The 117,544-nt window shown below is 46.9% G+C and overlaps 1 protein-coding gene and 1 pseudogene across 2 annotated transcripts; both read right to left on the bottom strand.

The window, feature by feature from the left end:
• Positions 1–20,386: 20,386 nt before the first annotated feature.
• On the bottom strand, positions 20,387–115,894 carry SPSB4 (splA/ryanodine receptor domain and SOCS box containing 4). Its single transcript, XM_053599351.1, has 3 exons — positions 115,308–115,894; positions 98,460–99,306; positions 20,387–21,770 (listed from the first exon to the last, which is right to left on the bottom strand). Exons 2-3 carry the CDS (start codon positions 99,151–99,153, stop codon positions 21,643–21,645), a joined length of 822 nt encoding a protein of 273 aa, XP_053455326.1. The 5' UTR covers positions 99,154–99,306; positions 115,308–115,894; the 3' UTR covers positions 20,387–21,642.
• LOC128591677 (elongation factor 1-gamma-like) lies at positions 50,414–51,775 on the bottom strand (annotated as a pseudogene). Its single transcript, XR_008381624.1, has one exon. The product of XR_008381624.1 is annotated as an elongation factor 1-gamma-like (transcript).
• Positions 115,895–117,544: the final 1,650 nt, after the last annotated feature.

The following is a 117,544-nucleotide window of genomic DNA, read 5'->3' as shown; positions in this document are numbered from 1 at the left end:
AAAAAAAAAAAAAAATGGTGCCTCTTCCCTTCTTAAAGACTCACAAAGTATGTGAAATCACGGAGAAGATGAAGAATAGGGCTTGGGCCTTATGACAGAAGTCTAGATGCTCAGGGGAACTTTAAAACACAGAGCAGGAAATCCTATTTCCCCAAGGGCAACCTGTCACTTTGAGAGATAGCACAGGCTGGAAATGGAGACGGGTTCAAGAAAGGCTAGGAGGAATTCACAATTGGCAAAGGCAGGCATGTTACTTGGGAAATTTAAAGTTTGGGGCGCCTGTCTCTGATTGAAAGACACTCTTGACCTTCATAAAACCACCAGCTGGTGGAACCATGTGACTCGGCAGGCCAGTGGGTCACTAAGCAGCAGAACAAATGGAAAACACAGCACTAGTTAACTCAGATGTCTTCCCTTGACTCCACACAAATGGGGCAAAATGTACTGTGGCCCTCTTCCAGTGACACGCACACAGGCGGGCGGGTTAAGATTCTCATGGAAGCACCACCTGACATGTATGGAGGAAATACTGTTAAACTGTTGAGGGGCCCCATTTCATTTTCTACCATCCTTCCTCTGCGCTCCTCTTCCTCACCCCCACTCTTACCAGTCTGTCTGCAGCCCTGTTTAGCACCGTGTTTGCTGGTGGAAGTGAGGGGAGAGCAGTCTTGGATGTCACCAAGCCGGGAGCTGCTGTGTCTTCCTGAGTGCCACGTACATGCTGGGAAATCTAGCCATTTTCCATCTGGAGTGACCCAGGCTCAAAGCTCAGCTCTGCTACTGACTGATGCTGCATCTTGGACATTTTTCTAAGCCTCTGTTTTCTTATACAGAGAGACTCAAAGCCTCCATGTGGGAATACTGTGATGAATAAATGAGCAGATTGTTTATAAAGTGCTTGATCCCTGGGGAGTGCTTAGCAAATAGAAGCCCTTGTGACGGAAATGACCAAGAAAGTATTAAGGTGGTGACCCAGGTTTGCTGAAGTCCTGCCTGGTTGCTCGCAGGGAAGGGTGACAGAAAAATGTTGGATGGTAAAGGAAGCTCCAAGCTCTTGTGTGCTGAAAAACAACTCCTCTGGGGCATTTGCATGGGCTGCGACTTGGAGGCATCATCTATTCATTCCTACACGGATTCCCTGCCCCACGTTCCATGGGCACCCTCATCCCCTCTGCAGACACGCTCATATCATCAGGCTTCCTGGAACCAGCGCCTGCCCCAAGAAGAGGACAGTTGGCACATTACCCCAGTTGTCCTGCAAAGTGGACATTTTAGAAGCTCAAGTTGCAGTGGGCTCTGTTTCATTTTTGTCTCAAGGTATCTGCCGGCTCCTAGACCCAGAGTTTTCTCAGATGCCACCAGCACATCCGCAGGGCTCTAGAACAGAATGGCCTTATTTAAAAGTAAAACTAGTTGAGAGCTTTTGAAGAAAGGCTTTTACTATCATTTTACTCCAGTCAGTTCAATTAGGCTCAAGGAAACATGCTTCTAATCTTTGGTAAAAAGAGAAACGCAGAAAATATTCAGTAAGTCCAAGAGATAAGCGCAAGAATGTTACAGATGCTGGTGATGTTATGATTCACCCCTTTGGATGATGGAGGCAGCTGGGCCTGTGTGCACAGAGCAGGGTCTTCCTGAACATGCAAACTTGAAAACCACCTGTGCCTCCTGCAGAGGCACTAACTCAGTCCCAGAGGCCTGGTGGCTGTACCCTGCCTCACACTGCAGCTGCTTGGCATGGTGGTTGGGACCCAATCTCTGCTCCAACACATAACTGAATGTGTAAACTTGGGCAAGGTACTTAACCTATCAGGGTTTCTACTTCCTCATCTTTAAAATAGGGCTATAAATAGTATCTCCTTATTGTGAGGATTAAAGAAAATAACATGTAGCATTTAGAATCATGTATGGTAAGTGCTCATCCAGTGTTAGATATTGTTTTTACCATCATCATCATTGTTGGCATCATCATTTCTCCTGGATTTCTTGGTCCGACACGTAGTTGACCTGAGTTAGTAGATAATTGAAGGTGATTCAGAGTGGCTGTAAAGGAGGACGAGAATTCATGCAGGACTCACTTGTCTAATGCCATGGATCATGGCTGCAACTTCCCACACCTGAATGCTGGGACAGACATTTCTGTCATTCATGCATGTTCTCCGATAATCTCTGTAAATGTAATCCTATACATTGGCTCTATTTGAGCTGAAGTAGCCAAAGGACTTCTTGATGGAAGTAAGAAGAGGAAATGAACCTTATTTTTATGGAAAGGAGAAACTGGAGGGCCTTCTACATTTTCATCATCCTGCAGTTTGAGGTATAGATTAGACAATGGCTATTTTTTTTGGCCACTTTACGTCAGAGCTCTTCCTGCCAGTAGGGAATACTCCATCAGTGATGTTTGCTGGGAGACAGAGCTCTGCCTCTAGTCTCAGAATGCATAAGGATGAGATATCCACTCTTCCAGAAGCTAGGACATGGGCCTGTGACCTAAGTTCAGCCAACTAGATATTCCTGCAAAGAATTCGAAAGTTGAGGAAGTGAAGCCGAGTCAGGAGTGGGTTATGGAGAGGGGCCGAGTCTAGTGGTGGCAGCATCTGACAGCAGTGCAGTGCTGGTGGTGTTAATGTCACCTGTTAGCGCAACAAGCATTTTTCCTGATGCTACTGAGGGGGCAGAGGTGAATGCGATTCACCTGTCTAGCCAAATGAGCAGACAGACAGGCAAGCAGGGAATTGCGAGATTATGCAATCCCTGAAGGTGTTCCCAGAGGTTTCCAGAGGGTGTAGGGTTGTAGAGCAGTCCTCCAAGAGCAAGTGGGACCCCACTGTGGAGGTGAGAAGCAGTAGACTTGGCAGGGAGTGTGGGGAGCACAGCAGCTCTGTGTGGCACTTTGAGTACAAGTTGAAGTTTCAGAACATGGAGTTGGTGACATAAGCCAAGATCAAGTCATGGGGGACCGTATCAGTAAGATAACCATATATAATTTATCAACCAAATCGAGACTCATTTTTATACAATCTTTTATTTTTAGTAGAGACAGGGTCTCACTCTTGCTCAGTCTGGTCTCAAACTCCTGAGCTCAGGCTATCCACCTGCCTTGGCCTCCCAGGGTGCTAGGATTACAGGTGTGAGCTACCACCCCTGGTATGAGACATGTCTTTTGTTAAATTAGATTTTTTATTTTGAGATAATTGTAGATTTGTACACAGTTGTAAAAAGTAATACAGAGAGGTCCTGTGTCCCCTTTACCCAGTTTCCCCCCAGTGACAACAACATGCAAAGGTAAGTCAGGATAACACAACCAGGAAATTGACGTTGGTACCCTCAAGGGACAGAACATTTCCATCCTGTTACACTTTTATAGCCACACCCACTTCCCTCCCACCAACCCTCCCCTTAACCCTTGGTAACAATTCATGTTCACTATTTGCATAATTTTGTCAGTTTAAAAATGCTAAATGGAATCATATATTACCTAATCTTTTAGGACCAGCTTTGTACTAGTCAGTATAAATGGATTCATATATTACCTTATGTTGTAGAACTAGCTTTTTCATTTAGCTTAATTCTTTGAAGATTCACCCAGAATGCTGCATTCTGGATAGCTCGTTCCTTTTTGTCATTGGGTGGTGCTCTATGTTGGGTTGAGTCATAGTTGCGCTGTTTCCAGGTTTTTCCCTCTGGTAACTGAAGCCTCAATAAATACTTCATGTTTTTTTTGTGACTGTAAGTCTTTATTGCTCTGGAATAAATGCTTAGGAGTGCAAATACTATGGCTTATGGCATTTTCATGCTTAGTTGTTTTTTGTTTGTTTGTTTGTTTTTAGAGTCAGATTCAGAAGTCTCACTATGTCGTCCTCAGTAGAGTGCCGAGCGTCACAGCTCACAGCAACCCCATACTCTTGGGCTCAAGCGATTCCCTTGCCTCAGCCTCCCAAGTAGCTGGGACTACAGGAGCCCACCACAACACTCAGCTACTTCCTTCTTATGGTTGTCATTGTTGTTTAGCTGGCCCACACGGGGCTCGAACCCATCAGCCACGGTGCATGTGGCTGGCACCGTAACCACTGTGCTACAGGCACGGAGCCCACGCTTAGTTTTTCGAGAGCTTGGCAAGTCATTTCCCAGAGTTCAAGGAACTCTGTACCATTTTTCATTTCCACCACCAACATACAGGGGCTGTCCGGAAAGTATCCAGCCGGGGTTAATATACCGAGAACTGTTTGCGTGACACTGATGTAACCGGCAGCCGTGGCACGGGGACCGGAACGCGCCTGGGTGGACAGTGACGCCCTCACGGGACTAGCCAGCCGGGCGCTAGTCGCCCCTGAGTGAGCGCGTGTGCTGTGTGGCCGTCACATTCGAAAAGACTGAATGAATAGAGCAACACATTTGCCTCAAATTTCGCGATAAGCTTGAACATTCCTCCGAGGAAACTATTTGGATGATTCAGAAGGCTTTGGGGTCCATGCAGTGAGTGCAGCACAAGTAAAAGTGCGGCACAAACGGGCAGCAGCGTTTGTGGAAACGTTTGTGGAAAGTGATCCTCCTTCTGGAAGGCCCTCCGCGAGCGGCACCCCCGAGGGGGTGGGGCCACGAGCGGAACCCCGGAGGGGGTGGGGCTACGAGCGGAGCCCCCGAGGGGGTGGGGCCACGAGCGGAACCCCCGAGGGGGTGGGGCCACGAGCGGAACCCCGGAGGGGGTGGGGCTACGAGCGGAACCCCCGAGGGGGTGGGGCCACGAGCGGAACCCCCGAGGGGGTGGGGCCACGAGCGGAACCCCAGAGGGGGTGGGGCCACGAGTGGAACCCCCGAGGGGGTGGGGCCGCGAGCGGAACCCCGGAGGGGGTGGGGCCGAGAGCAGAACCCCTGAGGTGGGGCCGAGAGCGGAACCCCCGAGGGGGTGGGACGTACGCAGGTTAGGTGAAGGTACGCTGGGCGAAACGCGTGGGGTGCCAAGGTGACTACTTTGAAGGGAACCGAGCCACATTGTCCTTTGTAGAATGTTTCCTTGTGTCTTGTTTCTTCTTCAATAAATGCCTCTATTTTTTATATTACATGGCTGGACACTTTCCGAGTAGACCTCGTATGAGGGATCTGGTTCCTCTGTTAATTTGGTATTGTCCCTATTTTTTTTTTTTTTTGTCTCACTGTACCGCCTTCAGTAGAGTGCCATGATGTCACAGCTCACAGCAACCTCCAGCTCTTGGGCTTCCGCGATTCTCCTGCCTCAGCCTCCGGAGCAGCTGGGACTACAGGCGCCCGCCACAACGCCCGGCTATTTTTTTGTTGCAGTTTGGCCGGGGCTGGGTTTGAACCCGCCACTCTCGGCATATGGGGCCGGCGCCCTTCTCACTGAGCCACAGGCCCCGCCCTGTTTTTAATCTTAGCCTTTATGATAGCAGTGTAGTGATGCTTTATTGCGGTTTTAATTTGCATTTGCCTAGTCACTAATAATGTTGAACATCTTCTCATGTGCTCACTTACGATCTAGTGTCTGTTCATGTTTCCTTCCTCTCGCCTTTCCTTCCCTTCCTCCCTTCCTTCCTCTTTGTTTCTTTCTTTCCCTCCCTCCCTCCCTCCTTCTCGCCTTCCTTCCTTCTTCCTCTCCCTGCACCTTTCCTCCTTCCTTCCTTTCCTTTTTTCTTTATTTTGCTGTTGAGTTTTGAGGGATCTTTATATTTTCCAGATACTACATCTTTATGGATATGTGGTTTGCAAATACTTCTCTGTCACTCTGTGGCTGGTCTTTGTATCCTCTTAATGGGCTTTGTAATTTTCCTTTTATGGATCTTGATTTAGTGCCAAGTCAAAGAACTCTTTGCTCAGCCCTAGATCCAACCAATACACTTTGAGAGCACAGGGCAAATCAGGATATGTGATTACGCTACCTACAAATCATGCTAAATAGCTGACACTCAATGCTGTAGGCAGCAGGGAGGAATGATGAGGTTTCTGTAGAAAATGGGTTGGAAACCGGAGAAGGGAGCCTAGCCCCGTGGAGCTTCTAAATTCAAAGAACCACAGAGTATCAGAGTTGGAGGCCTCAGAAGCGACCAAATCCAAACTCCCAACCCTTGCCTTTTCTCTATTTATGAATTTTTAATAGTGGTAAAATTCTCAAACATAAAATTTAACATTTTAACTATTTTAAGTATAGAGTTTAAGTATATTCACACTGTTGTGCAACCAATGTCTGGAAGTTTCTCAACTTGCAGAACAAACTCTGTATCCATTAAACAATAGCTTCTTATTTCCCCCTCCCCAGGCCCTGGTAACTACCTTTGTACTTTGTTTTTACCAGTTTAACTACTTTAGGGACCTCCTACCTGTGAAGTCACACGATATCTGTCTTTTTGTGTCTGGCTCATTTCTCTTACACAATGTCCTTGAGCCTCATCCCTGTTGTAGAACAGCATGTGTCAGAATCCCTTTCTTTTAGTATTCAAGTCCAACTCAATGTTGGATGAGGACATAGGGACACAGAAGTGTGTACTTCCATCAACAAAATTCTTTTTTTTTTTTTTTTTATTGGCCAGGGCTGGGTTTGAACCCACCACCTCTGGCATATGGGACCGGCACCCTACTCCTTGAGCCACAGGCACCACCCTTCATCAACAAAATTCTTTATCAGAAATGGTGGAAACTCTTTGTGGCTGGTTGAGAATTCCCTCGGCACCTGTAACTTTGATGCAGATCCAGGGCCCTGGGGCTCTTCTTAAATACAGATTCCAATTTAACAGGTCTGGGGTGGGCCGAGGCTCTGCATTTCTAATCAGGTGCCTTTGCTAATAATCCATGGATCACACTGAGGGCAACTGTTTACAAAGCATTAAATAGCTCACTGAATGTCCAGGTGGGCCAGAAAACCAGGCAAAGTGGCTTCCTAGTCAGGAATAAAGCTTCCTGGAAAGCAGGCACAGGTCCTGTGGGGACCCTGCACACTGCTGCCCCAGCTGGCTGCTGTCACCACCCTTGCTGAGTGGCTCCCACAGGGCCCAATTCCTCATATCATCATCTTCAGATTTATGATCTGGCATGGAGGCAGCTGACTGCCCAGCAGGGTTCAGGCTGGTCCCTCCCCACAAGGAGAGCTGAAAGACAGATCCTCCAGTGGGACGTCCCGACTCACACATCGTGGGATTCCTTAGACTCAGTTCACAGGTGACAGATGGCCAGAAAGAATGACAGTTGTTCACTACATGCCCCTGTAGGGTGGGACAAAGTCTATAATCCCTGAATAACCAATGTGGTTTAAAATGCTGGAACTTCTGAGAAGAAGGACACGTTAACTCAAATGTGTGAGAGCCAATAATAATTTTTATTCTTCTATTAAAAAAGTTGTGCGGAGGCCAGACACAGGTGGCTCATGCCTGTAATTATAGCATTCTGGGAGGCTGAGGCAGGAAGGTTCCTTGAGCTCAGGAGTTCGAGACCAGCCTGAGCAAGAGTGAGATCCCTGTCTCTACTAAAAATAAAAACTAACCAGGCACTGTGGTGGCTACCTGTAATCCCAGCTAGTTGGGAGGATGAGGCAAGTGGACCACTTGAACCCAGGAGTCTGAGGTTGCTGTGAGCTAGGCTGAGGCTGAGGCACTCTAACCTGGGGAATAGAATGAGACTGTGTTTCAAGAAAAACCAAACCAAACCTATGTGGACATCTGCAATTTTCTTCATGCTTGTGACTTTCTCTGGTCCTTCATAAATCTCAGGAAAGGTCTCTCTTTCAGGAAAGAGAAGTTTCCCTGACATCTATGGTCCTTTTGAATTTTTGCTGTGATGTCGATTCATTTGCACCAGATTGTTAAACTTCATTTATTCAGGTCACCAGCAGCTCCTGACACATTCTCCTTCATACAGAGGGGCTGTCTTTCCCCCAGCATTCTTAAGCATATTTAAATAGAATGTCAATCTTCTAACAACCAGAGAACGCTATAAATACACTACAGATATATGAAAGTTATCAGAATCAAAATGAAATCACTTGTTTTAAAACAAAAGCCCTGACAAATAGTCAAGAAAGGCTAGGAAGAGAGGGTTCTCAAGCATAAGTGTCTCATAAAAACTATCATGAAAAACTCCACAGAAAGCACAATTTTGCACAAAGGACATTACAACCTTATACAAAAAATACTTCTGTGAGGACATCTGCCTAACAACTGCTTGTCCAAACTCAGAACGGTGTCACCTTGTTATCAATCTTTGTAGCCAAGAGTAATAATTTCAAAACAATCATGTAATCCTCCTAATTTTTCCTTTAAAATCCTTTGTCTTTCTTGACATCTTTGAATACATGCATGGTTCACCATGACGCACTGCAATACCCTATTCCTGGATTAATACTATTTTCTTGAGGAGAGCCTCCTCTGTTATTTAGGTCGAGAGATGGAAAGAGCCTAAGGATGTTGGAATCTTGTAACAAACAATAGAAAAGAAAGAAGATAGAAATGGGATTTGTTAATAGGTGGTCAGTATGCAAATTTGCAGTCGTAAGTCAGACATGGAAATATGTACTTCTGTTTCTCCATAACTAGGTGGCTCATGGATTTTGCAGAAAAAGAACTAAATTTATCTATTGAAGGCAACTCAGCAGGACTCATTTTAAGCCTGTCAGCTGAAGACATAAATTCATCCAGTTCCATAGCTACCATAGACAGCAGCCACCAAGCCACACCAAGACTCCTCCAGAGGAAAGGAGAACGCTATCCTCCCAGAGACAAACCACTCGAGGTTTACTACCTCAGACACTGTAGCAGCAAAATGACTCCCAAATCAAAACACAAAAGTAAACTGAGCAAAATCAATAAATGAAATAAGTAAATAAAATAAAAATAAACTCAGCCAACGCAAGACTATTCCACTCCCCTCTCAGTTCCTTCTCTGCTCTTAACCAAGGGCGATTTAACAGAAAGGGAAGACAGTGTGTCTTCTGGCATCAGAGCAGGGCAGCTGGTCCCTGCCATGGCTGACTCTTCTGCAGGGTAGCTTCTCCCTCTGCAGCTCTGCCCTCGCTTGATGGCCATGAGCCACACCTCCCTGTTCTGACCCTGGGCCTCATAGGGTTCTCAGCCATCGCTGCTCACCCACCTCGGATTCTCAGAAAGTTTTGACTATTTCCAGCCCACATCAAGGCTCTGCAAGAATCTCCTGCAGCCACTGCTCTTCACTCACTCAGGCAAGGGTGGCATCATCCATACAAATCTCATTATAGGATGAGGCCACTAGATGACAGAGTGAGACCCTGTCCTAAAAAACAAAATAAAATAACCACCCCCAAAGCACAAAAATCCCATAAAAACAATACAGAAAATCAATTAAGCCAAAACTCGTTCTTTGGTTTAAAAAATTTTTTTAAATAGATTTAGGGGGTATAAAGTGCAGTTTTGTTACATGCATAGTGGAAAGGCTTGGCTTTTGTGTAACCATCACCTAATTAGTGTACATTGGGTGATATCTCTTTCCTCCCACCCTTCTGGATCTCCAGTGACTATTATTCCACTTTTCCACTTTCTATGTCCATGTATACATTTTATTTAGCTTCTACTTACAAGAGAGAATATGTGGCATGTGACTTTCTGTTTCTGTATTATTTTACTTAAGATAATGACCTCTATTTCCATCTCTGTTGCTGCAAACACATGATTTCATCCTTTTTATGGCTGAGTAAATATTCCATGTTTTACATTGTCTTTATTGAATCATCTGTTGATGAACACTTAGGTTGATTCCATATGTTTGCTATTACAAATAGGGCTACAATAAACATACATGTGCAGATATCTTTTTGATGTAATAATTTTTTTCCCTTTAAGTATAGATACCCAGGAGTGGGATTGCTGGAGCAAATGATAGATTTATTTTTAGTTCTTTGAGAAATCTCCATATGTTTTTCCACAGACGTTGTACTAATTTACATTTTCACCAACAGTGTATTAAAGTTCCCTTTTCTCTGCATCCGTGCCAGTATTTACTGTTTTTTTACTTTTTAATAATGGCCATTCTGACTGGTATAAGATAGTAACTCATTGTGGTTTTAATTTGGCTTTCTCTGATGATGAGTGATGTTGATGTTGATTAGTGGTGATCAGTGATGTATAGTGATGTTTCTCTGATGAATAGTGATTTTTTCCTTATGTTTGCTAGTTATCTGTATCAAAACCTGTCCTTTGAGTAAATATTGACAAACTTCTAGCTAGACAGATCAAGAAAAGAGGAAGAAAATGTAAATGAGCAATATCAGAAATGAGAGAGGTGACATCATTATGGAGTGTAAAGGTATTAAAAGGAAAATAAAGAATTAATTATACAGAACTTTATGCTAATTTATTCCACAACTTTGATGAAACGGAGAAATTCCTTGGAAGACTCAGACTAGCAAAGCTCAGTCAGGAAGAAATAAATAAATGAAATATCCCTATTTCTATTAAATAAATTGAATGTGTTGTTAAAAATCTTTCCATAAAGAAAAATCAGGCAAAGATGGTTTCACTGATGAATTCTATAAGACATTTAAGGAAGAAAGTATTAAAATTGTATAAAACTGTCTTAGAAAATTGAAAAGGAGGCAATCCTCTGTAACTCATTTTATGAGGCCATATGTTATAGAAAAAGAAAGTTACAGGTTAATATTCCTCACAAATGTAAACATAAGAAATTCAAAACAAGATGTTACCGAACTAAATAAAAAATGTGTTAAAAGGGATAATACCATTATCAGGTAGGGTTTACCCCTAGGAATATAAGGTTGGTTTAGTATGTTGTAATCAATTGATACAATTCACCACATTAATAAACTAAAAGCAAACAAACAAACAAAAAAACCCAACCCCATACAATTATCTCTATACATGCAGAAAAACATTTGATAAAATCTAAAATTCACTCTAGATAAAAATTCACAACAAACTAGCAGTTCTTCTAAAGGGAACTTTCTCAACTATGAGAAACAGCTAATACCTTAGTTAACAGTGAACAACTAAATATTTATGCTTCTGATATTAGGTATGAAACAAGAATGTCCTTTCTCACTGCTTCTGTTCAACATTATGCTGGAGGATCTAGCCCAGTGATTTTCAACCTGTGTGCTGAAGCACACTGGTGTGCTGCAAAACATTTTAAAGATCATCAATTAAATTATTTTCAAAGGAGTTTGAAGCACAGAAGTATATTCTTTTTTAAAATCTTTTTTTGATCAACATAATTTAGAAGTGCCGCAGAAGTTTAACTATAGGTTCATGTGTACCATGAAATAAAAAAGGTTGAAAAACACTGGTCTACCTAATGCAATGAGGGAAGGAAAAGAAATAAAAGGCATTGAGATTGGCAGTGAAGAAACAGAGCTGTCCTTATTTTCAGTCAGCAGGATCTGTTATGTAAAAAAACTGGTACAATCTACAAAAAGATGCTGGAACTAATAAGTGAGTAATGTTATAGTAATGTTGCAGGATACAAGATCCATATACAAAAATTAATTGTATTTCTATATCCCAGCAACTAATAATCCAAAATAGAAAATCGTTTAAAAATTTAAGATAGCATCAATAAATATTGAATATTTAAGGGGAGTCTGTCAAAAGCTGTGTAAGACTTGCCACTGAAACCACTGACTACTTTTGAGAGAAATTAAAGAAGACCTACATAAATGGGTAGAGATGAGATGCGTTTTTCACAAATTAGAATACTCAGTATTGTTAAGATGTCAATTCCTCCCCAATTCATCTATAGAATTAATGCAATTTCTCTATAGATGAATTGGGGAGCAATTGACATCTTTTCAATTTTCTCCAAGCAAATTTTCTCTTAGAGAGAAATTGACAAGCTGATTCTCAAATTTATATGAAGCTACAAAGGACCTAGAACAGTCAAAATGACTTTGGTAAAGAACAAAGTTGGAAGACTGCTGCTACCTGATTTCAAGACTTATAAAGCTACAGTATCAAGACAGCATGGAATGAGGAAAGACAAATAGATCAATGGGACAGAATAGAGTCCAGAAAAAGACTGTACATATAAACAATGTTACTGGGACATTTGGATATATACACTCAATAAAATGACTTTGATCAATGCCTAGAAGGTAAAATAGACAAAAACTAACTCAAAGTGGATCAAAGATTTAAATGTAAAATCTAAAAATATAAAACTTCTAGAAGAAAACACAGACAAAAATCTTTGGAATCCTGGGTAAGGCAAAGATTCTTCAGTAGGACACTAAAAGCATAATCGATAAAAGAACAAATGAATGATTTGAAAATCATCCAAGCTAAAAAATCTTCTCTTGGGCGGCTTCTGTGGCTCAAGGAGTAGGGCACTGACTCCATATGCTGGAGGTGGTGGGTTCAAACCCAGCCCCGGCCAAAAACTGTAAAAAAAAAAAATAAAAAAAAATAAAAAAAATCTGAAAAACATGGTTAAGAGAATGGAAAGACAAACCATTCACTGGGAAAAAATAAAACATATATCCTATAAAGAATGTGCATCTGGAATGTGTAAAGGAACTCTTAGAACTTAAGAAAAAATAAGCCAATTAAAAATAGGAGAAATATTTGAACAGATATTTCTGCAAAAAAAGATATGTGAATTGCAAATAAATATCAACATATAAAAAAGTTCAATATTATTAGTTACTAGAGATCCACATATTAAAACCTCAAGGAAATACCCTCTATATTTAAAACTACAAAGGCTGAACATATCAAATATTGGCAAGTAAATAAAGGAACTAGAACATTCTTACACTACTGGTGGGAATGAAAAATGACATAGCAATGTTGGAAAAATTTGGCAGTTTCTTAGAGAGTTAAACATATACATATCACATAATCCAGCATTCAATTCTTGGGTGTTTACCCCAAGAGAAAAGAAAGCATTAGCCCATACACAAATGTTTACAGCTGTCTTATTTTAAATAGCCCCAAATCAGAAGCAACCCAAATGCCCATCAATGGCGAATGGATAAACTATTGTGGTGTATACAACTAGTGAAGTGTTACTCAACACTAAAAGGAATGAGCTGTTGCTAGGCATTAAAAACATGGATGAATCTGAAAACAATTATGCTGAATTATTTATCTCAAAGAAGCCAGATTGTAAAAAGTACATAAAAACCAAATATGTCCTTTAGCAAACAAAAATGAAAATAATCAGTTATTAAATGCCAAGCTTGGACACCCATGTGTAAAGAACACATTGCAGAAAATAATTAGCGACTTGGGGATCAAATCAGGGAATTTAATTTTCATATTCCAAATGTGATGAGATATTGCAAGTTGATTTCAACAATCGGAATCTCCTTGACTATTAACTCATGTGTTCAGATGTAAATGTTTATCCATCCAAATTATTTTGCCTACAGAGAATTCTTTTTTTTTTTTAAATTATGGACAATTTTAAGCAATTCGAGTAGAACAAATAGTACAATAAACTCTCGTATTTTCATTAGCCAGCTTTAACAATTTTCAACTCATTGCCAGTCCTGTTTTATCTATAATCCTCCTCCACTCCCCTTGTCCCTACCCTCAGATATGATGCTATTTCACCTGAAAATATTTGTTGGTACTTTTATAAGAGAGAGATTCTTTTCAGTCTCTAAATTTCTAGTAATTCAAAGCCAGTCCTGGTAAGTTCATCTGAAAATCTGGAGGGCTTGGTGAGGAATATGGACTACCTACACTTTGAAAAAGAAGAAGGGCTCTACCTGCCAGGAAATTCTTTGTTAAGAAAAGGAGAAAGAAAAGCCTTGTCTTCTATGTTTACCAAAAAAAAAAAAGAAGGCTGATTTCTTTTTTTCTCTCTAGTGGACAGTGGTATCTTATTTGGCTCTCTGTGAAAAACCCTGACGCTATTGTATAACATGACCGCTATCCAGGAAAAGAATGTATATTTTAGGAGGAAATTTACAATTCTAGAACCTATGGCCTTTGTACAGTTTCTGAGGGCACCCACCCTTACTAGGAGGGGAACAGGGAGTCACAGAACAGATGTTGCACTCCTGTGAGTGCTTCTAGGATATAGCTTGAGGAAGGTATTTTCACGAGACAAGGAGATTCTTTGTTCTTCAAAACCTTCGAATCTCTCGGCCATTTTTTTTTCCTATTGTGGAACCATCTCCCTGCTTAGATGCAGTAACTGTACTAGTCACTGCCAAGGAAAACATTGTAATGAATCCAGAACTTTTCTAGAGAGAGGAAGAAACTTTTCTTTTCTTTTTTTTTTTTTGAGACAGAGTATCACTTGGTCACCCATGGTAGAGTATTGTGGAGTCTTAGCTCACAGCAACTTCACACTCTTGGGTTCAAGTGATCCTCTAGCCTCAGTCTCCCAAGTAGCTGGGACTACAGGTGCTGCCACAATGCCCAGCTATTTTTTTAAAGATGAGGTCTCCCTCTGGCTCAGGCTGGTCTCAAACCTGTGACCTCAGGCAATCCACCTGCCTCGGCCTCCCAAGTACTGGGATTACAGGCATGAGCCACCACTCCTGGCCTAGGAAGAAACTTTTTAAAAATAGACATTTGGGAATACTGTGCTCTCCCTCCTTTATATTTATTTATTTTTAAATTAGGTATACTGTACATAAATAAAGCACACAAATCATAAGTATATAATTCAAAGAATTTTTACATAGGTATGTGTTCATGTAACCATCACCAGATAAAAATGTGGAATTTTCCTAGGGTCCCAGCAAGCTTCCTCATGCTCATTCCCCAAACCAATGACGTGCCTGTGCCTGCTCCAGAGTAACACTATTGTGACTTCCACAGCCATAGATAACTTTTTAGCTGCTCTTGAATTCCCCTAAGTGGAATCATGTATTCTTTGCACATCAGGCTCCTGCTGTTCAACACTGCCATGAGATTCACCGAAGCTGTGTGTAGCAGCAGTCTGCTTTTTAGGTTGAAAATTATTATATAGTATTTCATTGTATGAATAAGCCACTATTTATTTTTCTCTTCTCTCTACTGGTGCCATCTGGGTTATTTTTAATTTGGGGCTGCTAGCATTAGCAATGTTTTATAATCAGTATATGTGTCTGTGTATGTATATATGTGGTTTGCTTTTGTATATTGTAAGTTAAAGTTCTAAGTGTGCTCTTTACCCAGAAAGTGTGCCATGTACCCGTGAGGTGCGAATTTGCCCGTCTCCCCGCTCCTCCCCACTGTTGTACTATCACGGTAGTAGCCCTCGCATCAACAGCAGTGCCTGGAACGGGGCAGGCCCTCAATATGTACACGCTGAGCTCAAACTGCAAGTGTCCTCGTGTCTTCCCTTGCCCAACTCCTGCATGCTCTAAGTCTCTAAGCCAGTGGTTCTCAACCTTCCTAATGCTGCAACCCTTTAGTATACAGTTCCTGTGGGTCGTGACCCACAGGTTGAGAACCGCTGCTAAGCCATGGACTTGGCCCGTTTGTGCCAGCTTTTTTCCAGCCCCTACTCCCATGGCCTTCATGCAGGCTCTCCTTCTCTCCCTGGAACCAACAGCCTCCTCCTCAACTCCCTTGCCTCTACTCTGGCCTTCTTGGTAAGCCCGCAACCGTAGACCCTCTGGCAAGGCTGTACAAAAACACAAACTGGACCTCATCATTCCTGCTTTCAAATTCTCCATGGTTCCTGCAGCAGCATTTAAAAACTCTAGCTCCAGGCCCTAGACATGCCTCTTGCCACAATATAATTCTGATGGTCACCTAAGTTACCAGGGAGATGCTCCAGGTCAGGCATGGGGAACCTATTCAGGTTACAAGGTCACATTAATTTAGCTGTAATCAAATGAAACCGCATTCAAGAAACTCAATTAGATACACTTAAAAAACGTACATTCTGGGCGGCGCCTGTGGCTCAGTGAGTAGGGCGCCGGCCCCATATGCCAAGGGTGGCGGGTTCAAACCCAGCCCCGGCCAAACTGCAACAAAAAAATAGCCGGGCGTTGTGGCGGGCGCCTGTAGTCCCAGCTACTCGGGAGGCTGAGGCAAGACAATTGCGTAAGCCCAAGAGTTAGAGGTTGCTGTGAGCCATGTGACGCCACGGCACTCTACCCGAGCGTGGTACAGTGAGACTCTGTCTCTCCAAAAAAGAAAAAAACAAAAAAAAAAAAAACGTACATTCTTTTGTAAAAACTGAACTACTAGGTACTTAATTCAAAAAATGAAAACTGTTTGCTAATTTTAAAGTTAACTAACCTTGTAATGACTTTGTCATATCTGCTTTGTGTTGGAAAGCATTTGAATATGTGCTTGCAGCAGGGAGGTCTGCAGTTGCAGCTGATCCTCTATGGACAACAGTCGTTTGTGACCCTAAGGGTGTCTCGATTTGGGTTAGGTAGGGGAACGTAGATTTACAGCAAAAAGTGGTTGAAAAGCAAGACAGCATTTACTCATGCCAAAGACCTGGGTATTCTACTGCATTTTTTCATATTTCAGTTGAATATTTCTTAACATCAAATAATAACTTTAAACTGTTGTCTACTGAAAACTCCATCAATTTCATCCGTAGTTCTTCAGGTGCCTTGGTGACATCAAGTAAGCGAGGCAGCTTGAGTGTGATGTCATGATTCTCATAGTCAGTGACCCTTAGTGTTGTGAGTCACTACGAAAGTTTTGAAACAGGCAGTATTTTGGTCCATTATTTCCTTTCCAACAAACACAGTCAACCGTATCTTTTCTGATTCACCTATGCAAGTTTCACTTGCCTGGCTTATTGGTGCTGCTAGGAGGGCTTCATTTGCTTCCATCCACCTGGATTTTATGTTTCTTAATTTGTGTGTATTTCAAAAGTTCTGTAATGACCTACATATTCTCCAGTTAATAGGTCTAAAATAGCTGCTTATCATCCTGCTTGTCAATGACCTTTGCTAACTGGAGAAAATGTTCATCTGAAATTTCTTTTTGAAGAAGAAGTGTTTTGAAAAAAGATAGCTTTTTTCAAGATACTTGGATTTTTTTTACCATATTCATATGTAGACTTAGTTTTACCTTACAAAGAAATATTGATTTGATATGGTTATCTCACAGAACTTGCTGAGTCATTCTGTTCTTTAGAGACAAACATTTGTCCCTGTGATGGCCAAGGCACATTAGAATGATGGCAAATCCATACTGAGTACCTCATCATTCAACTTCAGGGTGTTCTGAAACTAATAGCATACTCTGATGGATTAAGTGTTTGTGTCCCTCCAAAATCCATATGATGGATTGCAAACTAACACAGCCTGTATGGAAAGAAGTATGGAGAATCCTCAAAGAACTCAAAATAGACCTTCCATTTGATCCCCAAATCCCATTACTAGGTATCTACTCAGAGGAAAAACCATCATTTTATCTTAAGGACATTTGTACTAGATTGTTAATTGCAGCTCAATTTATAATCGCCGAGATGTGGAATCAACCCAAGTGCCCATCAACCCATGAATGGATTAATAAAGTATGGTACATGTATACCATGGAATACTATTTAGCCATAAAAAGATGGAGACTTTACATTTTTTGTGTTTACCCAGATGGAGTTGAAACACATTTTTCTTAGTAAAGTACCACAAGAATGGAAAATCAAGTATCCGATGTACTCAATACTAATATGAATCTAGTAGACAAAATAACATATGCCCACATAAAAGAAAAATTCAATTAAATTCAAGTTGGGAGGAGAGGAGAAGAGGGGTTAGGGAGGGGAGAGGAAGGAGGTGAACTGGTGTGCTCTCACCTAATGGGTACAATGTAAGGACATATGGCAGACCTCCTGGGTAAAGGGCACAACTAGAACAGGGACCTTATCTAACAAACACAAACATTGTAACCCAACCCACACAAACATTTGTACCCTCATAATAATCTGAAAAAGAAGAAAAATAAAAAAATCCATATGATGAAATTCTAACACCAGTGGGATAGTATTAGGAGATGGGTGAACAGGATGAGCGCCCTCATCAAAGAGACCCCCAGAGAGCTGTCTTGCTATCTGCCATGTGAGGACACAAGGAGAAGTCAGCTGTCAGGAACCTGGAAGAGGATCCTCATCAGTCCCTGAGCATGCTAGCACCCCGATCTTGGACTTCCAGACTCCAGAACCAGGAGAAATATCTACATTTCTGTGTATAAGTCACCAAGCTGTGGTAATTTGTCACAACAGTCTGAACTTAGTAAGACACATGCCAAGCTCTCGTTCCTGTGTGTGACTCACAAGGCCCCATTTTTGCACTCTCCCAAATGTGGCTTGTCCTCTACCCCCAGGAGCCCTCTGCACTCCCAACACTCACCAGGCCTTGTGAACCTCCAGCACTTCCATGGTGCCTTCTCTCCTGTGGCCCTTGCTTGTGCTGGTGGCAGGTGATTGACCCTGAATTCACCTGTTTTCATGCCAGGTGTGGGTGCTCCTGGCAGCAGGAGTGCCCTTAGGGCTGGCACAGAGCTTGGGACAGGGCCATTTTTTTGAATGAAAGCGATGACTAAGCAGCAAGTCTTTTCTTTAGATGCTATGCCTGTGCCACGAATCCTCGGCATGTTCTCTCCCCGGATATGGAAAAATCCACAGGCAAAGGGATGGTGCTCCTGAGGCCTCTGGTGCTGGTTAGAAGAAAGGGCGATAACTTACCCTGATCCTCCAATGTGGGCGATCTGGGCTGGGAGCTCAACCAACAGCATAGCTTCTCCTAGGAAAAAAAGCCCTACTTGTTGTGTAGGCAGATTAGTTTGGGACGTGGCCATTATGCCAGGTTGCCATGGTGTGACTTCTTGAGGTTACTTCTGCTGTAACTTCATGAGATGGAGAGAATGAAAGACGGAGGCCTCAGGGCCGGGTGCCTGGAACTTCCTCCCAGCCTGGCTTTGGATTTGGTTGCACTCCTATCACATCACCTTCACACCTTTGTTGAGACCTTGGGTCTGGTCCAAGGCTGTGCAGGAAGGAGCAGGCACAGGGCCTACCCTCCCCACAGGGCCACCATCTGCCAGACGAGGACTCTGGGCAGAGAGGCTGCAGTCCAGGTGCTCAGAGAGGGTCCTCAGGCCAGACACGAGCAGAGCAGGCAGAGATTGTGGAGTGGTTAAGGAGCACTTCCTGGAGGAGGGCCAATCCAAGCCAGACTCTGGAGAGGGTGATGTGAGGATGAGGAGACAGTGTGAGGGTAAGGGAAACGGCAGACTTGAGATAAGACAGATGCACCCAAGCTGGAAAGTTGGTGCTGAGACAGGGACCCCACGGGTTGAGGGAGGAAGGGTGCTTTGCCATTGGCTACCTGGTCCAGCCCCGACACTGTGCAGAGGAAGTGACTTATACAAGGTCAGTACATGTAAGTGATGAAGCTGGGGCTCAAACACAGGCCTGCTAACCCTAAAGCCTGAGGCCATGCCTCTGCAGGAAGCCAGCTGCCTCTAGCAACCAAAAAGATTGAAAGGTGCCTAAGGCCAAGTCCAGCCTCCATCAGAGTGGGGAAAGAACACTTCTCCTGGGGGCAGGTGCCACAAGTCTGGTTCTTTTCATTGTCTTCCTTAAAATAGCAGGTGTAGAGAGTGCCTCTTCCTCCGGGAAGCCTTCCTACATCCTCTCTCCTCTTCCACTCTCGTCCATGAATGCCTTCTCACTTTATTATGCTGTACTACAAATATCTTTCAGGATGAGATACATCAGCCTGAGCATTGGTCCCTGGAGGTTGGCACGGTGCATGTTGTTGGCCACTATTGCTGTAAACTGTGTCAGTCCTGACCCAGACCCCATTCTGAGACTGACTCCTGAACTGCCACCTGGCCTGAGCCTGGCCTTGCCTCAGACTTGCCCTTCTGTACTGCTTCTCAGTGGTGACATGCATTCACCACAGTCACATTCAGCCCCACCTGCAGCCCCACTAGGAAACCTGTGTCCCATAGGTTTGCCCTGCCTGGCCCCGGGCTCCCATGCAGAGCCACCTTGGGCATTGTGGCCCTGGCATCAAGAAGTTGAGCTGTTTTTCTACCATTAAGGCCAATTTTGCACGGACCCAGGATCCAGGCACATTCTCTCTCCCAGAGCAGCCTTTGTAAAATGCCTAGGGTTTGGGCTCAAGCAGGGACCATAATTATGGACAGAGGAGACAGAGGGTAAGGGAAACGGCAGACTTGAGACAAGACAGATGCACCCAAGCTGGAAAGTTGGTGCTGAGACAGGGACCCCATGGGTTGAGGGAGGAAGGGTGCTTTGCCATTGGCTACCTGGTCCAGCCCCGACACTGTGCGGAGGAAGTGATGGTCAGTACATGTAAGTGATGAAGCTGGGGCTCACACAAGAAGTATTTGGAGGGGGATTCATGCACCTGGCTTCTGATGGACCAGCCAGGTTGGTGGCAGCAGCTCTCCTGGCCCCTCCCCAAAGAACATTTAATACACAGCTGAAGGACTGAATGACAAACTTTATTAGAAACGCTCCTCATTCATCAAATTCACATTAAAGTTGGGGGAGGCAGTGCCATCTGGGGCTCGGTATCTCACTGCTGTGACTGTTTCCAGTTAAAAATGAGTCTGGGTAGAGTGGGTCCAACACACACATGAGATGCCAAGTGGTGGTGGTGGCGGTGGCAGCAGCAACAGCAGCAACTCTCCCGTGAGAGGATGAGGCTTGGAGCAGGTGGAGAACTTGTCTCCCACGCTCTCCTCTCCAGTCACAGGGCTACCCCCGTGGACCCCACGCTGATAAATAAACAGCACATCACACACACATTGCAAACAGGAAGCAAACTCGTGGAAATCTCCTAAAGTGAAAAAATAATTCACTCAAATAAAGCTTTGCAACAGCCAAGCTGCACCCTGAATGGACAGCTGCCCAGAGACCCTTGACACTCTAGGGAGGCTCCCCAGCCAAGAACATCCCCAGGCCCCCATTAGCACCTTTGGACTAAGTACTGTCCTCTCCACACCCCTCTTTTAAAATGCAAATGGTACTTAAAATAATAAGGATGCCCTCCCTGGAGTGAATCAGTCAGGCCCAGCTTCCCTGAAGAGAGGTGTCCAGGGTGTGCAGAGAACCGTGTGTATCTGGGAGGGACAGCATGTGGAAAGGGGTCAGTAAACAATGTTCACAGAGGTAAGCGGAAGTGGCTGCACACTGCTTCATCCGCGTGCCAATTCTGTGGTTGGGCATCCTGGGAACAGTCTCTTTAAGTGGCACAAAGTACTAAAATGTCATGGCCATCCTGCTGTCCAGGGGGTTGGGGGGGACACGGCACCAAACTGCTCTCATCATTCATTATTCAGAGGCAATTTTTTCCCCGTATTGGCTAATTTTCCTCTGGCCCTGTCTGCAACGGGGCACACAGGAGAAAGTCTCCTGCCGGAATGTTTTATTCATTCTCTTGAATAAGGAAATAGGTTCTCTGATCAATACCATGGCGCTGTGTCCTGGTCAGTGGGCAGGATTTCCAGATGTGGGCTCCAGGCTCCAGGCTCTTTGTGGCTCCCAAGGAGGTGTCTGACTTGGGGGGACTGCTCCGAGGGCAGTAAATACTGTTGGCAACAGACATTTCATTTCCAAAGTTGGTGCCATGTCCTGGCCTGTCAGAGAACTGAATGCCCTGGGAACCAGGGTGAGGGGAGATCCTTTCCCCAGAGTGCCATGTGACCATGAATGCCAGGAGCGCAGCACGGCCCTGCAGGACACGGCCGCGCTGCGCATCAGTGCCCGGCATCACTGGTACTGCAGATAGTTTTTGAGAGACTGAGGCAGGGGCAGGGAGCTGATGTCTCGCAGGCGCTGGCGGCCCAGGGCTGAGCGGACGGATCTCCGGCACAGGTCCATCAGTGGCAGGGGCTCGGCTGCAAAGAGAGGGACATGGGATGTGGTTAGAGTCTGCTCCGCACCTGCCTGGCACCTTCTCCTCACTGCCCCCACCACCCGCTGCTCTGAGCTGACATCACGGTCCAGGTGGCTTCCCTTCTGAGAAGACTTCTCTGGTTACAAGAGCCAGAGGCCTAGGGCCATGTTTATTAGACTGTGGAATGCAACCGGTGAGACTAAACAGTCAGGAAATCAATTGAACGGGTGGTGACCAGCAAGATATTTCTAAAAAGAAGAAAGGAAAAATGGGAGCAATACCCGTAGCAAGGATAAATGCTGTTTCACGAAAGCTTTGTCTCTGATGTAGGTGTTTAGTGGGTCTCACTGTAAGAAGTTCTTCCCACTGCGGGTCATGATCAGAAATGCTGGTAAGCTGCTGCCCTTGGGCGGCAGAGGGATGTCCTCTTAGAAACAGACTAGACTCTGAGAGGATGTCAGAAATGCCTTCGAACCCTCAAATTCCCCCTATACCTTTCTTTGGTGGACAGCAGAGGGATGCACTTTCTTCCAAAGCCCAGTTCTGTAAAAATTCATAAATTAAGATCCATAAGCAATGGAACCTCTGGACAGAGGACCAGTTAAGCCTAGTTTAACCGGGCTTATTACTGACTCACTTATTAAACTCTTGTTCTCTTCCAGGACCTCTCATTTCTCCTGGAGATACAGAGATAATTAAGACAAGGCCAGAAACAGCTATGGAAGTGGAGAAAAGGCTCATGGGCTGAGATTTTACATAGGAGAATTATTTTAATAGAGTTTAATATATGGATTAATTCCTAAAGGCACAGGGACAGAAACTGGGCAGTTCCTGTATAGAAGAGCCATTTATAAGCTTCAAAGAAAGCACATCTGAATGGGGTTTTGAAGGGTGAACGGGAGTGTTACAGGCATGTGAGGGTGGAGTGGGTATTGTAGGCAGAGATAACAAGCAAAAGCACAGAGGTTTAACACACGGCAGGCTTGGAGGTTTGTAGGGAGAGGAATACGTTAGTCAGCTGGTGTCAGCTGGACCGCGCAGGAAGATGGTGCAGTCACATGTCCCCTTGTATGGCTTGTGTAGGCCTAGACTCCCCAAGCCACCAGGAACATGCTGGAAGCCTGAATCTGCATCTTAACACTTTTGTGGTAACAGCATAAATGATATTTTTAAAGTACTCTGTAATGTATTATACTAAAATACAGTTAACGCCATCAGTGGTAAATACTAACAAAAGATTTGTGATAAAAATAATAGCTGAAGGCATGGGAATATGGTTGACAGTGTGTTTCACAGAAATTGTCATTTAACCAGAACTACAGAGTTAATGAGATGAGGCATCAGAATTAAAAGGGACTTGGCTCATGTGTCAGAAGCCATGTACAAAGGCATAGCCAGCTCTCCTCCACTGAGGCCAGATCCTGGGCTATCTGCGTGGAGTGTTAGCGGCTTCAAACACTTTCATTTTCATATCCTCTTTCGAAAAAATGTATTATTGAATAATAATATCATCCATTGATACGAAATGTCAAGAAAAGGCAGATATATAGAGACAGTATACTGATACTCACACAAAGTGAGGTTGGCCAAGGAAGCCTGGCCAGGCCCCATTTTCCAGACCCGGAAGGACATTTGCTCACCAGCCCCACTGGTCAGTGGATCACTGTGCTCAGACCAACATTGACCTTCCCTTTGTCAGAGCATCCTCATCTGTCCTCCAGCAATACCCTATACCCAGCTCTTCTTCTCCCTATCCCCCACCTTGCTTCAGGAAAATGGAGCTTTTAGAATCTGATAATTACTGCCAGAGCTTAAGAGATTTCTTCATCCTGCATTTCTTCTGCTCTGGGAACAGAATAGGTCCTCAACGCCCAAAATGCACTGTCTTGTCAGCAAACCCAGCTCCCTGTGTGTTCCTGCCAAATTAGGGGCTGAAGGGAAGAAGGAGAGTGTATCTCTTACATTCACCTCTCTTTTTCAGTCATTGAAATCAATCTAGAGCATAAATTCCAAAGGAAGGAAATGAGGCTGGAGTTCAGAGAACCTTGGTAGCTATAAATGTGAAGTACAAATAATCTCCCAAAGAGATGTTCCAAATGCACAGAGAAAGCCCCTCAGCTCCTGCCCCAGCTGTGGAACTGAAGAGCTCCAAGAATGTCCAGAGCTGGTTGGGCCCATCTCCCTGACTCTTCTTTCTCATATCCCTTGGCTTTCAGGCCTTTCTTAGAACTGCCAAATGTGGACAATCTAAGATGGTGGCCGAGTAACAGCCTCCCTGCAACAGGGCACGGTGAGTCTGGGGAGATAAGACTCCAGGCATCTCTGGCTGGTGGGATCTGCCTATAATCATCCCTTTGAGGATACAGGGACTCAACTCAGCAAGGGACTTCTGGACCCAAGAGGAGGACAAAAACAGTGGAAAACTGGCAAGTGGTTGCATGTGTCCGATAGACCTAATCCCCCGCCGGCAGCTGTAAGTACAAGCAGCGGTGAGACTACAAACAGGAAAGGCCTTACCTGTGAACTATTTTGGTGTTTTTGGACTTGGCACTCAGTTAAACTCCCTTTGGGGAGAGCTTGAGCAGGAGTGCGGAGAACTTTGGGCATTGTCTAGGGCCCCAGACTGAGCCGCTGACCCGGACGGAGCTAATAGTGTTTGGCTGTGGGTCGCAGGGAGCCATTGTGAGAGAACTGCCTCGGCAAGCTCTGCCCTTAGGGTTGCAGAGCAAAGATCTGGTGGGAGCTAGTAACCTAGTGACTGAGCAGCCTAAAGGTGGGGACTGAGCTGTCTTACAGCCTTAACCCTCAGGGGCAGTGTGAGACCAATTTTGGCACTCTGGAGCCTCGGGCTGTTGCCCTGGGCAGAGTGCCGTGGCGTCACAGCTCATAGCAACCTCAAACTCCTGGGCTTGGCGCTGCCCGGATCTCCATAAGAGCTGCGCCGTGACCCCCGACAAGTGACCCGCACCCGCAGGGCCTCTGATACGCTGACCAGGAACTGCAGGAGCCGTGCAACCCTGCATCCTCCCTGCCTCCACACCAGCCTGCTTGTCTGGCCAGGGACTCTGGTAGCCGCGTAGCCTCTGGAGCCCTCCCTGCTTCTGCACATAGCCCTTCTTCTGGCCAGAGACTGCTGGAGCCTTGGGCTCTCTGTGCCAAAGTCACTGGGCACCAGGCACTCCCAGAACCATGAGCACCACCTCGCACCCTGTTGCTGGATTCGGGTGTGTCACTCTTCAGAGCTGCTTCCACAACCAGAACTCCCTGGCTGGGGCAGCCCCAGAGGAACTACACAGGGCCACTCCCTACAAAGATCCAGCAACAACAGAGTGATCCTGCTGGGGTCTAATCTTGGAGAAACACCACCACCACCACCCCACCCCCCAACTCAGAGGATGGTCAGAGGTAACGATGAATAAAAATCATGAGGTGAAATCAACAGAAAAACTCTGGCAATATGAATAGTCAGAGTAGATCAACCCCCGCAAGGATCAATGGGGCAGACACAGCACAAGATCCCATGCACAAACAAACAGCTGAGATGTCAGAAATCAAATTCAGAATCTGGATAGTAAATAAGATCGAATTAGAATTCCAAGCAGTAACCCAAAAGATATCTCAAGAATTCAATGAATTCAAAGACTAAATGACCAAAGATTTTGACACATTGAGACTAGAAGTTGTAGCTCTCAAAGATCTGAGAAACACAGTAGAATCCCTCAGTAACAGAATGGAGCAAGCAGAAGAAAGGATTTCTGACATTGAAGACAAAGCTTTTGAATGCTCCCAAACTCTCAAAGAGGAAGAGAAATGGAGGGCAAAAACAGATGACTCTCTCAGAGAACTCTGGGATAATTTGAAGAAAACCAATATTTGTCTTATAGGGATCTCCGAAAGCGATGAAGTGGCTTCACAGGGCACAGACTTTCTTCTCCATGAGATTATGAAGGAGAACTTTCCAGACATGCCAAGAAAAAATTCAGATAGCAGACAATTTCAGAACTCCAGCATGACTCAACCCAAATAAGACATACCCCAGACATATCATAATCAACTTCATTAAAGTTAATATGAAGGAGAAAATTCTGAAAGCAGCCAGACGAAAGAAAACCATCACCTACAAGGGGAAGAATATAAGAATAACTGCATATCTCTCCGCTGAAACCTTTCGAGCTAGAAGAGGATGGTCATCGACTTTTAATCTCCTAAAACAAAATAACTTTCAACCCAGGATCCTGTACCCAGCTAAACTGAGTTTCATTTATGATGGAGAAATTAAATACTTTAATGACATTCACATGTTGAAGAAATTTGCCATAACTAAACCAGCTGTCCTGGATATTCTCAGACCTATCCTCCATAAAGACCAGCGTAATCCTCCACCACAAAAGTAAACCCATACAGAAAATTTTGATCAAATTCCAACTTCCACAGTTGCAAAATGATTAAAAATGTCTACTGGACTCTCGAAAGGCTTATCAATATTCTCAATTAATGTGAATGGTTTAAATTGTCCTCTAATGACGCACAGATTGGCTGACTGGATACAAAAATTCAAGCCAGATATCTGCTGCATACAAGAATTGCATCTTACATTAAAAGACAAATTTAGACTCAAGGTGAAGGGATGGTCATCTATACTCCAGGCAAATGGAAAGCAGAAAAAAGCAGGCTTTGTAATCCTGTTCGCAGATGCAATAGGCTTTAAACCAACCAAAATAAGGAAGGATAAGGATGGACACTTCATATTTGTTAAAGGCAATACTCAATATGATGAGATTTCAATTATTAATATTTATGCACTCAACCAGAATGCACCTCAATTTATAAGAGAAACTCTAACAGACACGAGCAACTTGATTTCCTCTAGTTCCGTAGTAGTTGGAGATTTTAACACCCCATTAGCAGTGCTGGATAGATCCTCCAAAAAGAAGCTAAGCAAAGAAATTTTAGATTTAAACTTAACCATTCAACATCTGGACTTAACAGACATCTACAGAACATTTCATCCCAACAAAACTGAATACACAGTCTTCTCATCAGCCCACGGAACATACTCCAAAATCAACCACATCTTAGGCCACAAATCTAACCTCAGCAAATTTTAAAAAATAGAAATTATTCCTTGCATCTTCTCAGACAACCATGGAATAAAAGTTGAACTCAATAACAATAGGAACCTGCATACCCATACAAAAACATGGAAGCTAAACAACCTTATGCTGAAGGATAGATGGGTTATAGACGAGATTAAGAAGGAAATAACCAAATTTTTGGAAGAAAACAACAATGAAGACACAAATTACCAGAACCTCTGAGATACTGCAAAGGCAGTCCTAAGAGGGAAATTTATAGCACTGCAAGCCTTCCTCAAGAAAACGGAAAGAGAGGAAGTTATTAACTTAATGGGACATCTCAAGCAACTAGAGAAGGAAGAACATTCCAACCCCAAACCCAGCAGAAGAAAAGAAATAACCAAAATCAGAGCAGAATTAAATTAAATTGAAAACAAAAGAATTATACAACAGATCAATAAATCCAAAAGTTGGTTTTTTGAAAAGATCAATAAAATAGAACCTTTGACCAACCTAACCCAGAAAAAAAGAGTAAAATCTCTAATTTCAACAATCAGAAATGGTAACAATGAAATAACAACAGACCCCTCAGAAATGCAAAAATTCTTAATGAATACCACAAGAAACTCTACTCTCAGAAATATGAAAATCTGAAAGAAATTGACTAATACCTGAAGTACGCCACCTACCAAGACTTAGCCAGAATGAAGTAGAAATGTTGAACAGGCCTATATCAAGTTCTGAAATACCCTCAACTATACAAAATCTCCCTAAAAATTTACGTCAGAATTCTACCAAACCTTTAAAGAAGAACTAGTACCTATATTACTAAACCTCTTCCAAAATATAGAAAAAGAAGGAATATTACCCAACACATTCTACGAAGCAAACATCACCTTGATCCCCAAACCAGGGAAAGACCCAACAAGAAAAGAAAATTATAGACCAATATCACTAATGAATATTGATGCTAAAATACTCAATAAGATCCTAACAAACAGAATCCAACAACACATCAAAAAAATTATACACCACGACCAAATGGGATTTATCCCAGGGTCTCAAGGCTGGTTCAATATATGTAAATCTATAAATGTAATTCAGCACATAAACAAACTAAAAAATAAGGACCATATGATTCTTTCAATTGATGCAGAAAAAGCTTCTGATAATATCCAGCATCCCTACATGATCAGAACACTTTAGAAAATTGGTATAGAAGGGACATTTCTTAAACTAATAGAGGCCATCTACAGCAAACCCACAGACAATATCGTATTGAATGGAGTTAAATTGAAATCATTTCCACTTAGATAAGGAACCAGGCAAGGTTGTCCATTGTCTCCATTGCTCTTTAACATTGTAATGGAAGTTTTAGCCATTGCAATTAGGGAAGAAAAGGTGATCAAGGGTATCCACATAGGGTCAGAAGAGATCAAACTTTCAGTCTTCACAGATGATAAGATCGTATATCTGGAATACACTATGGATTCTACTACAAAACTTTTAGAAGTGATCAAGGAATACAGCAATGTCTCAGGCTACAAAAATCAACACCCATAAATCTGTAGCCTTTATATATACCAACAATAACCAAGCCAAAAAAACAGTCAAGGACTCTATTCCTTTCACAGTAGTGCCAAAGAAATATTTGAGAGTATACCTAACAAAGGACGTGAAAGATCTCTACAAAGAGAACTATGAAACTTTAAGAAAAGAAATAGCTGAAGATGTTAACAAATGGAAAAACATACCATGCTCATGGCTGGGAAGAATCAACATTGTTAAAATGTCCATACTACCCAAAGCAATATATAATTTTAATGCAATTCCTATTAAAGCTCCATTGTCATATTTTAAAGATCTTGAAAAATAATACTTCGTTTTATATGTAATCAGAAAAACCTCAAATAGCCAAAACATTACTCAGAAATAAAAACAAAACAGGAGGAATCACGCTACCAGACCTGAGACTGTACTATAAATCGATAGTGATCAAAACAGCATGGTACTGGCACAAAAACAGAGAAGTAGATGTCTGGAACAGAATAGAGAACCAAGAGACAAATTCAGCTACTTACTGTTATTTGATCTTTGACAAGCCAATTAAAAACATTCAGTGGGGAAAAGATTCCCTCTTTATTAAATGGTGCTGGGTGAACTGGTTGGCAACCTGTAGAAGATAGAAACTGGACCCACACCTTTCACCATTAACTAAGATAGACTCTCACTGGATAAAAGATTTAAACTTAAGACATGAAAGTATAAAAATACTTGAAGAGGGCGGCGCCTGTGGCTCAGCGGGTAGGGCGCCGGCCCCATATGCCGAGGGTGGCGGGTTCAAACTCAGCCCCGGCCAAACTGCAACAACAAAAAAAAAAAATAGCCAGGCGTTGTGGCGGGCGCCTGTAGTCCCAGCTACTTGGGAGGCTGAGTCAAGAGAATCGCCTAAGTCCAAGGATTTGGAGGTTGCTGTGAGCTGTGTGATGCTACAGCACTCTACTAAGGGCAATAAGGTGAGACTCTGTCTCTACAAAAAAAAAAAAAAAAAAAATACTTGAAGAAAGTACAGGGAAAACTCTTGAAGGAATCGGCCTGGGTGAATATTTAATGAGGAGGACTCCCCAGGCAACTGAAGCAGTATCAAAAATACACTACTGGGACCTGAGCAAAGTAAAAATCTTCTGCACAGCCAAGAACATAGTAAGTAAAGCAAGCAGACAGCCCTTGGAATGGGAGAAAATATTTGCAGGTTATATCTCCGATAAAGGTCTAATAACCAGAATCCACAGAGAACTCAAATGTATTAGCAAGAAAAGAACACGTGATCCCATCTCAGGGTGGGCAAAGGACTTGAGGAGAAACTTCTCTAAAGAAGACAGATGCACAATCTATAAACACGTGAAAAAAAGCTCATCATCCTTAATCATCAGAGAAATGCAAATCAAAACTACTTTGAGGTATCACCGAACCCCAGTAAGAGTAGCCTGCATAACATAATCCCAAAACCAGAGATGTTGGCATGGATGTGGAGAAAAGGGCACACTTCTACACTGCTGGTGGGAATGCACACTAATATGTTCCTTCTGGAAGGATGTTTGGAGAATACTTACAGACCTAAAAATAGACCTGCCTATAATTCCTTTACTAGGTTTATACCCAGAAGACCAAAAATCACAATATAACAAAGACATCTGTACCAGAATGTTTATTGCAGCCTAATTCATAATTGCTAAGTCATGGAAGAAGCCCAACTGCCCATCAACCCACGAATGGACTAGCAAATTGTGGTACATTTATACCATGGAATATTATGCAGCTTTATAGAAAGATGGAGACTTTACCTCTTTCATGTTTACATGGATGGAGCTGGAACATATTCTTCTTAGCAAAGTGTCTCAGGAATGGAAGAAAAAGTATCCAATGTACTCAGCCCTACTATGAAGCTAATTTATAGCTTTCACATGAAGGCTATAACCCAAGTATAGCACAAGACTATGGGGAAAGGGCCAAGGAAGGGGAAAGGAGGAGGGAGGGTAATGGGTGGGGCCACACCTACGGTGCATCTTAGAATGGGTACAGGTGAAACTTACTAAAGGCAGAATACAAATGTCTACATACAATAACTAAGAAAATGCCATGAAGGCTACGTTGAGCAGTTTGATGAGAATATTTCAGATTGTATATGAAACCAGCACATTGTACCCCTTGATTACACTAATGTACACAGCTATGATTTAACAATAATAAAAAAAAAAAGAACTGCTAAATGTCCAGGCTTTGGAACTTATCATCCAGATGGGAATGGAAACACAGAGTTTTCCAGTACAAGAGCTATTCTCAGAAATACTTTTCAACTAAAGGTAAAACTGGAAAAGAATTATGGTTCATAAAGGTGAATATCTAAATGGCCAACAAACATGAAAAAGTAATCAACTTCAGGAATCATCAGAGAAGTAGAAATTGACACCATAATACTCTACTGCATGACAACAAGGATGACTAAAATGAAAGAGACAGTATCAAGTGCTGACAAGGATGTGGAGACACTGGAACTCTCAAAAAGCTTCAAATGGGCATGTGAACTGGCACAACCACTTTAGAACACTGGGTACATCCACTAAAGCTGAATCCTCCATGTAAAATCCTAACAGAAATTCATACCTATGTTCACCAAAATGCCCATACACAAACGCTCAAAGAAGCATTACTTGTAATAGGACAAAATGGACTATATCAACAACGGAATGTAAAAATACATCGTGTGTCTTCGTACAGTAGAACACCAATCACTCATGAGTATGCAGGGACCACAGTTACATGTGAAATCTCTCAAATACATGTGCATCTCTCAAATATAATTTTCACAAATATAATTTTGAGTGAAATAAAACTGCATTTTCAGCTAAAGAAAACTACATCTGTGTGACTCCTCTGTGTAGAGTTCAAAGCAGGTGGCTGAAGTTAGGCAGTGATGATCTTAGGGTAGTGAAGATGGGGAAGGGGCACAGGGGACACCCTGGGTGAGCCACAGAACCTTGCAGGTTATTTGTTTTGCTATCAAAAAGAAACAATTTTGGAGTAAAAAAAATAAATCACTGGCAGTCAGGGGTACCTCAGCTTCCTGGTGCGACACAACACAAACCTAGCATTGGCCTGCCAGCCCTAATCGGGCACAGTGGCGGGAAGGGGCTATCTGTGCTCCAAGTTCCCACTTCTTGGAGCTACATTTTTCTCATCTGTAAAATGAGAAATAGCAACACCTCCTTCTGTGGGCTGTTGTGATGATGGCTTGGCACGACATGCCCCTTGCCTAAAGTGTACTCTCTAAAGTATCTCTTATTTCAGGCCATCAGCCCAAGAGGTATCTTTACAAACAGTCATAATTATTGTGATTCTAAAAATGCCTCAGTGCATCATCCTAATTGACAACAATGTTCTGCTCTTGAAGATTTAGTAGAGCCAGGGCTGGATGTCTGGTTCTGTGCTAAAAATATCCCAAAGCAATCATTTCAAAAGTTTCCCAGGAACCTGAATTTTCCTTAATTAACTAACCTCCTGCACAACTCTGAGTGCAGAACGTTTCAGGAACTCTGTTTTACTATCAATACAATGGGGAAGTTAGCTCATCTGGTTCCAACGGCCTATGTCTGTGATGGAAATGGTGGAGAACTTGGCACAGGGGTTGGGGTCTAAAGCTGCTTCCGTGGGCCAGCTCCTGAGTCATGCTCTGGCCAGCCCTACCCCTGCATTTGTATTTAAGAAAAAGTCAATGTTTTAAGGTCAAGAGGAGAAATTTTCTTGTCATTTTGGAAGATGGTCAGCAGACGGGGGAGGGTTCCGGTGACAGCCTTGAAATCTAAACGTGAGTGGGCCTGGGCACTCTGTTTTTAGGAGACACACACATGTGCAAGCACACACACACTGCATGTGTCAGACACCGTGCTAGTCACTTATCCAGAGACTATGGTTTTCGTGTTTGAAGACTCAGACGATGCTTTCATGTCTCCGAGCCCCACTTCATGCTGCTCCTTTTGCCTAGAACACCCTCCCTACGCTTCCTGCCAGGAGCATGCCTTTCAGGACTCAAATAAAGCGTCACGGCTTCCCCAATGATTTGGCTCCTCTGCCCTTGGTGTCTGCACCTGTTAGGTGTCAATCCACTCAGCGAATTATGCAAATGGACAAGTGTACCGTTACCTGCAGGAATGCTACTTCTAAAATACAGAATCCCTGAACCAATTGGCTCTGTCATAGCCAGTGGAGACCTTGGCTGGCATCTAGAAGGCATTTGGAATCTGGAGAGTTTTCTGTTGACAAGCTTCACCGTTTCCCTAGCAAAAAGCTTTGTGGCTACAGCTGGGACACAAGCAGCGTCTTCAAACGATCTCTGCACCAACATGCGTCATCGGCACAGATGGTCCCCACAGTCCAGGTGGGGCCCTCATTCTTTCCTGGGATAGAGAAATATTGAGTTACTTCATGTGCACAGAGGAGTGTTGCACAGGAAAATACTCCTAAATAATGCATGGCCTTCCCTAGCAACGCTGCAGAGCGAGGATGGGAGAAACCTCCAAAGGGGACAACCCAGAACAGAGAGTGCTTGAAAAATTCCATCTGAACGTTTCCACGGACGGCGTGGAAGCGCAGAAGCAGTGGGCTCAGAGGGGCGGCCTGGGCCAGGCACTGCACTCTGCCCACCCAGCCTCTCTCTGAAACGATGCACACGTGTATGTGTGTGTGCATGAAGGACATAACAGTGCTGGAAAACGAGAAAGGCAGTCAGCAGGCTGGACATCAGGCACATTCCAGGAGGGCAGGAAGCAGCTGGGAGAGGATGGTGGAGAAATCAAGCAGAGAACCTGGCAGCGCTGTACACGAGGGCCGAGTATGAATCACACCACGGGAGCCGCGGAGAAGTCCTAAGCTCCAGGAAGCAAATATGGGGGTGATCCTAAAAGAACTGTAATCCCAACAGTATGTTCTTGCCCATGCCCCAGCTGATGCCTGAGTCCACTCTTGGTGAGGGGTAAGCAGCCTTTGGGGGAGGCTCTTGGTCGGTGTCGAGGTCCAACAGAGAAGCCAAATGGGGCTTTCTCAGGGGAAAGGTGGACAGGATTGGTGGGAGAGAAAGACACTTTCACTTAGATGAAGAACCCGAGGGTCTGGCCTGCCCTCCAGCTCCCTGACTCAGTACCTGGCAGGAAAGTCTGTCCAGTAAAATACTCTCACCCAGACCCCTCCTTGATCCCCTAGGACATAGGCAAAGGGGTGCTACACCCGTGCAGAGCACGTAGCAGCTGTCTTCTCACATGTGTTCAGTGGCTCTGAAAGAAAAGCGTCTATCTACCTACTCTGAAGATTACTCAAGGAGGTACTCCAGAAAAATGAAAAGGAACCCAAGAAATAGGGTGGCACCTGCTTCCAGAAAAAGAGGGGAGTAAATGGAAGCTAAAGAGAAGGAAGAAAGGAACCATATGAAGATCCATTAGCTCTTGATGCCTGGAAGAACCACCTTCCAGCAGCCGCTGCTGTGCTAATGAGCCCCACCTGCTCCCCAGCAGCCTCTGTGCTTCTTTCCCTCTGATCCCAACCCTCAGCTTCCCCCCAACCCAAATCCTGCACTGTGCCCTCTGGGACCCACTCTCTGCTACAGAATACTGCATCCCAGCTTCTTCTCAGACAGCTCCCTCCCCTACCTGCCTCACCTGGACCCAGCATGACGTCCCAGCACACCCCTGCCCTCTGGCCTGGTCTGGAGCTGCTGTTCACTCAGGCCCGTGGATGGGGTAGGCCCCTCCTGGCTCCCCTATCATGTACGAAGTGCTGCACCTGTCATCTGCTAGTGGGAGGTCTCCCTTCCTCTGTGGCTCCCGCCCCTTACCTAATCCTCTCCCCACTCCCTGTTGCTGTCATCTGCTGACTACTGATCCCTCATTCATAGGGCTTTGGGCCAGCCTCTCAGACCCTCTCCACCCACCCCTACCAGCCCCCGATGACAAATCCTCCACAGAGGTAACTCTGTCATCATGACTGCCTCTTCCTCAGGGACCCTCTCCACCCAGCCAGTGCCCCCTTGTCCCAGAATGCTCATCCTGCACACCCCGTCTCCGACCACTGCATGTCCCCCAAGGTGACCATCATCATGACCCTCTATGAATCCTCTAGGCTCAGGCCCTCTCTTAAGATCTCCACCTGCCAGCCTTCCCTTTCTTCACCCGCCTCCTCATCCAGCCGAACAATTTGCAACTTGCCAGGACAAAGAGAGTGGGGTCATATAGGTATGGTGTTGTGGCCAGTGGAGGGTGCAAGGTTGGGGACTGGGAGATGAATTGAGAGCAAAAAGCATCTGGAACTCAGTTTGTCTCTGCTTAGTTCCATTTTAGGGCTGAAGAGTGGACATGGCCTGGTTTTCCTGACCTGCCAAGCAGCTGAGCAGAGTGGCTGAGCGGCCCTGGGCCCTGGGCTCTTGGCCAGCCTCTGCCACCAGCCGGCAAGAGTGGCCTTGCCTTCCTTCTCTGGCCTCAGTGTCTCCTTTGGAGTGGCAAATGGCTTGGCATGATGGCTCAGGTTCCCTTCCACTGGCTGATTTTTGGTAAAACAGAAATCACATTTAATCATGGCTTTGATTATACTGAGTCAAATTAGGTTTGACAGAAAAAAATGTATATAAGTGAATGGCAGGGTGGTGCCTGTGACTCAAAAGAGTAGGGTACCGGCCCCATATGCTGGAGGTGGTGGGTTCAAACCCAGCCCTGGCCAGAAACTGCAAAAAAAAAAAAAAAAAAAAAAAAAAGTGAATGGCAAAGCAAGTGATAGCTGTGAGATAAATGTGAGAGGAGCCCAGGAGACCAGGGTTGTAACTCCCAAGTTTCAGAGAGAGGCCAGGAAGGCTTCCTGGGTTAGAGGGCTGACCTGGGCCTAGGGGACGGCTGGCTCCAGCCCACTGTTGCTGTCAGGCAGGGCTGACTGCTTGCAGGCCTTGCTCAGTTGTACCAGGCACAGCTCGTTTTAGCCACAGCTTCACGTAGTGTTGTCATCTACTGACCTGGAGCCCTGTCTGGGGCCTTCCATCCACAGACACATCTTCCGTCTCTGCCTTCCTGGCCCAGACCTCAGCTGGGCTGGACTGCCCGTCCAGGGCTCACTCTGCTGCTGGGCCTGGCCAAAGCCAGATGAGTGTTACCTGTTGACCCTCTCACAGCTGTGAAGAGAAATCCATGGTTCCAGGCAGGGGTCGGGGACTCAGGTCCTCCTGGGGGGTTTGGGGTCAGCCCCCACTGGGTCCTCTTGACCTCTATGTGGACGTTCCTGAAGAGACCTCTGTGTGTGTGGGTTGGAGAGGAGTGAGAAGGTGTCCAGCCTGTGACAGCCAGGTTAGGGTGTGGGGAGCTGTCCTGCAGGTGGATCCTAGCTCTGCCTCCTCCCTAGTACAAGGTCAAAGGCACACTCTTTAGCAGAAAACTTGGAATTTTTCCCAATGAGTAAGACATCTTCAATGGCCCATTCTACAGATAGGTAAATCAAGGCATGGAGAGCATCATTGTTCTAAGAAGGGCTCAGAGGGTATCAGAGTTCTAGTGACATTTTGTAGACTTTGAGGATAAAATCATGTCCATCTGCTTCTCATACACTGTCTTGCTGTCTTAGTCTTTTTGTGCAGCCATAACGAAATATCTGAGACTGGGTGATTTCTAAACAGCAGAAATTTATTACAGTTCTGGAGGCTGTGAAGATCAAGGTGCCAGCAGGTTTAGTGTCTGGTGAGGGTCTGACACCTTGTTGCTGTGCTCTTAAATGGCAAGAGGGGGAAGAGCAAAAGGGGACCAGCTAGTGCCCCCCAAGCCCTTTTATAACGGCAGCAGCCCCAGTTCCTGAAGGTGGAGCCCTAATCACTCATCACTGCCTAAAACGCCCCACCTCTTAACACTACTGTATGGGGGATTATGCTTCAACATGAATTTTGGAAGGGACACAAACATTCGAACCACACACATGCAAATATTCACCGAATTTTTATCTTCAAACTTGCCTTGGAGGACCTGAGCAGGGAGCTGAGTGCACAGAGCATCAGTTGGCTGCAGACTGGCTGGGGAGACCTACACAAATGGTGATAGCTCAGAGGGTCTGTGTTTAAGAGAAGGGATTGCTTGGAGAGCTGTGAGGGTCAGGAAGAGGGTGCCTGACTCCGCCTGGGGGTGTCCAAGCTCAGACAAGGTCTGGAGGGTGAATTAGCTCTACCACAGGCGAGAAGGATGTTTACTGGTCCCAGAGGTGTATCTCTGAGATGTGCCCAAAGCAACCTTTTTGTAAACATTGGAAGAAGTTCATAGTTTTCCCAGATGACACGTTGAGGAAATAATTATTAATTACTGGGGGAAATCTAGTTTTTGTTTTTTTTTTTTTTAATATGTGAGTTTCTTCATTTCCTCGGGAACAGGGGCTATACCTTAGGTATCTCAGCCAAGTGCCTGGAGAGCACTAGGGGATGACTCCCCGAGGGACATCCTGGAGTGCATTGTCTGACGCCTGGGAAGCCGAGGTGGGACAGGCAGGCCAGGACTGAAGCCAGTGGGGACCCAGGGATGGGTAGTTACCTTGATTGCCCACGGAAGGGCCTAGACTTTAGGAGAGCTGGAAAGTGGAATGATGGGGACAGCCCTCTAGCCCCAGAGCCCAGCTAAGGAGCTGGAGGGCAAGTCGAGGCCAGCAGAGCTAAGGAAGCCTTCCTGGACGCCCAGCCCACTGCCCCTATCCTGCTCTGTCCCCTCCCAAGCCTGGCACATTCTTCCCTGGGCTGACAGAGCTGTCCGTACTTCTGGCTCCTCCATGGGTGGGAGGGTATGTAAGTTCCTGGGGACAGGGCCAGTTTGGGAGGAAATAGGGAATAAAGGCTGAGTTCTCTGTGGGGAACAGTGGGGTGTCATGTGAGCAGCAAGGAGGGGTGACTCTGCAGAGATGAAAGTCTCCTCAAAAACAGGTGCTGAGGGAGTTCTCAGCCCCCACCTCATCGTGCCGAGTCTGGGCAGGTGCCCTCCACTTGTTTCACTGATGTGCCGAGAGGCCCAAACAGCCCACGCCACAGCCGGGGGGAAAACACTGGTTTGGGGCTGATCTGTCTAGCTCTGGGGCCCGACACTGTCCCCTCCTCAACAAGGGGCAGTACTCTACCCTCCCTGGAGTACAGGCTTCATGGTCTGGCAAGCCCAGCAGATCCGCCTTCCCCAACCAGAAGCTTTTCCAAAGCTTCCTTTGTGCTGTCAGACGCCCCATGAATAACCAGCACCCTGGGGGAAACCAAGGCAGAGTGATGCTTTACTCTAGTCCTGCCCTCCCAGCATCAGTCTGGACGTGGAGGTGGCCCCTCAGCTCTCTCAGAATGACGGGAACTGAGGAGGGCCAAGGGTCTGTCCAGAGCATCTGGCTTCCCTCCTCACTCCCAGCCAGTGCCTGGCTGCCTGGGGGGCCAGGAGGAAGCCACCGGCCACCTACAGCGGAGGCTGACACACCGCTCATCTGTCAGGGCAGGGAGCGGCTGGGCTCTGTTTTCATGGAGGAATTCAGGTCCTATCCCAGCCAAGATCCGAGCAGACTCTGCCCCCGTTCGCTGGCCTGGACAGTGGTAACTGTGTGAGTTACAGGAAGTTGTCTATGCAAAGGGCTAGGGCACTGCCTGGCAGCATGCCTGGCTGGAAGCTGGAAGACAGTGTCCTGGGGAGCCTCAGACCCACTGGCCTGGACTTGAAGCCAAGACTTCCATTCCGACAGGCTTCTCCCCTCAGGACCAAGTCTGAGAGGGGTGGGGGTCCTGGGGTGTCCAAGGCCAGGAGGCTGAGATGAACGGCTGCCAGGAACCTAGCCCGCGGGGTGAGTACCACCACCCCCCCAGGCCAAGGAGGGCAGGGAAGTAGGGGCCACCTGGGTTTCCGCTCCACCACGACCCCTTGGGACCCTGCAAAATTCCTTCCCTCTGAGCTTCCCTTTCCCATTTGAGGCCACTGAGTGAGATTTTCTCTAAGTACCTGGTCAGTGCTGAAATGCTGAGGCTCATTCTCTGGTGGTGAATTACACAGAGCACCTGAGTCTTGGGGAGCACTTGGAAGGGCGGCAAGGAAGGAACCAGATTCCCTTCTCAGGCTGGTCTCTCAACACTCCCTGCGTGGGCACCACCTGCCTGACTGGTGCCCCATGAGCTCTCCTCAGACAAGCGGGAAGGGCCAGGACCTAATATCTGACCCCCTCTCCTCCCCCACCCCATCTTCACACCTCTTAAGGAGAAGCCCGGGATGAGGAGGACAGTATGTCTATGGTAATATTTGTTCAAAACCCTGAAAGAAAAGCAAGTAACAAAATCAACCACTCTTCTTTTTTTCCCCTTGGTGTCATAAAAGTTCAAAGCGAGCCCAGGATATGAGATGGAGGCAGAACTGCAGCCCTTGCTCATATAGGGTCAAAGTTAGGAGGAGAAGTCTGTGGAGAGAGCCCTGGCAGGACCCTGCCTCGTCTTTCTCGGAGGGGCCACCTACGTCCTGCAGCCTGGCCTTGTGCCTAACATCCCTTCACTCCTTTCTGTATGAAGACTGGGGTCTCAGAATGAGACTGAGCCCTGTGGCACATGGACTCACTTACACTTGTACTAAGGCATACAACATGCTTGAGTGCAGGGTCGGGGATTCTAGGGCTCTGAACCTTCTGATTCATCCTCTGACATGATCTGAGGAAGTCAGAGGACTGCCTTGAACCGTAATCTTACTGCAATGCTTGCCTCTGGGTCTGCCTTCGGGACACCACTGCACTGCCCTGCCGGGGCATGACTGGACAGCAGAGAAGAAGCTAACCTTGTCAGAAAATTCACTTTCAAAGAAGAAAGGAAAGTATGGTTCCACTATACTGCTTACAACAAAGTCCTATCTGTGGAAGTTAGAACCATCAGCTCTTTCAATGAAAAAATTCTAAAAGGGCACACCTCCCCTTTCATTTTCATATGCTTCAATTCTGATCAGAATGATCAATATTGGTATTCTTAGAGCTTGAGACATCTTTATTTTAGGGGAAGCTAAAATACACTACATATCTCAATCCAACATTTATTTAGCCCCTACTCTTATTCAAATAGGAACATTGTCACACGGACCTCTGCCCCATTGCTAGATGGCTTCACCCGGGAGCCTGTGGGGAATGCAGGATCTCAGGCCGCCCTGACCTCCTGCAGCAGGATCCCCCTGATTCTGATACGTCAGACCACAGGCCCAGGCAGGGGCTGCCTCAGAGACCCCCCAACATTCCCCATTCCTCCTCGCTGCTGGGCTTCTCCAGTGGGAGCCCAGCTTCAGATACACTCCTGGGGCCTACTCTGCCCTTCACGTGCTCCTTCTAAGCATCTCTGTTCCATGCTGACTTTCTACCTTCCCGACCAGCCCTCTATTCAGTTCCCAACTCCACTCCGGAGAGCAGCTTCCCCTAGGTCCCCCGTTCCCCCGCAGCAGCTCACACCCACTGCCAGCAAGCCTTCATCCCATGCTCATCACACTCCTCCTGGGCAAAGGTCTTTGAGTGGTTCTCTTTATTATGGTGACTAGACCTGAGAATTTTATAGGACAGTCCCAGTTTGAAATATTCTGTCCTCCTGCCAGACTTTACCATCTTAATTTGGGGAAATGTAGTATCCCTGACTCCACCTTCAAAAATCTCTGACTACTCTGAATTGCTACAGCATCGTTTCCTGTGGTGGTGCTGTCTCCTCCCTGGCCTGTGTGGGCTCCTGCAGGAAGGGCTGGGTCTCCGGCTTGCTGCCTACCCCTCACTGCTCTGCCCCAGGTGTCAGAGGGCTAGGTCTACCAGATAGAGAAAGCTGGCACCTGGGGGAGAGGAGGCAGCCAAATGAGCCTCCATCTCTACAAAGGACACTGCAGCCCAGCGGCTCTGATGCAGGTAATGAATAAAAAGACATAGCCCTTTCACACTGCCCTAAGTTGGCTGAAGAGCCCTCCGGCAAGGTCCCTCAGGCAGACAGAATTAGTAACACAATGTGCCAATTCCTTGTCTGGGTAGAGGGATGCTTCTAACTCAGCTGAAAAACTTTCCCAGAAGAACTGGCTATGTTTAATTTGGAGCTTGCCCGTGAGAGCTGCGCCATGGCTAGACACCCTGGCCTTGGACAGGACAGCTCCGATCACACAGGGAGAATCGGGGTGCCTCTGCACTATGGATCTCCCCAACTTCCCCAGTTTCCTGTCACTGCAGCCCTGGAACAACCTGGCTGCTCCCCTCCCCCCCAGGTACCGAAGGAAACACATGTGACCTGGGAGACCAGGCAGAGGGGCGGCACAGTGCTTGCAGAGACAGCTGCTGCTTGACCCACCCAGGGTAGGATCAGGGCTCCAGGGATGGGGCCCCGTCCCCCAAGGTGCATCCCCTTCTAAAGGAGTGTGGGGACAGCAGGGCATGCCCATCACGTATCAGGTGACTTAAAGCCATGGTAATGAACGCATTGTGGAGCTGGCACAGGAGTAGGCAAATTAGGAAGATCCAGAAGAACTAAAACCAAACCAGGCATTGTTGGGACACACATCTCTAAGGAAAAGAGCAAAGGAACAGTAAACACAAAATTCTGAGAGCAGACAGCTTTCAGCAGGGGTTGGCAGGGTCGGACAGGAGGGGCACAAAGATACTCGACTGTCAGTGTTCTAGTCATCGGGTTGGATGGTAGATTCATGTGTGCACAGTAAATTACACAGGGGTGAATACATAAATTGGTAAATTAGAATGCACGCGGGCTATGCATGGGGCCAAAGATGACAGCACATCACTACTAAGGATTCTGTTTGATCCGATTCTGTGTCTCAGAAGTTTAGTTAAAAACAGAGGGGGAGAGAGAGAGAATCAAAGTGAGTGAGAAAAGTTATGAGTTGGCCTCCGTCTAACTTAAACAGGAGCTTGACCAGAAGACGAATTACAGTTAAATTCTAGCTAAGGAGGAATAACAGTGCCACTTTTGCCTGCTTCGAACTTAGCACAACTGGGGGAAGGCAGTGCTGGGAGGGAGCAGCAGCCTGCAGGTGGAAGCCTGAGAGAGCCCAGCTCTGGCTTTACAGGGCAGGTTGCTTCCTCTGCAAAACAGGACGGGTGGCCTGCCTGGTGGGGAGCGCTGGGAAGGTTACAGGAGCAGAGTTAAGGTACTAGCACAGGCCCAGTCACATGTGGGCAGTCAATCGAGGATAGCTATTACTGATATTCCAGGGCAGTTAGTGTCCTTTGTAGCTCACACAGAGAGCTCAGGCCTGGACACCCAGGTAAGATGCCTCTATGTTGATAAGCACAGATAATTCTGAACAGTGGTCTGCGCAGCTAATGTGTTGGGGAGCAGGGGCTCAGATCCGGCCCTGTGTGACCCCAGGCTCCAGCCCCAGCACCAAGACTACCCCTCTTTTTCTACTTTTCAGGATTCTCCTTCCAATGTTCTCATCAGAAGCAGAAGTACTGGGAAACCCATGGGTTCTAAGCCCATCTGGGTGCTCTTACTGGGCTCATCAGCTGAATTTTTGGCAACAATAAAAAAGTAATAATATGAAGAGTTGCAGCAAGCATTTATACAGTACTTCCTATGACATGATATATTCTAAGCACTTTATACGTCTTACTATTTTTATCCTCACAACACCACAATGAGCTAGTTGCTGTCATGAACCCCCATCTATGGACTGGAGAAAACTGAAGCACAGAAGAGTTAAGCAATTTGCTTAAAACACATGAAATGGAGAGAAGGGGGCTGGAACTTGAGTAGGGTGGTGTGAGATGAGCTCTCTGTTGCCAACTCCCCTAAAGATGTGGGATGACAGACTCTACAAAGGAAATCTTGTCACCAGCCTCAGCAGGTCCTTCACTCAGTTGCAGCAGCCTGGTGCTCCTAACCCTCAGCCCTGTTCTGTGTGGCCTGCTAGTGGTTTCTGGGCATTGGAGATTCCTGAATGGACCAGAGGTGGACCCCAGGCCCCAACAAAGCCAAGCCAGAGTGAAGGATTTTTCCAGTAGGCGACTGAACTTAATGGGTCCCCTCTGCCTGGCTCTGTCTGGGGTTTGGACTGAAGAAATGGGAGAGCAGAAGGAAGCCACGTGGACTCTCTGTTCTCTCCTCCAGGCCTAGCCTCCAAAACCATCAAGCCACCTTCCTGAGGCAGCGTGGGGCTGTGCTCCTCACATGGCTGGGGCTAACTGGCACAGTTGACTCCTGTGTTCTAGCAAATAGTTACAGTCAGGCAAACTTCCTTCCACTTGAGAAATGTGATCCTGTTAGCCTCTTGCTAAACAGCGTAAGCCTCAGGGGTTTAATATGAAGGCCTTCTAATGGATTTATTGTGTTTATTTGACCTTTCCAAGTGTGAGCTCAGAAGCAGGCCTAGAGGAGGATGGTAGAAGCTTGTTTTTCTTAAGTTAAGTAAAACTGATGAGTAAACTGAATTCTTGGATGGAGTCTGCCCAGTTTTCTCACCCTAGCTGCCCCCCTCCTTTAGTCAAAGGCTCCAATTAGGCTCAAGGGGAACCCAGTATTTATGGGATAGCTCCAGAAGAGGAAAACTGTGTCTCTTAAGAAGTGGTAAATAACGAGGGCTGCAAATAAATATTTTCAGTGTGTGAATAGCCATGATACAAAATAATAGCAGGCAAATTTGGAAACAAGTACTCTGTTTCAATTTGCAGATTCAAGGCAAATGATTTCTCATTTTAGGTAAATTTTTAAAAAGTTAATGATCAGTGCATTAATGAAAACCGTTCCAACTTCCAAAAATGTGTTTGCATTTTAGACCAGAAGCTACAAACTTCAATGTGCATGGGACCAGGCAGGTAACTGATGTTGATAACAAGGAACAGGTGTGAGCAAAGGGCATTGGGAGTGGGGGTCCCATGGAAGCTGGAGAGCTCACACAAGGGGGACCACCACTCAGCGCCAGCCTTGGGTCCATGCGGGAAGGAAGCTCACCATCACCAGATTTCCTACCTTTTAAGAAAAGTCAGAAACCTAGGTTTTATGTGACAGTTCTGTGTTATTTTAGCATGACCACACAAAATATTCCTAGGCTCGGACACAGCCCTGAGCTGATGGCGTCACTTCCATTGCAGAGGGAAGCTCACTTACTACCCTTATCTGAAGTCACCACATGCCAGCCCACCCCGGGGCAGCCATCCCTCCGTAAACTCCCCAAAGGGTGGCTCCAACCACAGGAGCACAGACTTGGTCAAATTCAGAAATTTGATCATTATTCTTCCAGACCTCAGACAACTCTAGCTAGCTATATGTGTACCTACATATAAAAACCCAGAAATGCATGGAAATCCCATTTTCTCTCCCTATGTTCTCTTGGTGTGGATTCTGAGTGTCCAGATCGGGAGGCTTCCACTCATCCTGCTAAACCCACCCACTCCCTCACACCCAGCTTTCCCTTGTGTGGGCACCAAGTCTGGTAGAATGTGGAATCATCTGTGTGGGGGCAGACTGCATGGGCCCTGGGGGGGCTGCAGGGACAGCCACAGAGCAATAACACCCCAAGCACACCACTGACACAGAACACTGTCTTTGCACTGAATGCTCTGCCATGCACTTGACTAACAGTAACTCACTCAGTCTTCCCGATGAAGTAGGTACCATTTTTACTCCCATCTTAGAGATGAGGCAAGTTTGGCACAGAGAGGTCGTGCGATTTACCCAGAGAGTGGCAGAGCTGTTGGGCTCCACTGTCTGGGTTCCTCACAAGACCCTACTTAACACCCAAAACATGATAGGATTTGATGTAAAAATGCCTCCAATATTTAGGCATAGAATCAAACATTTTATTTTTTTAATTTTTTCTTTTAATTATTCTCAGTACACAATAGTTGTATATGCCACATATTATGGAGTACATGTGATGTTTTGATATAGGCATACAATATGAATTCATTGAGCAGGGTAATTAGGGTATCTGTCACCTCAGGCATTTATCATTTCTTTGTGTTGGAAATACTCCAATTCCACTTTTAGTTATTTTTTTTTTCTTTTTATTGTTGGGGATTCATTGAGGGTACAATAAGCCAGGTTACACTGATTGCAATTCTTAGGTAAAGTCCCTCTTGCAATCATGTCTTGCCCCCATAAAGTGTGACACACACCAAGGCCCCGCCCACCTCCCTCCTTCCCTCTTTCTGTTTCCCCCCCATAACCATAATTGTCATTAATTGTCCTCATATCAAAATTGAGTACATAGGATTCATGCTTCTCCATTCTTGTGATGCTTTACTACGAATAATGTCTTCCACGTCCATCCAGGTTAATACGAAGGATGTAAAGTCTCCATTTTTTTTTAATGGCTGAATAGTATTCCATGGTATACATATACCACAGCTTGTTAATCCATTCCTGGGTTGGTGGGCATTTAGGCTGTTTCCACATCTTGGCGATTGTAAATTGAGCTGCAATAAACAGTCTAGTAAAAGTGTCCTTACGATAAAAGGATTTTTTTCCTTCTGGGTAGATGCCCAGTAATGGGATTGCAGGATCAAATGGGAGGTCTAGCTTGAGTGCTTTGAGGTTTCTCCATACTTCCTTCCAGAAAGGTTGTACTAGTTTGCAGTCCCACCAGCAGTGTAAAAGTGTTCCCTTCTCTGCACATCCACGCCAGCAGCTGCAGTTTTGAGATTTTGTGATGTGGGCCATTCTCACTGGGGTTAGATGATATCTCAGGGTTGTTTTGATTTGCATTTCTCTAATATATAGAGATGATGAACATTTTTTCATGTGTTTGTTAGCCATTCGTCTGTCGTCTTTAGAGAAAGTTCTATTCATGTCTCTTGCCCATTGATATAAGGGATTGTTGGCTTTTTTCATGTGGATTAATTTGAGTTCTCTATAGATCCTAGTTATCAAGCTTTCGTCTGATTGAAAATATGCAAATATCCTTTCCCATTGTGTAGGTTGTCTCTTTGCTTTGGTTATTGTCTCCTTAGCTGTACAGAAGCTTTTCAGTTTAATGAAGTCCCATTTGTTTATTTTTGTTGTTGTTGCAATTGCCATGGCAGTCTTCTTCATGAAGTCTTTCCCCAGGCCAATATCTTCCAGTGTTTTTCCTATGCTTTCTTGGAGGATTTTTATTGTTTCATGCCTTAAGTTTAAGTCCTTTATCTATCTTGAATCAATTTTTGTGAGTGGGGAAAGGTGTGGGTCCAGTTTCAGTCTTTTACATGTAGACATCCAGTTCTCCCAACACCATTTATTCAATAGGGAGTCTTTCCCCCAAGGTATGTTCTTGTTTGGTTTATCAAAGATTAGGTGGTTGTAAAATGTTAGTTTCATTTCTTGGTTTTCAATTCGATTCCAAGTGTCTATGTCTCTGTTTTTGTGCCAGTACCATGCTGTCTTCACCACTGTGGCTTTGTAGTACAGACCAAAATCTGGTATGCTGATGCCTCCAGCTTTATTTTTGTTACAGAGAACTGCCTTAGCTATACGGGGTTTTTTCCGGTTCCATACAAAACGCAGAATCATTTTTTCCAAATCTTGAAAGTACGATGTTGGTATTTTGATAGGAATGGCATTGAATAGGTAGATTGCTTTGGGAAGAATAGACATTTTAACAATGTTGATTCTTCCCATCCATGAGCATGGTATGTTCTTCCATTTGTTAATATCCTCTGCTATTTCCTTTCTGAGGAGTTCATAGTTTTCTTTATAGAGGTCCTTCACCTCTTTCGTTAGGTATATTCCTAGGTATTTCATTTTCTTTGAGACTATGGTGAAGGGAGTTGTGTCCTTAATTAGCTTCTCATCTTGACTGTTATTGGTGTACACAAAGGCTATTGACTTGTGGACATTGATTTTATATCCTGAAACATTACTGTATTTTTTGATGACTTCTAGGAGTCTTATGGTTGAGTCTTTGGGGTTCTCTAAGTATAAGATCATGTCGTCAGCAAAGAGGGAGAGTTTGACCTCCTCTGCTCCCATTTGGATTCCCTTTATTTCCTTGTCTTGCCTAATTATATTGGCTAGAACTTCCAGCACTATGTTGAATAGTAAAGGTGACAGAGGACAACCTTGTCTGGTTCCAGTTCTAAGAGGAAAAGCTTTCAGTTTGACTCCATTCAGTAAAATATTGGCTGTGGGTTTGTCATAGATAGCTTCAATCAGTTTTAGAAATGTGCCACCTATGCCTATACTCTTCAGTGTTCTAATTAGAAAAGGATGCTGGATTTTATCAAATGCTTTTTCTGCATCTACTGAGAGGATCATGTGATCTTTATTTTTGCCTCTGTTAATATGGTGGATAACGTTTATGGACTTGCGTATGTTAAACCAGCCTTGCATCCCTGGGATGAAGCCTACTTGATCATGATGAATGACTTTTTTGATGATAAGCTGTAATCTATTGGCTAGGATTTTGTTGAGAATTTTTGCGTCTATGTTCATGAGTGAGATTGGTCTGAAATTCTCCTTTTTGTTTGGGTCTTTTCCTGGTTTTGGTATCAGGGTGATGTTGGCTTCATAGAATGTGTTGGGGAAGATTCCTTCTTCCTCAATTTTTTGGAATAATTTCTGCAGTACAGGAATAAGCTCTTCCTTGAAGGTTTGATAGAATTCTGGAGTGAAGCCATATGGACCAGGGCATTTTTTGGTTGGAAGATTTTTTATTGTTTCCTTGATCTCAGTGCTTGAAATTGGTCTGTTCAGGAGCTCTATTTCTTCCTGGCTGAGTCTAGGGAGAGGGTGTGATTCCAAATATTGATCCATTTCTTTCACATTGTCAAATTTCTGGGCATAGAGTTTCTGGTAGTATTCAGAGATGATCTCTTGAATCTCTGTGGGATCAGTTGTTATTTCCCCTTTATCATTTCTGATTGAGGTTACCAGAGAGTTTACTTTTCTATTCCTCGTTAGTCTGGCCAATGGTTTATCTATTTTATTTATTTTTTAAAAAAACCAACTCCTTGTTTCATTAATTTTCTGAATGATTCTTTTGTTTTCAATTTCATTGATCTCTGATTTGATTTTGGATATTTCTTTTCTTCTACTGAGTTTAGGCTTAGATTGTTCTTCTTTTTCCAATTCCATAAGATCTCTTGTGAGATTGTTGATGTGCTCTCTTTCTGTTTTTTGAATGTAGGCATCTAAAGCGATGAATTTTCCTCTCAAAACTGCTTTTGCAGTATCCCACAGGTTTTGGTAGCTTGTGTCTTCGTTGTTGTTATGCTCAAGGAAGTTAATGATTTCTTGTTTTATTTCTTCCTGCACCCATCTGTTATTCAACAGAAGATTGTTCAATTTCCATGCCTTTGGGTGGAGTCGAGCATTTTTGTTAGAGTTGAGTTCCACCTTTACTGCCTTATGGTCTGAGGTAAAATTTCAATTCTTTTGATTCTGTTGATATTTGTTTTGTGTCCCAGGATATGATCAATTTTGGAGAATGTTCCATGGGGTGATGAGAAGAATGTATATTCTTTATCTTTGGGATGGAGTGTTCTATATGCGTCTATCAAGCACAGTTGTTCTAGGGTCTCATTTAAGTCTCTTATATCCTTGTTTAATTTCTGTTTAGAGGATCTGTCCAGCTCTGTAAGAGGAGTGTTAAGGTCCCCTGTTATTATGGTATTGTCAGATATCATATTGCTCAGACTGAGTAAGGTCTGTTTCAAGAATCTGGGAGCATTTAAATTGGGTGCATAGATATTTAGAATTGAAATGTCTTCTTGTTGTATTTTTCCCTTGACCAATATAAAGTGACCATCTTTGTCTTTTTTGACTTTAGTTGCTTTAAATCCACATGTATCTGAAAATAAGATTGCAACTCCTCTTTTCTTCTGAATTCCATTTGCCTGAAAAATTGTCTTCCAACCCTTGACTCAGAGCTTTAATTTGTCTTTTGAAGCCAGGTGTGTTTCTTGCAGACAGCAAATGGATGGCTTGTGTTTTTTAATCCAGTCAACCAATCTATGTCTCTTCAGTGGGGAATTCAAGCCATTAACATTTATGGAGATAATTGATAAGTGTGGTAGTATTCTATTCGTCTTATTTGGTGAGAGTCCATTGCTTAGTTTTATCTTTTGCATCAGTGTGGAGGTTTGGTTCTGTCCTTTAATTTCTGAGTTCTTACTTTGGTGCTGATCCATTGTGGTGGTCAGTGTGCAGAACAGGTTGAAGTATTTCCTGTAGAGCTGGTCTTGTTGTGGCGAATTTCCTCAATGTTTGTATATCTGTAAATGATTTGATTTCTCCGTCAATTTTGAAGCTTAGCTTAGCAGGGTAGAGAATTTTGGGCTGGAAATTGTTCTGTTTAAGTAGATTAAAGGTAGATGACCATTGTCTTCTTGCTTGGAAAGTTTCATTAGAGAAGTCTGCGGTCAATCTGATGGATTTGCCCCTGTAGGTCAACTGGTGCTTACTCCTGGCAGCTTGCAGAATCTTTTCTTTTGTCTTGACTTTGGACAGGTTCATCACAATGTGTCTTGGAGAAGCTCAGTTAGAGTTGAGGCGACCTGGGGTCCGATAGCCCTCTGAAAGCAGTGTGTCAGAATCTTTGGTGATATTTGGGAAATTTTCTTTTATAATATCCTCTAGTATGGCTTCCATTCCTCTGGGGCATTCTTCTTCCCCTTCTGGAATTCCTATAACTCGTATGTTGGAACGCTTCATAAAGTCCCATAATTCTGACAGTGAACGTTCTGCTTTCTCTCTCTTCTTTTCTGCCTCTTTTACTATCTGAGTTATCTCAAAAACTTTGTCTTCTACCTCTGAAATTCTTTCTTCTGCATGGTCTAACCTGTTGCTGATACTTTCCATTGCATCTTTAAATTCCCTGATTGACTGTTTCATTTCCTTCAGCTCTGCTATATCCTTTTCATATTCTTCATATCGTTCATCTCTTATTTGATTCTGTTTTTGGATTTCCTTTTGGTTATTTTCCACTTTATTAGCAGTTTCCTTCATTGTTTCCATCATTTCTTTCATTGTTTTCAACATGTATATTCTAAATTCCCTTTCTGTCATTCCTAACATTTCTGTATAGGTGGAATCCTCTGCAGTAGCTACCTCATGGTCCCTTGGCGGGGTTGTTCTGGACTGGTTCTTCATGTTGCCTGGAGTTTTCTGCTGATTCTTCCTCATGGGTGATTTCTTTTATCTGTTTCCTTGCCCTAATTTTCCTTTCACTTCCTCTTGCTCTTTAAGTTCTCGTGCCTGTGGAAGTTGCGGGCGGGTTTAGATGGATTGAACACACGCGACCACTGGCCAGTTTTCCACTGTTTTAGTCCTCCTCTTGGGGTCCAGAAGTCTCTCGCTGACTCCCTGTATCCTCTCAGGGGTGATGATAGGCAGATCCCACCAGCCAGAGGTGCCTGGAGTCCTATATCCCCAGACTCACGGTGCCCAGATGCAAGGAAGCTGTTACTCGGCTGCCATGTTGCTCCGCCTCCCGACTTTTAGTTATTTTAAAGTATACCCTAACTTGTTAATTATACTCACTTGGTTATGCTATCAAATTTTGTTCATTCTATCTAACTATCTAACCATATTTTTGCACCCATTAGCCATCCCCCCTACCTTTCCAGCCTCTGGTAACCATCATTATACTCTCCGTCTCCAAGAGATCAATTGTTTTTAATAGTTAGCTCCACATATGAGATTTGTCTTTCTGTGCTTGGCCTATTTCACTTAACATAACATTCTCCAGTTCCATCCATGTCGTTGCACAGGATTTTATTCTTGTGTCTATATAACATTTCATTGTATTCTGAACTAGTTTCTTTATCCATTCAGCCATTGGTGGACACTTAGGTTGATTCCAAATCTTGGCTATCATGAGTAGGGCTGCAATAAACATGGGGGTACAGAAACCTTTTCAATATACTTTTAATTTCCCCTCCTTTGGATATAAACCCAGCAGTGGCATTGCTGGGTCAGAAGGTAGCTCTATTTTCAGTTTTATGAGGCACTTCCATACTGTTCTCCACAGCGGTTGCGCTGTAAGTTACCTCCCCATCAACACTGTAGTGGGTTTCCCTTTCTCCACACCCTTGCCAGGATTTGTTATTGCCTGTCCTTTTTTTTTTTTTTTTTTCAATGTTCAGTTTCCTTTAATGACCCCCATCTCCCTGAAGAATAGGTGCAGGCAGCTAGGCGATGGCAAGAGATGTTCACTTGAAGATCTTGCCCTGATAAAGGCTTTGCCCACATGCTGGAAGGCCCCCTCCCAGGAAAAGTACTCGCGAACCAGCGTCTGAGTCTCCTCACTGCCAGGATCCAGTTTCTGCCATGTCTATGACTCATAGTCCACCTGCCAATCTGGACTCAGCGGAAAGGCAAGCACCTGGCCTCTGAAGACCCAGACTCCAGAAATGGAGCTGCTGTTGGTGGTGCCAAAGAGGATAACACTAGCAAAGGCCTTCTTCCCCAGCTTGTCCAATCACTGGAACATTCCAGTGATGAGGTTGCAACTCATAATGGTCTGGGTGAGCTCTTCTGGGAAGTGGTACTCAGAGTACCACAGGGACCAGCCATCCTTATCAAAGTGCTCCCCAAAATATGGCAGTATCTCCACAGAGACTGTGTCCTCATTGGAGTACTTGCACTTAAATTCATCCAACACAAAGGTACTTTTGGGCAGGTGAGCAAAGGGGTCCTTGGCCTTGGGCTCAGCAGCCAGGGCCTGCTCACATTCGTCCATCTCCTCCTCAAGGGGAGGGGCAGCTGCCTTTTTCTCCTCTTTCCTCTCAGCCTGGGGCTTCTGCTTCTCTTCCCTTGAGCCCTTCTCTTTCCATGGGGTGTCCTTTTTAGGCTGGCTCTTTGCAAACTTCTTAGCATCAAACTGGGCCATCTTCTCACACAGTTTTACTTCCCCCAAGACAGCCTGGAACTGGGGCTGGTTAATGTAGGTGAGAAACCAGTGGTTGGTACTGGCAGATAGAAGGCTCCAGGACCTGTTTAGATAGCCATAACAGGGTACACACAACTGTGATGTCAGCCAGTGTCACTCATTCGCCTACTAGGAAAGTCCTTGTTTTCAAGTGTGCATCCAGAAGCCCCAGAATTCGTCTGTCTTCCTCCTGTTTGTTGTGATGCATGACGCCCAAGGTAGGGAACACCCAGGTACTGGCTGGGGGCACAATGTCGCTATCAGCAAAGCTCACCCACTGCACCACCTGGGCTGCTGCCTCTGGAGTACTCCCCTGTAGCTCCTCGGTGCTCACATAGTAGGCAATGGCATTGCTCTCAAACACACAGAATCCATCATCACCCTCAAATGCTGGAACCTTGCCAGCAGGAATTGAGGGATGTGGATGGTTTGCCCAAAGTGGAAGTGGGGTGATGTGGAGAGCACGCAGACCTGAGCCCTGCTGTACTGAGCAGCAATGAGGGCCTTGAAGGCCCCCCAGTTTTCAGGGTCCCAGTGTACAGGGTCCCAGCCACCATGGTGATTCCGCAGAGAAAGTTGCCTGTCTTTTTGACAAAAGCCATTTTAAGTGGAGCAAGAAGCTATTTCATTGTAGCTTTGATTTGCATTTCTCTGATGACTAATGATGTTGAGCAATTTTTCACAAACCTGTTGGCCATTTGTATACCTTCTTTGGAGAAACATCTGTTCAGATTCTTTGCCCATTTTTAATAAGATTATTTGATTTTTTTCTATTGAGTTCTTGGAGAACACTTATATGTTCTAGTTATTAATCCCTTGTCAGATGGGTAGTTTGTAAATATTTTCGCCCATTTTGTGGAAAAAATATTTGCATCCCCTTTGTGCAGTGTTTCATTTCCAGAGATACTTTATATCTTATTTTACTCCAGATAGGGGGTAGCAGATGTTAGAGGTTTAAGGACAAAAATGTATCAGTAGAGAAAAGTAACACAGAAAATTAATTTTTTATATGCATGAATTAGGAAAAGGCAGAAAAATACTTCAGTTCAGGTAGTAGCAAAGTCAGTTTCCCAAAGGAACACAGATGGAGAAATTCCTTGACCTTGGATAACAACAGTAATAGCCTAAGAATAGTAGCAGCTGCACTCTGCTGACCCCTGCCAAGGTACCTGTGGGGCCACACTGGGTTAGATGCATCATCTTGCTGGGCTGGGCTGGCACATCAAGTGACTCAGCACTGCTGTCCCATGTCATTTCACAGTGAGGAAACTGAGTACTGAACTTAAGCTACGGGCTCAGCAAGAGGGTAAGAATAGCCAGGGGATACAGTTAGCCTGTGTTGTCAGTCACCCATAAGTATCCCACATATCTTGAACTCTGTTATCAGTATCTGTGCCAGACCAGGTGCTGGGGAGTTGGAAATGAGTCAGATGCCCTCAGTTTGAGGAGTGCACAGTTTCCTGGGAGTCATGGGGAATGGTGTCCTCTCAGTCCAGGCTCAGGGTGACTGACTGAGTTCACTCCTCTGATGTTTTCTACATGAACACAATTGCCCTGCCAACTGAATCTGGGTGACAACTTCCTTCCACTGCATTTATTTATCACTGTTTAATTAATGTGAAATTTACATAACACAAAATTAACCATTTTAAAGCATATAATTCAGTGGTGTTTAGTCCATTCACAATGCTGTGCAACTATCACCTCTGACAAGTTCCAAACCACTGTCATCACCCCCAGAGGAAATCCTGCACCCAGTAAGCAGTCACTGGCCTTTGCTCCTTCCCCCAGGCCCTGGAAGCTACTCATCTGCCTCTGTTCCTTATTATGACTGAATAGTATTCCCCTGTACTGATATACCACATTTCACCCCCTGGTGGGCATTGTGGGCTGTTTCCACCTTCTGGCTATTGTGAATCCTGCTGCTATATATGCTCATGGATAAATACTGGAATACATGTTTTCATTTCTCTTGGGGGTATACCTAGGCCTGGAGTTGCTGGGTCCTATGGTGGTTCTATGTTTAACTTTTTGAGGAACTGCCAAAGTGTTTCCCACAATGGCTGCATCATTTTACATTCCCACCAGCACTTTCTCCATATCCTTGCCAGTACTTGTTATTTTCCATTCTGTTCTTTTTTATTATTATTGAAGTGAAGTGGTGTGAAGTGGCATCTCACTGTGGTTTGGGTCCTTGCACTGAATTTACAGCACTGCTTCCTGACCTTTTGTTCAGCATGAGATGCACAGAGTATAGGAGAGCAACTGGGGTAATGTGGAGGAGCTTTGTCCAGGCATCTGTCTAGCGCATGGTAACAGAATTCACTTGCCCATTGTGCAACAGCTACCTAGGGGGCCAGAACCCCTCTACCTGGGCCACTTGCTGAGAAGCCCTGAGAAAAGCTCCCTAAGACCACACAGGGTCCGTCTACCAGCTTTGCTGCCCCAGGCCTCTCCTGGCTACTCTGGGGACTGAAGGGAGCAGGGTCTGGCACCCTGTAACCCATTAGGGGTCACGATGGGATGTCCCATGAAGAAGGCAGAGGGCAAATACATGAATTTAATTGGACACAATTTCTTCTCTCTCTCCATGGAAGGCTCTCTCACAAATTTACCATGAAGAAATAGTAACAGCAGCCAGCATCTCTAGTGTTTACTGCATAAACCCCTGTTTTAAGAACTTCCCATAGATTAATCTTTGAATTCCTTAAAATCCTCATTTACAGATGAGGAAAGTGAGTCAAAGGGAGGTCACAACGTGCATGAGGGAGCTTGGAGCCAGTGGTTGGCTGTGATCCCAGCCCAGGCGGGGACAGCCCCCATGTGGACCACCACGTGGTAGCCTGCACTCAGTTCTCCTAGGGCTGTGGTTATCCACCTGGGAGGGGAAGGGCAGGTGTCTTTTCAAAGGCAGCTTCATGCCAAATGGAATTGATGCAAAACTCCAGTCTGTTTAGCAGATAGAAGGGAAACTGCTTGGAATGGAGGGTGGGGGTCTTAGGTTCCAACAGTAAGGTAGGGCTCTGAGGTCTTCAGGGTTTTGGAATCCCCTTGCAAGTTCTAAGGGTCAGGGAAGGGAATGACTGGCTGAAACTTCAGACACTTGACCAGTGGAAAAGGCACATTAAATTTAATAAGTATGAAAACAATACCTTATACTTACAAAGCACTTTGTCTTTTCTGAGGACCTTCCCAAACACTCTATTTGCTGTCAAGAGTGAATCATTACAAAAATACACCCAACGATTAATAAGGCCCTGAAGAGCTTTTACTAGGACAGAACACTTGGGAAACCAAGAGACCTGCTGATGTTGATCTGTGCAAACTGGAGGGTACCCACTCATTTTTGCTTTAGTTTCAGCTCATGTGGCAATCTCTCATGGCTGTGCCTTTTCCTGCCTCAGCAGTCCCATCTAGGGACCAGGAATAACCAGTAAGCATTGAGCACTCACCACGCACTGTGTGCTGGGCCCTGTGCTCAGAATTTTTTGACACATCATCTCCCTTAATACTCATGATAAACCCATGGGGTCCATTGTTCCTTATCCAAAAAAAAAAAAAAGTTGAGTAATTAGGTTGCATGTGCCTGGTATTGTATAACATTGCCATTGGGCTGGGTCAGTGCCTGCACTCAAACACTTTAATATTTCTCTAGTCAAACCTATGACTACTCACATCAAGTGAAAGAAGGAGTGACTATAAATAGTTCACACCAGTTTAGGTTGAAACTGGCTGCCAAATGAGTTTGGCCAAACTTATGAACACAGTTTTGGTTTCAGAACAGAGTCCTGCACTAATATCTTCATTTCATGAATAAATGAGGCTCTGAGAAGTTAAGAGACTGCCTAACAAGGGTGACATAGCTGGTGAATACCAGAGATGGGATTCAAGCCAGAAGTCTGACTTTAAAGCCCATCTCTATAGCTACCTTGCTATGGGGAAAAGAAACAGGTTTCTGGAGAAACAGCTTAGAGTTCACATTACAACTCTACCACTTAGGAGCCATAGGATCTGGGCAAACTGCATCACCTCTGGGACCCTCCACTTCTGTAGGGGTCATAGGGGTTTTTCTCAAAGATTCCAGCACTTGCTTTCTGGGCACATGATCAGCTTACCTTTTCCTACTCACTTGGAGTTAGGTATGAAGTGATGTGTGTCACTGCTGGCTGGAGGCGTTAGGAGCCAGGACGTGCTCCGCTGCCTTCTCTTTCACATTAGTAATAATTGGGGGCTGCTCTTTCAGCCCTGGACCTGAAATGAGGACACAAACCTGTGGAATTGTCTCCACCGATCCAGTGACAAGCATGTCGTGTGGACAAAAACAAACCTTTGTTGATTGAAGTCAGTGAGAAGTGGGCATTATCTGTTACTGCAGCAAGACCTGTCCTGTCCTGACTGATACAGGTTCCTTCTCTGTAAAATCAGTCGTGTGAAAACTGAAGGGAATGGTGCATATAAAACTCCAAGGCAGTGCCTGGCAATGGGTATTCATTCTCAATTTCCCCAGCTGTAAGAATGGGGAGCATGTTTAATTTGCTGTTTTAATGAGTGAAACTGCTTGTTAACCCATGAGACACTATGGAAAGGACTTTCTGGGCATCCACGTAAACGTGGGTGTGTTCAACCACACATGTTCCTCTTTCTACTCTGGTTTTGAAGGCGAGATTGGGGAACAGAGGTGGCAGGCTGGGGACAGAATCTCCTCCTAGGACAGACAACTTCCTGAAGACTCTGGGTTCCTGATGGAAGCAACAGCTGTAGAGCTAAAATCCCCGAAGTCGGGGCTGCAGAGGGCCCACTAGTGTCAGGAGAATGTCGGAAGGGCCAGGCTGTCAGCTGCTGAGCACAAAGGAGGCACCGTCCCCTCCACCCCCCTCAGGCCCACAGATGGAAGGAGTCAGGCTGCAGGGAGGAGATTCCTGGTGATGAAAGTATACAGTTGCCAGGGGACTTGCATTAAGACCCCATTTAGCAACACCGATTAAGGAGCTATAAATAGCACCTGGGCTCTTTCACAGGCCATAAAACACTCTTCCCTGCACTGCTCCCAGCCCACCGCCTGCCCTGCTTAATTGGGGCTCAAAATAAAATACCTGGAAGGCCACTTTTTGATGGAAGGCCCTCGTTGCCATAGTGACCAGTTGCTGGGACTAGGATGGGGCAGAGGCTTGACACAAGGCTGCTGAATATGGGTGGGGAGGAGGAAGAGGAGAAGAGAGAAGGGCAGAAGGGAAGGACACTGATGAGACTTCTGTGGAAGTGTGAGCTCACACATGGAGAGGCTGATGGATGCACCTCCCTATTGCCTGTAAGGGCTGCAAAACCCGGCAGCCTCACACATTAATTTTTCCAACTTCAGGGCTAACAAATTAGGACCACTGGCAAGAAAGTGGACCTGGCTGGCCCAGGATGGATATGAGAGGCAGACACTTGAATCTGAGTTCTGGCTCAGACCCTGAACAGCTGGGTGATGTGGGTCTGCTCCCCATCTTCTCTGGCCCCTTTCGCTGTAAAATAAGAGGGTGAACAAGAAGGTCTCTAAGCTCTGGATTAGAACTTAGACCTGGGGCTACACCAGAACTCCCGCCACTGTCAAGAAGAAGGCAGAAGCCCTCCATGTGCTGCGTCACCTCAGAGCTGTGTGAAGTGAAGGAAGCAAGGTGCACGGCGGGGACGGGGGATGCTGCTGTCTGTGTGTTTGTAGGAAATACCTCAGAAGCACATGCCAGAATCTGACTTCACTGCTTGCCTCTGGGGAAGGTGGCTGGGGCAAAGGTGGGCAGGAGACTTACGAAGTCCTGTTTTAATTAATTCTTATGAATGTATTTAAAATACATAAAATCTAAATTAAAAAAATGCTGGACTCCAAAAGACCCAGATTTTAGTGAATGAGTAGATGACCAATTAGACCAGTGAGGTCACCCTTCATGATCTGGTCTCTTTGCTGATGACTCTCCCTCTCTCCCTGGGAACCCTAGTCCTCTTAACAATCCCCCAAAGTCTGTCACGCGTTTCAAAGGCTCTGCCCTCCCTGAAATTCCTGTCTTGCCCTTCTCCATCTAGAAATGTCTTCAAATCTCTACTCCCACGTCCCTGGCGCACAGCTGGCCCAAACACCTGCTGTTTTTCTCTCCCCTCTGCACTTGCTAGGGCCCTTTATTGATGCTCATCTCACTGAATTATCAAGATCTGTATGGCCACCCCAATAAACTAGAGGCTCTTTGAGGTGGAGCCTGGGTCTGATCTAGGATATATCCCAGGCCCCCACACACAATGTTGCTGAGTATGATATCTGCATCTCTGAGAGATGGAACATGCGCTGAGTAATGCCTCGGAATGACTCCCTTGTGGCTTAGCCACCAAAAATCAAGCCTCTGCTTTCATACCACCTCCCCCTTTGGCTTCATTTGAATGCAGGGAAAGTTAATTTTTACCATGAGTCTGAGCAAAAGACAATTAGAAAGGGATGCCCTACAGCAAGAAGTAATCTTAGTAGATCACCCAGCAACTGCACTGAGGGGCCTGCCCTGCTGTTCTGCCTGACTATGGATAATTGATTTTGTGGATTATTCACGGCAAAGGTGTCATCTGGGCCTTCCCCTGGGCTGCCTCCCTGCCTGCCTGCTGGGGAATCCGGTGGAAACAAGGCACATACTGTAAGGGCTGCTGGGCAGAGGGGACCTGGGCTCTGTGATTTAACTGTCTGCATGAACTCTGTAAAGACCTAGGTCCCCTTTCATCCCCCTCCACAGCAGGACCAGAGTCCCTAAGGCCCTGCCCACTTAGACATACTGTCTCGAATTTTGAAAACTGGCCCAAGCAGAGTAGAGCAGAGGGAGAAGCCACTACAAAGAAACAAGTGGACTGCTAAGCCCAGCAGAGGGGATGTAAGGCTGTCCCCCTGGTTATAGGATGATTTTCACAAGGAAGTCATGCTCCCAGGGGAAAGTCACAAACCTCAGGAAATGCCTCCCTTCTTCAGGGTTCTGAGTTGGAGAGACCCTGCTGTTGAAATACATCTTCGTCCAAGTGCCCACCCCCGCAGTTGAAGGTGGGAGGACAAGACATAGGCTCCGCCCAGCCCCCTTCTCTCAGCTACTGAAGAGACCTTTCCAGAGAAGGAAGTGACCTTACCATAAAGTCTTGATTATCACTTGGGTTTACTCAAAAAATAAATCATCTATAAACTTTCATTCTGCTAACCCTTACGTTAGTTACTAGAGGATTTCTGATGGTTTTGCCTCCAGCATCCTTTGCCTCTTATTTTGGTAAAATTTTTTCAGAACCCCTTGGAGAGTGCTTTCCTTCCGGAGGTTTTGCCGCACCCCAGCTCCAGGGGTGGAGCCTACCACCGGGCTGAGCTAATCAGCCCATTCCCATCCAGCAGCCACAGTGATTGGTTCAGGGTGTAAGCTTGTGCCGCAAGTGGGGCCAATCAGAATGCATCCTAGGACTTGCGATGGTACCAAGCTCCTATGCTTAAGGAGGGCAGAAAAAGGAAACCTAAGGGCTCCTTTAAGTATTTTGGGGACTTGAGAAAGAAGATGAAAGATGACTCTGACCATTCCAGAGGTCCCTCTATGAGGTCTCTAGCATGTGTGTGGGAGAGGCTCAAGGGTGGTGCTCTGTGGAATGGGAGATTGGGGATCAACGTGAAAACACTGCTTAGATTGTGTTATTTCACGTAGGGTGAGAGTATGTGGTCCTGAAGCCCCATAAGACACCCCTAAGCCACCAGCAGACACGAGGGAAGAGGAGCTTAGAGGAGGGAGAGAACCCAGATCTTGGTAATGGTATTTGAACCCGGATGCAAGTGAGGCTGAAACCATATTTACTCCGGGATTGCTCAGTGATAAAAGCACCTACATTCACTTTATGAAGGCAAAATACCTTACAAGAGAATACAACTAAGAAAACCTCTGCCTCTCCAGATCCTGAACTTGAGTCTTGAACTATGATCAGCAGTAATTCCTGATGAACACACTCTCGTGTGTGGCGGAGGGTCTTTGGTCCAGTGAAGAAAGGCATGGGGGTGAGAAATACCCTAAGAGGAACTGGACCAGAGAGGATCCCAGAGGAGGCGAGAGACCATGGGGGCTGGGGGCTGCCTGAGGCCAGGCCGAGCCCAACACTGGAGGAGGAAGTACTGTCTTCACAGAAAGACCCACTCTCTCGCCCAACACCGCCTTCCCCACTGATGCCTCAAAATTGGCCTGCGCGTTTTTCCTTTAGTTCATTACCACGTGGAGGGGACAACAAAAGACTCAGGGAACGTCGGTGTTAGGAGGGAGTCTCCAGGAATACCAGCCCACGCACGAGCTGCATAACCAAGGATCTACCTCCTACGGAGCTGGAGCGGCGGACTCAGTGCCAAGGGTGCCTGTCTAGGGTGGAGCACGGACTGCACCCCCTGAATGCTCATTCCCGAAACGTACAGTCCCTTCCACATCGTAGTCAGAACAGGTCCCTCCCACAGGCCCACCGCGGTTTAGGTGAAATTTCCTTCCCGTTACGTAAAATCTCTACCACCAGGTGGCGATGTGGAGTTATTGCATGCAGAGTGGAACTGCGAGTGGCCATCATGGATCCACTTTTATTTTACTTCATTTCAAAAGGTAATAAGCATATAAAACTACAATCAGTTTGATTATAGCTTCTAAGGTAAACAAAGTATTATAAAAGTACAAAATATTATTAAATACAAAGTATTATAATCAAGGTTATATTGTCTCTTCTTTACTAATCACTTGCCTCTTTCCAACTCTGCCAGTGAAGGGGAGGAGAAAAGCCAAGCTTTGAAGTTAGACTGGCCTGGCTGTAAAACCAAGCTCCGCTGTGCATTAGCTGTATGTCTTTTCCAAGTCACTTCTGCTCTTTGATCTCAAATTATCCATCTGCAACAGTGGAATTAATACTACTCTGCATAGGGCTGTGGCATCCTCTGGGGATAGTATAGAATACATGTATGATAAATCTCAGTTGAATAAATGAATGAGATACTTAGCAAAATGCTTGGCACAATATAGCAGATACCCCAATGAATGACACTTATTACTAGAGGTGAAAGGGAGGCTGATGTACCAATGAAATTATATGCAGTAAGAAAGGAGGACTTTGTAGGACATGAGGAAACTCACGGGGAGGCCAGAAATCATAGGATGATGGTGGCTGTTTCCCGGCTTACTGCAGAGGCTAATGCTTTTTGACTTTAGTGTGTGACATCTTTCTTTCATTATTTTTTTTTTTATTAAGTCTGAACTCAGACACTTGTCATTTGATCTTTGATAAGCCTATCAAAAATATAAATTGGGGGAAAGATTCCCTATTTAACAAATGTGACATCTTTCACCATGCATCTTGGCTCTGAAACCTTTCTAGAACCCTTTCTGGCTTGTGGCAAAGTTCTGTAGAATTCCCATTTACCATTTTGTGTAAGTCTCTCTGGCCTCACCTATGAAAAGGAGGCTTAAACAGTCCCTGAAAGCACAATGATAAACATTCTCAAGGATGAGGCTGACTGGGATTAAAAAAAACTCTCAGGGAATTCAGTCTCCTCATCTAACATAGTCCATCTTGGTGCTGATGACTTTCTAGGCTCAGGGCCTCATTCTCCAGAGCTGCAAACCTTGCAGCTGACTTGGTAGTGCCTGCCCCTCACAAAGGCAGAGCCCCGGGTTCACTCCTTCCCCTTGGCCTTCCCAGGGGCACAGAATTCTTCTAAAAGGAGTTGGTTCACTTCAAACCTTCTCAACTCTAATGGTGCAAATTATGTGACGCTTTATTTTTCCCAGCTTGAATGGGTAGAGCTAGCACCTCATAAAGTGACAGGGAAAATATTTGGCTGGTTTCGTAAACCAGGGCACAAAGGCTTACTTGTGATGGCCGGTTGTGCAGCCTGTGCTGGCTCCCAGGACACCCTGGTGGGCCCTGCTCAGGTCTGGGCAGTGAAGTCTGCAGATACCGTTGCCCGCTTGACATTGGCCACCTGTGGGCAGGTCACAATGCCTGGCAGCCTCTCAGTCCCACCAGGCCATCTCCTCTCACAGACTTCCAGGATCTGAGCTGCCAAAGACAACTCCAGCCATTGGCCATGCAAAGGAGATCCTGGGGAGGATCCGAAAAGAAGCTTCTGTGCTGGTCTGCAGCAGCCACTGGGAGGTGTCTGCAGTGTGTGCGGGCCACAAGCTGGTTCCTGCAGGCCCTCCTCAAGGAATACACCCACAAACTTCCCTCTTGCTAGTCTCATACACTTTCTGCCCATTCCCCCCCAAATGGGGTGCTTTCCACACTCCCCACCACCTCTGCTCCTGCCATTCCTCCTGCTTAGAGCACCCTCCCTTTTCTGTCCTTCTACTCACTGCTCCCCACCCTCAGCAAGAGGTCCTCTCAGCCAGACCCTCTGAAATTCTGTACCCACAGGGGCCATTTCTCTCCTTAAGCTGACAGCCCTCACTGCCCGGAGCTCTCATTAGAAATCACATGCTTCCTGGGATAGTCTTCATTGTGTGAGGCTGGGATTATTTATTTCACTGACACCTCATTTATTTGAAACTATTGGGGAAAGAGCTTTCTTAACATGAGTGAATTTTTCTGATCAACTGTCCTTTTCATTGACCAACCTACTTTTAGTCTGATTTCTTTGGGTGAGAAGAGATCACGCAAACGCACTACTGCTTTCGTCTAACCTATCACTCTAAACATAATTGAATCCATTTTGGAAGATTCAGAATTAGAAAAGAAAAGTCACTGGTGGTAGCCTGGCCTTGCTCTGCCTGGCTGCTGAGGTTTGGGGCTCATGACGCTTTGCTGAATGGCCCCAGGTGGCTGCCCTGGGAGAGTTCCTTGCTGACCCCTGGGCAGTGGCAGGCCCTGAGGTTGGTGTGCTTGTCTTCAGCCTCACCCACCCCTTGCTCTCATTATTGTTTCTGTTCTGAGGAGGGAGTAGGAGGCAGATGACCAAGAGGGTATAAGTGAATTGCAAGTTGCATCTGAGAGACCTTTAATAACTTCAGGACAGGAGTCGGTTCCTTCTCAGGTCCTAAGCGAGTCTTTCATTCATTCTCAGGGCCAGGGCTATGGTGAGCTGTCCCTATGCTGCTGTTACCTTGGGTTGACACGTGAGCTGGGTGGGAAGCCCCTTGTTCCCATTATGGGGCTCCACTGTGCCCACACAGTGCCTGACTAACAAGTCCCAGTTGCCTTGTCTTGGGGATGTGGCTTACCCCAGAGTTCATGTTTTTTCAGCTTCTGCTTTGGAATTAATTACGTCTTGAAAGGGCATGCGAGTGGAGCCGCTCAGAGGGGGCCCTGGCTCCAGGTCAGTGGAGGCTGCTGTCTTCAGAGGTTGCCCCTCTGGGACTGTGGTTTCTAAAGCTTGTTGCAAACAGTTTTTGCGTCTGATTTCTAGTTCTTGGGAAATCAGAGATGCCAAAGACCTTATGTAGCACAGGCACAGCCACTTGGGAGACATATCTTTTTTTGTAAGTGACCATGTCTGGTTTGGGCTGTAGGAAATACTCTTTTAACATCTGAGAAGAGAGGGGCTGGGGAGAGGGTAGGGCTGGGCATGGTGAGTACACAGCCAGTCAGCATCCAGGGACAGCAAGCAGGATGGCCCTTGAGTCCCTGGAGTCCAGGAAAAGGAGGGGGCGGAGGTGTGGTCCCTTCCCAAAGGTCAGTGCAAAGCCTGGATGCCCCCTGGGGTTTGACAAGTAATGCCAAGCAGCTTTCTCCTTCCTGGAAATGCTTGCCTTGGGCAACTGCTTTGACCACAAGACATCTCAAAGGTGCCAGTCACCTGGCCTTGGACATGTTAGTGAGTTTGTCATTTCACCCACATCCCACCTTATCCTTACTCAAAATTCCTATATATACAGTTTTCCTTCCTTTTCAGTTCCATTGTCCTTCATGAGGTGACACCTGCTTCCCCAGCTTTGTTTCCCGCCATGCTCCCTGCCTGCCACCTGCCACTGCAGGGCCTTTGCACGTGCTGCTCCATCTGCCGTGAATACCTTTTCCTTCACCCCCACCCTACAATAAACACCTCACTAGTTCATTCCTCCTCTGAGCTTAGAGGTTCCCAACATTGGCTTTCTCTGACTTCCAAAACAAGCCAGGCCTCCCTGGCACACTTCAGGACCATCAACTTGCCATGTGCCACCCAAGCACACCAGTAACCACAGGAAGATTTCTGTAATCATGCCTTCTCTGCTGTGTCCTGAGTTCCAGGGTGGGATCCCAGGCGGCCATGCTCACTGCCTTATTTTCAGCCCCTGGCACAGAGTACCTGCTTAGTGAATATCAGCCAGCTAATAATAACCATGCCCTTCGATCCATCTCTGGCCACACTGAGGTGCCCCAGGTCCCAGGCCCTCTCATAACTCTGATTTCTTGCTTTTTCTGCTGGGGAATACCTCTCTTGCCTGAGTAATTCCTGCTCTGAGATGAAGAAGGGAACGAATCAATGAGAGCATGAACAAACAGAATTCCAGATGATTTGTAGAAGAATCCCAAGGTCTCCGCTGCGCAACGGGAGGCTCTGACCCTGCAGGAGCATTCCCGGAGGAAAGACCCTTGGGGAGGAGTACTGCTGTGAGGAAGCACAATGGGTTTATAGGCATCCCTTTAAAATGCCTTGGGGAAACCCTAAAAAGTCTCTAGTAACTAGGCTGGTGCATGGAGATGAATAGTGCAGAACCTGTTGTGACTAATTTAAGTTGTGCAACGCGTCATCCATGCATCTTGTATTTAGTGTGCTGTCAGTTGTTTAGCTTAAGGGAAGGTCAAAACATCTGTAAGGTGGGAAGAATCTAGGTGTCCATCACTTGGAGAATATGATGCAGGTAATAAATAGTAAGGCACAGCTGGTAGTGATCACATCTGTGTGCCAGTACTGCGCTGGGCAGTTTATATCCATTATATCATTTAATCCTCAGGACAGCTTTGACAGGTGGGGGTTCATGTCTCCTGTCAGATGTGAAGACAGAAATTTGGAGAGGTTAAGCAACTCTGCCACAGTTCTAGAACTAGCTTGTGGCACAGTTGGGCTTTCCCCTGGGCAGTTGGACTCCGAAGTCTCTGCCCCAGCTGCAGAGTGAGGTACTGGGCAGGGACCATCAGGTAGGTAGCCTCCATGCGGAAACATGAAAGTGCTGCCTTGGAAACAAGGTTCCCAGCCTTGGGTCCTGCCAGGTCTGTTTCTCAGAGTTAGGTCTTCACCAGCCTAAGTGTATGCCGTGCCAAGTACAGGGGGAAAGGGCGGGCCTGTAGGCCACTACAGCCTGGCAGGGTTGGCCTGGTGGGGGCCGTGGCAGTCTTGAAGGTGCTGAGAGTTGGGCTCTGAGGTCTACCCACCCTTCTCCACAGGGGGCTGCTGCTCCTCCACTACCGGCCTCAGAAGGTCTGGGTGGCATTTTTTTAGGGCCAGGACCATTCATCCACGACAACTCATATTTTGTCCTTTATACTCAAAGAGTCGCAGGTCTCGGGGAAGCTAGTCCTTTGCCTCCTCAGTTTCCATTCCTTTCTTGGCTATTGTGCACCTTTACCACCAGAGGAGCAGCTCTCCAGCTTGGGCCCTGGAGAGGGGGCTCTGGCCACTTCACAGGGACTCCTTGACAGGTTTACATGAAAAGTATTCTCCAGAGTGCTACATGTGGTTAGCTCTGGGGACCAGGGCACCCTCCTATTCTTTCTCCAGGTTCTGGCCATATCTGAGGCTGCTAAGTCCCAGGACTCAGGGTTCCTACTCAATAGACTCCTGCCCTCTCCCATCCGGCTCCTTCCCCACCCTTGGTCTCACCTGTTCAAGCCATCTTGGCAAATCATTCCTGAGCATGTGGAGAAAGTTCGCTTCACATTAGTTGAGCAGAAGCACCCTGGTCCTGGATGCAGTTTCCTGGGGCTGCTATAACAGAGGACCCCAAACTGGGAGACATAAATAGTAGAAATTTATTGCCTTGCAGTTTTTCAGGCTAGAAGTCCAAGACCAAGGTGTTGGCAGGGTTGATTCCTTCTGAGGGATCCGTTCCATGCCTCTCTCCTATATTCCAGTGGTTTTCTGACAATCTTTGGCTTCCCTTGACATGTACCCACATCGCCCTGGTCTCTGCCTTCGTGTTCCCATGATGGTCTCTCTGTGTGAGCGTCTAAATTTCTCCTTTCCATAAGGACACCAGTCAGAGTACACTAGGGTCCACCCTAATGACTTCATCTTAACTTATTATATCTGCCATGACTTTATTCCAGTAAGGTCACTGTCTGAGGTATAGGGGGTTAGGACCTCAACCTATTTGTGGGGGGCACAATTCAACTCATAACACCTCTGTCTAGTTCATGCCAGGGAAGACAAGACAAGGGGTGCTAGGGAAGAACAAGACGCAGCCCCTCTGCTGACCACAGGGTAGTTAGGCTGACCAGACCCCCAGATGTATCACTGGAGGACAGGGAAAGAGAGAGTGAGATATATGTGCAGCAGAGAGGGCAGAGCCATGTGGAGCCAGAGGGGTCCGCACAGCTGCCACACACCTGTGGCTCCCTGGTCCTGGACAAGTGCACTTAAGACACGCTGGGGCACATGTCCGATGGTTGCATCATTTACAGGAGTCCCCTACAGCAGGGGATTCTCAGAGGGAGGCAAACAGAGGCTATGCTTGACTGACCTCAGCTTAGGGGCACTGGCCTGAGCACCAGCCCATTCTGATGCCACAGGGTCCTATTCTTGCGCCATGGCTGACCCTGACAGAAATCTAAGCCTGGCAAGACTAATACCCAAGCTCACATAGTATAAATTACATTCTAGGGAAATGATCCCCCATTTCTCTAAAGCACAAACCAACATTTGAAGCTTTTATGTATACACGTTTTTTTAGTTTACAGAAAAACCTCTGCTGGAAGATTAGTTGGTATTCTGTATCAGCAATGTCAAAGCCAGTTCAAGTCCCCGAACCATAAATTTACTCCTAACAGTCTACCATAATGACATAAATAACAAGGATGGCAAACATACAAGCAAAAGCATTCCAATCTGTAATGTTATCTATAAACAGCCTACGTGTACGAAATGGACAACAGCTAATTAGATTATGATATAGCCAAATGGTAATACATTATTAAGTCATTAGAGATAATAATATTCCACTGCAACAGTATGAATGTCCCCCGTAAAACTCGTGTTGAAATTTAATTGCCATTGTAACAGGATTAAGAGTCGGGGCCTTTAGGAAGTGATAAGGCTATGAGTACCCCATTCTCATGAGTACATTGATTCCATTATTATGGGAATGGGTTTGTTATGTCAGGAGTGGGCTCCTAATAAAAAGGCAAGTTTGGCCCCCATCTGGGCTCCATCTCGCGCTCACTTCCACCTTCCACCATGGATGACCTTCTCCAGATGCTGGTACATGCTCTTGAACTTCCCTGCCTCCAGAACCATAGGTTAAATAAACTTTTGTTCTTGATAAATTACCCAGTCTCTTGCATTCTGTTATAACAGTGGAAAATGAACTAAGATAACCACCCGCACCACTATTCCTTATCACTGTTCTGAAGGAATCAATGAGATAAGAGAAAAAGACAAAACTGTCACTACTGGCAGATGATATGATGCTATACCGAGAATACCCAAGAGAACTGAGAGAGAAACTGTTAGAGAAATAAGAACTCAATGAGGCTGACAATTAGGAAATTGGTAATCAAAAATCCACAGCCCCTGTCTAGACAAACGAGTTAGAAAATGTAATGGAAGATAAGCTTCCTTTCATATAAAAACAAAAAAAAATACCAGAGATAAACACAATAAGAACTGTGTAAGAATTGAAAGAGTGAAAAATTAAATATATCAAAGGACGTAACACAAAACTTGAAGAAGTAGAAAGATGCATTTTATGTTTGGATTGGCATACTCAATACCTTGAAAATGTCACTTATCCCCTAAAATAATCTACAAGTGCAGTAGGATCTCAATGAAAATGCCAATAGAATTTTTGGAGACCTTACCAAAAAGATTAATTCAAGTTCATGTGAAAAAGTAAACACAAAAAAAGAACAGATAGAGGAGAGTGCAGGGAAAACCCTTGAAGAAATTGGTCTGGGCGAGTATTTTATGAGGAGGACCCCCCGGGCAATTGAAGCAGCTTCAAAAATACTGGGACTTGATCAAACTAAAAAGCTTCTGCACAGCCAAGAACACAGTAAGTAAAGCAAGCAAACAGCCCTCAGAATGGGAGAAGATATTTGCAGGTTATGTCTCCGACAAGGTTTAATAACCAGAATCCACAGAGAACTCAAACGCATTAGCAAGAATAGAACAAGGGATCCCATCACAGGCTGGGCAAGGGATTTGAAGAGAAACTTCTCTGAAGAAGACAGGCGCGCGGCCTTCAGACATACGAAAAAATGCTCATCATCTTTAATCATCAGAGAAATGCAAATCAAAACTACTTTGAGATACCATCTATCTCCAGAGAGACTAGCCTATATCACAAAATCCCAAGACCAGAGATGTTGGCGTGGATGTGGAGAAAAGGGAACACTTTTGCACTGCTGGTGGGAATGCAAATTAATACATTCCTTTTGGGCATATACCCAGAAGACCAAAAATCACATCATAACAAAGATATTTGTACCAGAATGTTTATTGCAGCCCAATTCATAATTGCTAAGTCATGGGAAAAGCCCAAGTGCCCATCGATCCACGAATGGATTAATAAATTGTGGTATATGTACACCATGGAATATTATGCAGCCTTAAAGAAAGATGGAGACTTTACCTCTTTCATGTTTACATGGATAGAGCTGGGACACATTCTTCTTAGTAAAGTATCTCAAGAATGGAAGAAAAAGTACCCAATGTACTCAGCCCTACCTATGAAACTAGGGTTTTCACATGAAAGCTATAACCCAGTTACAACCTAAGAATAGGGGGAAGGAGGAAAGGGAGGGGAGGGAGGGGGGATGTGGGTAGAGGGAGGGTGAATGGTGGGATTACACCAGCGGTGCATCTTACAAGGGTATATGTGAAACTTGGTAAACAGTCTGTGAAGCTAGTGAATGATGCTCCATGATTATACCAATGTAGCTAGTGAATGATGCCCCATGATCATATCAATGTACATAGCTATGATTTAATAAAAAAAAAATAATTAATTAAAAAAAAGAACAGAAAAATACTCAAAAGAGTAATGAGGTAGGAGTGGTCCTATCAGCTTTAAAATAGATTTTTAACCATAGTATTATAGTAATTTAAGCCTTTGGTGCTGGGGAAGGACTAGACAGATGGATCAATAGAATGCTGCATTTCTCCAAGAATCGGCAAATACTTGCTGGTTCATAATAAAATGGTCTGGTGAAGAGGAAAGAGCATGGATTTAAGAACCAGACAGTCCTGGCTGTCCTCCCAGACCGTGACTTTAGACATCTAAGTGATGTGTTCTAAGCCTGTCTTTGCTTCATGTGAATATTGTGAGAATTAAATAAAGTAATGCATGTAAAGTGCTCAGAAAAGTGTCACTAGTACTATCAATAATGGTTTTACTATTGGTTATTTTTTCTTTTACGATTATTTTAATTATCGAGTATTACCCCTCTGCCACCCAATCAGAGGCTCACTGACCTTTTGCTCTGTGGTATCAGCCATAGCCCAGCTTCCCCTCTGATCCTCCCTCCCAAATGTAGGCATCTGCAGGCTCCAGGGCCCATCCCTCTTCATTTGATAGGAGGGGTGGCCAGTCTCTCTTCCATATGGAAGAGAATTGGAAAGTTAAAGTCAAGAGGCCTACAAGGGTATATGTGAAACTTGGTAAACGGTCTGTGAAGCTAGTGAATGATGCCTCATGATCATATCAATGTACACAGCTATGATTTAATAATAAATAAATAAAGAAAGAAAGAAAGAAAGAAAAGAAAAAAATAAAGAAAATAAAGGCCTCTCAAGAGGCCTTAAGAGATATTTCTCAGAAAGGATCAGGAATATGGTAAATGTGCCTTTAGTGAGAAACATGGGCAGTCTCAGAAACATAGCCTCTGTTGTTTTCATGCCTTCCCCATGAGACCTGGGTGGTTTTATTGAAGCTGATGGATATCCCCCCATCCAGGCCGCCTCCAGTCACCTGCCCAGACTGTCAAAAAAGAATTGAAAGGGGAGAAATGGCATTTCAGAGTGATGAATGTGGAATCCACGTACAAAAGGCAATAGATTGAGGACAAGAAAACCAGAGCCAGGAAGCTTAGCCAGGGCACTCACTGGGGTGACCGGGACAGAAGGGAGAATGTGATGGGCTTGTTTCAACAATGGGGCTTAGGGCTCTGGACTCCAGCTTTTTTAAGGACCTTAAAAAATATTTGAGAGGCCGTGCATGAGGATTTCTTGAGCTCAGGAGTTTGAGACCAGCCTGAGCAAGACTAAGGCCCCGTCTGTACTAAAAAAAAAAAAAAGAAAGAAAGAAAAGTTAGCCAGGTATTGTGGCAGGTGCCTGTAGTCTCAGCTACAGGAGGCTGAGGCAGTATTGCTTAAGCCAAGGAAATTGAGGTTGCTGTGAGCTAGGCTGATGCCACAGCACTCTAGCCTGGGAAATAGAGTGAGATTCTGTCTCAAAAAAAAAAGACAGAAATCTGAGACATGAGGTGAATTTATTGGTTCAAAACTACTGCAAGAAAATTACAAAATTAAAATTAACACATATTTAATTAAATATCTACTCAGAAAAGAGGATTATGTCAAGAAGTCAAGTGCAACTCAACACAAGTAACAGTCATGTGCCCTTTTATGCTATATATGTTTTTTAACATGTTTGTTATGATGTTACAAATGTGTGAGCAGCACAAGCTGGAAAAGACAGATAACACAGAGAGTGTGGATTAGAAACCCAGATGGTCTCCACACTCTAGGAAATTTGGCATTGTGCAGTTAGGTGGAACCCATCAGGGATTCCTGTAAAGTCCTGCCTTTAGGCCTTGGAAATCAACCCAGCTGGCAGGACAGGGAGAGTTGGTTTGGCATTATGTTCTGAGAAAGAGAGAGTCACAAGCTCTTTGAGACTGGGCAATGTGAGCGGGCAGCTTAGTTGGCTAAGACTACTTGAGGCTGCATCAAAAGAAGTATGAGGTTTAGATGAAGGGAGGTGAGGGTTTCACAACAACCCAATTCAGGAGGCCCTAACTGTTCAGCACGCCAAACATCTGCCTCTTTTGGTCACTAAACTCACCTGCCGTCTTATTTATCTCCTCGGCTACTCGCCCCCGTGGCTCTAGGTAAGCGTCTCGTCCTAGGTTGGCTTCTCTTCTATGGGAAGCGTATCTGAGGCTTCTGGCAAGGGCACCTCTGGTCCTCCGGTATTATTCTCAGCCCTCTGCCCTTCTTGCGCAGATCTGAGCCCTGGCTCTCAACCCAGACTTGCTCATGGGAGCTCGCTGCCCCTGGAGTTAGGACTCATGATCTCACTAATGCCCCCTCTCCCTGAGCCTCCCTCATCTGGGAGAGTAGCTCTGCCCACAGCACTGTTAAGCCCTAGGCCAGCCTCCTACACAAAAAACACTGGGGTAGGCTACCTAGATTACCCAGAATGTTCCGAGGGGACAGGACATGACGGGTCCCAAGTCATCCCTGTCTTCTGGGTCCCAGCTGCTTCCCAGGAAGTCTGACTGGGCATGGACCCTCCTCATCCCCCCCACTTACAAAGTAAAAACCCCCTTCTTCCTCCTGCTGTCTGGGGCCCTGTGGACAACAGAGCCAGATGACATTAGGATTTACATAAGTTTTGACAACATCAAGTCCCAGCAAAGTCTCCAGGGAGCGGGGCAGGGAGCAGGTGGGTGAGCAGAGAGTGAATAAGTCTGTTCTGAGCCCTGGACAGCCTCTTCCATTATGCATTTGTATTCAGTCCGTAGCCATGGCGCTCCAGGCAGCGGCCCAAACAATACAGAGGACACAGCTGTTGAGGCGCTCAGAGTCTCAAATTTTCCACCTCAGAGTAGCCCGGAAATCCCTTCCTGAACATGCCCTCCGCAGTCTCGGCGGCTGAGGAGCATTCCCTGGGATCTGCGGAGGCTGTGGCATCATCCTCGCCCAGTGCGCAATCCTCCTCTGGCCTCAGCTAGGAACAGACTAGGTGGGCCTAGTCTGGCAGCAGGACACACCTCTAACTCAGCTAGGAACAGGCTAGGTGGGTCTGGTCTGGCAGGAGGACACACCTCTAACTCAACTAGGAACAGGCTAGGTGGGCCTGGTCTGGCAGCAGGACACACCGCAGGCTAGTCTAGCCTCTCCCCAACGGCTCTCCTCTAGAATCATGCCAAGCTTCCCAGGGGTCAGTGAGCACTTCTGAGTCTCACCTGTTCTGAGAGGGACAGAGCAGCCACAGAGAACATGTGTGAGGTCTTGGAGATAAGAGAAGCACGGGCAAGACACTGGGCAAGAGACTCCAGGAAGGTCATTCCTCTGCCAGCTACAGGACGCACCAGAGCCCAGGGGTGTAAACTCCAGGGAGGCCAGAGGCACAATTCCGAGTGACCCCATTCAACAGGCAAGGGGGCTGGGCTGTTGACGCATCAATCCTTTTGGCAGTGACTGAGGGCTCACTGAGGGCTGTCCCCAGGGGCAGTGGGGTGGCAAGAAACCTTCAGGAGTAGAAATGTGTGCAGGCAGCTGAGGCCGGTTGGGGGCTTTAAGGGGCTTTGGCTAGCCAGCAGCTCAGCCAAGTGGGCCACCAGTGTCTTTCTCAGGATGCAATAAAGTGGTTTCCACTTGAAAGCATTTTGTTACAGGACATTTGGGGGTGGTTAAAAGCAAAGCCCCAGAACAAACACTAGATCTAACCCATGTTCTCTTTAGGCCCCCAAAAATTGCTTGCTCTGGGAGGCCTTCCCTGCTCTACCAGCTTCTTTCTGAGTTCAGGGCACAGAAGTGTGTGTAGAGAACAGCTGTGTAGCTCAGCTCCTTCCAAGGCCAGTGCTGGGGACAAAAAGCCATTCTATCTCCCCACAACTGCCTGGTGAGCACAGGGGTACAAACTCTTCCCGGGATACCCCATGGCAGCCAGCAGGGATCTGGATATAGCCCGGGAGCAAATTCAGCAATTCATTCATTGGTAAGGTCCCAAACACCTACTCTGTGCTGGCCCCATGCTTCAGGCCAAGGTGCTGCAGGCCAAAGGTACAGGGACCAACTAGGCACACAGTCAAGTGGGGAGAGCCGCAGCAGGAAAGGGGGCTGCTGTGGGAGCCATAGAAGGAAGGAAGGTAGGTGGACATGAGCAGTGTCAACCTCAGAAGGGGACCCTGGGCAGCAAGGCCACAGCAAGTGTTGCTATAGAAATACCGTGAGCAAGCATGCCCAGCTGCCAGCAGTCAAGGGAAGCAGGCAGGACAGGGCAGCGTTTGTTAAATGTCAGCTGAGTGCTGGGATCCCGGCTGGTCAGTGCTGCTAGCTCCACTTCCCAGAAGAAGAAACTGTGGCCCAGAACATGGCAGTGACCAGAACAAGGTCACATAGGAGGTTTATGGGGAGTTAGCAGAGGGTGCCATGTGGCCAGTTCAGCAAGGTGTGGCTCAGCCCCCAGGTGGTCAGAGAAGTGGCCACATGGCGCTTTCTACATAGCTGGTAAAAACGACCCTTGGCTTCTGGTTTGAGCCTATTACAGAGGTTGAACTACTCACAAAAGTGTGTGTGTGAGATAAATATGCATCTAAAAGAGGGGGAGAGGAGAGCACAGCTGGGCCTGGCAGCTGGCGCAAAGCCCTCTCCAGCACTGTAGGGAGGGAAGGTGGCCCTGTAGATCCGGAAGCTTCACCGGCTGTGACTAATCCCAGCTTAACCTCTCTGGGCTTCTCTGTCACCTAAGATGGAACATTCTGATGAATTAAATACCACTTCAGTTAGAAGAATGAGTGTGGTACTGGACTGGAATAGACCTGGGTTTGTTTGGATCCTGGCTCTGTCACTTATTAGCTGGGTGCCCTTGGACAAGTTAAATGACCCCTCTGAGCCATGGTTTCCTCATCTATAAAGTGCAAAAGAACCTACAGGGCAGCTTGCAGACTTGCTGGGAAGATTTACAATGTGGAAAGTGCTTACCACAATATATGGCATCACCAGCTGTTTTATTATTGTTGTTGTCGTCATATTCTGCTGGCATGTTGAGGTTTAAGTTCCAAGAAACCTTGCAGACTGTCTCACGAAAGGAAACCGCCTCATCTCCCTGCATGCCCTTTGCAGATGCCCCCACCGTTCACCTCCTCTTCCTCTCCCCGAGGAGAGTTCCTGACACCTTTCTTGTGGGGCAAGTCAGCTCAGCCCCATGCCACTGCCTTTCCAGAGCCATCCTCCTGCCCTTACTGCAGGCCGGTAGCCACGGTGGGACCACAGCCGCCTCTGAGTGGAGCCTGGGGAGGGAGGGAGGCACACAGAGGAGAAGGGGCAGAGCTGTGCTGTCTGAGCACTTCCTCTGCACCTCCAAAGATGGCTGAGCAGCCGCTCCCTGCCATGGAGCATGACAAGGGCGTTAAGAGAACCAGTGTGCACTGGCACACAGGAGGGTTCCCTTCTCTCTCCCTGTAGTAGGACAGGGTCCAGGCTGCTCACTGGTCTCAGCAGCAGTCAACCCCACAGCAGGAGCCGAGCCAGGCATGTCTCCAGGGCCCCAGCTGGAGGAGCAGTGTTGGAAAGGGTGCTTGGGCAAGGACAGTAGCTGGGAGGGTCTGCTCTGTTCCAGCCTCAAGGCACACTCCTAGTGCACAGGGGTGCTAGTCACATCTATGACAAGGCTTTAAGTGCTGTAGGTTCTAATCAATACCTCTTGATTGAGCATCTGTTCATGGTAAGAATGGTAGATGTGGTTAGGGAAGGAGAAGGGCTTGGCTGTACACAGCCTGATTGCACCCTGGAAGTCTTCCTTTTGTCTGCCAATAATGCTAATGTGAATAATACACTCAGTTTTTATCAGCCCCCATTTTGTGCCCTTCAGTCTGTATATGCTCATTCTAGGCCTTCAGCCATGCTGAGAAGCAAGGGTTTCCCTCCCACCCTGCAGGAGAGAAAGCAGCTCAGGGAGGTGAAACAGTGACACCAGCCTCCCAGCTTAGGATAAAGAAAGCTGAGATTTGAACGCGGCTCAGGGCAACTCAAAACCAACACTTTACTTCCTGCAAACCCAGACCTTCTCTGTCCCTGTGCTGCTAATTCTGGGTTTTTGGCTTCTTCCAGAGTTTGCTTCCTGCTGTGTGCTGTGCTGCACTGACTATGAAGAAAGGCGGCATCTGGGCCAAGTGGGCTCCAGAGGAGGCAGGTGGTGGCGGAAGGGAGCAGGTGTGGATGAGCTCTCCCCTCTCGCCTGCTTTCCACAAGAAAACTGTCCAGCAAAGGGAAACAGCACTGCCTTGCCACCTGTGTCCCCTGGCCATTTAGCATGAAACTGGGCCCCTGGTACCACCTGTGGGGGCGCTGCCTTGTCGTGAGCAAAGCCAGCATCCACGTTCTTGCTGGCAGGCAACGCCCGCTCCACTTTAATTAAGTCATTTGTCAGCATGAGCACGCTGTGGCAGAAAGATCAGAGAAGCAGGAGTCTAGGGCTTCCCCTGCGAGCCTGGGCTCTGTCACCAGCATGTGGTGGAGACCTGAGGACTTCCCTTCGCCTCTCTGAACCCTGGGGTTTCTCCCTTGTCAGATGGGGAGAATTATATCCTGTCTTATTGCTCAAGGGAGTTGGGATGGTCAAAAATATGTTGAAAATGGGCCTGGTGAGGTGGTTCACTCCTGTAATCCTAGCACTCCGGGAGGCTGAGGCAGGTGGATCACCTGAGCTCAGGAGTTCAAGACCAGCCTGAGCGACAGTCAGATCACATGTCTGCTAAAAAACAGAAAAAACTAGTCGGGTGTTGTGGCGGGTGCCTATAGTCTCAGCTACTCAGGAGGCTGAGGCAAGAGGATTGCCTGAGCCCAAGAGTTTGTAGTTGCTGTGAGCTATGATGCAGCAGCACTCTACCCAAGGTGACAGAGAGAGACTCTGTCTCTAAAAATAGGAAAAAAATTATTGAAAATGGATTTAAAAGCTGAAAAGCACTTATAAGTAGATGGTTTTATGTTTGTTGAGACAATCATTTCTATCTGTAGAAGGAACTCATGTTATGGTACTTTTCCTCTGTATTTTGTTACTAAATAATCCCCATGACAACCATGGTAGGGTACTTATAGTTTTTATCCTTATTTTACAAAAGGAGAAACTGAGGCTCGGTTTTGAAGCATTACAGTGCCTTAGGACTCAGTCCTGGGACCTCTTCTCTTTAGCAGCCGCCCTCCTTCACTGCAAACCCCAGCCTCCTCTTACACCCTCTAGCTCCTTTCCTATTTTATTTTTCTCCAAAGCACTTATCACTGGCTCACATTTTACTGTTCATGTAATGACCAATTTTCTATCTCCACTACTAAAAAATAAGCTTCATTAGGAATGGGATTTTTGGCTGTTTTGTTCTAGTGTAGTGCTTGTGTTTTTGTCCCAGTGTCCCCTGGAATAGTGCTCGACAAATAATGGGTGTTCATTAATATGTGCAGAATAGGGACTGTAAACTAATATAACCTTTTTGGAAGGAAGTATGGAGAATCCTCAAAGAGTTCAAATTAGACCTCTCATTTGATCCTGCAATCCCGTTACTAGGCATCCACCCAGAAGAAAAAAAATCTTTTTATCCATAAGGTCATTTGCACTAGACTGTTTATTGCAGCTCAATTTCCAATCACCAAAATGTGAAAACAGCCAAAATGCCCACCAACCCAGAAAGGGATTACCAAGCTGTGTTATTATGTATACCATGGAATACTGTTCAGCTATCAAAGATGGAGACTTTACATCTTTTGTATTAACCCGATGGAGTCAAAACACATTCTTCTTAGTAAAGAATCGTAAGAGTGGAGAAGCAAGAATCCAATGTATTCAATTCTAATAGGAAGGCAGTAGATGAGCTAATACGGGGGGGGGGGAGTAGGGGAATGGGCAAGGGGGGAGAGGGGAGTTGGGGAGGGGATGGGAGGGTCACGGTGTACAGCACACCTCTTGGGGGGTGGGACACAATTATAAGAGGGACTTTAACAAATGCCATCAGTGTAACCTAATTCTTTGTACCCTCAATGAATCCCAAACAATAGAAATAATATGTGCAGAATAAATAAGTTTAAAGACTGATTTGCCCAGGGTCATGTGGTGGTAGAGTTGGGGGTTTAGATCCCAGGCTGACCTCAATGTATATTCCCAGTCTAGGAGGCAGAGGGGTAGGAAGGGAGGGGGAGAACTGTTTGCTTAGCCGTTCTCTTAATTTATAAAAAGTCGGGAAGGGGGGCAGGAGCAAAATGAAGGGGGTTGGTGAGTGGCCAGCACCACCAAGACAAGTGTTTATTGGATCTCCCCGTTTTCCTGCAAGTTAATATATCCAGATTTTACCAGCTGCTTTAGAAAATGCAAAAGAGCAATTCCAAAGCAGGACCTAGAGTGACTTTCCCAAGGTCACCCAGCTGATTAATAGCAGAGCTGTCAACACCTAAAAATTCTGAAATGATTTCTGTGAAATCCCTGAAAATTGGTTTTTCAAAGATAACTGGCTTTTGACAAATTCCCCAAAGAATAAAGTAACAGCTTCTGTCCAAACGTGTCCATCACCTCATCTGGTTCCTGACCCTGAGGCTGCTCGCAGGCCTGCTCGAGAAAGTCTGTGCGAAAATACTTCACCATAGTCCAGAAAAGCGATAGGCTAAGTCATTAAAAGCACCACATCTCCTCTCCGTTTTTACCTCCTCCATACCCGCTTCATCCCTCCCCACTTGTGCCTGGGCTGTCCGTCCCCTCGGCGTGCAGTGCCCTCCCACCAGCCCTCCCTCTTCCCTACCTGCTCAGTAAAGCTCCGTAAATACTCAGACTTCAGGACTCAAGAGTGTTACCTCCTTTGTAGAGCCCTCCTTTATCACCCCCTGCCTCCTCTGTGTCCTGTGTCCCCTTTCTGAGGTCCAGGATGCCTGGGGTCCTCACTGGATGTATTGGCTGGACCACGTCAACTGATCTCTGCAGTTGCAATACACAGACCCATAGTTGGTGGAAGTGGAAAAGATTCAGCCAGTGTCTGGACCATGAATACTGCGCTGCTGGAAGATGACGAGGATTTGTCACACATGCCCCTTCCCTGAGAACCAATAACCCCTAGCTGAAGTTGATCCCAACCTTGGGGATGTGGTGACCCCATAAGCAGTACTGAGGATGCCAGGCAGGGCTCCTCGGCTGAGGGCTAGCACCTCAAGTTGCTCTTGCAGTGTGGAGTTCAGGCATGAAGGAAGCAAGATGCAGATGGCTGAGTTCACTGTGGTCCATCTGTACTTTGTCAAAAAGAAAGTGCGCTCGCGTATATCAATACCCAGATGTGGACACAGACATACCTAGGACGCGTCAGTGGAGGTCTACGAGAAACTGGTCAGAGTGGGCCTGTCTTGGTTTGGGTTCTCCTGAGACAAAAATGTGGATGCAAGTAGTTTTGCAGGGAGGATCTGAGCAAACAAAAATGAGAGAGGGGAGTGAGACAGAGAAGGGAGGAAGACATGAAGGGGTATGGCTGTGAGCAAGGGGAGCTCCTTGGTCAGGGATTCCATAAGCAGCTGTATAGAATGCACCTCAGAACAGTCCCCCTGGAGGATAAGGAGCCAGGGACTTTTATCCACGGATCCCCGTCCCCCGTGGTTGAAGGGCTTCCTCAAATGTGTTAGCTCCCTGAATATCCAGGTTGTGCTGTGTCTGGCTGTGTCAGGCTGGGCGGCTGCCTGCAGCCTAAGAGAAGGCAGAGCACTGGGGGTACAGCAGTACCTAAACCAGGGGAGCTGTGGGATGTGGGATGGGCACCCCAAGAATCTGCTAGGAAGTAGGGGTGAGGGCTCTTTAGACTTTTCAAAAGTATACCCTTTTGTATGTGTTCATTTGGAAGCACATAAAAGCACAAAGGGGCAGAAAATTGACCTCTTAACCTGCTACCTAGAAGCCGCCATCCTTCTGGCATTATTTCAGTGTGCTTCTATGGAGCACGGATGCCTCTGTGCCTTCTGTGTGTGTCCCCACGTAGTCCTGGCAACACCTTCCCCTGAAGCCAGCACTAACAGCCTGTGCAGTCCAGCAAGGGGGTGGGCAGCTATGGGGTCCAATTCTGAGAAAGGCCTGGGGGGAAGAATTTCAGGTCCAGATGGAACTCGGAGAGCAGGGAGACCCCACTCCCCACTCCACAGTGCACAGCAGATTTATCGCCTGACACTGTCATCCCAGCTATTAAACATGGTGTTGCCTAACTGGCCAACAGGGCTTTAAATCTCTGCTCCAGGGTCATTTCCATTTTCCTGCTCACTGAGCAAAACCAAACTTTTGCTTCCTAAAGAAAAGTCTATCATTTAAGGTTGTATGTACAGAAATGTCCCACCTCCCCCATCCCTGCCACAGACAGGCAGCAGCTCCTTCAGGAGGTAACTAGAGACACCTGCCATCATCCTCCCACCCTTCCCCTCCCCTGACCACATCAACCTTGGGGGGTGTGGGGTGGGGGTGAGGGAATGCAGCAGTCTGGGGCCTGTTCCCTTGCCCTGGGCCCCGGTCCAACTCTGCTACTCCCTGGCTGTGCACCCTTAGGCAAGCCACTCCCCCCTCTTGAGTCTCTGTTTCCTTGTCTGGAAAATGGGTACATCACACCCACTTCTCTGAGGGCTCCTCCAGCACACCCGAGACCTTCTGCCTCTTGCTGGGTCCCCTTCCTGGGTTACCTCCCAATGTGGCCAGCCTGCCTCTACTCTCCGGTCCATTTGTCTGCAAAGATGAATCTTCCTAAAACCTAGTTTCGGTCACACTCTCCTGACCCCTCCCATGGCTCCCACTGCCTATGGGCTATAGACTCAGCAGTCTTGTGCTCCAGGCCTGTCTCCTCCTGGCCTAGCCAACCTACTATGGTTCATGCTGCTGCCCACACTGCCTGCCATGCCAGTCCTGAGAGGACAGCCTTCCATGGAACAGGCTCAGAGAGCTCATCCTCGTGAGAGAAGGCCCGAGTCCTGCGTACAGATATGGCTACAAGGGCTCAGAAGCCCTGGTCCTCTTCTGTGTGTGCATCACCTTAGGGGCAGATGACCCTGGAGCGCTGAGCCACCTCCACGCCCAGGCTTCCCCTCTTAAATCCAAGGCTTGCTCCTCTATAGAACCAACATCCGCCAAGTGGGACGGCAGAGTCTCAGGGTCAGCTAATCCTGGAGCTCAAATCTCAGCTTTGTTTCACACCAACTGTGTCACCTTGGTCAACTCTCTAGAGCCTCAGTTTCCCCAGGAGGAATGTTAATAGTACCCACCTTGATGCATTATTTTTTCTCTTTTTGTAGCACCTCATTCGTGATCTATAAGGCTCTTCATGCAAGTAAAGTGCTGACGACAGAGCTGGGACACAGGATTATTATTATATAATCTTCACCATAGTTCTCATTATGGGGTATGTCCGATGTGTTAGGATTTCATGGTTACTCTGTCACTAATCCTGATTAGGGTTATGACTAATGAGGCAAGTCATAGTATCCTCATTTCAAATAAGGAAACTAGGGCTCAGAGGAGTAGTGTACCCAGGAGCATAGTCCAGACCTAGCTGATCCCAAAGACTGCGCTCTCTTAAGCGCCATTACTAGTTATATGCACGTGCTGTGTGTGAGTCCTAAACCCTTTAAATATATTACCCCATGTAGGGGCCTCACAACAGTCCTACAAGTAAATATTACATGTTATCATCATTCCTGCTTCGTGGATTAGGAAGCTGAGACACAGAAAGGTTATGTAACATACACAAGGTCACACAGCAAGCAAGCAGCAAAGTCAGGATTGGAACCCAGGCAGTTTGAGGTCACAACTTGTTACCTTCACTGCTACCCTCTGTGTCTCTTGCCTATTTTGCCTTCCGTTATTTCATATGATCCTCCCAATATCCCTTCAAGGCAGGTAGTATTAACCCCATTCCATAGCTAAGGAAACAGGGGCTCTGACACACAGCGGGAGTGAAATAAACCAGAAAACAGCGCATCGCCAAGTGTGAGAATAGAATGGCTCAGCTATTCTCCAATTCTTTCTGAATGCTGCATTCTGATAACCCTCTCTTCAGGGCTGCAGCTACCTGAGGTCGTGTTTCTTTCTCATGCTCCCAGTCTGTGCTCTAACCACACAGCTCCTTCTACAGACTCCAGCCTTGCTGAAGGTCAACGGATGCCTTAAGGAGGCCATAGATCAGAAATAAAATCAGACTGCAGAGCACTGAGAAACCCTTCACCTAAATTCTGCTCAGCTTTGGGGCTTTGGAGAGTGGCTGGCCATATGCCCAGCTCTGTTTGCCGGAACTGCACACCAAACACCTTGGGAATCCCTGAGGATTCTGGCAGCACGACAAACACTGGGATGGACACATGCTGCTGGCTCTGTGCTACACCAAAGGGAGGCAGCATTAATTGACCACAGTGTTCCTTCCCTCAGAGGCAAGAAGAAGCCGTACTGATCAAAACTATATTTCCCAGCTTCCCTGCAGCTAAGAATGACCAGGGGATAATGTTTTGGCCATAGACCTATGTGCAGAAGCACAGTATCATATTTCTGAGATATCTTTTAAAGGGGAGGGAGTGTGCCCTCCTTAGCACTTCCATCCAGCTGCCTGGAATATGGGTGCAATGGCTGAAGCTCTAGCAGCCATTCTGGACAATGAGGTACCTATGGGCTGGGAAGGTAGAGCAGCAGGCAGAAGGCACCTGGACACTGATTACCGCAAGGAGCTCCACAACATCCTTGGACTGTCTACTTCTGGGCTTCTCTTAATGAGAGAACATTCTTGTTTAAACCTATATCATTAGGGAATTTTTGACCGCAAACAACCAGACTTAATTCTCACCGATAAACTTCCAAACCCCATTTACGTCCATAGGTGCACTTCCAGCACACTCTCTAATTTGCACAAATCCATCAAGTTGCATCACATCCTGGACCTGGACCTTCCAAATGCTGTTGTCTCTGTCTGAAACACCCTCTCCCCACCAATCTACTTGGCAAACAACCACTTATTCTTCAAAACCCAGCTCAAGTGCTCCTCCCTGGAAGGCTGTGCTGGCTTCTGATGTCACAGAGCATCTTCCTTCTGAGTTCCCACAGTGCTCTTGGCCTTCTGCTCAGCTACAGCTGTGTCCACCCTTTATAAAATTAATAAAGCGCCAGAAGGGCCACAAGGTGAGAATTGTGGGAGGGACCAGAAGTTTGCAAAGGTAGAGGCATTGTTTAAAAAAAAGGAATAATAATATATTCTTATGTTATATGTAACTAACCATCATTCCTTTGCTTGCTTTCCTGTAACTGCTCACTACTCAGGAGTCACATGGCTGTCAGTCATAAAGATTCTTAGCTTTCTTCATTGTTTCCATAGATACATCACCCTTGTGAAAACTAAGGCTAGATTTTGAGATATCGTCCAGGCTCTGCCTTCAGTGGACTGGCTGATCCACCCAGACCAGTGGCCACACCATGGAACTGACTGACTCAACTGATCTTCCGAACAAACGTGACTCGGCACAAGATGACAATCTCTACACCTCTATGGTTCCACCCCAGACCCAGCTGGTCCTTAGCCCCTTGCCTGCCAAACTATCGTTAAAAACCCTTTCTCCCTAATTCAGGAAGACAGATTTGAGAAGTGATACTAAATTCTTTCATTCCTGTAGCTCCTGCTGTCTCAAAGCATTGGCTTCTTCTTGAACAGTGGGCAATGAACCTGGTAAAGTGGTAACATGGCCCCCATCTCCACTCCTATAATTACCTATGTCCTTAGCTGTCTCTGGGAGGTCTTGGTGGCAAGAGCAGTGCCTGACTGTCCTCAGGGCCTCAGACAGAGGAAGCACGGAAAATGTTTGTAGGAATAAGTACCTGGAGGGGCCAAGCATTTTGCATCACAGAAGCTCCAGCAGCTTCAGTCATCAGGGAAGGCTTCCTGGAGGAGGAGCGTAGAAAATGTCACAGGGCATAACAACTTGGGCTATTGGGCCCAGCTAATGTTTGTGCCATGGAAAGTATACACCCTAAACCCTGAAGAGATCTTTATATGACTTAACGGAATGTCTCCAAGACAGTCCCTGAAGTCTCAGAAAGGTCACAGCTGCTGCCCATGCCTGGATCACCAGTGGTGATGATTGACAGGGCAGCTGTCCAAAGGAGCTCCAAGCCCCAGGGTAGGCGGAGGTGAGGGGAGAGATTCAGCATTGTTACAAGCTGAGCTTACTCTGTGCTGGCATAGTATGGCCATCTGGTTCAGGTCAAAGGTCTCCAGGGAGCTGGTTTGATTTATAGGCCAGCGCTGCCACCCAGGCGGCATAAGGGTGAGGTTGCAAGGAGGCCAGGACAGGGATGTGGGGGAGGAGGGAAGGACAGTCAGAGCCCTCTTGGAGGCTGAGCAGACCCTGTGTGTGCTTGAGCTGCTGACCTTAGAGCACCTCAGCTTACTTTTAATAGAGGGATGTTGCAAAATAAAGTATTGAAGAAGCACAGAAGTATTTAGTGCACACCCACTGTCTACCAGATTTGGGTGTACTGAGTGCTGGGTCTGTACTGAGTGCTGTTTTATCTGGGAGAGGAAACAAATCCAGATAGCCCTATGCAGTAATGCCTGGCGTTTCATGCTGCCAGGCTCATCAGCTTCTCGCCATCACTAGCTGCGTTTTACAGATGATGACACCAAAGTGCAGAGCCCCACAGCCTGTAATGGCAAAGCCAGGAGATAAATCCAGGCTTTTGATACAACCACAGAGTCTTCCCCTCTACCCTGCAGGGCCTCCGGAGGATCCTGGAGTTCAGAGGAGAGGGAGATAAGTAAGGGCCAGAGACAGCCTTAAAGACTGGTCACCAAGAAGGTGGCTATGCTTTCGCCTCTTCTGGATTATTAAGCCCCGGCATACACCATCCATTCCAGCAGCACAGGACAGAGTGGTCAGTAGGGACTAAGGTCATTAAGAAGGACTTTAAAAACCCAGTTGGAAGTGTGCTCTGAGCCTTGAGGGAGAACAGCCTTAGATAGATGGAGAAGTGGAGGTGGTTTCAGGTAGGGAGCCCAGCACCAGCTAAAGTGCAGAGGCAGAAATTTGCCTGGGGGAATGCAAAGGGGCCCTGAAGGCTGAGAGGCCATGCTTTTGTACCCAAGACCTGGAGAAGTAGGCTGTGGTGAGGGAGGCCACACATAAGGGACATCTCCCTGGGTTGGTCCAGAGAGGGGAGCAGAAGACCCCTTCCAACTTGCTCCAACTAAAGACTGCCCCTAGCAAGAGACTGGGAACATGGGTCCAAGTGGCGCTGGTCCCATGTCTTCTGTTGGATGTGTCCCAGGGTCATGAGGGGCACCATCCAGGGGATGGGGAGTGGGCAGCATGGAGACAGCCCTGATATGACCATTCCCATGGAGGAGCCACAGTGCGCAGTCCCATGGGCTCTCCAAATCAGCAGGGAAGCCATGCACCTGGCCCTCCAGGCCTCTCCCTCTTTGGGTACGTAGGATAATCCAGCCAGGCACTCCTACTGTCTAGTGAGGGCACTGAGGCTCGGAAGGCCCATGGCTTGCTCTGGTCACACAGCTCAGCAAAACCTGGCCTTAAACCCAAATCTAGAAGTCCAGATCAAAACTCTAAGGTCATAGCCGGGCGGTGTGGCAGGCGCCTGTAGTCCCAGCTGCTCGGGAGGCTGAGGCAAGAGAATCGCATAAGCCCAAGAGTTAGAGGTTGCTGTGAGCCGTGTGAGGCCACGGCACTCTACCTGAGGGCGGTACAGTGAGACTCTGTCTCTACAAAAAAAAAAAAAAAAACTCTGAGGTCAAGCAAAAACAGCAGGGATGGCACAGAGTCTTTCAGATGCTTGGAAAGCCTGCTACAGGCCATCATAATCACAAGGAAGACAAAAGGAGACTTTGTGCCTGGGAATCAGAAAGACCAGAGTCCGAATTCCAGTTCTGGTCCTGAGACTTTTTAGCCTCACACAGCCTCAGTTTCTTCATCTGTGAAATGGGTATATTAACATGGGTCACACAAGGATAAATGAATTTACTGGAATTTCACATGTATATAAAAAGCACTTGGTTTGGGAGAGGGAGATAATCATCAAATGGCTACTTTGACTTATCTTCACTGCCGGTATTGTTGGGAAGCACATCAATTCTGTGGCAGAAAAAGTTTCTAGGGCAGGATTCAAACCCCTCTCTCTGTGTTCTCTATGTCTGTGGTGGGGACTTCATGAAAAACCAAAGCCGGACCTAAGCAATGAACCCACCCAGGGCTGGAGTGTGGTGGGCAATCAATCCATCATCAATAAATCTGCCAGAAATGTCACCTCCCCGCTAGGAATGCAGATGAAAAGGCCTATCCCAGGCTGGGGAGGGGGTAGCGTGATGAAACTTGACACCAAGCTACTTCCCACCAAGGGTACTCCAGAGATGCTGGCAAACCCAGAACTGGCCTTTGACTTCTGCCCCAGATTTGTTTACACACGGCGGGGCTGGGGTCAGAGCCCACTACAGGCAATGGTTTTAGAAAATGACATCCAGATCCAGCCAGATGCACATATACATCAGGAACAAGGTGAGCGTTCAACAGCTCTCACAGCCTGAACATGTGCTGGTGAAAGGCCGCTGGGTCAGGAGGAAGAGAGAGCCACTGTGGCCTCCCCACACGGCAGCCCCCAGGGCTTCTCCATTTGCCTGTGGATGGGAAGCCACCTGTGTGTTCAGAGTTGTGGGGGATACAGGAGGCACGCGGCTCCTTCCCTTGCCCAAATGGCCTACAGCCCCATTGGAAATACAGGGCAGACACCCCTGGAACCTTAAAATCACAATCAAAGACAGTCAGGCTTGCAAGTTACGATGAATAACGACACCATATGTCGTCTCTAACCTATCCAGGCCCTGCCATTCACAAAGGGCTTTCACGGTCTCATTTTATTTCATCCCATGACAGCCCTCTTTCTTATTCTTCCCACTTCACCCACAAGGAAATGGAGGCCTCCCGCAGGCTCAAGGACTGGCTCAGGGAGACAACTAGCAAGGGGCCTGCTGCTTGGCCTGGCTGCTGCTCCTCCCCCTGCAGGGCCCCAGCCCCTGCTGTCCCCAGGCCCTCCTCCTAGGAATTCCAGGCATACCTTCTGCCAGTGACCTCTTTCTAGCCAAAACCTTTGACATTCTCCTGAGGTTTCCTGGTCCTGCAGCCTGATCCTTCTTGAACAGTATCTGGGCTGAATCTTCCTACACCCAACTCTTTAACTGGGTCATGGTTCTATTTATACTCTCGGGGCCAGGAGGAACTTGGGTGGGTGCTGTCCCCAGGAGTCCCATGTGGCAGAAATAGTGGCCCCAGCCCCATGGCTCTAAAGCAGCATTGTCCACTAGAACTTTGAGCTTCGGGGGAAATGGTCTGGTATGGCAGCCAGCAACCACATGTGGCTATGGAACACTTGGGTGCAGTCAGCACAACAGAGGAACTGAAGTTTTAATTTTATTTAATTAAATAAATTAATAATTAATTAAATAAATTTATTTTATTTAATTAAATTAATTAATTTTATTTCATTAGATAGCCACTTGTGGCTACTGGTTACCTACTGGATAGCACTGCAGTGTAAAGTGTCTGCCATCTAAAGAATCAGATGTACAGTCTCTCCATATCAGAGACCACAGAATTATGAAGACCCTTTGAGGTCATCTTGTCCCATCCCTTCCTTCCTGAAGTGGAGAAACTGAAGCACAGAGGAGGTTACTTGCCCAGTCGCATAGCCCATGGTCAAGCTGGACCAAGCTGGGCCAGGTTTCCTGGCTCCCAGGCCAGCACTCATTCCAGGACCTAACCCCCTGTCCCTCTGTTACACCCAGGCCAGACTCTGGGTACATCAATTTAGTTCAGGTCAAGAATGCTTTTTTTAATGTTCACACATCTGAACAGTCCACTTTGGCAAGACACCTTGAATAACCAAGGGAGGTTGTGTGTACCAGCCAAAAAAGAAATACAAGCCTCGATTCACTACTTCCCTCCTGGGTGGCTTGCCCAGCCTGGCAGTGACAAGCTCCAGCCTGGAGCTCAGCCATCCCAGGGGACAAAAGGGGAAGGCAGAGCCTACCCAGGAGGAGCCCTGCTCTGGTGCTGCCCTTTCCAGCGTCCAGCCAAGAATGTGGAGAGGCTACAGCACCATGGATGGGACTGGAGGCACACTGGTTAAAGGGGTGGGGGTAAGGGACACCAAGCCCTGGGTCACCAGCCTGCTACCTCAGATAGGGATGTGAAATGCAAGCACTCTGCAGAAGAGCAGCGTTGGGCTGAGACTGACCAGGGCCCGCACGGAGTTCCCTGCTTTTTATAAAGGCTGCTTTTCTGGTGGGATTGCCAAATGGTTCTTACTAAACCTATGGAATTCACATTTTTTTTTTTTTTTTTTGCAGTTTTTGGTTGGGGCTGAGTTTGAACCCACCCCCTCCAGCATATGGGGCCGGCACCCTACTCCTTTGAGCCATAGGCGCTGCCCCTCTACTTTTTTTTTTAACAAAGACTAGAATTCAGCTTCTGGAGCAGTAGCATGGTGGAAAAGAAAAAGATAGGAGTTCAAATTAATTCCACCGTTCATGGCACAACCTTTCTGTGCCTCGATCAACTTGTTTGTAAAATGAAAATGGTCACACCTACCCCAATCAAAGGCTACCCTCGCCAAAGTTCCAACAACATGCCATTTTGTAGAATCAAGAGATATGTCCCAGTGGAAAAGAGATGGAGGTATGGCTTCTTTACAATGAGGTTGTGTAAAACTTTTTAAAACAGTAGAACAGCTGGAGTCTCAAGGATGGAAGGAAATGCTGTCGGCTGCAGGTGCCTCCACCTGCTGGTGTCCAGCCTTGCGGACCCCTGCGCCTCAGGGCCTCACTCTCTCCCATAGCACACCCCTCCTTGCTGTCTGCCACACTGGTCACAGGCTCAGCTACCCAGCCCGGCTCAAGAGTGCCCTGACCCACACTTCCCCCGGGCTTCACATGCCTGTGTCTGCCTCATTCGTCTTGCTCAAATGCCCCAAGAAGGGCCAAGGCAGCAGCTGACACCTCTCCTCCCATCATAGTCTCCAATTTTGTTCTCTTAATTGCATTTATCTATATCTGGACTTAGGACAAGCACTTACTTGGTTTTTCTGCTCCTGTCTGTCTCTCTGCCTAAATTATCATAGTATATATCCCCAGTGCCTGACACAGGGGAGATGTTCAAAAAATAATCCTTGAGTGATTGGTTAACTGACAGAAATCTCTCTTTTCCTGATGGAGGCTTCCACCAGACTGTGGGCTCCAGGAGAGAGAAAGCCAGCCCTCCCCCGCTCATCCTGCAGCCTGGCCCTGCCTCATGAGCACACTGTGGGCCTTTCGGTGCCAGGATAGATGACCCGGTGTCCCCACCCTCTCCACTGGTGTGTGACAGAGGCTGAGGTTGGGGTGAACGTGCAGTTGCAGCAGAGCTAGAGTGCCTGAGGGCTTTGTACTCTTGGACCTTTCCCCCCAATTCTCATGTGAGCTATGTTCACCCCATTTCCTGAGGCAACTTGTGGGCTCTGGATTATGAAAAAACCCGATCTGGGTGCCTGGCCTGACCTCTGTGTAAGCACTGCACATGGTCCTCGGCTGTAACCCTGGTCCCTGTCTCTAAGGCAGCCATCCTCAGAGAGAAGGACAGGCTCCCACGTAGCCAGACATCAGGCAGAGAGCTGTTTTCTACCTCACTGAATACCAGCAGCAAACTGCTCTTGCCCTGGCACCTGCTTGTGAAATGCATTTTGAGGGAAAACATCAACAATTAGGACAAGATCTGTAACTTGGCTGTGGTTCCCATGGATCCACTTGAAAGCATCTTCTTAAATGACTCCAAAGCTGGGACCATGACAAGGTCTTTGCCAGAAGCTGCATCCCCAGGGCTCCCTTGTGGGGTCATTGGCCTGAAAGACACAAGGGATGGGGGATGCCCAGTTGCCCCAAGAAATGTGTTCCCAGGGGCCCATGACAGGGCAGCCTATGCCCGCTGGGGTTCCCAGCAGGTGGGTCACGAAGCAGGGCTTATGGCTCTATTTATAGAAAGCAGCCACTGGGAGAGATGAAAAACTGGGGAGAGCCGGCTCTGCAGTATTTTCCAAGCTCCCACCGTCTCGGCTTAATTTCATCCCAAGCAAATAAATCATTAAGGAGGCACTGAGACCTGGAAGAGCTGACGAAGAAGGGCCATTAAACGGCATAGCCTCCACTTGAATTATGGAAGGCCTCAGACAAGCAGCCTTATTAGTGGCTGGGCTAGGCTGTAACTCACACTAACCGCCCCTTGCCTTAACCAAAGGATGGGCCTGGGCAAATCACCTGGCTCCCTGACTGTCGGCCAATAAATGGTATGACCAGTCAGGCAGGTCACTTGCTGTCCCTAGTCATTGATACCCCACAGTCACCTTCTACCCCACGCTCCCAGCAAATCTGCTTACTCTATTCATTGCTTTCCCAGCACCACCCACTCAGAGCCATCACCAGTTCCAGTCAAGGACAAGAGCACTTTGCTATACTGGATTTGAGGGTATTGAAGTGCTGTGGCTGTGGGAGCTACCAATGTCACCTTCAGTAAACCCTTGGTTAAGGTTGCTCAAGCCAAGGCCTGGGACCCCTTGTAAGACCACAGATGACTCCCAAGTAGCACAGAGGTTACAGGTGAGGACGCTGGGGTAGGCCTAGAGTTGGGGATAGTCACTTCCCAAGCATGTGCCATGAGCTGCTCTTCCTCCGCCCTCAGCCTCAGTTCCCTCGTGGGCGAGTGGGAACAGCCCTACCCCTCATCCTGGGGAAGGTTAGATGAGCTACCATGCATAGGGTTCTGAGTTGCCTTTCCACAGGGTGATGGAGGTTTAAATAAGATGATGCATGAGCGGTGCCGAGCAGTGTTGGGCCTTTTGTGAGCACTCAATCAATCAATGACTATTTAACAAAGAGCTGTTTCCATTTGCAGTAATCCCTTCCCAAACAAAGTCACCCTCACCAGAGAATTCATGGATAACAGTGTGGATTTACTTGCGTATATCTCATTGGCAAGAGGGAGAATTTGGGTTCCAGGACACACAAACTGAGTCATGTGGTAGCTGGGGAGGGATGAGAACAGAAGGAAGTGGGGCTGAATATAAAAAGGGGGGATTCGGAAGATGCAGGTGAACTGTCAAAAGCAAGGCCCAGGAGCTGCCCTGCAGTCAGCCAGGGGGGAGGGGCGGTAGGCAGAGCAGGGCTTGGCCACACCCAGTTCGCTGGGATGGGGAGGTGGGCCAACAGAGAGGACAGCAAGGACAGCACAGACCACAGCACAGAGGAATAAGCATTTCAGGTTGGCTGCAGGATCATTCAGTGTGGGGGTAGACAGGTGGATAGCGAGGGCTGAGGACAAGCTGTGATGATGAAGCCCTTGCTCTGTGTGATGCCCTCCACATGCAGTATCATCAGGGTCAGCCCGAGCTTGCTAGAAATGCAGGATCTGGACCAAACCCAGACCTACTAAGTCAGAATCTGCATTTTAACAGAATCCCCAGATGGCCCAAATACACACTGTAGCTAGTTTGGTTCCAGAAGCACTGCTGACAACTCTGTGGGTAAATGCCATCACTTTACCCACTTTACAGGTGAGCAAACTGAGGAACTGAGAAGTTAGGAAACTTATATCCAGGTCACCCAAGTAGTAAGCAGGCAAACCAGTTCTTACCTGGCATCCCTGCTTCTGTGTTCCCCTTCTGAGCCGGGGTTGGAGCAGCAGGCACTGGGAAGCCATAGAATGCCTTCATCTGTGTGTGTGTGGTGGGGAGACACCTGTCCAAACTCTGCTCAAGAATCAAGGCCTCCCTGCAGGAAGCTCTTCCAACCTTACCAGCCCCCACCCATCATTTTCCTCTAAAACTTCTACAGCTTCCATCATCTGTATCAGTTTTTCCAGTATAGACTCATAAACTGTATTGAATTTTCATTCTTGTATCCAGCAAGGAGCATTTTCGAGGGTGGGGGCCAGCCTGGGTTTTAGTTCTGGTTCTGCTACTAACTAGCCTGTGTCCTTGGACAAGTCCCCACAGCTGGCTCTCTGGTCCATTTGCCTCCCATCTGTAAAATGTGGATCTTGCACTGGCAGCCAGATAGGGTGTCTCTACCCTTCCGCCAGTGCCTGAAAAGGGAAGACCCATTGCCTCTCCCCTTTTTCTTCTCCCCAAAGGTCCAATGATGCCCAGCCAGCCCATAGCTGAGCCTAGTAGCAGTATGTTCAGAGGTGGGATGTGACCCCTCAAGCCCACCACTCTGGCAGGTCCCTCCTGAGGGATGGACACATGGACGCAGCTGGTGACAATACTGCCTGTTTGGGCATCTTGCTGAACATGTGTTTACCAGGCAAGTCACCACGGGGAGCTGCAGGCTTTTAGAGAAATGCTTGAACAAAATGTTTAGTCAGAAACATTTGAAACTGCCCACAGGGAGGGCTAAACACTCCCAGCTTCCTTTGTGACAAACTCACTGTGGCCTCTGAACCTCACCTGGCATTTCCATCATGCATCTTAAGGAGAAAAGAGTTCAAAGCCTCCCAAATTCCCAGTGTGAAATCCCTCAGTTTCACAATGTGGACCAAAATTTAATAATGATAATTATTTCCACATTTAATAACAGTAATTTCACCAATCCATGGGAGCAGTAATAAATAGCATTTTTTAAACTTACCATTTTGTCAGTAGGATGTGCCAGGCCCTAGACTAGTCACTGTCTATAGAGTAATCCATAATGCTTAACAACTTGTGGTGAAATAATTACCCACTTTTCAGATGAGGAAACTAAAGCTTAGGTGAAATGACTTGCTTAGGGTCACAGCTGTTTAGAAGCCAAGTCAGAATCAACTGAGCCCTTCCCATGTGACTATGACCACAATGTAGCCACAGCAACACACTTCCTGACAAAGCCTGATTTCAGATGCTGGCGCCTACATTTCAAAGCTGCCTTTGCCTGCAGGCAGGACTTCTAAGGACCCACTCATGACTGTTAAATGTGAAAACCCCACCTCAAAGCAAGTCCATGGCATCTGACGGAGGACTTTTTTCAAGTGGAAGGCCGTTCCTTTCAAACAAAGGGTAAGGGTCAATTTTTGCATGTCGGGATCCTGAATGGAAATGCCTGGCCTATCATGCAGCCTCTGCTTTGTCCCGTGTGTGGGGACAGATGTGCTGTGCACAGCACACAATGGGAGGTGGGAGAAGGTCGCTCGCGGGCCCAGGCTTCAAGAGGGCAGCAGCTTGTAACCAGCCCTTCTGTTCCAGCCAACTGTGACTCAGGTCCCTCTTTGGTTCAGAAAAGAAAAGCTATTCAGGTGGTGGGAGGCCAGAACATCAACATGCATTTACTGAGCACCTTCTACTTAATCTCTTCCAAAGGGTATTATGGGGGATGGTGGAGAAGGCTAAGATGCAGTTCCTACCTCCAAGCCCCACCACCTTCAGCATTCGGAGCAGCAGCAATAACAGAACAGCAAAACCCATGTACTGTGGGCTATTCTGTGCAAGGAAGGGGCAGGTGTCTCCTGCTGACACACAGCCTACACAGGAATAGACTGGATTATATGACTCCAGTGACCTCAGTCCAACAGTGTGTCTCAAGATTCCTTAATATCAAATTAATGTGATTCCACTGTATTTTAAACTAGAAACCAAAGCATTCACAAACATTTATCAGATGCCCATGAAGAGCTCTGCAATGAAGTAGGAAATGCCACATAGACACGTTGGTATTAACCTGCTGTGACCCACATGAGGCACCAGGCTTCATTTCTGCTTCATTTCTAATCCTCACAGTAGCTCTTTAAGGTACATATAATCATTCCCACTACACAGATGAGAAAACTGAGGCTCGAGATTTGAATTAGCCAAAAAGGGGAAATGGAATTCAAATTACGATCAAAAGTTTATTCTCAAAGACTAAAAACTGCCTAAATGGCCAAATATAGGGATCCGGATAATTAAATTATGATACAACCATACTGTGGACCTAAGCAGCTGTTAATAAAGAATGATGCAGCTCTATGTTTACTGATATTAAATAATTGTCAAGGTCCATTAAGGGGAGAAAATGAGACGCAGGGCAATGTTTACAGCATGATCTAAAATCTCTCTGTCACAAATCTCTGAAAGTGTATTAGTCCGTTTTGCCTTGCTATGAAGGAATACCTGAGACTGTAATTCATAAAGAGAAGAGGTTGTTTGGCTCATGGTTCTGCTGGCTGTTCAAGAAGCATTGCTCCAGCATCTGCTCTTGGTGAGGGCTTCGGGGAACTTCTAATTAAGGTAGAAGGTAAAGGGGGAGCAGGTGGGTCAAATGGTGAGAGAGGGAGCAAGAGAGAGGAGGTGCCAGGCTCCTTTCAACAACTGGCTTTCTGCTCTTGTATGAACAATAAAGTGTGAACTCATTCATTATTGCAGGGAGGGCACCAGGCCACTCAGGAGGGATCTGCCCAACCACCAAACACCTCCCACCAGGCCCCACCTCTAACACTAGGATCAAATTTCAACAGGAGATTTGGAGGGGCCAAATATCCAATCTGTATCGGGAAGGACATATAAGAAACTGCCAGGGGGTGGCAGCAGGGCTGGGGGCTTCCCCATATACCCTTGTATGGTATTTATATTTGCTAGCACATGCACACTTTCCTTCCAAAAGTAAAGAGGCACATAGGAAGTCCTCACACTCTTCCTGCTTCCCCAGGCAAGCCTCCTGGGTCACCAGCACAGCCCTGAGGAACTTCACAACCACTTGGGGAAAGGAAGCATATGCATGGGTCAGAGAGGGGAGAACTCAGCTCTGAGCTGCTAGTGCAGACACAGCGTCTAGAGCCATGGGCGGAGGAAGTGCTGGGGACAGGATAGATTGACAGGGGAGGGGGCGAAGGGAGACCAAGGAGCAAAGTCCACACCTCAGGGAGGCTGGGAGGGCACCATGTCCCTGGGAGGGGGAGGTAAGCAGAAAGGTAGTGAATCCAGCAGACAGGGAGGACAGCCTGGCAAGGGGGTGGTGTCCTTGCAGTCATCCTGGGAGAAAATGCTCTCCAGTCCTCATCAATACCAGAAGCCGTGGCTGGCTGCCAGCCTCCTCTGTTGAGCCGTTGAGCCAATAAATACTTGTTGGCAGATCGATTAAACCATCTAGGAACGACGTCTGGAAATACAGTTTCCTCAGTTCCATGTAGGTGGACATACTCACTCAGTCAGTCAGGCCCAAGATACCTACATTTCCACTCTCCATCCTTTGAAAGTCTCCTCTGGGCACTGGTGTCTGCTCCGGAGTCAGGCCGGGCTCAGCCGTGGGAGGGCATGGGCAGGGAGGCCCAGGCACAGCTGGCAGGCCAGGGCAGTGGTTGTAACCTGGGTATACACACAGCTCTGCTACTTGCTAGCTGTGTGGCTTGGACAAATTCTTCCTGAGACTCAGTTTCCTCATGTATAGAACAGAGATAGTATCAGTAATAGTGCCTGAATAAAACAGTCTGGGGCAGAGAACATGGGTGGTATCCAATAAGAAGTTTAATACCCTCAAAACCAAAGCTGCTGGGGATTTCAAAACCACTTGTCTCTGTCTGGGGCTCCTCTCTGCTTCCTGTGTCACTTGCATACCACGCACCACTCAAGAACTCGGAGACATGAGACAAAGCCATTCTGTCAGCCCTGCTGGCTCACCAGCATGTGGAAAGAGAAGCCCAGAAGCCAGGAGCCAAGGGGCAATTCCCTGAGCAGATTCCAAAGGCCAGGCCCACCCCAGGGGCCCAAACATCACAGCAGTGAGACATTTGCACTGACACTCCCGTTAGTGATCAAGCATGCCTGATTCACGGCCGCCACTGGGACTGCCTTTCTACAACTTAGCTTTCAGAACACCCTGAAGAGCTCTGTGCTGAGCCAAGAGCTTTGAGGGCTGGATAGTAAGCCAGCAGGAGAAAGAAAAATGACAGGGACAGCATCTGAGGGCCTCATTTAAACTCACTGCTAAAGGCAAGGGTCTTGACATTTGCTGCCTGGCCACTCTGCCAGGCAGAGCAGACGCTCCTGCGCACTCTCCCCCTGCCTTGTCTGTAAACCGCTGCAGAGATGCCACTGAGCCAGGCTACCTCAGTTTGGACCCAGGCCCCCTCAGTTACTAGCTGTGTGGCCTTCAGCTGTGTGGCCTTCAGCACATTCTCAAGCTCTCTGTGCCTCCACTTCATTGTAAGCTGAAGGCAATCATACAGGTGTATGTGTACAGCTCAGAGAGTCATTGTAAGGATTAAATGAACTAAAATTTGTAAAGTGCTTAGAATGAAACCTACCCCCACCAAACTAAGCATGACATAAGTGTTAATTGTTGTCATGGTTGCTTTTATTATTATTCAAACCCTGGGTAGCCTGTGACAGCTTGCCTATTTGCCTGTGTTCTGGGTCTCGGTTCCATGCTTCCTGTTCAGAGCTCCTAGGTTCCTGCAGCCTGTGTGATAAATTCCAAGATGCTGGCCCATCCCACTCTATGGGGTAGCAGAAAAATCTCACTGCAGAAGGTTAGACAATGCTTAATATTTGCAATAGGAAATCACACCTCCAGGAGTTCTTGCCTTCAACAAATACATGCTTCAGAGTTAAATGGAATGAGCCCTTTCTAAGCCATGCTGTTACAATCATACAAATTCAAAAATTGAGAAGGTGATTCCATTACATTCCTTCTAACATATTCAAAGAAAAGCCTCTGTTAAGTCCACTTTTAACTGATAGGGGAAGCCTAGAACCTGCCCCAGCTCACCTGGTTACTCCCAGGAGAGAGTACCAGTTGTTCGTGTCTGTTGCATGCTGGTGAACTTTATCACCCCCATTAAATAAAGGGGAACCCTGAGGTTCAGAGAAGAGGTTAATTGCCCAGGCCTCTTGCTGAGAGTGAGGGCCAGAGTCTAACCCAGGTTTGGACAAAGTTCTTCCCACCCTGAGTTGTGGGGAGCAGCCCCCAAGAGCTGCCCTGCCCATTTGCTCCCAAACATGTCTCTGACTCTGGTCCCCTACACCTCCATAAGGTCTGAGTTTGGGGACCTGCCACGGTGTCCACACCAATGTTAGCTCTCAATTCTTCCCATCCTAAGAACCCCTTGGATCACCTTCCCTGTCCAGGGACCCCCCCAAGGACCAAATTATTCCCAGTCCCCAGGGACCCATGGCGGACTTCAGCCAGATCATCAGTTACAGGCATCACATGGTCCCTTCCCAACTACCCCTGTGAGACTCCACTGCAGCTTGTCCTCCAACCCACCTGGTAGGCAGGGCTTGTCCCAGGCTGACTGTGGATGGGCCTATCAAGCCCAGGGAAGCTGAGCTTCCCTTTTCTGCAGTCACACCCCTGCCAGAGAGAGAGAACACAAATCCCATCTGGAGAACAGGCTAGGACCACAGCAGACAAGCAACCTTGTTATTGAATGGGAGACAGAGTTGCTTGTCTAGGCCTCTCTTGCCTCCTAGATTCAGTATCCCAGATTTAACCAATCTGAAAAATCATGGCCAGAATGGGGAAAGAGGTTGGAAAGTGTTCAAGTTTCAGTCCTACAAAGCTTCTCCAACCACCTGAAGAATGCATGAGCTTAAAATACCCCCAAACAACTGCCCTTCCCCACCTAACCTCCCCAAGCAGCACACCAGAGAATCTGCTCCTGATCCCAATATGCATGGGGGAGCCACTGGCTGCAATCCTATTAGCATCTTAGCTTTGTATTTGAAACCTAGGCCACAGATAATACCCCTGTGTGAATCAATGGCTGAGAGGAAGCCGACTTTAGGGGCATAACTATTGGTTCTGGTAGCTCCTACTAGGTGTCAACATCTAGCCTTTATTACCAGCTACCATCATATTGGTGCCATCACAAAAAAGCTCACAGCAGGTGTGAAAGGAAACTGATACTGTCTCATTTTAAAGATAAATAAGGCTCAGCACCTGTAGCTCAAGCAGCTAGGGCGCCAGCCACATACACCAGAGCTGGTGGGTTCGAATCCAGCCTGCCAAACAACAATGACAACTACAACCAAAAAATAGCCGGGCGTTGTGGCGGGTGCCTGTAGTCCCGGCTACTTGGGAGGCTGAGGCAAGAGAATTGCTTAAGCCCAAGAATTTGAGGTTGCTGTGAGCTATGATGCCATGGCACTCTACCCAGGGCGACAGCTTGAGACTCTGTCTCAAAAAAAAAATAAATAAATAAATAAGAGTAAAATGAGTCTAAAAAGACTTATAGTGACCCACCGAAGATACAAAACCACCAAGCATAGGAGATGCAGTTGGAAATAAGGCACGTCAGACTCCAGAGCGTTGGTATACCAAGGCCACCCTCCTAGTCTATTAATTCATTCCAGCAACCAAGTTTTCCAATTGCATTAAATAAAGAGGTTTGTTGTTGCTATTGGTCTTCCCACCCCTGGGGTTTGCCTGGTCACCATGTCTAAGAGGATTCCAGACACTTTCCACAAGGCATCATGATGATTAAATCAGCCCTTTCAGGCCATACTCATCTGCTCCGAGATTTAGCCAGTTAAATAGAAAAAATAGAACAAAACTTTGCCATTCCATGGCAATTTTAGTCCAGCAAGCATGAAAATAAACTATGAGCAAAAATGTCACCAATTATACCACAGAACTGAGTATACCAGCCACTTTTCTGTTAGTTAGACTGTCACCCTTGAAAGCTGTCAACACACCACAATGCTCAAGTAAATGTGAATTTCACTTGAGTAAAGTCTTATCCTTAGCTTATTTTCTGGCTCTCTGTAGTTTTCTTACCTCTAAAACAAGGTCTGGCTCAGCCTGCCTCACTGGCTGGCAAATATATCTCTCATTTAAAATGAATAAATTGAGCCAGATGCCTATAATCCTAGTACTTGGGAGGCTGAGGCTGGAGGATCTGTTGAGACCATGAGTTTAAGAACAACCTAGGCAACATTGTGAGAAACCCATCTGTACAAAAAAGGTTTTAAAAATTAGCTGAGCATGGTGAGGCACATCTTTAGTTCCAACTATTGGCAGGAGTTGGAGGTTGCTGTGAGCTATGACACCCCAGTACTCTAGCCAAGGCAACAGAGTAAAACCCAGAAAGTACAAAATGAATAAACCAAATCCCCCCTCTAAGCACCAGCTTTGTTAAGGAACAGCAGGAAGTGTGTTTAGACAGTGTTCATCTTACATGTGTGGGACTATGTAAGCCCACAGGTAGGTCCCTAACTGCTGGCCCTGGTCATCTGGATTCAACTCAGGACAGGTGACTAGGTGTGCCTCGATTCCAGAGGCCACCCTGCCTCTCTCAAGTGACTCCTTCCTAAAACCAGTAACCATTTTTGTTACTATGATTTTTAATCAACTTCAAAGCACAGTTGTGCATATTAAATGAGAGGAGGTCAGAGTGGTCAGGGTCAAACCCAGCATCCTGTGGGCTTGACTTCAACCTGTTTTTGTTCGCCTGAATAGTTTTCAGTAACTGTCAACTTTAAATGTTTGGATAGTTCACACAATCTAAATTACTGGATTCTCTTTGAAAAACCAGAAGATTCCATAACCTGGGGTCCTCATTCCCATGAGGTAATCATCAGCTAGAGATGGCAGACAGCCACTCCCTTTAACAGAGCTCACCAGCAAGTGCTGGAATTTGTGAGTTAGCCCCTGCATACAGTATGTGGTCAATAATAGACAGTTATCATTATTTATTACTTATCAGTAACTCGAGTGCATGGCATTCAGAGTCCAGGGACTGTGACTTATTACTGTCACACTGTGAGTAGCCTGGGAGGTTTTTCACTGCCCTTATGCAGACTGAGAAATTTGTAATCGGCATCAACACTAATAAAATCCCTATTAGATGCCAGTCTCTGTTCTAAGTGCTTCACTTAGGATATCTTAATTGATCCTCACAACAACCTCGAGCTACATTACTATCACTGTGCCGCTTTTGCAGATGGGAAAACTGAGGCACAGCCCCAAATCACCAAGCCAAGAAACGAGAGTCAAGATTCAAACCCATGTCCTAACCAAGTCGCTATGCTGCAGGATCATCCCAGCTGCCATGGGAAGGCACAGCCTCCCCAGCTTCCTGTCCCTCTCCCAGCCACCCCAGGGATAGCGCCCCAGAGGCCCCCTGCCCTCCTAGTTGAGCACACTTACGGTCAAGGCCATTGATGTAGCGCATGGTGACCTCGCAGTGGCCCCAAACGGCACTCACCACCGGGTACAGCTTCTTGCCCTTGAGGCCTCGGAAGGCCACACCCAGGTACTGGCCGTCAACGATGAAGCTGAGCGTGCCCTCATCCATGTCCAGCACCACCAGCAGCGAGTCGGGCAGGGCGAAGGCCTCGTCGGGCCCCAGGAAGGCCGGGTAGGCCACGCCAGGCCGGTTCTTGCCGTCGTGGTAGAGGCGGCTGCGGCCCAGGTCCCAGCCCCAGGACTCGGCGTCACTGCCCACCAGTGCTGTGTAGCCCACGGAGTGCAGGGGAGCCCGCGCCGTGGCTACGCCGACCACCGCGTGAGTGCCGCGCTGCCGGGCGGGCCAGTTGATCTGCCAGGCGTGCAGGCCGCGGGCGTGGCCCACCTTGCCGCGGATGCCGTCGGTGCTCTGGGCTACCGGGTGCCGGTGGAAGGTGAGCCGGTCGTCATCCTTGACGAAGACGTTGAGCGAGCGGTCCTCGGGGTTCCACGCGTGCCGCAGCTGCACAGCCGACCCCGCCGCCGGCATGTCCAGCAGCTGGTCCAGCCGCGCCGGCCGCCCGGGCTCTGCACCCTGCAGCTCCCGCTTGGCTGGCCGCAGCGCCGGCTCCCGCACCTCCACCGACTTGAGGCTCCCTGAGAGCTTCTGGCCCATGGTTCACCTCCAGTATAGGGCCGCTGCAGGCCACCGCTACGTTGTGGGAGCCTGCAATCCCTGTAGCCCGGGATGGGCCACGGGGCTGGGAATACGGCTTCCGGACCGTAGACCTCCACAGCCTCTGGCAGGCTGGGGCGGGGGCCCAAGCTCCTAGAAGAAAGCAAAGGGCATGGGTCATCACAGCAGCGCCAGCAGCTAGTTCCCAGGTCCTCCCTGCATGCCCGTGCCTTAGCTGATCCCTCTGCATACTTAATAATAGTAATAATTTGTATACCCATATCTGGCACTAATCTAGCACCTACCATATGCCACTTTAAATGATTTACATGTATTCGCCCATTTCCTTATAAGATATATATATTATGTGGCATTATTCACATTTTACAGGTGAGGAAACTAAAGCGCAGAGGGAGGATAATTAGCCAAAGTCCCACAGCTAATAAGTGACTGAGCCAAGATACAAACCAAGGTCACCTGGCTTCAGAGTCTGTGTTGGGCACTTAGAACAGTCACAGGTGATTTTATTTTAGAAATTAGGAGTGAGCCCAGAGCAGTTATGACTTGCCTGAGATCACAGAGAGACCAGGTGGATTTGATCCCAGGAGAAAATGCCTGTGCCAAGGCTGAGGGACACAGTTGCCCAAGACACGGGACTGCAAATGTTTAGGGTCTGGCCCATTGGTTACCAAACTTGAAGGTCCTGGGGAGCTTAAATAGCACCATAAAATGCAGCCAGACTTGAGAAGCAAGACAGAGCAAGCATCCAGCAAGGTCACCCAGGGACATGGCCATAAGGCAACGATTGGAGGTCTGGGTGGAGACTCCATGAGAAGGCAGAAGCGAGGGAAGAGGCAAAGGGAGCTGGAGCCAGACAGAACTGCACATATGAGTAAATCCCTTTCTCAACCTCTTAACTATGTGCCTACAGGAAGGCCTCCTAGCCGCTCTCTGAGTCTTATTTCCTCATCTGTAAAATGGGAATAAAATATCTTCCTCCAGCGGCATAGGAAGTTGAGAGACAATAATACAAAGGGCCAGGCCCAGACTCTGCAGGGAGGTTTTCCTCCCTGACTCTGCTCTCTGGACATTTCACATGGATCCCTCCCCTTTGGATGGGCAAGCTCTTTCTTTGGTCATATAAACACCATTAACAGTGCTGATCCCAGACAGCCCTCCCTGACACAGGACCCTAGCTTTCATGGAGGAGGTACTGGCCACCATCACTAGGAGACCAGCCAGAACCTAGGGAGCCAGAACCCTTGACTGCTTGGCTGGACACTGGGTGTGGGGATGAAGGGAGAGCCAAGCCCTGCATCCTGTCCAGAGTAAAGCATGTGCTTTCCCCTCCCTGGCCTGAGAGCTGCCAGGCCCTGAAGACAGACAAGAAGACAGAAGGGGGTTTTCATACCCTGCCTGGCCTCACCCCCACCCCCTACACCCAAACTGTGGCATACTCCCAGCCAAAGTCCAGGTGGGGGAAGAGAAAGAACACTGCTATAACACAGCACAGACAGGTATATTTTGTGTTTCTTTTTTAACCCTCTCATTTTATTCTCAACTCACATTTTCTTTCCTTTCTATTGTCAGATCCCAGCTGCAGCAGATGTCAACCCTATTCAGAGAGCTCTGGTTAATGTTTGATCTGAGGAAATACTAGAACACATAAAAATTTGCAACACTAGACAGTTTTAAGATAGCAGAATAAAGTTACTCCTTTTCATATCCGAAATCACCCCAAATCAAAGAGAAAGAAACAGAAATGCAAACTCCCTCCTCAGCAAAACTAGAACACATTTGTAACTTGAACCACAACTTCTAAGGGAAGGCTGCCAAAAACAGGACCCGGCTGCCAAAAGCAGTAAAGATTAAAAATGCTGTGAGAAAACACCTATAGAAGATACCTGTGGCTGCGGATCTTGGATAAGGCTGGCAGAGCCAGCCAGTAGCTGGCCCTCCCTGAAAGAAAACAAATAATGATTCCTTATCAGGAAAAAAAATGGGAACAAGTCACGTGGTCTGGCAGTGGGAGCTGCCTCCAACCCTCTGGAGAAAAAGGTGAGCAGGGCTAATAGGTCCCCATCTTTACAGGAAGCATTGTGTTGGTGAGGCAAAGTGGAAGGAAGGCTCTGAACTGGGAGAAGCCTACAGCTACAGATCTCTGCTGACTGAGTAGAGGCAAAGAGCAAAAGAAATCACTTCCAGGGTGGTGCCTGTAGCTCAGTGGGTAGGGCACCGGCCACATACACTGAGGGTGGAGGGTTTGAGCCTGGCCTGGGCCTACTAAACAACAATGACAACTGCAACAGAAAAATAGCCAGGTGTTGTGGTGGGCACTTGTAGTCCCAGCTACTTGGGAGGCTGAGGCAAGAGAATCACTTAAGCCCAAGAGTTGGAGGTTGCTGTGAGCTGTGACGCAGTACTCTACCAAGGGCAAAATAGTAAGACTCTGTCTCACAATAATAATAATAATAAAATAAAAAAATAAAAATGACTAGAAGGGAGAGAATACTGGTGACCTCAATGTAGGTTCTATATCACCCCCTGATTTTCTACATCAGCTGGGCGACTGCCTGAGACCCTTTGTACTCTACTGAGGGCAACATATGAGACTCTGTCTCAAAAGAAAAAAAAGAAAAGAAAAAAGAAATCACTTCCAGGACCCTACAAACAAAGTTTCTGTGAACCAGGGAGCAATCCTGCACTTCTGAAGTACTTCCTGGCACCTCCACAGCTTTCAAAGAGGAACCAATACAGGATATAGTCAAAGATGCTACAGAAGAAATAAAGAGGTACACAAACAGCACAAAACGTGGCAAACCAAGGAAATTCACCAGAAAAAAACTGTCAGAAAGCAGATAAAAATTGTGACCACATTTGTAAATGAATTTTGTCATCATTTCTTTCAGAAGAAAGGAGATAACTAGTATGATCTCAACAAAAGATTAAATCCATTTTACATAGTTATAAAGGTATAAAATGTTAACCTTTCAAACTGTCAGAAGAAACATGATACAAAATAAAATAGACCACTTATTGAAAGATTTTGTTTTAAGAAGCAAAAAGACATAAAGATTTAAAATATGATAGTAAAACTAAGAATAAAATATTAACCATGTCAATGAATAGCCATAGTAAACTATTAAAAGGAAAAGATTCTAAGATTGCAGACAAAACCCTCCACCATATGCTACATGTCAGAAGCCACCAAAACAAAGTGATTCAAGAATTTTTAAAGTAAAGGAAGGGCAAACATATACCAGGTAAGTGTAAACTTGAACTAAACAGGTATTGTAATCTTAATATTAGGCAAGTAAAGTGATTTACTTTATCTTAATATTAGGCAAGTGAAGTGATTTCAGAGCAAAAGGTTTTAAATAAGACAAGGAAGAATACTTTATATATAATAACAAAGAATATGATCCACAGTTGGAGATCTAACACTCCAAATAACAGCACCAAAATTCAGAGCAAAAGCTAAAGGAAATAAAAGGAGGGGTCTTAGATATACATCAGAAGCAGATAATTTGAATTCCCCTCTTCTAACTCAAGGCAGACCAATGGGCCAAATTAAGTAAAAACACAGAATAATCAAAATTATACAATAAGAGAGATCTAACTGATGCATATATCAAACTCTACACCTTGAGAACAAAGAATGCATGTAATGTATGTTCAAGTGTTCATGGAACCACCAAAAAATTTCCCACACATTAGGCTGCAAATAAAAATTCACCAGAAAAGCAAAAATAATACATTATTTGATAACACAAAAGAAAAGCTAGAAATTAATCACAAAATTATGGACTACAAAGCCTCTTGAATATTTTTTTAAAGCTCTCTTTAAACAACTCAGATCAGAAAAAGAAATCCATAAAGAAATTACAGAATATCTAGAAAATAACAGTAAAAGAAAATACTCCGTATACATATTAGAACTGTAGGATGCCTCTAAAGCAGTGCTCAGAGGGAATCATGGCTAGTGTACCTATACTACTAAATGGTTTTAAATGAGTTGAGAGTAATAAAATAGAAAAATAATAAACTAATCAAAAACTCAAGAGCTGGTTCTTTGGGGGAAAATACCACAAAGCAAATAAAACATATAAACCATTTAATCCAATCATTTAATCTATCACATGTTGTGTAATCGTATTATTATATTACCATTATACTAACATCACGTGTTCTTGATAAGATACAAAGAAATAAATGGTGCTTTACCTCTGTAGTCTTCCCTTCCCCAAACCTGTGATCCCACTATAATCGTGAGAAAAACACAAAGGGCTAATTCCATTTGGGGGCATCCAATGAAATACCTGACCAGTACTCCTCAAAACTGGCAAGGAAATCAAAAACAAAAATCTGAGAAACCGGCATAGTCAAGAGGAGCCTTAAGAGACAAAACAACTAATGTGGTATCCTGGATGGAATCCTGGAACTGAAAAGGATGTAAGGCTAAAACTAAGAAAATCTGAATAAAGTATGGCCTTCAGTTAATAATAAGGTGCCAGTATTGGCTCATCAGTTATGAAAACCATACCATACTAATGTAAGATGTTAATGATAGGCTAACCTGGGTGTGGGTTTATGGGGTGAGTATATGGGGCCTCTCTGTTTATTTTTTCAATAAATATAAAACTATTCTTTTTAAAAGTCCTATTAATTAGAAAACCTTGAATCAATATCTAAATATTATGAAATACAAATAGTACAAAAACTAGAATTCACCTCCAATCTCATTAACCAGGTATAAACATTGTTAGCATTTGGGGGTATTTCATCTTGTCCATGTTTTTGTCTATAAAATATCAATGAATTTTCTTATTAAAAATTGGTATCATAGACCTTTATTCAGGTTTTTTCAGTATAATTACCATTTATATGCTTTAAGTGCCTGACTTCAGTGATTTAATTTTTAAAAACACAAAAGACGTGAACCATTTAATCATTTAAAGAGGAGAGAAAATACAAATATTTATTCATTTATTTATTTATTGAGACAGAGTCTCACTATGTTGCCCTTGGTAGAGTGTCGTGGCGTTACAGCTCACAGCAACCTCAAACGCTTGGGCTTAGGCGATTCTTTTGCCTCGGCCTCCAGAGTAGCTGGGATGACAGGCACCCGCCACGACGCCTGGCTATTTTTTGTTGTTGTCGCAGTTGTTTAGCTGGCCCGGGCCAGCTACCTTTGATGTAGATGGCTGGCACTGTAACCACTGTGCTATGAGTGCCGAGCCAAATACAAATATTTAAAATAAGAAGTGAAAATGGGAAATAACCAAACAGCACAGCAAAAAGCACTCATAAAAGAAGTTAGTCTTATTAGTTGTTTTAACACAAGAAAAAATGTGCAAACGCAAATTACCAACAAATGTGTGACAAACTCATATAAATGAGAACAAATGCAAAATACGAAGAGAAATCAACAGTTTCCACAAAAAGAAACAAAATGGCTCCTTTAAAAAGAAGCTCTCTGAAACGTATGAGAAAGAAACAAATTAGAAGCACAACAAAATGGTATTTTTGTCTATCAGATTATTAAAGATCAAAAAGTTAGATGACACTTTTTTTGGACAAGGTGTGGAAAAAGCAGATAGGCTTATACATTGCTCAAGTGAATATAAACTAGGGGAGCCTCTTTCGAAGGCAAATGAGCACCATCTTTTCAGAATTGCAAATGAACCTGCTCTTTGACCTCACAAGTCTACTTCTAGGATTTATTCAGGTACAGTCTCGAATGCACAAAAGTACCTATGTATGTAATACATATAGACATGTGTAGCATTGTTTGCAATAGGAAAATATTGGGAAAAATCCAAACAGTAGACAGGCTTAATAAACAATAATAAATCCATATAATGGAACACCATGCAGCTGAAGAAAAGAATTCACTGACATGGATGATTCAACACTCAGATGAAGCCGAACAAACCAGGTGCATGTATGGTATGCTACCAGTGGTATGCAGGGAGAGGGAGGAGGGAGGAAAAAGGGAGTATTTAACCCAAGGAGCCCAAACAGATAGGAGGACCAGCTGTGTTTGTAGGAAAACAGAGGACCATACAGTGGTAGAAAAAAACTTGCTTTTCTCTGCTCACCTTAGAGCTCCACACCAATCTTCACCGAGTTGAGGAACTTGAGCCTCAAGCAAGTTATGAGAAACAAGCGGCAAGATAAGAAATACATGAGGGTGATTTCTTCCTGCCCAGTTGCAAATCTTACCCCACCTGCACCCAGGTGGAATAAAGCTATTTTAATTACACACACACACACACACACACACGCAAAGAGTGAGACTCCATCTCTAAAAATAGCTGGGCATTGTGGGGGACATCTGTAGTCCCAGCTACTTGGGAGCCTGAGGCAAGGGGATCACTTGAGCCTGAGAGTTTGAAGTTGCTATGAGCTATGATGCCATGGCAATCAAGGGTGACAAAGTAAGACGCTGTCTCAAAAAATAATAATAATACTAAATGGCGCCTGTGGCTCAGTGAGTAGGGCGCCGGCCCCATATGCCGAGGGTGGCGGGTTCAAACCCAGCCCCGGCCAAACTGCAACAAAAAAATAGCCGGGCGTTGTGGCGGGCGCCTGTAGTCCCAGCTGCTCGGGAGGCTGAGGCAAGAGAATTGCGTAAGCCCAGGAGTTAGAGGTTGCTGTGAGCCGTGTGACGCCACGGCACTCTACCGAGGGCGGTACAGTGAGACTCTGTCTCTACAAAAAAAAAAAATAATAAATAAATAAATAAATTCAATTAAAAAAAGATAATATGAGAAGTGTACGCGTGTGGTAGGGATTCAATAGATGGAACTGATGAGCATCCAAGGCCACCTCTGTAAATTTGTTCAGACGCCCAGGAACGTCCGACCAGGAGACAAGCAGTGGTGGGAATCCATCACTTTTGCAATTAATTCAAAGTCCCCTTATGCGCCCGCTCTACCAGACCAGGAAACTGTGGCTCCAAGGGGAAACCAGCCCAACCAAAGTCCCATGGCTGCAAGATGGCAGAGCTGATCCCATCTCAGGTAGCCTGAGCTCAAAGCCCTCTCTGGGTCTGTGCCCCTGTGCTTCCTGTGTCACTCACCCCAAATACCAGCACTTACTTGTGCCAGGCAACATGCCAACAGCTTCATAGGCACTATGGGGGCAGATCTCACCTGCCCCTTCATTTAAAAGAGGGAACAGGTTCAGAGGGGTTGCATAACTTGCCCTGGGGTCACAGAGCCAGTTAGGTGGCCAGTATATGACATGCCTGTGCTCTCAGCCCCTCCTCCACAGTGTTTAGAACAGTGCCTTCTCCACCGCACCAACTGTGACCAGCTCTGTGTGACCAACACAGGGAGTTTCTAAGGGAAACTATTTTATCCTTGTATACATGCTGACTTTAGAGTTCCCATTGTAGAAAAGACAACTTTAAACTTCCTGTGTCTATGAATTTGATTACTCTAGGTAGTCATGTAAATGGAATTGTACAGGATTTGTCCCTTTGTATCTATTTTTTTTTAACACTGAGACCCCACCGCCTCCCTTCTTCCCTCTCTCTGCTTTCCTCTTTCCCCACCCCCCACCATGTCATTAATTGTCATTAATTATCGTCAAATCAAGATTGAATACATAGGGTTCATGCTCCTCCATTCTTGTGATATTTTACTAAGAATAATCTGTTCCACTTCCATCCAGGTTAATACAAATGCTGTAAAGTCTCCATTTTTTTTAATGACTGAATAGCTGATTTTTTTTTTTTTGTAAATCTTTTATCACTGTGGACTATTTCCATTATTTCCATTTCTGGGTACTTACTGTTGAAACAAAGAAAAACCAATAGCTTTAAAAAAAAAAAAAAAAAGACAACTTTAATGTGTTTGAAGCCAAACAGCACCCCGAGGGGAGACCTCTTACTAGTGCTTGGCTGTGGCCCGTGCGGGTCACTGGGGGCATAGTCCCTCCTGACTGTGGTTTCAGTGTTGCTGTCCCTACTAGTAGCAGGCAGGGGTCCTAAGGGAGGCTCACACTGGGTGTGACAGGTGAGCATATAAACGGCCCCTTTGCTCCTACCCCCAGGACAGGGCCCACAGCACAGCGCTCATGTCCACTACAGGCAAACCAATATGGAAAACTAGAGATAGCAGAGTCTCACGAGGGGCAGGAGACCTGGGTGGGAATCCCTGCCAGTCAGCTGAGCCCTGGACAAGGACTTAATCTCTGAGACTCACAGGGAAGTGCTGTTAACTCTGTGTTAACCTTGCCTGCCTTTGCAGGGATCAGGGCAGACACCTGCAAAGTCTGGCGCATCACAGGCCACCCAGGAAGTGCTCAGTAGATGGTGAGCAGTCCTTTACATTGCGTATGTCCTGAGACACTGCATGGCACCACTTGAGCGCATCCTGCTGTGGACTCATTTTGTCTACCCCATACCCCAAATTCACATGTTGAAGCCTTATCCACAGTGTGATGGTATTTGGAGGTGGAGGCCTTTAGGAGGTAATTAGTTCAGGAGGGCAAGCTCACCCTGATCCACCAGGCTTCCAGGCCCCTGCCCTTTGCCTCTGTCCATCCAGAGCCAGCCAGAAAGGATATCTTTCTGACCCTAATTATATGCTTTTTCCTACCTTGAAGGCATTCCTCTGTGGTCTGCTGTGCCCCCATGTCACACCTACCCCTGCAAAGACACAAGCCCGCTGCTTTGAACACAGGGCAGAGCACACATATGGGCTGTGGAAAGGATGCGCCGGGCTTCAGGGAGGGCTCACTCTGTCATCTTTCTAAGATGAAGCAGGGAGAGAACCAAGGCTAAAGTCAGGAGATGGGCACATGGGCCAAGTAGCGCTGCTAACACAGTCACTACCTCTGAGCAGCTGACTCTCGACTATATCTAATCTGCCCCTTTATTAAGTAATGCTTTGGGTTCAGGCCTGTAGGTTAAGCGGCTAAGGAACCAGCCACATACACCAGAGCTGGTGGGTTCGAATCCAGCTCAGGCCTGCCAAACGACAATGACAACTACAACCACAAAACAGCCAGGCATTGTGTTGGGCGCCTGTGGTCCCAGCTACTTGGGAGGCTGAGGCAAGAGAATCGCTTAAGCCCAGGAGTTGGAGGTTGCTGTGAGCTGTGACACCACGGCACTCTACCCAAGGTGATAGCTTGAGGGTCTGTCTCAAAAAAAAAAATAATAATAATAATGCTTTGCACCCTCCCTGCTTCCAGTCCTCACATATTCATTCAAAAAGCACTTAGTGATGCCTGCCACGTGCCAGGCACTGTACAGCTGAGAGCTAGGGACACAGCAGTGGCCAAGTCAGGCTCAGTCCCTGTCCTCTCTCTCCAGCCAGAGGGAGTAGGTGCTTATCACGTTGCTTCTCTTGTCTCTGCCAACCACGTCACACTGGACCAGGCACATGGGACATACAACAGAATCTTCCTGATAGTAATACCATCATCTCTCAACCTTGTAAGCAACCAGCGTACTGAATGATGCTGAAGGGTGCCTCTATCACATTCCCCCCAAACCAAACTTAATGTCTTACGCCATGCTTGGATGGAGATGCTTAATGACATTATCTGAAAAGCTCTGCTCCAGGGCTCCAATCATGGCTGAGCAAGAAAACAAAAACCCAAATTGCCAATTGCCCTTCCCAGGACCCTAGCGGGTGTTGCTATCCGGCAGGGAAATGAGGAGACTCGAAGCGGTAATGCCACACTGTTTAAGGAGCCTCAGCAGCTTGCAAAATATGACGCACAGTCTTCCAAGGTCCAGGATCTGAAATCAGAGGCCTGCCTGGTCTGGGCTCAACAGACACAGGGTCTGTACGAGGGCTCAACTGCTGCAGGAATTGGTAATGACAGGGTGGAAGGCCCTCCCCTCCGTGTGGCCTTTGGCTTTGGACTTGCTGGGGGTAGGGGTGGGAGTAGGTCTCTTCCCTTCATTTAACTGCAATAATGATGCCCTCCTGGGGATCTGAGGCTGCTGGAAATTATTAGACTCAATCGCTTTCCCCTAGGAGAGCCTACACCAAAGGGGTCAGACATGGTGACAGGTCTGAATAATGACAAGGACTGTAAAAAGAAATGCAGTTTGATAGATCTGGAATTCCTTTAATAGACTACATATTACTTTCAAATATATACTACAGCACTTGTAAAAGTGCAACACTGATCTAATCACGCATGCTCCCTGCCTAAGATCCTCCACAGGCTCTCCACGGCTTTTGGGATAAAGTTGACTTCCAGCCTAACCCTAACTCTCCCAGCATGTTCCACAATGCTTCCCCAATCCACCCCCCCCCCAACCAAGCTCCCTGTAGTTCCCTGACATGCTGCTGCCATTGTCCCGTCCTCTCCCTGCCCACCCCCCAACACTCATCCCCGTAGTCCCATTCCACTTTGGTGTCAACGCCTTTGGGGAGCTCCCAATGCCCTGTGCTCTTAGAGCCCCTGTACTTGCTCCCCTCACAGCATATCTCACAAGAAGCCGAGGTGTCTCTTGAGCTGCCTCCCTCCTACCAGACTGGGGTCAGCAGCACGGGAGAGGGGCTGGGTCTCCCTCAGCAGAGTCCCCAGGACTGGTGGGTGACCGTCTATGGAATGCACAAGCAGGAATGAGTGAAGAGAAGCAATACACTGCCTTAGAAAGTACTCCCACCTAGGAGTGAACTGGAAATGCAGAGCTCCGTGAGTTCAGACAATTCATCTAATGTCTTCATTCCTCAATGTTCATCTCTTTAAATGGTACCAATGGTAGCTACCTGGCCCTAGTTTGATTAGAATGGTTTTAAGATTTTCTTGTACAAATATTAGGTAGAGAGGAGACTGTTTTATTAAAAGACGCTCATTCAGAATGAACCCTCCACCGGTGAATGAACTAAAGAACCCCTAAGGTTTTATTCATAGACTTTGATTAGCTTTTCCCATCTATAAACACATGGAACTCACACTACAACTGGCTGGGCAAGCCCTTTCTTTCCCAGGAGCTCACAAAGAGAGCCATCTGTCCAGTTCCAGGTGCAACAGTCTCATGCCTGTCTTCCTGGAGCATGAATCAATGAGGCTTCCCTGAGCCTCTCCTCTTTCTGGGGTTTCCATGGGAATCCTCCCACGCGGGACAGAGCCAGGGGCCCCCAAGGTGGAAACTCAACTGTTAGCCAGCAAAGAGAGCAGGGGATATGATGAAGGAGATTTGCCAGCCAGTGACATGGCCAGCAACCTCTGCAAGGTCATTTGAAAGAGACACACGTCTGAGCCAGTGAGGCCGCGTGCAGTCCTGGCAGACCTGGCCACCACTGCTGCCCCGTGCCCAGAAGGCTGTCCCGGGCACATGTGGCTTGTTCTGCAGGACAGTTCACCTCCCTGAACTGGGGCAAAGCATGAAGGGGGGAGAAATGAGGGTGCCCCTTAATGGGACCCTCTGGGGGAAGCCATGAAGAAGATACAATAATCTTCACTTCCAACTTCTCCTTTCCCTCCCAATGCGAACCTTCCCCACATGGTATAACTAACTGAAAACAGGATGCCTGACAGAAGAGCAGAACTATTCATGCCCCAGGCTTGATCTAATCTAGACCTTAACAGGGACCTACTGGGATTTCTGAAGGTCCTCCTGTTAAGCCTGTTATCTCTGAGAGCATTTTTGAGATACCAGGGAGGAAAGGAGACAGAAAGAGTGGAAAGGAGGTGAAAAGGAGATCTTAAGAGAGGGGGGAGAGGCTCCAGAAATCTGTGTGACTTGACTATTTCATAGCATGCCACTAGCCCAGTCCTGGACAACTGGGCTAAGCCCCACTTGCTTCTGGAGAAGGCAGAGCTCCAGTTCACCATAAATGACATTTCGCAGCATTAAAAGCAGGTGAGTGACTTTGACACTGCTATGGCCTCTCTCTCAACACGTGGAGGTGTAGAGGTCACTACGGCAGCTTTCCTCCGCCCTCCTGGCTCTGGGATCCACCTGCCTGCCCCATCAGTGGGGCACCCCCAGAGCCTCCAGGCCTGCCTTCTCTCCTCAGCACCAGATGGACCTACTGGAAGCCTCCACCCAGCCTAGACTGTGTGCTCCTTCAAATGACCTTGTAAAGCTCTGGAGGCCTCGTTCCATTATAAGCCTCCCACTGTGGGCACACCCACACTCAGCCCTGTGGAACATCTGTGGTCCACTAGCATCTCAGAATCTGTCCGGGCTGGGTTGAGCCCAGCCCCTTCTGTGTCCTGCATAACAGGGTCCTCTCTGCATGTCTCTATTTTTGCCATGGAACCTCTGTCTCTTCCTCTCCTTCACTCAATGCCTTCAGCTTTCCCTTCATTCAGACCTTGCCTGGATTACTGCACCAGTCTCTATCTGGCCTCCCTGACTCTAGTCCTTGCCCCCAGCCCACCCTCCATGCTGCCAAGGGGCAAATCTGACCAAACTGTCCACCCACCTGCTCTTCAACCCTCCAAGCAGCTTCTACAGAGAAAAGCTCCACCCCTTAACCTGACACCCAAAGGCCTCCGAGACTTGCTCATTTCTCCTACACTCAGTCTCTCACCACAGCGCAACTCAGATCAGGCCTGCCAGACTCTCCACAAGTCGAGATGTCCTGTTCACAACACAGCATCCTGGAAGCCTGGTGACACTCCCTCACTCCCCTGTCCACCCACTCCTGGGCAAATCAGGGCTAGGAACCCCTCCATCCTGCTGGGTCCTTGTTCTACACGTCAATCCCTGCCGATGTCTCCTGCACAACATGTGTGTTTCTTGCTGGGGGAGCCAGTGCCCAAGCAACCTCCATCTCTAACACTAGCACCCAGCTTTGTACCTGCTACCTCTCCCTGCATTAGGAAGAGCCTATCAGATTGAAGAAGGAAAACCCACTCTATCTGCTGTGTGGTTTGGGTTTTTCACAACAGACATTTTTTCATAATTAAAGTATACATAACTCAATGTGTGAAGCCAAAGTCACATGCAATCAATACTGCCCTAGAAAGTTCTAAATGTTCACAAAGTTTGAGATAACTGGTTTGGACTGTGCCATTCCCTTTCCTAAAAAGAATGCTCCACAGCACGGGCAACTGTTTTTCCTGCAGCTTCAGTACATATCTCTAGTTCTTCTTCTTCTTTTTTTTTGAGACAGAGTCTCACTATGTCACCCTTGGTAAAGTGCCGTGGCATCACAGCTCATAGCAACCTCAAACTCTTGGGTTTAAGTGATTCTCTTGCCTCAGCCTCCCAAGTAGCTGGGACTACAGGTGTCCACCACAACACCAGGCTATTTTTTGTTGCAATTGTCATTGTTGTTTAGCAGGCCCGGGCCAGATTCGAACCCACCAACCCTAGTCTATGTGGGCAGCACCCTAACCACTGAGCTACAGGCGCCGAGCCCATATCTCTCTTTCTTGAGCTGAATAGCAGGAGATAAACCAGTTGGATTATGTAGGGAACATGTTTTATTAAAAAATATGTTACTGGTTTTAAAGTTTTTTATTGTTCATCTTTTCCACAAAGTATGTATAGTCATGTTCACACAGGTTAGGTGCACACACTATGTACCTATATTTTAAAAATGGCTCGGCACCTGTAGCTCGGTGACTAGGACACCAGCCACATACACTGGAGCTGGCAGGTTCGAACCCAGCCAGGGCCTGCCAAACAACAATGACAACTACAACAACAACAAAAATAGCTGGGTGTTGTGGCAGGGGCCTGTAGTCCCAGCTACTTGGGAGGCTGAGGCAAGAGAATCGCTTAAGCCCATGGGTTTGAGGTTGCTGTGAGCTGTGATGCCACAGCACTCTACCAAGGGCAAAATGGTAAGACTCTGTCTCAAAATAATAATAATAATAAAATAAAAAAATAAAAATGACTAGAAGGGAGAGAATGCTGGTGACCTCAATGTAGGTTCTATATCACCCCCTGATTTTCTACATCAGCTGGGCGACTGCCTGAGACCCTTTGTTCCTGTATCAATAGAGACGGGTCCCTTCAAGAGCCTGGATGTGTCACAACAGAGCAGGCAGCTCAGGAAAAATTAACTAACTCCTTTATGGTGAGCTGTACTGAGTTCTTTCCCCCAAAGGGCAAAGAACTCTGCACTGGCCTCAGCCTCGGCCACTTTCTGGTATAGAAATGAAGCCACCAAGGACAGGACTACATAAATGACAAGATGTTTCCAGTCCTATGAAAAGCAAGGGGGGAAAGTATTCCAGGGAGGGGAACAGCGAGTCACTAAGCCCTTGGAGTTTGGATGGAAACCGAGAAGGCCAGGGGGCTAGAGGGGGATGAGAGGGGAAACTGACCCAGGAGGGCTGGAGGGGCAATAACCAGACGAAGAAGGCCCAGATTTTACTCCAGGGCAGTCTTAAGGAGGGCCTAAGCTAGGAAAGAATTTGATGTATTACATTTTTAAAAGGTGCTTGTGATAAAGTTATCACTACTTACTAATTTGATACACAAAAAACTGAATCTTGTTTTAACCCGCATTTTTCTTACTGAACTAGGTCATCTTGTCATATGTTTCAGGGTCATGTTAGTTTCGTTGTGTGTGTGTGAATTGTTTGTAGACTTTGTCCATTTGATTTTTTGCTTTACATATCTAGACAGATGAGCAGGTGTTGGTAAGAGTGGCTATTCTTTCCCCAGTTTATCATGTCTTTTAAATGTTTATGGCAATTTCTTCCCTGCAGATTTTATTTTACTATCATTGAATGTATCCGTTTTTAAAGTAAATGAGAAATACTAACTGTGGAGAGATATTTTGAGGAGAATGGTGAGTAAGTTGAATTTTGTTTGTCGTTTGCCAAAGGTGGCTTTATTACCATTTTTAAAGGAAGTTTTAAAAATGGAATCAGAGGGTAGGTGTCTCAGGGGAATATGCCCTTGGGTAAAGCATGTTTTATCATGTACTTAACACATTTCATGCCTTCCAGATTTAGGCTTACCAAATTGCAGGGTGCTGTGGGGTGCAGGGACGCAGAAGGTGGGTGGGAGGATAGGGACTCAGATTCCTAGAAAGGCCAGAACTCCCATCTTAACCCCCAAACCACCCCCAAGAGGAAGGGTGGTGCGCAGAAGAGAAAACAGCCGGGAGAGGTTAGAGAACTTGCCCAAGGTCACACCGTGGTATGGTGGTGCAGGCAGAATTCGAATCCGAGCCTGACTCCAGAGCTGAGACCTCTCCACGTCCTCGCGACGGCGGTACAAAAAATGCCCTCCTCTCTCTTCCCGTCAGCAGCAGCCCACGCCTGGCCCTGGAGGGAGCAGCCACACCTCCAGCTTCTCCCGCCAGTTAGAAGTCGGGGCTCGGCGTCCTCTCCTGGCTCCGAGCCCCTGGCGCATACAGCGCAACCAGGGCTGACACATTCGCCGCTCGAGGCTCTGGTCTCCTCCCCTCCTTCCCACAGCCCCGCGCCCAGGATTCTCAGAGCTCTCAACTCTCTCTGAAGGAGCACTGCCAAGTTTGCCTCCAAGCAAAGCCGGGAACTGGCCCCTAAGCTCTGGAGCCAGGCGACCAGCCCTACTGCCTTAGTGTCAGGAATAAATGGTAACGGCCACCACTCACTAGTGCCTACTGCGTGCCAGGAGCTTTCCTTCCACTACTCTACGCCCTCAACGAACAGATTTATGCCCCAAGAATTATCGTTCCCATTACACAGGCGAGGTAGTGCTGCAGCTCCAGAAAGTTGGATGGCATGCTTGAGCTCTCAGAGCTAATGACTACCTAACGTTTGTTTCCTACACGCCAGGCACAGGTTTACATACAAACACCATCCCATACATCCTCCCAATACCTCTGTGAAACATGACCATTAGCCTTCCCATCCTACAGATGAGGAAACTGAGGTTTGGAGCCTTGCCCAAGGTCACCCAGCCAGTGCCTGACGGATCTTGGACCCAAACCCAGGTGAGGTGAGTCGGAAAGCAGGTTTTCGTGCGGTCTCCAGAACCTGCGGTTTTCAACCCGGCGTACCAGAGGCTGGCGCCCAAATGCCCCAGGACTGTGCGTGAATCAATCAGCTCGAACTGCCACAATCTTCAGAGAGGAATTCCCGGGGATGAAGACCTGACCCACTCCTGGAGCGCCGGCTGTGACGAGTGCCGGCCCGCGTCAAGTCCGTGCCGCCAGATCTCTGCTCCCGACCCCTGCGCGCCACAGGGCGCCCCTCACCAGAAGCAGGAGAGTACTCACCATAAAAGAGAGGGCAAGCGCCTGCCCGGGAAGAATCCCCAGCGCTGGCAGGTCCTGGACTCCCGGGAGAGGCTTCTGCTGCCGCCGCCGCCCAGTCAGGGGCGCCCGAGCGACCCCGCAGATGCCGGCTTCCTCCCCAGGGCCAGGGGCGCGTCCTCAAGGCTGGTGCCCGGCAGCAGCGCCCCCTCTGCCAGGCAGGATGGCCTAGAGTTAAGAGCGTTCTTGGTGAAGTTGGCGCTCAGGCGAGACGAGAGGACGCGGGGGGACGGGCCGAGAGTGGGGAAGCGCCTTATTGCGCCGGTCCTGGGGGCGCGCAGAGGCCCGCGCTCTAGCTGCTCAGAAGCCTGGCTCCTGACCCAGAGGGCGGCGAGTCTCGCGCTCAGGGCGCACCGGCCGCGCCTCGGCCGCCGGCCCGTAGTGAGCCCGGCATCTTTCTCAGCGCCCTAGGCGCACACAGTGGTAGCTGCACCCGCCGGAGCTGCGGTGCGTTTATCGTCCTCCCCAGAGGCTGGGCGCCTTTGTGCGCGGGGCGCGCCGGCCGCCGCGGCCAGCTCTGGATGCTGCAGCCGCCTCCGCCTCCCCCTCCTCCTCCGCCGCCGCCCGCTCCCCGCCTTCCCGGGCGGCCCGGAGGCTGCAGCTGAAAGCCGATCTGGCTGAGCTCATCCCTGAAGGCCACTAATCCAATAGCCGCGGAAGGCGCGGTCGCCGGGAACGCCCCTTCCCCCACCATCCCGCGCCCCGGCCGTCCCAGCTCGGGCCGCTGCCGGCGCCACCACCTTCTCGAGGCCACCAGCTGGCGGGAGAGGGAAGTGGAGCCCGAGCCGGCGCCCCCAAGCTGAGGCGGCGACGCGGTAGCCATTCACTCACCCGCCGGCTCTCCCGCGCGCTCCCTAGCCTGTCCTTACTCATTCATGCGCGCGGGTCCTCTCCCATTCATTCAAGCGCGCCTGCAGCGCTGGGGTGGGTGCCCCTGAGCCGGAGGAGACATCCACAGTCACTGGGCAGCTTCGGTGCCTTTACTCAACGCACGTGGGAAATAGCACCCGGGAGAAAGAGGATGGTTTAACATCCCCCTTCCTCACACACAAGTCCATACTTTATTACCGATATCAGGCTCCAACTCATCTTTTACAGCCCAATGACATACCACACCTGCTCCACGGAGCTTTCCTGCCCACCCGAGGAGCAGAGCCTCATCGAGCTTCATTGCGAGCCTGAGCGGGGAGAGAAGGGAGCAGGCGTGGCCAAAGAAGAGGCAGGGAGGGTGATTCTGTTACTTGTGTTCCCTGGGGAAATTGAAGGTACCTGCTCCAGGTGCCCACGTCTGTGCTCCAGAGTTGTCTTTAGGTCCTTTCCACAGTCATATACCGACCCAGTCCCTCTCTGTGCCAGGCACCAGGCAGAGTCTACATGAAAAGTGCTCAATTTGGGGGGGGGGGGGACCCAGAAGGTGTAAGGGAAATGTTTTTAGAGGCTCTGAGGCTAATTTCCCAGACTGGGAAGGGCAATCTGGAGATGTTTCTAAGTGGATGTGGCCACGTGAATTAGCCCTCTGAGGCCAGGGGACTGTATGGTTACCTGGGTAGGAGCCTACACAGCCTATGGCGTCCCTGGAGCTGCGCAGAGGGATAAGACAGAGCTGGAGGGATGAACAGTGGCCTAGGGTCTTGGGGACCAACTAAAGAGCTTGGCCTTCCCTCAAGAGCACTGGGGAGGCTTTTAACCAAGGTAGTGATTTTGTCAGATTTGGATTCCAGAAAGATCTCTCAGTAGCAGAGTGGATGGATATATGGTGAAAAACCAGCTTGGGAGCTACGGTAATAGTCCAAGCAGAAGATGAGCTTTATGAACGAGGATAGCCGTGGTGGGGTGGCAGAAGTACTTATGGCGCTTATTCTAATGTTTCAGCATTGTCTGTCTGCCTCCTGAAACTGTGAGCTCCCTTGGGGACAAGTACCTGTATCTCATCTGTCTTTGATGTCCTGCACCAGCACAGGATAGTGGCCAAGGACAGAGAATGTGATTTGAACTGCTTTAAGTGGCAGTGCTAACCCACATTCACACTTGCTGTCTTTTCTGTCTTTACCCCCATCAACAAACGGAAGAACTTGTTCTGGGAACTATTATGGGGGTTATGGGCATGATCGGGAAGCAAGAAAAGAAAATTTAAGGAAAGAAGGTCATAAGCAAAGGGAAGTTTAAAGTAGATGTTCATGCTGATGGTTCCTTACCTGACC

Source organism: Nycticebus coucang, chromosome 8 (genome assembly GCF_027406575.1).
Source record: "Nycticebus coucang isolate mNycCou1 chromosome 8, mNycCou1.pri, whole genome shotgun sequence".
In the NCBI taxonomy this organism is placed as follows: Eukaryota; Metazoa; Chordata; class Mammalia; order Primates; family Lorisidae; genus Nycticebus; species Nycticebus coucang.
The sequence above is the reverse complement of the archived record's forward strand: the minus strand, read 5'-3'. Positions and strand labels throughout refer to the sequence as shown.

Bases quoted from the DNA above. Each gene is read 5' to 3' on its own strand.
- SPSB4 (XM_053599351.1), bottom strand. From the start codon at position 99,153: ATGGGCCAGAAGCTCTCAGGGAGCCTCAAGTCGGTGGAGGTGCGGGAG. The intron at 21,771-98,459 runs GTAAGTGTGCTC...CTCTCTTTGCAG, and splicing joins CTACATCAATGGCCTTGACC to CCGAGCCCCTGCCACTGATG.